The following is a 139,229-nucleotide window of genomic DNA, read 5'->3' as shown; positions in this document are numbered from 1 at the left end:
CACTATTAACCAGCTCTGAGACCTCTTGCAAGTTACTTAGCTGTCATGGGCCCTAGTTTTCTCATCTATAAATTGGAGATAATAATAGGACACTTGAAGTTGTAAAGATTAAAAAATACACGTATAAATAAGGCCCTTTGGACAGTGCTTGACATTAGTACCATTTGCATACTAGCTATTATTATTATATTCTTCAGTTTGCCTCAACAGTGTTTTAGCCTCATTGAGAAGTGATATGGGAAAATAGATACAAATTCAGTTTTTTGGTGTTTTGTTTTTTTAATAATTTATTTTTTTGTTAATCCTCACCCCAAGGATATTTTTCCCATTGGTTTTTAGGGAGAGTAGGAGAGAGAGGGAAAGAGAAATATCAATGTGAGAGAAACACAGTGATTGGTTGCCTCCTGCATGAGCCCCAACCAGGGCCTGAGCCTGGGAGGAGCCTGCAACCAAGGTATGTGCCCTTGACCAGAGTTGAACTTGGGACCCTTTAGTCCACAGGCCAATGCTCTATCCACTGAGCCAAACTGGCTAGGGCCAAATTCAGTTCTTAAAAAAAAAAATTAAAATTTATTTTAGGGAGAGAAACATTGATTAGCTGCCTCTTGCACGCGCCCACACCAACTACAATAGCTGAGCCACAAATGCCAAGGCCAAATTCAGTTCTTGAATAAGAAAATGTTTGCAGATGGAGCCTGGAAGTAGGAGAAAGAAAAAAACTCTTCCCACCTGCCCCAGACTAGCCTCAGAAGTCAGTGAGATTCCCATTTGTCTTCAGACAAATAGAGGAGTGCAAACCAAGCAGCAGGCTGAACAACGAGGCTAAGGCTGATTCCCAAATCAGCTAAGGGCAGTTTTTTCCAAATTCAGCCTTCTAAGCAATTGCCGTTTTCCATCCAACCAGACGAGGGCGCTGAGTTGAAAGGATTGCTAGGCAATAGCAACAGACAACTATTTAACCTTTTCCCATCAACCCAAACATTTTTTCAGGCATTATCTCATACTACCCTCCTGATAAAACCCTTCAAAGTAGGTACTTTTACTCCCATTTATGTACCACAAATATGAAGCTTAGAGAAGCTAAGCAACTTGCCCAGCAGGCCATTCCTAACATTGTGGGACTGGGTTGAGGAAGCATACTTAAAAGGTTATAAATGGAGCTAACAAAATGTGAAATAAAATACTGCCTATTTTGCTGCCTTGACAATGAACTGGAAGGTCACATTCACATTTCTGAGTCTCATGGAACTCTGTACTAGAAGACAGTGGTGAATGGGGGAGAGCAGGACCCCTGCCCCGCCCCCTTCTCGCCGTATTCCTAAATATTTTTCCCTGCAAGGGGCCTTGTGCACATGAAAGCAGATGTCCTAGCCTGAATGCCCACGTTCTGTACTAAGAGTTTCTAAACTGGAAGGGTCCATTAGGTATCCGGCACAAAATGACAGAAAAGCCACAACATCATTTCGTGTCAGAATAGTAGGTTACCAAGAGAAGATCTTAAAAGCTTCTAGAAAGAAACTGAGGGAAACCCAGACAAGGAATCAGAATAACATCCTACTTCTCAAAGCTAGAAGAAAACAGAAATCTCTTCAAAATTTGTAGAGAATTGAATCCTCAGTCAAATTACCAAATAAATATGAGAAGAAGGAAGGTATTTTTAGGAGTCAGTCAACATGTCTGGTGGAGTGGTAGCCACCGCTAAGGTGGCCTCCAGTGATTCTTCCTCCTGGTGTTCACACCCTCTGTGGTTCCCTCACACCTTGAGTATGGCTGACCTGGGGACCATGGGATATTGCAGAATTGCCAGTAAGGCTAGGTCATAGAAGACCTTGTGGCCTCCACCTTGCTCTCTCATGTCCTTTGCTCTGCTGAAAGCCAGCCACCATGTCCTGAGGACATTCCAAGGAGAGGTTCATCTAAGGAACTGAGGCCTCTTACCAAGAGCCTGCTCCAACTTGCCAGCCAGCCATGTGGGCGCACCATCCTGGAAGTGGATCTTCCAGCCCCAAACTCTCAGAAGACTTCAGGCTCATGAGAGAGCAGGGCCAGAACCACCCAACTAAGCCAGAAATTGTGAAATAGATGTTTATTTTTTTTGTGTGTTTTTTTTTAAAGTTTCTTTTTAAAAAAAATATATATTTTATTGATTTTTTACAGAGAGGAAGGGAGAGAGATAGAGAGCTAGAAACGTCGATGAGAGAGAGACATCAACCAGCTGCCTCTTGCACACTCCCTACTGGGGATGTGCCTGCAACCAAGGTACATGCCCTTGACCGGAATCGAACTTGGGACCTTTCAGTCCGCAGACTGACGCTCTACCACTGATCCAAACCGGTTTTGGCTGAAATAGATGTTTTAAATTTGGGAGTAATTTGTCACACACCAAAAGATAACTCAGGCACCGCCAACATGGCTCAGTGGTTGAGCATCAACCTATGAACCAGGGTACATGCCCGGTTTGTGGACTCGATCCCCAGTGTGGACATGCAAGAGGCAGCCGATCAATGATTCTTTCTCAACACTGATGTTTTCATCTCCCTCTCCCTTTCCCTCTCCTTCCCTCTCCAAAAGTCAATATATATATAATTTATTTTATTTTTATTTTTTAAGAGAACTCAGGTATACTGGGGTGGGCGAGGAAGTCACAGTGTTTTGCAGTTCTTCCACTCAAAGGGTGAAGTCTATCCACCCTTCAAGTTGGATTTTGCCAATGAAACTTGTTTTGGCTGAAGGGACATTAGCAAAAATTATAGAAGCTGAGAGTTAAAAAGTGCTTGTGCAATTGGAGCTTCCCTCTCTTGCTCTTGGAACTCTGCAACTGCTGCCATAAGCTCAGGTAGCCTGCTGGAGGCATGTGGCCCATCACCTCAGGTGACAGCCGGTATCAACTGGATCTGTGAGTGAGGCCATTCCAAACTACCTAGCCCAAGCCAGCTGGCTCAGAAAAGAACTTCCCAGGCAATCTACAGAATCGTGAGAAATAAGAAATGCTTGTTGTTTAAAGCTTTTAAGTTTTGGGGTGATTTGTTACACAGCATAAACTAACTGATACAACATATCTACTTCCTGGGAATCTTTTGTTTCAGGAAACTATAGGATGTGCTCAAAGCATGGTTAGTTCTTCAACTTATCTGGTTTGGGACAAGTTAATTCATCTGTTTCAGCCTCCGTTTTCCTCATCTTCAAATTGCAGATAACAGTGGGTAACACTACCTATCTCTTATGAGTTCATGTGACAGATGATTGAGATGTACTACATAATGTGCTCAGCACAATACCTGGCCCATCATGCTCAATAAATCAGTAAAGGATGGCAAATGACAAAGAAGCCAAAAGGGAGAAGTCCTGCTGAAACCAGTTTGGCTCAGTGGATAGAGCGTCGCAATGTGGACTGTAAGATCCCAGGTTCGATTCCCAGCAAGGGCATGTACCTTGGTTGTGGGCACATCCCCAGTAGGGGGTGTGCAAGAGGCAGCTGATCGATGATTCTCTCTCATCGATGTTTCTAACTCTCTATCCCTCTCTCTTCTTCTATGTAAAAAAAAAAATCAATAAAATATATATATTTTTTTAAAAGGGCGGGGGGGGGGGTGCAGATATCCTCAGTCAGGCCTATTAGTCCTGCAGGGGGACACAATATTTCCAAAGAAAGGCTACTGAGTGTACCATTCAATTAAACATTTACTAAGCTGCTACCACATGCCAACCCCCTTGCCTGACACTGTGATGTGAAAGCAGGGATAATTCATGATATTGAGCTATGCTGAACCAGGGCCAAGTTTGCCTATTTCACAAGAAATTGAACTAGGACATCAAAATATTTCTGAATGAAACTCCAACATTTGGATATTTTGGTTTGTGTTTCACCAACCTCATCTTGTCTGTATGCTCCAGATCCAGAAGGGAAGAGCAGGGGAAACCCAGCATATCCCATCCCTCTCTCTGCATCCTGCCCCTCCCCCCCCTCCCAAGGCATAAGAACACATTCTATCCTGAAACCAAAACCATTTCAACTCGAAACAGCGGCTGTCAATTATGCTGACGTTAGTCCACAACATGAAAAACATCTTACGCTGCGCCTGGCTGGCTGCACAGACCCAAAATGGAAACAAAGTTCCATGAACTGGGTCTTAGAAGGTGTGATACGTCCTGACTTTCTTATTCTATTCTATTTTACTTTTGGAGTAATGGTCCTATTCCTCCACTCTCTAAATGGGCTGCAACCAGCCCTTTGGGAAAAAACAAACAAAAAAACCCCCCAAAAAGCTGCTCTGAATTATCACACGGGGAGGGAACTTCAGGGTCCAGCTCCAGTCCCGGCCCTGCCCTGCCCTGCCCTGCACAGGGAGGGGGCAGAGCGAGACCCTGAGCCCAAGGCCCCACAGCTGGTAGGTGGCAGTGCCTGGATGTGAATGAAGACTTGGCTCGGCTATGGAATTCTTACCATGTGTCAGCCACCGCGCCGAGTGCGTTGTGTCGTTTAATACTCACTGCGATCCTGTGAAGCAGATACTGTCATCCCCACTTCCCAGAGGAGGAAACCAAGTCTCGGGATGGGGAAGACGGCCTGTTCAGAGCAGCAGACTCAGGCCTTGCCTTCGGGTCCGGCCCTCCATCGGGCCCGCGGGGCCCACTGCGGAGAAAGCGGCGGGAGAGGGTTTGTAACGTCTCCGCGCCCGGCGTGCACCTGGGGGCGGCGATAGCGTCGTCCCCCGGCTCTCCGGGGCCTTATCGCCGCTCACGCTCCCCTCCGCCGGCTCCCGACGCGGCGGCGGTAAAAGCACAGCCTCCAGCCTAAGCGGGAGGAGGACTCCGAACGCCGACTTTACGTCCCTGCTCTTCGGTGTCACGTCTGGGAAACGGGGCTAGCCATAGCGTTTGTCTCTAGGATTAAAAAAAAAAAAAAAAAAAAAAATAGGCCACAGGAATTCCCAGGCACCTGGAAGCGCGGGCCGGACGTCAATCCTCCCCGAGCCCGCCCCCCGCTCCCTGGACGCATGCGCCGCGCAGGGGCGCCTTTTACGACGCGGCGGCGGCGGCGCGCTTGGCGGCCGCCGGTGCGGAGGGGACGCGGCGCGGACGGCGGCGGCGGCGGCGCCGGGGCTGAGGGAGACGCGCGGGCGGGCGGGCTGCGGCGTCGCCATGTCGCACGGCCACAGCCACGGCGGGGGCGGCTGCCGCTGCGCCGCGGAGCGCGAGGAGCCGCCGGAGCAGCGCGGCCTGGCCTACGGCCTGTACCTGCGCATCGACCTGGAGCGGCTGCAGTGCCTCAACGAGAGCCGCGAGGGCAGCGGCCGCGGCGTCTTCAAGCCGTGGGAGGAGCGGAGCGACCGCTCCAAGGTGGGCCCTCCGCGGCCGGGGGCGGCGGGGCGGGGCCGCGCTGTCAGCCTCGTTCCCGGAGTTGGGAACGGCGACAGCCCGGTTGCGAGGCGCTTTCCCGTGCCCATCTTTTGCTAGCCCTTGGGGAGCCCAGCAGGACCGAGCCTCCCCATTTTGCAGATAGAGAAACTGAGGCCCAGACAGGGAAAGGGGCGCAGCCAGCGTTCTGCTCCTGGGCTTCGGTGGGTAGAAAGGGAGGGTGGCTATGAGGTTTTTTGGGGTGTTTTTTTTTTCTCCCTACCATTGGACCACTAGTTCCAGTGGCTGCCTGATGATATCCCCTGGAGACCAGCCCAGGGCGGTGAAGCTTGTTACCCCATTCTAGAGCTTTTCCCATTGAAAGTCGTGGGCCGCATCGGCTCAGATCTTTGCGCACCATTTCGGGGGCAAGTAGGCCCTGGAAGTTCATTCATCGGCTCCGCATTAAGAGCCCTTTGATTGGATGGTCTGTGGCTGTCAGCTTTTTAATATTAAGCGCTGGGAAACCAAAGGGAGGGTAACTAGTTTGCATTTGCACTCTGGTTGTAGAACAGGGTCAGATCCCTGCGAGTGTAGGCGCTCAGCAAATATTTGTTGCTTTCTCCTCCCTCCTCCCGTCCCCTCCAGTTTGTGGAAAGTGATGCGGACGAAGAGCTTCTGTTTAATATTCCGTAAGTATCTCCTTGGTGCTCGCCTCAGGCCAAACGCCCAGTGGCCTTATCAGGACTCATTCATTGGTTTTGTCGAGAACCATCTGGGTCTAGCAGTGGGGTAAATGGCCGTTGGTGGGTTTGAGGAGGAAAAGCGGCATAGGTTTCTTGGTGCAGACGAAACAGATGTATTCGTTGAAAGATAACTGGAAAGTCAAGGTAAATGTCTTGGAGCTGCGCAGTGCCAGAGGCAGACAGGATCTCAGGGATGACCTGTACAGGTTGACACTTGCACTGAAGCCCAGAAAGAGGAACGGTCTTGCCTGGTGTCAGCCGAGACTCAAACCCAGGTTGACAGCCATCTCTTTTGCGTTCCGGCAGATTTACAGGCAACGTCAAGCTCAAAGGCATCATTATAATGGGAGAGGATGATGACTCACACCCCTCGGAGATGAGACTGTAAGTGTTAAGGGCTTATGTCCCCAAGAAGCTGCTAGCTCTCTCTTTTCTCTGGTATTAATTTATTCCAGAATACTGTAATTCTTTCTTTTTACTGGCTAAAATATCCCCTCCCCCCTTGAAGTAATGTTAGTCGCGTTCTGCATCGGAATATACTTATCTCTTCCTGAATTAACGACTTTTTAAGTTAAGCATCTTGAAGACCAACAGCGTGTCTCTTCTTTTCCTAAGTGCTTCCTTGGCACCACTTACTCAGGGAGATCCTATTAAACGCCAATTGTTGATGACTTAGCAGTTTTCTTAATGACCCAGCTGCAGGTCTCAAATGATTCTACTCTTGCAGTTAGCTTCAAAATTTCCCCTTGCTATTTCACACAGTTGTATGTAATCTTTCCGTGTGTTTTGCTGACATGGAATCACTCCATTTGAGTCTGTGTGGCCTTTAGTTAGTAAAATTTTATATACCTCTTGGAACACTGGATCTGTTGCCATCAGAGCTGGCAATCCCCCCCCCCCCCCCTCGGTTTTGGGGTGAGTGTGTGTGTGTGTGTGTCCCTTTTCTTTAAATATGTTTTTATTGATTTTTAGAGAGAGAAATGTCAATGTGAGAACATAACATTGAGATAGGCCACACACATCCCAACAGGGGATTGAACCCAGATGGAATCAAACCGACTGGGAATCCAACTGGCTTCCTTTCAGTTCCCAGGACAACACTCAAGCAACTGAGCTACACTGGCCAGGGCTAGTGCTCCCTTTTTAACAACTTGCCTAAAAGAAGAGAAAATTCCTTTTGGAGTATTGAAGAAACAAATACCAGAAGAATTTTACAAAAATTTCTTCTGGCCCAGCCGGTGTGGGTCAATTGAACATTGACCCGTGAATCACAGGTCAGGGCACTTGCCTGGGTTGCATGCTCGATCCCCAGTAGGGGGCAGCAGGAGGCAGATTATTGATGTTCATCTCTCTGTCTCCTTTCCTCTAAAAATCAATAAAAACATTTTTAAAGGGAAATGTATTTTTTAAATAAAATTGATCAATATAAAACATACTTAAGAAATTAACACTATTTTTTAATGTTAGGAACATGAATTTGAAAGAAACTTCACATATTTAATCATTTTAGGAAAACAGTATGTTTGAGTTAATGCTTGTGGATAGGATTGAGAAGACTAGACATTCATATACTGTGGTTAGGAGTGGGCTCTGGAATAAACTGCTTTGGTTCAAATTCTGTTTGTATCACTTGCTAGCTGCATGACTTTGGTACTTGTCTCTAAACTTCAATTTTCTCATATGTTAAATGGCAGTAGTAATAGTATAAATCTCATAAGATTGTGGAGAGAATTAAATGGTATAAAACATGTAGAGCTTAGAATGAGTCATTCATCAGTTGTGTGCCTCATGCACCCTGACCAGGAATCGAACCTGCAACCTAGGTGTGTGCCAGGTTGGTGTGTGGGACAGTGCTCCAAACAACTGAGTCCTGTTAGTGGAATTTGGACACAAAAAATGCTTGAGCAGTGGGTTGCCTGATCTTACCTCTTACCTGTTCAATATGTTTCTGCCAAAGTATTTCCTCTCATGAGTAAGCTGTTTTATTGGAACATCCTCGGCATGGTCTGAATGCGCTGAGTCACGTATTTTCTCCATGCTTTGGCTGCATGTGACCTAGTTTGAGCCATCTCTTTGTGGATGCTTCTCATGTGATCCTAACCCACTCAAAGATGCCATTGGCGTACGTTGCAGTTTTCAGCTCTTGTCGGATTAAGCCTTGCAGGGGTCCTCAAACTTTTTAAAGTGGGGGCCAGATCACGGTCCCTCAGAGAGCTGGAGGGCCGGACTATATGAACTACTAATTCCTACTGTAACACCTCGGCTGCGCTCACTGCCTAAAAAACCTGGCGGGCCGGATCAGACTCCTCTGCGGGCTGCATGTGGCCCGCGGGCCGCAGTTTGAAGACCCCTGGTATTTGTGAAAAAATGCCATTTCCAAAATTTAATCTCTTTTTGGTAGAACTGAAGGCAGCTGTCGGTAGTAAGTTTTGAAAAACTTAAAAATCTGGTGATTCACATTTCTTTATTTCCTTTCCTTTCTCAGGTATAAGAACATTCCACAGATGTCCTTTGATGACACGGACAGGGAGCCAGATCAGACCTTTAGTTTGAACCGGGATCTTACAGGAGAATTAGAATATGCTACAAAGTAAGCACTGGGCCCATCTTCCATTCTCTGTGGCTTCTTTTCTTTTTGAATTTTAAGCTTTATTTATTTTTAAAATTGAACTTATTAGAGCGACCTTGGTTAATGAAATTATACAGGTTTCAGGTGTTCTGTGGCTTCTGAGGCGCTCCCTCATTTACAATGAGCACATGTGCATTAGTGTTTGCTGGGCTTGCAATTTAGTTTTGGCCTGTCTCCTGCTCGCTTAGCATCAGAAACAGGTTAAAACAGTGGAGGAGATTTGATCCTTGGCTTGGTCGATTTTTGGCAGAGATTCGATGCAAGCCACGGATTTGTTAACTTGTAAGCAATTGGCAGATCTGAATGAGCTCCTAGATTGGCCTTAGGAAAGATGATTTCAGAATTCCTCTGAGCACAGTTGGCTTATAACAGGTCAAGTTACATGTGACCATCTTATTTCCTAAGGGGAGGTTAGCATTGACCTCGCGTTATCATCTCTGCTTGGTCATACAGCATTTTTTTTTCCTTTTTTTTAAATTTATTGATTTTTTTACAGAGAGTAAGGGAGAGGGATAGAGAGTTGAAACATCGATGAGAAACATTGATCAGCTGCCTCCTGCACACCTCCTACTGGAGTTGTGCCCACAACCAAGGTACATGCCCTTGACTGGAATCGAACCTGCAGTTCTGTAGGCCGACACTCCATCCACTGAGCCAAACTGGTCAGGGCAGCATTTCTTAATCCTGCCCTTTGAGGACAGAGGCAGTGTTGGTTCACTTTTCTATCCCTATTGCCTTAGGATCTGGCAAATACGAGATAAATGTTCATTGAATTAATTGCTTGTCTAAAGGAGAAGAATGAGACATAAGACCCCAAGAATGTTCTGTGACATTTGCCTGGGTTTTACCACAAGTTAGAGCTGGGATTGTTGTTTTTAACATTGAGGTGAGATGCTAATTGAACTCTAACCTATGTCTTCTCTCCCCACTTCTTCATCCTTTAGAATATCTCGTTTTTCAAGTGTCTATCATCTCTCAATTCATATTTCAAAAAACTTTGGGGCAGATACCACAAAGGTCTTGTATATTGGCCTGAGAGGAGAATGGACTGAGGTAAGATGGGACAGGAAACGTAGCCCTCTTCAATATGTGTACATACGTGTACATATCTTCATGATGTGGTAGGGAGAGCTTTAAGGAAAAAGAGCAAATTGAGACATTGATTGCTCTCAGTCTGTTTATAATTTTTCTTGGTTTCATCACTTAAACTGCCTTTGTCATTTGAGAGGCTATATATTGTAGTTAGGTATTTTTAAGGGGGTTGAAATAATACAGTTGATATCAATTTCGTTTTTCAGTTTAAAATTGTTTCAAATTTTTTTTGTTGTTCAACATTTTAGTATATTATGTTGAAGAAAGCATTCATTCAACATTTCTGAGAGTCTTTCTTGTTCCGGGCAGCAGAGATAAAATGATAAACAAGATAGAGAAGGTCCTTTTTCTCAGGGTGCCTCCAATATAGTGGGGGAATGAATCTTCTTAGTTATGGGGTGAATTATTGATAATGATCTTTGCATCCTTCTCAAGATAAAAAGTATCAGAACGGGGAAGAGATTAGATGATGACTTCTAGAAATGGACCTGAATAAGGACTACTGCCCTGTGTCATCTGGGAAGTAGCCAGCTGACCTAGCATCTCAATTTTCTTGCAGTTTCGCCGACATGAGGTAACCATCTGCAATTATGAAGCATCGGCCAACCCAGCAGACCACAAGGTCCATCAGGTTACCCCACAGACACACTTCATCTCCTAGGGGCTGGCCAGGGCTCCAGAGGCTCTGTGTCAGTGAAGTTGTATGACAGCCTGTTGGGAAGGACAGAGAGATGGGGCTCCAGAGGGAGTTGACTGCCACAGCCTCTGCCAAGCTTTGTCGTTGGGGCTTACTGCAGAAACCTGGCCTGTGGGCGACACCACACCACCGGGAGGGTTGTGTGGGCGCCAGGGGACAATCATGGTTCTCTAGGGCCCTGTAGGAATTGGGTCTTGGTTTGGTCAGTATCTGGCAGTCATGGATAATGCCTGCCTTTCCAGTCAGTGTGGCCATGGGATTTCAAGTGTCTTACTTTGTGGCAGGATTTTTGTGTGACTTTTTTTTTTTTTTTCTTCAATGGCAACTATTCCTGGGTTGCAGTAAACTTTCTGAAGCCTCAGCATTGTGTTCGTATTAGCCATCAGGAAGGTCTCCAATTAGAAATACTTGTCCCTGCTTGCTCCTTCTCCCTGTCATCATTTAGCATTCTTGTCAAGTTGCTCAGCTTGAAGTTGTCTGTCATGCACTAGTGTGCCATGGTTATAGCTGGACGAGCAGGACTCTTCTGATGATGCTTAATTAATAGCTTGAGGAGACGGTCTTCTTTCCTGCTGCCTAGGTAAGCAGTCTGGGGAGAGCATGGGCATCTCATTTCTATGTTTGTGGGTACCTGGCCCAGGTAAGATTGGGCCTTAGGTCAGACTCCCCTTGGGACATCCTCAGTGTTTATTAGCTTCTAGCTATTGTTGTAAGGCAAGTGCCAGAATTTGGAGATCTCAGTTCTTGTCATGGCTTTTTATTCACTGTGACTAAGCTTCCTAATAAATCCTTGCCAAACTTCTTGTTTGTGTCTTTTGAGTTCTTGGTAGTACTGATGAAACTTTTACTTTACTGGGAACTGTATATAACTTTAAAATTTGTTGTTTTGGACCAAGTAGATAAAAATGCTACAGTTATATCAAGACTAGATCAGCTTTTCCAGGAAAGGTCGAGCTAATTTTGTACAGTAGACTAAAAACATTCCTGTACCCACCGACCCATTAAACATTTTGTAAAGAAGATGAGATTAGCCTTTATTCCATTTCTCATGAAAGAAATTTGTGTAAACGAGGGAGAACAGCTTCTGGAGTTCAGAAGAAATGAGGGCGAGGAAAGTAAGGTGGACCCAAGACTTTGGACTTAACATTTGAAACTGAAGAGAGAATTGCCATTGGAGAGAATTGAAGTTATATACAAAAAGGATTTCAAATGTTCAGTATTCTCTCACTTGCAGAAAGTAGAGAGAATTGTATATAACTTTGAAATTTGTTGTTTTGGACCAAGTAGATAAAAATGCTACAGTGATATCAATACAATTGCTCATGGGAATTAGTATTGAATCTGATCCATTCCTCTAGGACAGGGTTAGAGAACCTTTTTTTCTGCCAGGGGCTATTTGGGTATTGCAACCATTCATGGGCCATACAAAGTTATCAACTTAAAAATGAGCCTCTGTATTTGGTCAAACAATTAACTGCCCCTAATGCCTTGGCAGGGCCGGATTTCTCAGGCCTTATACAGCCGCAGGCCAGACATTCCCCACCCTGGCTCTAGGGCAGTGTTTCCCAAACTTCTCTCATGATGAGAATCACCTGGTAGAGTTGTTAAAACACAGATTCCTGAATCCCAACTAAGAAGTGCTAAACTAGAATTTTTGGGAACATATAGGTAAAATTGTATACTTAAATTAACTAGTGCTCTAAGACAGATGTTATATACAGAGCACTAAGTTAGGTATGCAATTTTACCTATATGTTCTCAAAAATTCTAGTTTAGCACTTCTTAGTTGGGATTCAGGAATCTGTGTTTTAACAACTCCACCAGGTGATTCTCATCATGAGAGAAGGTTGGGAAACACTGCTCTAGGGCTTTGGCCCACACTATTAGGATATACCCATTGTTTACCCAGGCTATCCTATGTAAAGCCTGCTGCCAATAAACTTTGTCGAGCTTCAGCATTTCTAAAATACCGCCTGAAACCAGGAGCAAATGCAATTATTTATGAACTAAGGCTCCTACTCCTCAGTTGTATTGTTTTGAAGATAAATGACTGCTTTAATTTGGAGTAGGGAGAAACAACATGAGAAGTCTTAGGACAGGATAGCCCTTCATTAATCCACTAATTAAAGCACAATCACAGCCATAACCGGTTTGGCTCAGTGGATAGAGCTTCGGCCTACAGACTGAAGGGTCCCAGGTTCAATTCCGGTCAAAGGCATGTACCTTGGTTGTGGGCACATCCCCAGCGGGGAATGTACAGGAGGCAGCTGATCAATGTTTCTCTCTCCCATCGATGTTTCTAACTATCCCTCACCCTTCCTCTCTGTGAAAAATCAATAAAATATATTTAAAAATAAATACAAAAATACAGTACAATCACAGCCTCTGAATTTGAGATTTCACTCGGAAGAATTTGATCGAAGTGCCACAGTGTGGCAGGTGATGAGTGTGGGAGGAATTGTTCCTTCTTTCATAACATCCGGTCGGGATTCCATTGAGAGTGGGAGTAGCTGTGTAGTCTTCATCCACTCATCCCCTTTCTGGTCCTGGGTCCTTGGCTTGCTGTGGTCCTCTGGACCTGAAGCTTTTCTGCTCCGGGGAATCCTGGTATTTTAGGTTGTCTCTGTGACCTGTTGAGCACTTACCAAACTGCCTCTTACCCTGGCTGAGCTTCCAAGTTTACTGGTGTGTGTGTGTGTGTGTGTGTGTGTGTGTGTGTGTATGTGTGTGTTTCAGTTCAAAGAAAAAATAGTGTAGGTATTGCTGAAAGGAGTCCTAAGCTGCTGAGGGCTGAGCACCACTCAATGTTTACAGGTGGCCACATGTTCTCTCAGGGACATCCTTCAACTCAGCTTTTCCGTGGACCCTGATCCCCATTTCCACGTCACCAGTGCAGCAAGGAGCAAAGGGTGACTCATTGGTACCCAAAGGAAGCCCTTTTTGTCCTTAATAACGGGCTCAGTGATGGTGGTATTTTGTACTACGACAACCCTGCCGAGGCCTGTCCAGCTGTCCTGCTGTGACCTGTGTCCTTTTCCCAGGGTCCTTTTAAGAGCCATTAGGCCTCACACTGATTTTATGATATATTAAGCGTTTCTCATTTGAGCCTACCAGCAAAGCTGTGAAGTTGGCAGGGTGGTGATTATCACCATTTTACAGCCCAGAAAGCAGTGCAGAGTATCATCCTGAGATTGCTGCTTGCTTCCGCTCCCTGGGCCTCAGTTTCCTTGTTTTAAAAATAAGACTGGAGGACTAGAAGGTCTTTTAAGGATTCCACCCACGATCCTGGGCTGGGGCAGGAAAGCTTGCGGTGGACAGCCCAGACCAGCCTGAAGGGTGGCCCGCGGGCGCGGCCGGCGCGGGGCGGTGGGGAAACTTCCTGCTCCGGTGCGGAGCGCCTCTCCTTCCGGACAGCTTCCCTCCGGGGGGCGCCTGGGCGGCGGCGGCGGCAGCCAAGGGGTGCCCGGACACACAGTCTGAATTCTCCAGGTGACTGCGGGCTGAGCTGGGCTGAGCTGCGGGGAGTGGCCCCGGGCACCTAGCAGGGCGGCTCCTGTCTGGGGATGACGCCCCGCCGCCCACTTCCGGGTTCCGTACCCCTGGCCAGGCTACTTCCGGTACCGCGATGGCCGGGTTCCCGGGACGCCAACGGAAGTTCCGGCGGGGGCGGTGGAGGGGGAAGAGTGTGTGTGTGAGCCGGAGCAGGAGGAGGACCGCCCGAGAGGTCTCCTAGCCCCCAGGGAGTGAAGGTACCGGTCCGGCCAGCGGGCGGAGGAAGGCGCTGGGCGGGGGCGGCGGGGAGCGGACCCTCGGGGTCCGGGGAGAGGGGAGGCGGCCGGGCTGTGAGATGGGGGCGGGGAGTGCGGCGCGGAGAGGCGCTGGCCAGGCTGGGGACTTGGGGGATGGCGAGCGGTGAGAAGTGGGGTCCGCGTGTGACCAGAGGGACTTTTAAGGTCGGAAGTGAGAGATCCCATTGTGAGGCGGGGGCTCCCCACGGTCCGAGGTAAAGCGGCCCTTTGTGGGCAGGAGCGGGTCCCGGGTCGGGGCAGAAAATGTCCCTGGAGGGCGGGGGCCACCCTCCTTCAGAACGGAAGTTCTCACTGCGGGGAGTGGGAACCCCTGGGACGGGGTGGAAGTTTTTAGGGGAGGGAGGGAGGGAGGGAGACCCCAGGCCGGGGGTGGGGCTCCGTCCTGAGACGGGAGGACTCCGGGGTGAGGGGTGGGAGGGAACCCCAGTTTAGGGTGACGAGGGGAGGGAGCCCACTGTGCAGAGGGCACCGAGTGGAGGGAAGGGCAGGCACTTGGGGGCAGGTGGCAGGAGCTTCTGGGGAGTCGGGAGGGTGCTCAGGGCGATGAGGAGCCAGCCTGGCATTCTTGTGTGTGTCTGGCGGTCTCAGAGCGCTGGGGGTCAAGCCGGGGGACCCTTTTGGGGTCGGTGGGCAGAGCGTCAGGTTGCCCCATTCAGGGGAGCGTGGGGCACCAGTTAGAGGCGGGTGGTGGGCCGGAGTCTGTGTGCTTTGGGGAACGGGGCAGCCCCCCCAGGGGCTCTGGAAATGGCCAAGCCAGAAACTGCTGTGAAGGCCGGGTGGGGGCTGGGGGGGAGGGAGCTTGGAGAGAATATGGGGGGTCCTGGGGAGTAGGGACTGGAAGCTTATTTCCCTGGCATCCCCCCCAGGAGGGCGAGGAGTTGGGGAGGAAGGGACTCGGGCGCTAGAGGAGGGGACGATTGGAGAGCCCTAAGAAGGCTGAGGACTGTTAGTGGGGGAAGGCTGTAGGGGAAATTCTGTTCCCACAGCCCCCAAGCCCAGCCTTTGCCCATCCCTAGCAAGCTCAGGCTGTGAGGTGGCCAGAACCAGGGGCACTAGAGGGGGCACCTCCGCTTGTCATCCTTAGAACAGAGGCAAACGTCCTACCTGCTCCAGCCCAGGTCGTCCCCGCCTTTCTCGGTGCTCAGGACAGAACCGTGGGTTCTGAGTGGGCCCCGGGTTTGAGGCTCTGCCCTGTGCCAGGAGTCTGTCCGCTGCCTGAGCTTGCTCTTGCCCGCCCCCCTGAATTTGCACAGGCCCCAGCCTGGAGCCCTGCAGTGTATGTGTGGTAACACCATGTCTGTGCCCCTGCTCACCGATGCTGCCACCGTGTCTGGAGCTGAGCGGGAAACGGCTGCGGTAAGGGGCCTCCGGCAGCCACCGGCTCCCGGGCCCTGGGGAGCTGGCTGGAGGGGGCGTGGGAGAAATGGAGGCGGCGGTGATGAGAAGGGAGAAGCTTGGAGGTGGGGGGCTGGGTAATAACCTGTTTGGCTGCTCCCTCGGTTCCCCCAGGGGGGAGGGGGAGGAGTGGCCAGAAGTTGGACAGTAAGGAATGGTAGCATGATGACGACTACCCTCTGCCCCATCTGTCCACCTCTGATCCTTTTCCAGGTTATTTTCTTACATGGACTTGGAGACACAGGGTGAGTGAGCCGGGGAGTGGGAGTGCCCAGGGGAGGTGGGGACGGTCCAGCTGGCAGGGCCAGAGGGGCCTGTGCCTTCCCTTTCTCCATCTCCCATCGGGGCCTTTTCTCCCCTCCCTCCCTCCCTCCCACAGGCACAGTTGGGCTGACGCCCTCTCCACCATCCGGCTCCCTCACGTCAAGTACATCTGTCCCCATGCGTGAGTGCCACCCTAGCCAGGGAGGGGCTGAGGGGGGAGTCAGCTAGGGGGGTGATTCTGTGGTCCTAGGTCTGTCCTCTCCCGCCCGCGGCATCCTGGGGCCTGGGCGGGAAGTGCCATTTTCAGCCTTCACTCCTGTGGAGCCCCCAGGACCGGAGTCCAGCCCCAGCCCTCAGCCCAAGGCCTCCCAGACCTGAGATCTCCTAGATCCAGGACCCCCTGCTCCCCTTCCCCAAGTACTCACCCGCTGGGCTGGAACCCCGGCAAGCTGAGCGCTGGCTCCGCTTCTCCATCTCTATCTCTACTGCTGATGCTTTCACCACAGCTTCCAGCCCCACGTGGTGGCAGGTTGCCTGGCAACACCTTAAACACAGGCCCTGCCTGCTGGGAGGGGCCCCCAGGGGCTGCTCTGCCCTCTCCTGGGATCCCTGCGATGGCTCTCATCCCTCCGAGGCATGACGGCCCTTCTCGTGTTTTCCCCAGGCCTCGGATCCCCGTGACACTCAACATGAAGATGGTGATGCCCTCCTGGTGAGTGTGGGGACGGGGCAGGGGAGCTGTAGGGGGCTGGCTGGGGTCTTCCTTAGCTCCAATGCCTCTGCCTTCCCAGGTTTGACCTGATGGGGCTGAGTCCAGATGCCCCTGAGGACGAGGCTGGCATCAAGAAGGCGGCAGAGAACAGTAAGGCCCCAGCCCCTCAGCATGCTCGCTCTCCCCAGCCCCTCCAGGAAGCGCTGGGCAGTGCCCGTCTGGGTCTTTTCCTGGGGGCCCCGCCAGCAGCTTTCCTCACCCAGTCATGCCCCTCCCCCAGTAAAGGCCTTGATTGAGCACGAGATGAAGAATGGGATCCCTGCCAATCGGATCGTCCTGGGAGGCTTTTCACAGGTGAGGGGCGAGGGGGTGGTGGGCAGTGGGTAGGTGAGTTGTGCCCTCGTGACTAACTCTGTCCTTCCTTCAGGGCGGGGCCCTGTCCCTGTACACGGCCCTCACCTGCCCTCACCCTCTGGCTGGCATTGTGGCGTTGAGCTGTTGGCTGCCTCTGCACCGGGCCTTCCCCCAGGTGAGTGTCTCTGTGACCCCCCTCCTGCCCTTTGCGTCTCCTGGCGGCATGGGAATTGTGCTGAAGCGCTGGTTTTGCCCCGAGTCCTGTCTGGCCCACAGGCAGCCAATGGCAATGCCAAGGACCTGGCCATCCTTCAGTGCCATGGGGAGCTGGACCCCATGGTTCCCGTACGGTTTGGGGCCCTGACAGCTGAGAAGCTCCGGACCGTCGTCACACCCGCCAGGGTCCAGTTCAAGACTTACCCGGGTGTCATGCACGGCTCCTGTCCTCAGGTCAGTGGTAAAGGCCGCTTCCCGCTCCTACCCCTCTCCTTCCTCCCTCCCTCCCTCCCTCCCTCCGGAGCCTCTGACAGTCCCCCTCCCTCCCCCAGGAGATGGCGGCCGTGAAGGAGTTCCTGGAGAAGCTGTTGCCTCCTGTCTAACCAGAGTGGCTGGCCCCCAGCTCACAGGGGACCCAGCACGTGTGACACCATCTTGGATCTGAGCCGGTCGAGCCCCGGTCCCCACCCTCCCTGACCCATCCTCTTCCCCCGGGCCTCTGAGGCAGGCGGCCCCGGCTGGCCAGGCCTTCCTTCCTGGCTTCAGCCACCCGGCTCCGGCTTCGGCAGCAGGGGTGGGCCGTTTCTCCCATTTCCTGGAGGCGGCCCAGCAGCAGTATTGGAGGGGCTTAGGCAGCGGGAGAAGGGCCCGGCCGCTGACCCACTCACTCAGGACCTCTCACTAGCCCCGCTTTGGGCCCCCTCCCGTGACCTCAGGGTTTGGCCCAAGGGGCCCTCCCAGGCCCCATCTACCCCCTCCCAACCGATTTTGCCCAGATAATCGTGCGTCTCTCCTGCCTCCACTCCAGCTGCTTCTCAATCATGAATGTGTCCACGCCCCCAAGCCCCTGGCTGCCGTGGGCTACGGCCGGGCAGAAATGTCAGTGAGGGGCAGAGTCCTTGGAGGGGCCTTTCCTCAGCCCTTTCTGGTTTGGGGGCTGGGCCCTGCCTCCCCGTTACCTTCCTCCCCCGCAGGCCTGGAGCCTGCGGGCTGGACTGAGGCTCCCGGGCTCCCCCAGCTGTGTCACCCCGTGTTGTCCCCCCCTAGGCCAGGGGAGGTAGGGAGGAGTGTCCGTCTTCTGTCTCCATGTGGTTTCAGGTGTTTTTCTTGTTGTGTCCTGGATTCCGATAAAATTAAAGAAATCGCTTCAACTCTCAGGCCCGTCTCATTCCAGTCAGGTGGTAGGGAGAGACCGGGTGAGAAAAGGCTCCAGTGTAAGAAAACTTTATTTTAAATACTATGGAGGTGCCTTCGCGGCAGTATAACTTAGTGCCTGGGCGGAGGTGTTAGTCCCAGGCCTGCCTCCCCCGCTCGCTCTTGGTGATCCTGCTGGTTCCCAGCCCCCGGGGGAGAGGAGATCAGAGACCACTGACTCCTCATCCCTGGAGCCCTGGCCGCAGGCTGTGGGCTGGCCGGGCTGGCTGGGTCTGAGGTAGGAGGCGCTCAGGCCCCTGGGCCCGCCAGATGCTGGAGAGCAGCAGTTGTGTCTTCCTTTCCTGTCCACGGCAGAGGGGCTCAGGCCTGTGCGCCGAAGCCGGAAGGATTCTGCTTCTGCCAGCGCCACAGGTCTTCACCTGGGACGGGGTGAGGTGTGCGGTCAGGGCCACATTGGGAGGCAGGGCCCACCACCTCGGGTAGCCCAGGGTAGGCATCCCCAGGCCCAGTCAGCCCCTCCTCGCCCGAGCTCACTCCCACAGGGCGGGCTGGCACTCACACATCCTGTCTAGCCCTAAGGCTGCTGACCAGCCCAGCTCCTGCAGGGCCAGGCTGGGGTTGGCGTAACAGGCAGCCACGTCACCTTCCCGCCGTGCCACCACCTTGTACGGGATCTGCAAGAGAGGGGACAGCTGTAGCGTGGCTGAGCTAGCCCTGGCCCCACCCAGCTGACCTCAAGAAATGGAGGTGTGGGTGCAGGGCAGGATCTCAAGGCACAGAGCGCTAAAGCAGGTGAGCAGATGGCAGTGCCCCTCGGGGAGGCTAGTGGGAGGGGCCGGGCCTACTGCTGAGGGTCAGGTGGGCCGGGGCAGGGCAGGTGGCCTACCTTCCTCCCGGAGGCCTTCTCCATGGCCCGGACCATCTGCAGCACCGAGTAGCCTGTGCCGGTCCCCAGGTTGTAGATCTGCCAGGAGAGGATAGGAATGTGGAGCGGGCGGGACTAGCCACCGCTCTTGTGCCCATTTGCCCAGCACCCCGCCTCTCCCCCTCCCTCCCGTCTTCTTTCTCCCTACCCGGCAGCCACAGCGCTCCTTCAGTTTCCTCAGGGCCGCGATGTGGCCCTTGGCCAGGTCCACCACGTGGATATAGTCCCGGACGCCTGCAGGGGGCGGTGGCGGGAGGGTTCAGTACGGTCCCCCCCACTTCCGTCTCCCTCTGGGCTCCCACTCCTGAACCCTGGTCCTGCCTCACCTGTGCCGTCCTCCGTGTCATAGTCGTTGCCAAAGACATTCAGTGCCTCCCGGCGCCCAATGGCCACCTGGGGGAGGTCAGGTCAGCTCTTCTCTCAACACCAGCTGCACCCCTCCGCTCTAGGGGCTCAGGAAGTGCTCCCCCCTGACCCCCGCTCCCTTACCTGGGAGACGTAGGGCATGAGGTTGTTGGGGATGCCCTGGGGGTCTTCGCCAATGCAGCCCGAGGCGTGGGCGCCCGTGGGGTTGAAGTATCGCAGCAGCACCGCATTCCAGGTCTGCGGACAGGTCAGATGAGGGGTGAGGGGACAGGCTGTGTCCCAGCTCAACGCAGAGGCCTTCGCCTCTGAGGTCCCTGAGCCATTCTCTGTCCGGGAAGGAGCAGGGGGATCCCCTCCCAGGTGCTGTGACCCTGCGCAGTCACTGCCGCTTCCCGAGCTCTAGCGTCCTCCTGGGTGGGCCGTGCTTAGAATCCCATCTGTAGGCTCACAGTAGGCTCATGGGGGCAGGAGGATCAAGGTCAAGGGGACCCCTCACCTTGTCTGCCTGGCACAGGTCCCGGATCATTTCCTCGATGAAGAACTTGGACTTGCCGTAGGGGTTAGTACAGCCACCCGTGGGGTGGGCCTCGTCCAGGGGCAGGTACTGGGGGTTCCCATACACGGTCGCCGAGCTGCTGAACACCAGGTTCTTCACCCCGTGCGCGCTCATAATCTGGCGGTGGGGGAAGGGGGAGGGGTCAGTTATTCCCAGCCCCGCACTCCTTCCCAGGTGGTGGGGCTGAGGTATGGGCACTGCCGTGTACAGATGGGGAGTCTGAGGCGGAGAGGTAAAGACGTGTGTCCGGGATGGGACAGGTCTGGGCCCCGCCTGACTCTACCCCCCTTACCCACTGCTTGCCACTGCCCACCAGGCCCTCCCCGGTCTGTCCTTGCCCCATGTCTCACCTCCAAAAGCTGGATGGTTCCTGTCAAGTTAACTCGGTAATAATCCAGAGGCTTCTGCACTGACTCGCCCACGGCCTTGAGCCCCGCAAAGTGGATGACGGCCGTGAAGCTGTGCTGCGGGGACAAGCAGGGACAGGGCTGCTTCGAAAGGCCCGGCCCTCGGCAGTGCCCCTGCCTAACTCCCAAGCCCCCCCCCCCCCACACACACCTTTTTGAAGAGACGCTCCAGGGCTGCCCGGTCCAAGATGTCCATCTCCTCAAACTCCAGAGAGCGGCCTGTCAGCTCCTGAACCCGCCGCAGGCTCTCCGGCATGGACCCGCCTCCTGGTCGGGCACACAGAGGCCATCAGAATCAGAGATGGGGTCCTGGGGACTAGCCACACACACACCCCTTCGAGGTGGTACCCAGGGCTTTCCTTCCGTCCCCTCCGGAAGCCCAGCCCCCACCCCACACTTGCCGCGGATGGCGTTATGGAAGTTGTCGATGACCACGGGTGAGTAGCCCGCCTCCAGCAGCTCCAGCACCGTGTGGCTGCCGATGTAGCCAGCCCCGCCAGTGACCAGCACCTTTTCTGCCATTGCACCTGGACCAGAACACACAACAATCAGCTCCTTCCGAATGGAGTCTGGCCTCGGAGGGAGGCAGCAGTGCATCCTAGTTAACAGGGTGGCTCTGCTGTCAGCCTGGTCCAAGTCTGGTACCATCATGTTCTGGCCTTAGGCCTTGGAGATCACTTATGTGTAATCTGGCTCCTGGGCCTCCCTGTACACAGCCCCCCTGACTCAATCCCTCAGGGGTCAGCTGGGAGGGAGCAGGAAATTGCCAGGTGGTTTCAGGGTGGGGTCCTCTGCCAGGCAGGCTGAGTGAGCCCAGCTCAGGGCTGCAGCACTGCTGTCCTGCCATTGGCCCCACCCCACCCCAGGCGGGCCGGGGCCAGCCGGATCACTAGGGTTTGGAGCTAAGGATCCCGCCCAACTCTAGTCCTCACTGAGCTGGCCCGTGTAGACGTGGCCTTGGCATCCACTCCACTGCAAGGTGTGCACCCCGCCCTGAACAAACTCGACACAGCGGATGGAGGGAGAAAGAAGCTCCAGACACTGAGTTCTTTCATTGGGGAGGCCTGGCCCGCAGCCGCCGCCTCTGGCCAGGCTGCCTCCAGTGCCTCCTGGGCTCATCCAGCCCTGCCCAACTTGGCTGAGCGACCTCGCTGTACCTAGCACACTTTTGCATTATTTCCCTGAATTCTCCCAGCGTCCTGATGAGGCAGAGGTTCTCACTGGCACTTTACAGACAGGGATAGTAAAGTCAGGGAGGTGAAGTAATTTGCCTGCGGTGACACAGTTTGTGGTAGCTGAGCTAGAATCCGGATCTCCAGCTCCCAAGCATTTGGCCTTTTACCCCACTGCTTCCCGCTGGACTCTGCCCCGGATGCCGAATCCTCCCCCACCCCCACTCCACCGAGGTCCGTGCTCTGTGCGGATCCCCGGAAAGGGGTCGCGGAGGTACCCTGGGAGGCAGGCAGGAAGGTGGATGAAACGGTCAACCCGCCCGGCCGGCGGGGAGACCCAACTCAGCTACCGCGTCCTTGGTTTCCCCGGTCTGCATCAGGGATGGGAGGGGGCGCTGGGTCTCCGGCAGGAATGGGGTCCCGGCCAGGAGTCCCCAGGCTGGGAATGAATGACCCCTGGCCACCCAGCCACGGCAGCGGCAGCGGGGCGCCACGGGGCGAGCCCTGGCGTTACAGCCCGGCCCCCGGAACTCTCCCTCGCTCCCCGCGGACCACCGGCCCCTCGCGAGCCCGCCCACCCGGACCCACACTCCCATCCTAAACCTGCCTTGGACCGCGCGTCCCGCGCTGCCTCCAGCGGTGCCGCCTCCCGCACCTCGGCCCCTTTAAGGGCCAACAGCCCGCCTGGCCCCGCCCCCTCCACTCCTCAGCGAACGTGTCAATCCGAAACCGAACTACGGGGCGCCGGTAGGACCAAGGAGCTGCGGTACAAGGCGCCTGCGCGCGCTCCCGCGGAGGCCGGCAGTGGGCGGCCCGGCCCGGCCCGCGGGGGAGCGGCTGGTGGAGGGGCGGGGCGGCCGGACCCGGGCCGGAGCCGAGCGGCTGCGGTCCGCCCCGCGGTGGGCGCCCGGAGGCGCGAGCGCTCGTCTCCACCCCAGCCTGGGGGCGGCGAGGGCAGCGCGCGGGAGAGGCGGCTTGTCGGGGGCGCCTGGCGGATGGACCGCGGCGGGAGCCACAGGCCGGAGCGGGGCCGACCAGCCGCCTCCTGGCTCCCGGCAGGTGCTCCGACCCTTTTGTATCTGCCAAGCCCTTTTTTAGTTGTGTGAAGACAGCTGCGTGGAACGAAGGGAGGAGGAGATGGTGCCGTAGCCCAGAGGCTCAGGTGCTGGGAATCTAGTTGGAAAACCCACTCACCTGGAGGGACCTCTGCCGCTAGTTCAGCCTTCACACAAACTGTAGTCCCCCAGCTGCTGGGGACGGCTGGTCTGCACCTGCCTCCCACAGCGGGTTAAAAGTGGTTGTTTCTGTTTAAGATAAAAGTAGGGCTCGGGAATGAGGTGTATAAAGTCATGACATACTGAGTGATGAAATCCGAGCAAAGAAATAAATGCACACGTGTGTCCCAAAACCTGGAACGCTCTGGGCTTACCAAGGACGGCTGGCTGCAGAGCCTGAGTACAAGGAACTAACGTACCCAGACCTGCTCCAGCCCAGACACCGAGGAGCATCTGGCCACCGCTGCCTGGGGGAGCTTGTGCAATAGCCCTGGTCCGAGCCAAGAGCAAGCCCAAACCACCGATTTCCAGTCACTGCTTCCGAGGCTCAGGTGGAGAAACGGAGAAAAATCCAAAGATTAGCCTGCATTTTCCTCTCCGAGTGCGAATAAAGATGTTTTGTTCCTCTGCTCTCATATATACACACATCTGCAGAGTACTGGAATGGTTCCATGTCATTAAACCTTTAATTACATAGCTGTTTTCAAAAATCATATTCAGAGTGATTTTTTCAGAGGTGCTAAGTTGGCAGGTGGCCAGTGCAGAAGCTCAGCCCTCAGCCCTCCAGCAAATGCCCTCTGCCGGCTCAGGGGAAACAGTTCATGCCTTTTGCCCTACAAAGTCAGAGCAATGGCACCAAGGCCACGGCAGGGTTCTGCTGTGTAGCCACTTGGCAGATGTCACCCAGAGGTAAGACGTGAGGATCAACACAAGCCAGGGAATTGAGTGCCCTCAACTCCTGGGTCCATGGTGAAGGGAGGCCTCTGGCCCCCACAGCCTCTCAGTCATCCTCAGGTGTCCTGGTGGTGAGGTGCCTGTTCCCGATCACGTCATCCCCATTTCCGTGTGTCCATCAGTGAGTCATCAGACGTGCCCCTCTTCCCACAGTCCCTAGAGCTTCAGGTGGGCAAGGGGCTCACAGCTTACAAGTGGCCTGAGCCACTTTGGAGCTGGTTTTTCTGTTAAGGGCTTGACAGATAAAGTTCCCAGCTTCCAGGAGCTTCTGGAAGTTCACACCCTTTGAGAAACAAGTTGGAAGATGCAGTAAGTCATGACATGCCCTCAACACCCAGGGAAACATCAGATTGGACAGACCACTGTGACACTAAAAAAGTAAAGATGGCCAAAACCGGTTTGGCTCAGTGGTAGAGCATTGGTCTGCGGACTGAAAGGTCCCAGGTTCGATTCTGGTCAAGGACATGTACATTGGTTGCGGGCACAAGGCAGGGGGTGTGCAAGAGGGGGTGTGCAAGAGGCAGCTGGTCTATATTTCTCTCTCATCGACGTTTCTAGCTCTCTATCTCTCTCCCTTCCTCTCTGTAAAAAATCAATAAAATATATTTAAAAATAAATAAATAAATAAATAAATAAAGTAAAGGTGGCCTTGGCCAGTGTGGCTTGGTTGGATGGAGCATCCTTTCATAAAAAGGTGGTGGGTTTCATTCCTGGTCAGGGTGCATACCCAGGTTGCAGGTTCCATCCCTGGTTGGGGTGCGTGTGGGAGGCCAACCAATCACCATTGGTGGGTGTTTCTCTCTCTCTCTCTCTCTCTCTCTCTCTCTCTCTCTCTCTCTCTCTCTCTTTCTCTCTCTCTCTCTCTCTCGATCTTCCTCCCTAAAAAAAAATGTTTTTAATGAAAAAGTGAAGGTGCAGACAGACAGGTTCTTGTTCCTCTGATGATGGATACCAGCTAGCTGCCCGAGGTCATGTCCTTCTGGCATCGGGCCCCCCTCTGACTCCCTTTGTTCCATGCCTCAATTGTCATGCCACCTCCAGAAAAGGAATCTCTGTCATCAGGATTCCGTCTGCAGAGCCTAGCACAGGACTTGGCCCCCAGTGGTCAAAAAGTACATATTGAAGCAATGAACTGTGAGGCAGAGAGAGTAAAAACACCTCCTGAAGGGGCCACTCCAGAAAACCTGTCCATGGCAATAGCTCCTATTTACTCATGTGTACTGTGTGCTCAGTTCTGGGCTGAGCATCCTAGGTTTTCTTAGTTAATCTTCATAACGGCCCTTCAGGATAGGTGCTGTTATCATGCCCATTTCTTAGGCCCGGAGAGGCGAGGTAACGTGTCAGGTCACACAGCCTGTGAGTGGCAGGACAAGGTTTTAAACCCGGGTCCGTCTGATTCAAAGCACGGCTGCTGTGCTTCCCACCCACACTAGCTGCCCTTACTGACCCTGACAGAGCCCTGGGGGTGGGCGGGCGGGAGGTGGGGGGAGAGCTGGCTAATTCTACAGAGAACGAAACAAAAGTCTAGAGACACTGACTCAGTTCAGGTCACACACCTGACCCCTTTGGGGGGCTCTTTCCTTACACCCGGCGCCTCTTTAACGGAACTGTCAAACTGACACTGAGAGCCTGGCCTTCTCCGGGCCTGGATCACCCACACTCTGCCATCTCAAAAGTACACAATAGTCCCCTGGCTCCCTTCCCTTCTTAACTGCTCTCCTTCCCTCCACTGACCCCCCCAAAACCGTAACTGAACACGCCCCTCAGCTCCGTCCTCTGGAGGGTCAGGGCTGTGGCCACAGGGGAGACGAGCTTACCGTGTGAATGCCCAAGCCCTCCAGCATGTAGACCAGGTCCTCGGTGGCCAAGTTCCCCGATGCCCCCTGTGCATAGGGGCAGCCGCCCAGGCCGGCCACAGAGGAGTCCACGACACTCACTCCCATCTGGAAACAAGAGGGTGGTGGCACAGGGCTGTCACGGTGGGGGCCAAAGCCGACAAAGCTGGTCCCCATAAACCTCCCAACCGCTGCTGCCGGCACTTCCATCGCAGGCTCTTCGTCCCTTTGGCTTATGATTCCGATAAGGTGGAAATCCCACTGGAAGGGCGGGTTTCTCTCTCTAGCTCCGGGCCGGTGAGTCTTTTTGGTGTACACTGTTTCCTCTGCCAGGAACATCCCCACTCAGTTCCTTCAATGGTTTCAAGGTTCCGTCTTACCCTTACGGTCTCAGCCTGCAAGTCACTTCCTCAGAGAGGCCCTTCCTGATCACAGCCCTCAGTCACCGCCTCCCGCTGAGGGGATTTCGGATCCCTGTGGTTCACTGTGATTCACTGATGCACCCTCCCTCCCAAGGCTGCTCTCCAACCCCAGGGCCCCGCCATTCCCCAGGTCAGTCATGTCCTGCTCTCTTAGATGACTGTTCCCTTTCTGCTCCTTAGGCTTCTAACAGACCTTAACAACCACAACCCTGAGAAAACAGACCCAGGAAGTAGTAGAATCACCTGACATGAGCCTCTCCCAAAGACAACAGGGTGGAGTGAGATGAATGCTATTGGTGGTCAGACACCGAGAACGTTCCTTGTAATGGGCGGCCAGGCCATGGGCTCCTCACACAGGACCAGCTCACAAGAAGCAAGCCTCACGGGAAACCCAATCTGAAGCTTCGGTCCGATCTCAGGAAAGCAGCCTTAAGGCTCTCCCTCTGACCTTGGCCTACCTCTCCACTGCCTGGCTCCTCGCCTGCTGCTCCCACAGAGGCTGGCACACGCAAACCCACATGCCATCCAGGACTGGGCACAGCAGTCCTCCCCGGACCCTCCCTCAGTCTTACAAGGCAGTGCTGCCAAGCCACCTCTGCTCCCCTGTCCAGCTGTTGGACTTCCTCAGGTCCTTCAGGCCTCACTTAGGCCTCTTCCGGCAAATCCTCTCTGACCTCCCAGCTGGGGCAGGGACCTTCCTCGGCCTGTGCTTCCTTCGAGCATTTGTCATAATGCATCAGGATTATCCCCCAACTCTCCCTCTGTCCCCCTCACACACAGACTAAGAACTTCTGGCTCAGGGTCACATGTCTGTGTCCATCATGGTGAGCCCAGGGACTGTCAGGCAGGTAGGCTTGCTGAAAGCACAGGTGAAACGCAGCTGTCCTGCCGCCACGTCCTCTGAGAAGGGACACATGCCTTTCTCCTGGGACATGCCTGGATTACCTGCAGGGCCATCAGGGTGTTGGCCAGGGCCTGGCCATAGGTATCATGACAATGGACAGCCAGGGCAGCCACGGGCACCTCCTGCATGACGGCGGACAGCATGTCCTTCATGATGCCAGGGGTGCCCACGCCGATGGTGTCCCCCAGGGAGATCTCATAGCAGCCCATTGAGTACATCTTCTTGCTGACCTGGGAAGACAAACAGGCAGATGGAGGACATCAGATTCCCCAAGCCCAGGGTCCCAGGCTCCGAAACAAGGGTCCTTGGCCTGTCCAGAGCATCTCCTGTCTGAGCACTAACCCAACCAAACGGGTCACAGGCTCCTTACCACTTTGAGTGGAAGGATATTCCTCATTCTTCTCGTCAGGACACCGGGATGTCGGGGGCAGGCTCTGGGCTCCGACCCCTGTGCTTTCCCCCACCCGGGCCTCAAACCCCAGTCCTTCCCTTACCCCCTCCATACACGGTGGCAGACCCACCACTGGACTCAGTAAACTGACCCCTGCCTTGTAGTCCTGTCCTTGGTGGGAAGATCGGTGAAATCACGGGTCAGCGGTGCCAGCTTTGTGTTTAACAGAAGTACATAACTACATAAATGTTCAGGAGCCCGTTTACAAAGCCCCAAATCACTGCACACCAGAGCAGTGTAAGGCCGGCCCGAGGAGCTGCTTCCCTGCACCGCGCTGTGAGGTGGAGGAAGGATGTGGTGGGGCCCGCACTCAGCGATGGTCCGCGGCGTAAAGGAAGTGGTGAGGAGTGGGACAGAGGGACAGCGGAAGGAGCGGCTCTGGAGTGAGAGACACTGGCTTAAAGTTCCCGTTCTGCTGCTCACGAGCTGTGGGATCTTGGCCAGGGCTTAACTTCCCCGAGCTGCAATTTCTGCTTCGAAGGGCTTGGTGACAACAGGAGGCTGAGCCATGAGCACAGCAGGCACTCTCAATCCCAGGTGCCACTGCTACCAGTCCGCATTTTTGGGTGCCACATGGTTTTGGGGAAGAGCAAGCAGGCTTTGGAGGTAAACGAGATGGGGGTGGAGACCTGGTGGCACCACGGGCAGCCTGCATGGCAAGTTAGTCAATCTCAACAGTTACAGCGCGTTTGCAGGGCAGGTCTGAGGACTAAATGTTACCATGAGCTCTTGTGTCGCTCACACCCAAACTCAGTTTCCACACTGTGTCCTCGGGGCTGACTTGGTTGCTGCTCAGAGGATGTGAAGTGGCCTCTCTGACCAAGACAAGACACCGGAAGGACCCTGGCCGGGGCGGGGGGCGGGAGGCGCGCCAGGGCAGGAACCTCTCCAAAAAGGACTGCGGTATCACCTCAATAATCACCTGTCTGCTAACCAGACTGGAAACTCAACTGGAGGCATTTACTCCTTGGGGAGGGCAGGGTGTTAACAAGGAAGTCAGTGACCCGTCAGGAAAGGGTGGCGAGAGGGACCTACGCACTCAGGGGCAGGCAAGGAGGCCAATCTCCCCCACCCCACCCTGACCCTCACACACACCTCAGCTACTTTGGCTGGGGAGATCTTCCCTTCATAGGGACATCCAAGCACACAGGAGACGTACCTGTGGGAAGACAGGGGGATGGTGTCAATGCCCCTGGTTCTTTGGTCAGCAGGGCCGAGGCAGGGGCTGTCTGACACACATTCCCGAAATCAAAACCCGAACCTGGGCAGGGGGCCCAGTGCCTGGAAAGGCTAATCCAACGATGGGAGCCAGAACAAAGGTAGTGCTGCTTAGTGCCGGGAGGGGGCAGTGGAGAGCCACCGCAGGGAAGGGAAGCAGGAAGCAGGGGTGGCATAGGTTCTGGAGAGGCAGCCTGAGACCAGCAGGGAGGAGGAGCTGGAGAGGGCACTATGAGCAGGCACCTGGGCCGTAGGGAGGTGGGTAAAGCAGAGCATGGGCCAGAGTAGCTGAGGCCCATCTGCTCAGGAGGGGACCGGGGACCCGTGACACCAAAGGCAGGGATAAGAGCTGGGCTGGCTGCTCTTGTGAGCTGCCAGACAATTCATTCACTCATTTATTCAACTGATATTTACCGAGGTGCCCACTATGGGCCAGGTATAGGGTAGCTCAGTGAGCAAGACGGACAAGGACCCCACCCTCACAGTGCTTATTTCAAATCGGGGAGAGAGCTGATTAAAGGACAATCAAATGAGTCAACGAGATAATCTCAGAAAGTGACGTGCTCCGAAGGAAAGGACAGGGAATGCGCCAGGAACAAACGTATCACAGTGGCTGGGTGGCTCGGGAAGACCTCTGTGAAGACAGGACGCTGCAGCTGGGAGACGGGGACGGCCACATTCCCGGCAGAGCAGGTGTGTTTAAGACACAGAATAGCCAAAACTGGTTTGGCTCAATGGATAGAGCGTCGGCCTGAGGACTGAAAGGTCCCGGGTTCGATTCAGGTCAAGGGCATGTACCTTGGTTGTGGGCACATCCCCAGTAGGGGGTGTGCAAGAGACAGCTGATCAATGATTCTCTCTCATCGATGTTTCTAACTATCTTTCCCTCTCTCTTCCTCTCTGTAAAAAAAAATCAAAAAAATATATTAAAAAAAAAAAGATTTTCCTCTTAAAAAAAAAAAAAAGATGCAGAACAAAGGAAGGAACAGCTGAGGCACGGAGAGCAAGAGGCAAAGAAGTAGTAATGGAGAACTGGGTCCTATGAAGTTTAGGTCTTGGATGGAGGCGACTCCCGTTCCCTCCCACACCACTGGGCCTGGGGCTCCACTAAAACCTTTTATATATATATATATATATATATTTTATTGATTTTGTACAGAGAGAAAGAGAGAGAGATAGAGTTAGAAACATTGATGAGAGAGTCATCGATCAGCTGCCTCTTGCACACCTCCTACTGGGGATATGCCCGCAACCAAGGTACATGCCCTTGACTGGAATCGAACCCGGGACCTTTCAGTCCCCAAGCCAACGCTCTATCCATTGAGCCAAACCGGTTTCAGCTCCACTAAAACCTTTTAGAGTCTAGAAAACGATGCTGCATATTCAGAGGCATAACAAGTATTTCCTGGTTAAATAACTTCAGCCGCAAAGATCTCAGTATATTTTTCTTTTCTGTTTTTTAAAATTCTCACCAGAGGATACATTTTTTTACTGATTTTGGGGAAGAGAGAGAGAAAAAAACATTAATGTGAAAGAGAAACATTCATCAGTTGCCTCCCCTACACAACTGGTCTGGGATTGAACTCACAACCTGGGTATGTGGCCTTACTGGAATCGAACCCACAGTCTTTCGGTGTATGGGACAACACTTCAACCAACTGAACCACTTGGCCAGGGCTCAGTATATTTTTCCATTTAAATTCTCCCCCTTATTTTCCAATCATTGCTGAGCAGGGGCAAGTTAAGAGAGATCCTGAGAAGAGAGAACAGGCTTGGGTGCAGGCAGACCTGACAAGCCTTTACTTCCCCATCCATCCATCTGCCCATTGGTTCCTGAGCACCTACTATGTGCTGGGCCTTGAGCTGGGAGAGGGGGCACACCTGGACGGACAGAAATGTGAGTTCAGTCTAGTGGGGTGGGAGGCAGGAAGTGATTTAGCAAGTAGCCAGGTGCTATGTTAGAGGATGTCTAAGGGACTATGGGAGCCTGGAGGAGGAGCACTAACTCCTTGGAGAAACTGGCATCCATGAGAGGACCCGAAGGGCGGACAGGAGTTAGTCCTGACAATTAGAATACAGGAGGAAAGGAGTGCTGGGTCTATGGAAAGTGTGTGTAAAGGCTCAGAGGCAAGGAATAGGCTAGACGGGGCCATGAACAAGGAGGTTGCATGGAGAGCAGCGGCTGACTCACTCACACAGGGTCTTGTGAGCCGAGTGGAAAAGTCTGGAGTTGTGCCGAAACCGGTTTGGCTCAGTGGATAGAGCGTTGGCCTGCGGACTGATTCCGGTCAAGGGCACCTTGGTTGCGGGCACATCCCCAGTGGAGGGGTGCAAGAGGCAGCTGGTCGATGTTTCTCTCTCATCGACGTTTCTAACTCTCTGTCCCTCTCAATTCCTCTCTGTGTAAAATCAATAAAATATATTTAAAAAAAAAAAAAAAAAAGGAAAGTCTGGAGTTAGGAATCGCTGTAAGGTGTCTAACCAGGAAGTGATGTGGTCAGATGTGCATTTTTAAAAAAAATCGAGGCTGTATTTTTATTGATTTTTAGAGAGAGGGGGAAAGATGGGGAAAAGGTGGGGGGTGGGGGTGATGTGAGAAACACTGATCAGTTGCCTCCCATATTCACCCAACTGGCAATTGAACCCAGTGCATAGGCCATGCTCCAGCCACCTAAGCCACCCGGCCAGGGCCAGACGTACACTCTGAAAGCACCCTGGCTGCGATGTGGACAGCTGTGTGACCTCCCAGCAGACTCTCCATCCTTCTGAGCCTGTCTTGTCACCTGTAAGTGGGGCCAGTCCCCTCCGTGTAGCCAGGAGTAAACTGACCTCCACAAAACGTGTCTAGTGTCCTGACCTAGGCTTCCTCTGGTGAACTGACCCAAAGACCAGGTTTGGAGAAAAGGCTCGCTAGGATTTCTTCTGACCACGTCTGCTTGGGAAGGATGTCAGGTGTGGAGCGTGGGCTGTCTGCCCACAGGAGGAGTTGGTGTGGGGGAGATCACTGAGGTCAGAGGCTGGTACTGGCCAGCACAGCACTGAGGAAAGGAAAGGCCGCACCGATGTGGTCTGACTCACCCCCGCACAGGGATGCCGGCTGCCTGCGCTGCCTTCAAGACCTGGTCAAACCGCTGCAAACTTTCATCTATGGAGCAGTTGATGTTCTTCTTGGTGAAAAGCTCAGAGGCAGCTCCGAAGATGCTCACTTCCTTGGCTCCAGCAGCCACCTGCCAACAGCCAGGGGAATACCTGTGAGCATTTTCCTCTTCAAGGAACCCAGAGTGACAAAACCCTTGTCTTACTGTGAACTGGACGATATATGAATCTGATGGATAGAATTTTGTCTCCCCAAGAAAGGTATATTGAAGTCCTAAACCTCAGCACCTCGACATGTGTTCTTATTTGGAAACAGGGTCATTGCAGAAATAATTTATTAAGATGAGGCCATATTGGTTCCTCTCTAATGACTGGTGTCCTTATAAGACAGGGGCCATGTGAGGACAGAGAGACAGGAGGGGAAGGCCAGTGAAGGTGGAGGCAGAGATTGGAGCGATGCACCTACAAGCCAAGGATGTCAACGATTGCTGGCGGTCACCAGAAACTAGAAGAGAGCATGGGGCAGATTCGCCCCAGAGTCATCAGAAGAAACCAACCCTGACATCTTGATTTCAGACTTCTAGCCAACGGAACTGTGAGAGGATACATTTTTGTGGTTTTCAGCCACCTAGATTTTGGTATTTTGTTATGGCAAGCCTGGAGAATTAATACAGTGAAGTATCCTATATAATAAAAGCCTAATATGCTAAATGTCCAGTCATCCATTCAACTATTATCAAAGCATAATATGCTAATAATATGCTAAGGCCACTCAATCGCTTGCTATGATGTGCACTGACCACCAGGGGGGCAGATGCTCTGACCGGTAGGTTAATTTGCTGCTGGGGTCTGAATGAGCAAAAAGGGCTAGACATGCCCTGGAGCCCTCCTGTGGTTGCTCTCCAGCTGGCCAGCCTCCCACATTGCTCCTTGACCCCAATCGTGCATCCATGGGTCCTTCCCCCAACTAAGTGCATGAATTTCGTGCACTAGAGGCCTTATTGTGATACTAAGGAAACCTTGATCTTCCCTCAGAGACCAACACTGCCCCTGCCATCACCACTCTGGAAGTCAGTCAACTTGGAATCAATATCTCCAATGATGTTCTCATCTGAAGTTATAAGAAAGATTCTAGCAACTATGGGTCTCAAAAGAACTGGTGGCCAGAAAGAAGCTCACTACAGACTGATGCATATGCCTTTCAGCATAACGATTATTGCTTGTCTCATTTTTGATTCTTATATTTCCAGTTGGACATGATCTCACTCATCTAGGGGAAATGGTGAACAGCATAGACTGATGAACAAGAACAGACCCAGAGATAACGAGCCATGGGTCAGACTGTTGGACCTCAAAGGGAGGGTGGGGATAAAAGGGAGAGATCAAAAAGGACTTATGTGAACATATATGAGCCTAACCAGTGGTCAAGGACAATAGGGGGGGGGGGGGTAATATATGTGATACCTTAATCAATAAAGAAATTAATTTTAAAAAATAAATGAAAAAGCAGTATAAAAGAAAAAGAAAAAGATTCTAGCAACTACTGTTGAAGCTCTGTAGAGTGCTTGCTTACCTTTCTCGAAAGAGAAAATGGGTAAGAGCAACAAAACCCATTGATTGCCGAAACCGGTTTGGCTCAATGGATAGAGCGTCGGTCTGCGGACTGAAAGGTCCCGGGTTCGATTCCGGTCAACCTTGGTTGCGGGCATATCCCCAGTAGGGGGTGTGCAAGAGGCAACTGATTGATGATTCTTTCTCATCGATGTTTCTAACTCTCTATCCCTCTCTCTTCCTCTCTGTAAAAAATCAATAAAATATATTTTTAAAAAACAACAACAAAAAAAACACATTGATTAAGCACTTATCTTCACAATATTACCCTATCATGAAGCCTATTTTGTAGGCGGAACCTGAGGCCTGTCAAGACCAGAGACTGGGAGTGGCCAGGCCAGGACTGCGTCGGTCTGTCTGACTGTGCTCATCCCCACTGGAGACAGCCCTCAGACAGATGGCCCAGGACAGGGACTGAGGCCCAGGGACAGGCGGGACCAGCGCCATCAATCTCATTTCAGGGCCCCCACCAACAAGCTTACCGCTGCCTGATAGCCTTTGAAATTTGGGGTCAGGACGGGGTAGTTGATGCCAGGAAACTTCTGGATGCCCTTCAAGACTTCGATGTGGTCAGCCATCTGGAACCCAAGGAGTCATGTCAGAGTCATCGCCACGGGCAGGCCGAGAGCTCAGGTACACAAAACCGTTTTATCACAAGAATTGTGTTCTCAAGCCCTTAAAGAATGAGTCCTTCCACAGAGCTGAGTCTCCCCACAGCTTTTATTGTTTGTGTGACTGCTGATGGGCCAAGAGGCCCCGGGGTGTGCATAGCCCCAATGCCTCCAGGTGGCCAATACTGTCAGCTTTACATAGCCGTGACCGCAGTAACAACACTGCCAGGCACTACTGAGGAACACACTCCAAGCTGGGTGCTGGGCTCAGCTCCTCTGTCTTATTACTCTCAGCCAGGACAGAACCTTCCTTCCCCACTGACGGTCTCCATGAAGCAGGCAGAATCCACAGGCCAGGCCTAGGAATTCTAGAGGGCCAGGGCCAGACGAGGTCACCGTCAACCTGTAGGCCTTAGCAAGGTCACCAAGCATTTCGGGGGCAGAGTCCAGACTGAATCCAAGCCTCCTGCCTCCCAGGTTACAGACCCCTGAAAGCCAGAGACCAGGAAACCTATGTTCCTGACTTCCACGTCCTCTTCCAGGGCAAATGCAAACCTTTCCATCCTGCATGTTTGGACACCTCTCACTGAGGCGGGCTCACCTGAGGAACCCACTTGGGGGACACAAAGCTGGTGGCTTCTATCACGGGGAGTCCCGCTTCAGAAAGCATGTCTATCATCCTGATTTTCACTGGAGTAGGGACGATACTCTGTAACAGAAAGACAAACATCAGAAGAGACAGCTCAGCGGAGGTGGGAGGCAAAGGGCCTCAGCAAGCAGTGCCTGTTAGTTCAAAGTTTCTGCTTCAGCAAACACTTGCCTATCTCAACTTGTAAATACTAATATGAATTCAACGGAATTCTCACCAATAGATAGGGTACAGGGCGTCTTCAAATTCTACAGATAGCATTCTATAGTGGAGGCAGCTTATCATCCGAAAGGGAGTTAATACTTACCTGGAAACCATATTTTTCTGCCATACAGGCTTTTTCTTAACTAAAAGTTTGTTAATTTATTGCCCCATCATAAACAAACTGAGAGCAATGAACCCTGGCCGGAAAGGGCAGAGATGACTAACCTTCTGGTTCTTAGGAGACGGGGCCCCCAAAGTACTACATCCTCTTTTTCCATCTCCCAAGTGGCACAGGATCCCATCCTCACACGGTCAGCCTACTGTTTCTCTCCCTCCCCCACCATGTCTAGTTGCTAAGCAGCTTCTATAGATCCTTCTTTCCAAATCTAATACCATTGTCCCATTACCCCATGTATAGGATGGTCTGGTCTCACTCCACCAGTTCACCCCATAGGAATCATCCTAGAACACTTTCCACTGTCTCACTCTACAACTGAAAAGCCTTCCGTGGCTCCCTAGTACCTACAGGACCAGGTAAAAAATCCCAAGGATTTCAAGTCCCTCCTTACCCTCCGCCACGATTTCTCTCGCACTGCTTTCATGTAAATCTATTCCACAGATAATTTTGCTTCATATTCCAGGGATTGTGCTAGGTGCTAGGCGGTGCTGCAATGAGCAGACAGACATGATTCTGCCCTCATGGGACTTATAGTTTTTGTTTCTAGCACGTGCTCAACATTAAAATTAGGCTGGCCATACTTAATAAAAAAAAAAAAAGGAAGAAAGAAAACCACTCTTAACACCTTCCAGATATGTAACTTTCTACATACTAGCCATACATGGTAATATAAATTTAAATTTAAATGACATGAAAATAAAAATTCATGCTAGTCACATTTCAAGTGCTCAATAGCCACATGTGTTTGTCTAGTGGCTACCACATGGGAGAGCTCAAGTCTGGAACATTTCTATCTACAGGAAAGTCTACTGGACAGCACTACTCCAATTTTCTTCAGGTGGTGAAGAACATCCCCAAGGTTAAATCTTTGCATGTGGCCTTCATGACTTCCTCTGGATAAATCCTCCGACGTGGAATTGCTGGATCTAAGACATGCCCTCGCTTTCACACCATATCCCCACCTCAGCACTCATCATCCATCCCACTGCCCTGGGCCTTGAAATGGACCTGGGCCTATCATACCTGTTGCACCATCATAGACTGTTTAGCAGTCACAAGAGCCTGCCTGTTCTCCCCACCAAGCCCTAGGTTGGGCAGAGTGATCATGTCCTTCATGGATAGCTGTCAGTCCATCCTTTCTGCACCTACCCTGCCACACAAACTCTCAACGCTCAAAAACAACTTTTGCGGTTGATTTCCCACTTTACCTTTTCATTCTGTAGTCCATCTCGGGGACCAACTTCCACAATTTTCACCCGCTTTGGGAACGTACTCAGAGATGAGGTGCTGACCTTTGGTTTAAAAGAATAAACAAAAAGTAAAATAGGAACAGACTGTAACAATTCCCCAGGGGGTGTACACACACACACACACACACACACACACACACGAGGAAGATGTGACCACTCCTGCAGTTGGGAAGGAATGAAAGCACTTTGATTTTTCCCACAGGGACTTATGGGGCTTACTGTGCAATATATTAGAGTGGTGTTTTACCATACTTTTTTGGGTACATTTAAAAAATATATATTTTATTGATTTTTTACAGAGAGGAAGGGAGAAAGAGATAGAGAGCTAGAAACATCGATGAGAGAGAAACATCGACCAGCTGCCTCTTGCACACCCCCTACCGGGGATGTGCCCGCAACCAATGTACATGCCCTTGACTGGAATCGAACCTGGGACCTTTCAATCGGCAGACCACTGAGCCAAACCGACTTCAGCTGGGTACATTGTTTTTGGGGGGATGTGGGAACCCTTAACACGACCCTCCTGATTCAGGGTCCAGTTTCTGGAGGAGGCCACACACTAAAATGAAGAGAGAGACTAGAAAAGAGTTAATTTGGGACAAATGGGGGGCCAGGTGGGAGTCAACCTCTAGTGGGAAGACTCTCTGGGCTCTGGCCTTGCTATCCCTTTTATTGAGGCTGCTATGGGATACACCCATTACCCTTAAGCAGCTTTGGGAAACACCCATAGCCCTTAGGCAAGTAATAAGCAGATTATCATATCAATAATAATTTACATGATTACAAGATGGGGAAGAAAGGCTTGAATTTCGAATTTTGTGCATCGGGCCTCTAGTTATTGTAATACTGGAACAGATGTAAACCCCTAACTTACAATCCTCTTCATTCCTTTCTCCCTGTGGATGTTGCATAACGAAACCAAATAAACACATGAAATGTGGGGAAAAAATTCCAGTGGGGCAAAGCTGAAGGAATGGATCCATCTTCGCGAATACTGGGACCAGAAGCAACATTTCTCACCATTTAACTCACCTTTGGTCTGTTCTAGAATTAAAAGCAGAAGGAATAGTTCACTTAGACACAGGAATAAACAGGAGCCGGGCTCCCCGTGCAGGTCCATCCCTAACTTCCTGTGATCCATTCCCGACGCCTAACAGGTGAGCCCCTGGGCGCCGGGCGGGACCACCTTGCTTCTCCCGCCCGAAGCGGAAGCGGAAGCGGAAGCGGAAACGGAGGGCTATTGGTGACTTCACTGAGCAAGAGCTGGAGAGTCCGCAGAGCAATTACCGGGAGAAAGGTACAAGGCTCCCGGGGAAGAGCCCTGAACAGGGAATTAGGACACCAGGCAAGTCGCCCCGCTCTGAGCCTCAGTTTCCCTCAGGACCCGCCAGGGATGTGGGATACACAGAGGCTCTTCAAACTTCAAGGTCCACCTGACTGGCCTGCGGGGCTCTCCGGCCTCACTTCTCACAACAGCGACACGAGCCACGCCCCCGCCCCCGCCCCGAGCGTCAGGGAGCAGCGTGGCCGCCCGCCCCCGGGCGGGGCACTTACAGCCCTGACGGCCGCCAAGCCCACCAGCCTCTGCCGCATCGACCCCCTCACGGTCGCCATCATGGCTCAGCTGACCCCGCGGAGGCTCGGCGGAGGCCCACGTGACCATCCACCTCCAGGTGGGCGTGGTCCGGCGGTGACGCTAACGCCCGCCCTGGCCCCGCCCCCCGCCTCCTGGCCCCGCCCTCAGTCCCTTCACCTTCATTCCTCCCGGCGGCTCTTCCTGACCCGTCCAGGGTGTTTCTTTGCAAGGTGAAGTGAGACCCTAGGTCTGTAAAGATGAACAAAAATTAGCCAAAGTTTCTGTCTTCATAGGCTTATTAGAGTCTGGAAGGTGTGGCAAGACAGATATTAATAATGTCGATGAAAGAATGGGCAGTCTATACAAAACTCTTATTGTTTGTTTGAGCCAAATTTTGAGGACATGCCAGGAAGCAAAATCTCAATGGATTAAGTAAATGCCCTGAATAATGGCAGTCTTTTAACTTTTAGAATCAAAGAAGGAACCGTAAGGAGGGTTCTATGAAATCTATTGGGGATAGATTAAGAAGGCACAAGAAACAAAACAAAATGAAACTAAAAGAAGGCAGAAGAAAGCAGAACAGGAGGAAATCCCTACGACTGGATTAAAAGCCAAACGGAGCCACTTCGTTTACATTGGTGGGTGCAGGATAGTTAATAATTAACATGCAGGGTACACAGAGATAGTATGTGGTCTCCTGCTCTGTAATCTTGTGCTTTGGTGCCAGAAGTTGTGCCACTGACATTTCAAAGTTACGTTTATACTAGACCTACAGAGACAATAAATATATAGGCTCAACGTACAAACTGACCTTGGTCAAGTAAGCTACAGGCCTGTGATACGACCAACCACCATGAACCACGTTAGAAATTTTTATGTGCAGACCATCCTGTATGGTTACTTGCAGTCACCAGTTTGTAAGGCCTGCCATGCACCTCCTCCCTCCCCGAGGTGTCAGGTTTAGTACGTGGCCCTTTTTTTTATTATATGATACTGGTATAATTACTACCTTTCTCAATAAGATGAAGCTTTGCTATTTGCCACACACTGTTTGAGTTCTTTGCATGTATTAACTTATTTGTCACTATCTTAGATGCTGGTAGTTGACTCTAGAGCAGTGGTTCTTAACCTTCCTAATACCTCGAGCCTTTAATATAGCTCCTCATGTTGTGGTGACCCCCAACCATAAAATTATTTTCGTTGCTATATCATAACTGTAATTTTGCTACTGTTATAAATCGTAATGTAAATAGCTGATATGCAGGATGTCTTAGGCGACCCCTGTAAAAAGGATACAAGAAAAGCTTTCCAGCCCTAGCTGGTTTGGCTCAGTGGATAGTGTTCCATTCCGGTCAAGGTCACATGCCCAGGTTGCGGGCTCAATCCCCTGTATGAGGTGTGCAGGAGGCAGCCAATCAAGGATTCTCTCTCATCATTGATGTTTCTCTCTCAAATCAATAAAAATATATTTTAAAAAAAATAAGCTTTCCAGACAGAGAGCATAGCGTATGCAAAGACATTGAATGCTTAGAGTAGTGTTCTCCAACATATATGTTGTGGTCATAATATCAACATAGTGGATACCAACTTAAAAAAAAAGTTGTGCATTGTATATGTACTAAGTACTGCTTTGCAAAACTTTTGTTTGTTATTACATATGACAAATAGGTTGCAATGTAAAATAAATTTCAAACCAGGTAGGGTAGAAATTACATTTTTTGTTCTGCATTAAAGAGGCGTGACTGGTCCTTTTAAAACACAGAAACAAAAAGCTATAAGAAGTCCGTAAAGAAACTGAGGGAAGAAAATGATAACAAGTTTTTTGGTAGAAATCATTTGACATTAAAATTTATTTATTTGATTGTATTTTAAAAAGCAGTGCAGAATCACGTCCATTTTCTTCATAGTATCACCACACAGACTGAATTTCAGAGTCTTGGCTGGCTTTGGAAACTTCCGGAGCCATTGGTCCAGCATGCCTTTCTTTCCGCTCCAGGCTCTCCCGCTCTCTCAGGGGGTGTGATGGCAGTCGGCGCTAAATAAAAAGCATGTGGTTGAGCTTGCCAAACCCTTTATGCCTTCTCCCATAGCCAACAAGGTCAACTGGCCTATTCTTTACCTGAAGTCATTAAGCAAGCCGGTTATCAAACAGAGAATGGAGGGAAGATTCCACTGTTGACAATGTCCAACGTTAGGGAAGCATGAACTCAGAGAGCTTTAACGGTTTAGTTCCTTCTGCTGATGAGGGAGATGCCAGCAAGGTGGCTCAGGTCTTTGATCCACTGACAGAGTAGTGCACTCAGTTCCTTTGATTAAAATATGTAGGAAAAGCCATCTCTGGGTAGAGAAGGGTAGGTTATTTCGATGATGGAATGTAAGAAGAAAGTCAAAACTGAGCAGCCGGCAGTGCTGCTTTCCTCTTGAACTCCAATGATCAGTCCACTCCCATCATCTTTATGGTCCAAGCATACTCAATTGGAAGAGCAGAGGGTGGTATCTGGGGCAGATAAATGAGGAGACCTCCAGGTGGATCTGTGGACCACTTCAGATCTTTTTCGACTCCTAGCATCGTTACCTGAAGAAAGCAGAAGGCAATGGGAAAGACATTAATGCATTAATGAGTACAGAATACCGCCTGAACATGGTGGAAAACAACCAAGCTGGGCCCGGGAAGGGAAGATCGTCCGAAACAGCGATCGCCAACCTGCGGACCAATGGTCTGCGGACCACCAATTGGCGACCTTTGGTCTGAAAGGGGAATAAATATGGGAGAAACCTGGGGAAGGAAGGAGGAAGTAGAGAAGACCTGCCGATTCCTTTAAAAAAAAAGCTACGTCTCTGAAAGGACTAACTAGGCCCCTTACCTTTGTAGCAGAGGTAGTTTTAGGGGATTTAAGGCTTAAGACTCCATTTTCTGGCCAGTTCAGGAAAATGGCATAAACAGATGATTCTTTTGAGGTATACCTGGGAAAAAAGAAACATCATTATCAAAGACACCTGGCTTGTTACCCTGACACTTAAGGTTATTACACATAACCTTGTATCATATATTCCCCTTCTGATGACCTACTAATCCCAAGGTCTGCGGGAAGAAAGCAGCCTCTTTCTGGTGATATCTTCTATTTTCACTCTCTATTGGGTTACAAATTTTCTTGAAAAATTTTAAACTCTTATACCAGTTATTTTACACCGAGGCCTTCTGCCTTTTCACTCAAATATTTTTTCAACTCTAAATCCAAGTGAAAACACCGAAGGATATAACAAGGGCAAGATGTGCAATGAAGACAAATTTGTAATTCTGAGATGTCATATTCAGAGAAGAGGATGAAAAATCACTAAACGGAAGCTCATGTGAACAGGGATAGCCATGTTTCCCTGATCCAAAGACCTCCGCTCTATGGGTAACACTAGCAGATTTATGAACACATCGTATATGCCTAGCCTCTGCTGGGAACTTTACATATATTATCTCGTTTAATCCTCACAGTATCTCTAGGAAGAACCATCGCCCCATTTTGCAGTTGATCAAATAACTAGATCCACAATTCCAAGCAGCAATCATGACTTCCGCATTTACTAGGTCTGTGATTTTAGGCAAGTTATGTTACTGCTCTGGGCCCTCTTTCTCACTTTTTTTTTTTTAATATATTTTATTGATTTTGTACAAAGAGGAAGGGAGAGAGATAGAGAGTTAGAAACATCGATGAGAGAGAGTCATTGATCAGCTGCTTCTTGCACACCCCCTACTGGGGATATGCCCGCAACCAAGGTACATGCCCTTGACCGGAATCGAACCCGGGACCTTTCAGTTCCCAAGCCGACGCTCTATCCATTGAGCCAAACCGGTTTCGGCCTCTTTCTCACTTTTAATATGGAGAGAATAACTGTCTATCTGGTGGGCTTGTTGAGGGGATTAAATGGGTGGAAGGAATTTAGAATGGAGCCTTACACATTGTGGTTGCTACACAACTTTAGCTAGTACTATTTTTAATTAGACCAGGTAAAGTTGCAAGTAAACGGATTAATGTTTTTTGATGCTTTTTGCACTAACCTATCCCTACCCCAACTAGTCAGATACCCTGGTGGCTTAAGCCATAAACTGGGGTACAAATGAATAGCAAAAGAACAGCTTGTTGGTTTCAAGACAACGTCCAGTGCGGCTTCTAATCTTGTACAATAGACCGAGGAGATGCCAGGTCAGGATGAGTACAGTCCCGCTCCCACGCACAACAGAAGACAGGACTCACCATACAGATTCGTTCTTTTCCAGTTGTACCCGCCACGGTTTAGAGGCATAGATGGCCTCCCCATTGATGCTCAGCCACTTCCCAACAGCAAGCAGCCTTTCTTGGAAGATGGGAACAATCAGTCCATCTTTAGTTGGCCCGATGTTGAGAAGATAGTTTCCTCCCAAACTTACTGTCTGGACCAGTTCCTGGAAAGAGTGGAAACAATGAAATCCTACGGATGAATTCCAAGCCTGGCACAATGCCTAGAACACATGGGTATTAAGAGAAGAAAAAGAATCTAGGGCACCTTCTCTTCCTGCTTTGCGAGTGTCCTTTACCCTTTTGAAAATACTATATATTTTTGTCACTATAAAAGCAAGACAGGATTCTCTAAGAAAACGGAAAAATCCTGCTGCAAGATGGAGGAATACATTAACTTGAACTCCAGGAGTGAACACGGGCACTGCCCTGGGAGGCTGCCCTAACGGGTGCCACAGGCAGTGGGAAGGGTCCTGAGTCGGAAGCACAGAGGACGAGCAGGAGAGGAGAACAAAGCACATGGCCATGAAGGGATCACATGGAGCCAGACAGAGAGACTATGGGGGTCAGAGGGAAGAGGTTTTGAGGGGGTGCTGTGGAGACTTTGGGGGAGATTGAAGAGATCTGAAGAATTTCAGGACACTCGTATGTGCGTGATGGGCTATATAAATGTACATGCTATAAAGAGATACAATAGTCCTGCCTTTTCCACTCTTTCGTGTTCCATGGTTTCAGTTACGCATGGTCAACTGCAGTCTGGAAATATTAAATGGGAAAACTCCAGAAATAAGCAATTCATAAGGTTTAAGCTGCACTCTGTTCTGAGCACGTCACTCCATCTCATCCAGTAAGCATTGAGTCATGTCACATCGTCACAAGGAGAGTACAATGCAGTCAGATATTTGGGAAACCAAATTCTTTGGAGATAACTTTCATTACAGGGTATTGCTCTATTTTATCATTAGTTGTTGTTAGTCTCTTACTGTGATTAATTTATAAATTAAACTTTATCGTAGGTATGTATAGTATAGGAAAAACAGGGTTTGGTGCTAACCTGGGTTTCAGGCATCCACATATAATAAACATTTTAATGGTTATGGATGACCCCCAAATTTACTTAACTATCCCATTATGGTTGTAAGAAATTGAAACAACCATATGTCCAATTGAAGATAACCCTGGGAAGAACATGTCTGTACATAAAACTCTCTTCTGTAATTACAATGTTTCCCTCAGGACAGACTGCTCTGAGTATGTCCAATAACCCAAAGGGCCCATCCACCTGCACGTTCATCCACAGTGCTGCCACCACCCTCAGTTAGTAGGCTGGTTTGAGATGGCAGTTAAGAAATAGCTAACTCATGCCCCGCTGGCATGGCTCAGTGGTGGAGAGTCAACCTATGAACCAGGAGGTCATGGTTCAATTTCTGGTCAGGACACATGCCTGGGTTGTAGGCTCGATCCCCAGTAGGGGGTGTGCAGAAGACAGCTGATAAGTGATTCTCTCCCATCATTGATGTTTCTATCCCTCTCTCCTTTCTCTAAAAAAGAAAAGAGCTAACTCACAGGTGTCTTACCGAAATGATTTCCGATTCACTTGCCACCTCGGAGATGGACATGGTGCGACGGTAGCCCCAGGACCGCTTGTCTATGGAGGTGCACATCTCCCACTTGTGGCTGGGCAAGCTCGACGGCTGAAATTTGTCTTCACAGTTGTAGTATCCACCATGGTGACAGGAGCAGTTAAAACCCCATCGGTCGTTTACCACTACCTCATCCTAAAGGAGGAAAGAGCACTGGGTCATCAAGTGTGAGCCCCTCATCTTCCTTACATAATGCAGCGCGATAAATTAAGAATCTGTTTGGAAGCCAAGAACAAGCTTAGTCTAGAGCAGGTCGTTCTCAACTGGGGCCACATTAACCCACCGGGATTTTGGCAAAGCCTAGAGACATTTTGGGTTGTCACAACTGGGGTGGTACTACTGCCATCTAGAGGCCAAGATGGTGTTGGCGGTCAGGGATGGTGGTAAACTTTTTACAACATAAAGGACAGCCTCATGGCAACAGAGGAATATTCAGCCCTAAAAGCCAATAGTGCAGAGGCTGAGAAGTTGGAAGAGCCGTTTTTAAAGATCATCTTGTAAACCATTTATGTATTTCTCTCACATCAATCTCGCTCTGTCTTTCCCTCTCTCTTCCACTTTCTCTAAAAATCAATGGAAAAATATCCTCAAGGGAAGATAAAAAATAAAAAAAAAATTGAAGAAAAATAAAGTTCATATTTCAAGGAAGGGGAAAAAGAATTAAAGGAGAAATCCTTTTTTATAAAAAAAAATATATTTTTATTGATTTCAGAGAGGAAGGAAGAGGGAAAGTGAGACAGAAACATCAATGATGAGAGAGAATCATCGATTGGCTGCTTTAATAGAGAAACTTTTAGCATCCATTACACCCCTGAGTCCCTAGCACCCCCATGGAGATGTTGTTATTACTCCAGATCCTCTCCTTATACCGTCTTGTATCACAACAGATAAATCAGACGGAAGTCCTATGATCACTTACCTTAACTGGGCTGTCACTGTAGAGCCAGGAAAGAAAACCTGTGGAGTTCCAGTAAGCATCAGGACTTTCCCAGTCTCCATCAGACCAAATCAGGTCAGGCTTATACCTGAAAGACATGCAGTGAGGACAAAGTTTATTACCTGAATCCGTTCACAAAAGTCTTACCAATCATTTTTGAAACACATACTTATAAATCTTCTTTCACCTTTTTTTCTTTAAATCCTCACCCAGGGATATATTTTTATTGATGAGAGAGAGAGAGAGAGAGAGAGAGAGAGAGAGAGAGAGAGAGAGAGAGAGAGAGAGAGAGAAACACTGGTTGGTTGTCTTTCAGATACACCCCAATTGGGGATCAAATCCACAATCTGGGTATGTGCCCTGATTGGGAATTGAACCTGTAACTTTTTGGTATACAGGACGACGCTCCAATCAACTGAGTCACACCCGCCAGGGCTCATCAATTTTGAAAGTGCCATAAAATTACCATAGTGCAGAGAATGTGGAAAACTAAAGAGACAAAAACAACCACACAAAATGCCACTGCTAGCATAACCATGTTTAATACACAGCATTTGGGAATATTTCCCCCTAAATCTTTCTTTTTTTAATGTCTTTTTAATAAGTAGAGCTGTAATCAGTATTATATAATCTGGTCTCCTTTCAGCAACTAATTCCAACTAAAAGAATGGTGCTTCAGAACTACAGGATTCTGAAGCACCATTCCTTCCTTGCTCCCTCCCTCCCACTCTCCTTCCCTCCTTCCTTCCTTCCATTCACTCTAAAAATCAACAGGAAAAATACTCTCAGGTGAGGAATAGCAACATCAAGAACAAGATATATTAAGAGCCTGAACTATAATATTCTGCCCAATCCATTTTTTTGGACAACTACCATAAAGGATTTATAGAACCCCCTGGCCACAGTTGCCCCTTTCACAAGTCATTACTCTACGCCTTCGGAGGTGTGAGTGTGCGTATATACCTATAAGATAAGCATCATTAGTCCCACCTTAGAGAGCAGGAATCTGACACTCAGCAGGGCAATGTGTTGTTTGTTTTTTTTACAGAGAGGAAGGGAGAGGGATAGAGAGTCAGAAACATCGATTGGAGAGAAACATCGATCAGCTGCCTCTGGCACACCTCCTACCGGGGATGTGCCCGCAACCAAGGTACATGCCCTTGACCGGAATCGAACCTGGGACCCTTCAGTCCGCAGGCTGATGCTTTATCCACCGAGCAAAACTGGTCTGGGCAGGGCAATTTGTTTTAGGTGAAAACGCTTGTAAGCAAACAAGAACTGGAACTCAAATGTAAATCTGCCTGCTGCCAACTTCTATACCGTACTCCGTAGTTAGGACAGCAAATAGACTCCAGGAAAGAGACTGCCTGTGTAAGAGGCAAAATATAGCAGAATCTGCATTTCACCGTGTACGAGAAATTGTACTAGGCGCTGTATGTTCATTACCTCATTAGTTCTTACAGTGATCCTAAGGTGCATATTATCCCCATTTCTCAGATAAATAAACAGATCTAGAAAATTAAGAAGCTTGAAGGAACTGGATTTCAGGTCCAGTTCTGACTCTAAGCCTCTGCTGGTCTCTTACGACTGTACCATTTCCTCAGCGAAGTCATCTTGCCCTAGCCGGTTTGGTTCCGTGGATAGAGCCCTGCGGACTGAGAGGTCCTGGGTTTGATTTGGTCAAGGGCACATGCCCAGGTTGCAGGCTTGATCCCCAGTAGGGCATGCAGGAAGCAGCCGATCAACCATTCTCTCTCATCACTGCTGCTTCTATGTCTCTCCCTCTCCCATCCTCTCTGAAATCAATACAAATATATTTTTAAAAAGAGAAAAGTCATCTGGATGCAAGGAGGGTCTGAGTCCCCACCACTTAAACCCCCCTAAAATGAGTGTCCAGGCAGAGATAGCTGCCTTAAAAAAAAAAAAAAAATGTATTTCTTTATTGATTTAAGAGAGGAAGGGAGAAGGAGAGAGAGAAACATCAACGATGAGAGAGAATCATTGATCGGCTGCCTCCTGCACACCCCCTACTGGGGACTGAGCCCACAACCCAGGCATGTGCTGTTGGCCAGAATTGAACCTGGGACCCCTCGGTCCTCAGGCTGATTGATGCTCTACCCACTGAGCCAAGTTGGCCAGGGCAGCGATAGCTGCCTCTTAAGCAATAAAGTGTGAGAAGGGAAAACTAGGATGAAGCAAGATAAAGACAAATCCCAAATGAAAGTGGTCATTTGAAGAATAACAATAACATTTATCTGTACAGCACGGTGAGATACTGTTCACATATTACTCTGAGCGCCGTAAGAAGGCATCCTTGGCCTCACTTTATGGTGAGAAGCTGAGGCTCAGAGGGTGATCGGGTTAAGGCTCTGTAAGTAGGAGAACCAGGATTCAAGGCAGATCTGCCGGATGCCGAGTCCCGGCAGGTCTAGGGCCCATCAGACCCTGTTGCCTCTCCAAGGTCAGACAAAGAAAACGGCACACAAGGAGGGAACTCAGTTCTGACTTCCTACCATCTGGGACTGTGTGGTTCAGTTTGTAAGGGTAATATGACCACATCACGGAAGTTCTGAAGAGTAGGAGGAAAAATACACTTTGTCTCAATACAACCACCACTTTTGTTATTCTGATGTCCTCTGGATTTTTTTCCTATTCCACCTTTTCTCCTTTCCCCCCAACTTCTCTGATGTCATTGAGAAAAGTAAGAAGGCCCCAAACATTTCTGTTTTACCTGTTCACAAGTTCGTATAGCTCTGGCATTGTTTTCCCATAGACAAAATACTGTGTTTTGAAGCCATTTTTCTTATCAAGTAGGTAGAGTGGATGGAACCATTCGAAGAGTGAGTGATACAGTCCATATCGTATGTTCCTTAAACAGAAAAACAGGCCAACAACTGTCTTTAAGCAAAGAAAAAATAGTTTATTTAAAAACAATCAGTGGCAGCATTTTTATATCCTGAGGGCATGGGGGGAGGGATTCAAAACCATTAACTTAAAAATGATCTCTTATCATTCACAACCAATTACAATGATTGGGTTTACTATGTTTTTGATAGTACACATAACTACTTTTTATACATATATATCTTTTATCAAATGTCATTTAAACCTCCTTTTAATTTTTAAAAATATATTTTTATTGATTTTAGAAAGGGAGAGGAAGAGACAGAAACTTCAATGATGAGAGAGAATCATTGATCGGCTGCCTCCCGCACTCCCCCTACTGGGGATCAATCCGGGCATGTGCCCTTGACTGGAATCAAACCCAGGACCCTTCAATCTGGAGGCTGATGCTCTATCCACTGAACCAAACCAGCTAGGGCATCTTTTAACTTTTAAGTCAATTATCTCAATAATAGCATATAGTCCATTTAAATAAATGTTTTATCTGTCAATCATAAGACTACGTTTTAAAGAAATGTTGGAAATCTAGTGTCTGATGGACGGCAGGGACTCTCATCTTTGTGTCCCCTTCATTGTCAACACAGATCTTTGCCGGCATTCAGGGAAGGTTTGGGGTAAATGACAGGTCAAGAGGGAACTAAAAAGGGCAGTTAAAGCAGCAAAAAGTTAAGGAGCCCCTGGGTTGATTCTAACTAATGGGGGAATGGGGATGGGGAGAGATTGACCAAAGAACTTACATGCATGTATGCATAATTCATGGACACAGACAATAGTGTGGTGAAGGCCTGGTGGGGGGGGCTGGTGGAGGTAGGTCAATGGTTTCTTATTTTATTTTTCTAAGATTGACTAATAGTTTTTATTGATTTCAGAGAGAAGAAGGGAAAGGGAGAGAGAGGAACATCAATGCTGAGAGAGAATTATAGATTGGCTGCTTCCTGCATGCCCCCTATTGGGGATTGAGCCTGCAACCCGGGCATGTGCCCTGTCTTGGAATGGAACTGTGAACTCCTGGCTCATGGATTGATGCTCAACCACTGAGCAACACCAGCTAGACTTGGCTAATTGGTTTTAACATACCCAAAGGGAAACACGGTTAAAGTGACCTATTTTCTTTTTCTTTTCTTTTTTTAAATATATATTTTATTGATAGGTATTTTATAGAGAGGAAGAGAGAGGAATAGAGAGTTAGAAACATCGATGAGAGAGAATCATCGATCAGCTGCCTCTTGCACACCCCCTACTGGGGATGTGCCCGCAACCAAGGTACATGCCCTTGACCGGAATTGAACCTGGGACCTTTCAGTCCGCAGGCATATGCTCTATCCACTGAGCCAAACCAGTTTCGGCTAAAGTGACCTATTTTCTTACACAAGAAAATTGTTTTGAGTTAAGACTGGTGAGTGTTATCGAAACACTATGATGCACGTAAGAAGGAAGGTACATTGTAATGGCACAGATAAGACAGAGGAACTGAAGTGGTTTCATCTGACTCAGGAACTAAACAGATTCAAAGAAGATAAGTATTCTGATCAACACCTCAGAGCTATCAGAGGGACACTGAATCTTGAACAGGTGACAAGAGTCAGCACCCTTTCTTAAGGGGCCAGGTAGTATTTTAGGCTGTGCAGGCTTGTGGTCTCTGTCCTAACTCAGAGCACATAAATGGGCATAGCTATGTTCCAATCAAACTTCCTTGGCACAAACAGGCAGCTGGCCCACTCCTTAAATAACATATCAAGTTTGCCAGATCACAACAGAGCATGGCCCAAATACCACTTTCCTCCTTACAGGCAAACGTACCCAGAACTGTGGGGTCCAAAACCAGAACACCTGAGTTCAAATCCCACTTCTGCCACTTCCTAGCTCTTTGATCTTGGGAAGCTACTTCTTTTAAAAAAAAATTTTTTATTTTTCTTTCTAAGTTCTTTGGTCAATCTCTCCCCACCCCCATTCCCCCATTAGTTAGAATCAACCCAGGGGCTCCTTAACTTTTTGCTGCTTTAACTGCCTTTTTCAGTTCCCTCTTGATCTGTCATTTACCCAAACCTTCCCTGAATGCCGGCAAAGACCTGTGTTGACAATGAAGGGGACACTGCCGTCAGACACTGGAAAAGGACCTGGGTTGCAAGGCTCTCCAGAAAGAATCCTTCTCAGAGTACAAATGGGCCATTGTGGTCTTTGCGAGGTATCCTTCACCCAACCGGACAGAGCCATGAATTTATGTCACCTTTGGCCACATAAAAACAGACAAGCATCAAACACTGCCAATTCAGGCACTGGCTAAATGCAAACGTAGAAAACACAAGAAGGTATGGTACACTGGATGACTGTTAGGTCAAGAGCAATGACGGATTAACTGCAGTACACACACACCTCTTCCGGATGGCTGTTCCCAACTCACCAACCAAGTCACGATGGGGCCCCACATCCTGAGAATTCCAGTTCCACGACACCGGGCTTGGCCAGTTAGTGAAGCCTTCGTGATGCTTTGTTGTCAGGACCACATACCTGTGGACATCAAAACTGTGTGAGCAAAGACAGTGGGCGGCGGTCCACGAGCATGACCTTACCAGCATGGCTGCAGCTTTGGGAATGGTAGGGAGGACTGGCTGTTTGAATGTGAGCGAAGATATGGTGACCACCAACTGTAAATGTGTCTCAAGACCAAAAACCAAAGCAGGCAACTCCATGGAATATGACGTTATTATTACAGGGTAACTCAGTTACAGGGATGGAGGGTCGGGTTGGACAGACAATCCTGGTAGTTCTGTGCAGCTCAGTCTCCACTGCTTTACAATTATTGCAGTGAATGCTTTATAATAGAGCTGAACTACTGATGATTGACAAGACACAGGGCCTAAAAATGCCTTATGAGCCAGGAACCCTACCTCCTAGTGGTCTTATGAATTGACAGCCACACCTAACTTAATATAGGTCTCTGCTGCGGTACCATCCTGGCCACTTACTGACAAGAATCTTTGATTATATTGAATAGGCTTACAGAACAGTAGTCATCTACACTAATAAAAGAGAAACATGCAAATTGGCCGTACCTCTGCTACATCCACCAGCCACACCTACAGCCAATCAGAAGTGAGTATGCAAATTAACCCAACCACAATGGCTGCAGCCACAGAGCGAGCAGGAGGCTTGGGTTTCCCAGGCAATAGAAGAAGCCAAGCTTCCTGCCCACTCTGCCTAGCCCTGGCCTCAAGGCTACAAAGTTTCAATTACAGAAGATAAATAAATCCCAACAAAAATGGCGGCAGCCCCAGAGTTGGAGAGAGCAGGAGGCATGGGTTACCTCTGGTGATGGAGGAAGCCAAGCTTCCTGGCTGGCCCTGGCCTCTGCTCAAGGCTACAAAATTTCAATTATAGAAGATAAATAAATCCCAGATACCAGGGCTTACACTTGGGTCACCAGGTGGTGTGACCGGCCTGCAAACCACCTGGGCAAGGGGGTGATTAGCCCCTCACCCAGGCCGCCCTATGCCCCAAGGGAACCCCCACCCTGATCCGGGACACCTTTCAGGGCAAACCAGCTGGCCCCCACCTGTTCACCAGGCCTCTATCCTATCTAATAAAATAAAAATATGCAAATTGACTGTCACTCTAACACACAAGATAGTTGCCCCCATGTGGTCCAAGATGGCCACCACAAGATGGCCAGCAGGGGAGGGCAGTTAGGGGTGACTAGGCCTGCAGGGGAGGATAGTTATGGGCAATCAGGATGGCAGGGGAGCAGTTAGGGGGTGATTAGGCTGGCAGGCAGAAGCAGTTACAGGCAATCAGGAAGGCAGGCAGGTGAGCAGTTGGGAGCCAGCAGTCCTGGATTATGAAAGGAGTCCCAGATTGGAGAGGGTGTAGGCTGGGCTGAGGGACATCCCCGCGCGCCCCCCCCCCCCCCCCCGCACGAATTTCATACATCGGGCCTCTAGTCTATATATATAAAAGCCTAAGCGACAACTACTGTATTTTCCGGCGTATAAGACGACCCCCTAATTTTACAGTTAAAACATACAATAGGTTTGGCCTATATTCGCTGTATAAGACTACCCCCCACTTCTGAGGCAACACCAGTTCTTTTTTTAATAGACCGCCTCTCTGACTCTGGCCAATCTGAGCAGGCTTTTTTTCTTTTCAAAAGTCATCTTATACGCCAGAAAATACGGAAGATGACCAGCTGATTGTTATGCACATTGGCTATCAGGGGACAGACACTCAACACAGGAGCTGCCCCCTGGTGGTCAGTGCACTTCCACAGCTAATCTCCCCCAACCGTTGGCCCTGATCTACCCCAATCGGGACTGGGCAAGATGGCCGGGAGGGACCCCACCCTTTGCACAAATTCATGCACTGAGCCTCTAATTAACTATAAGGCAGTGAATGCTGGCCAGGAACAGTTAGCTTGGTCAAAGTTAAAAGCTTGAGTAGAGAGAATGGAGGGCTTACAAAGATGGAGTCGGTTTGTTCACATCAACATTAGACACTCGCCTACAGGAAACATACGTGTGAGTTGCTGCAGCCACAGCTCCCAGGGGGATTGCTCCAGGAATGGAAGCAAACTCGAGGAAACCACAGTCCTTAGTCTCCTGCCAAAGGGGAGGCCCAGAGGGAAAAGATGTGCACCTCAGCTCTCATTCTTCCACCCTTCTAGAAATTAATGATTAGCTTTTCTTAACCTTTGCTCTAAAGAAGGAAGAAAGCTCTACTAGAAATAACAGATGACAGAAAAGTAAGCTATTTGTTTTACCAAACCCACATGAACTGCCTCTCATTTATAGAGGTGACAGAAGTCCAAAAGAGCTGGGGAGAAAAGACAAGTGTTGAAATAACCACCAAATCACTCAACCTTTCATTTGCTTTCCTGGCGGAAAAAAACGAGATAATTTAACCACTGGCTGGTGTGGGGAGCTCCAAGACTTTAAGGGCCAGATCGTATTTCAGGCTTTGAGGGCAATAACCCTTGTAAAATGTAAAAATCAGCCCAAGCCAGTTTGGCTCAGTGGATAGAGCATCAGTATGTGGACTGAAGGATTCCAGGTTCGATTCCGGCCAAGGGCACATGCCTGGGTTGTGGGCTCAATCCCCAGTAGGGGGCATACAGGAGGCGGCTGATGGGTGATTCTCATCATTGATGTTTCTACCACTCTATCCCTCTCTCTTCCTCTCTAAAATCAATAAAAATATATAATTAAAATAAAATGTAAAAATCCTTCTCATCTCATGCTACTTACAAAACAGGCAGAGGACCAATCCCTCTGGCAGACCTTGGAGTCGTGAGATTTGGAGTCTAGGACATCAGTTCCCTTCCTCTATATCTGGGCTAGTCCCCTGGTCCATGAAATAGGGGGTCTGGACAAAGTATGTTTCCCAGGTTTTAATTTTTTTCACTTTTATCTAAAAAAATATTTTACTGATTTTTTACAGAGAGGAAGGGAGGGACAGAGAGTTAGGAACATCGATGAGAGAGAATCATCAATTCAGCTGCCTCCTGCACACCTCCCACTGAGGATGTGCCTGCAACCAAGGTACATGCCCTTGACTGGACTCGAACCTGGGACCCTTCAGTCCGCAGACCGACGCTCTATCCACTGAGCCAAACCGGTTTCGGCAATTTTTTTTTCATTTTTAACTTATGGATCTCTATGGCTCCTAGAAGATAGAGAACACCTCCTCTATTTATTCCAGACTTATATTCCCATACATTTAATGGCAAACACTAAATGTCAGTTTAATTTATTAGTAATAAGATACTATTTTTTATTGATTTGAAAGAGAGAGAAACATCGATTTGTTCATTCATTGGTTGGTTCTTGAATGTGCCCTGACCGGGAATCCAACCCCCCACCTTGGCATATCAAGACGACCCTCTTACCAAATAAGCTACCCGACCAGGGCAGTACAAGAAATCTCAAAGTCAGAGAAACTAAAAGCTGGACGCTGCCTCTGGAGACAGCGGTAGGAGACTGCTCTGAGCCAGGAGCCAGGAAACCTCCGGTCTCCATGCTTAGTTTCCTCCAACTCAGGTCACGCCCGGGAGTCAAACTAGGATAGCCACTCCCTGAGGTGACACCTGCCACAGTCCGCCCTAAAGGGTTACTTCTCCAGGGCCTGTCCGGCCTTCCGCAGCCCCCGGGCCCTTGCCTCTCTCTTCCCCATCCCAGCTCGCTCCACTTTCGGTTCTCTGCACCTTCCTCACGCAAGCTCCCGCAGTTCTCAAGATGATTCAGACATTTCTTGAGCACTTTCATGTGCAAAGCACTGAGAAGAGCAGGTGCATGCGAATCTGCACTGTTTCCCGAATGCAATGCACACCAGAGCTCCCCTCCCTGTCCCTCTCGGAGATGTTAAAGCTGAAAGGACCCAACTACAGTCCCTTTCCATGGCCCTGGCAGTTTCACTTCCTGGGCCAAGTTCACAGTTGAACTGGGACCAGACTCCATACCCACTGGCTTAAAATCCCGGAGTCCCGGTTTTCTTGTCAAATCTGGAGTGGACGATGAGATATAACGCAGCTCCCCATCCACGGAGGGCTTTCCCACCCACCACCTGCTTGAAGCTTGTATTTTCTCCTAATTCCCAACCGGACGCACCTTGCCCTTATGATAAGGTGAGCAGACGTCCCGCTTTTGGCGGGGCAGTCCCGATTTTTAACAATTTGTCGCGGGACGTCTGGTCACCTTGCCTTATGATCAAGCAAGCCACACTCCATTCTGCATCCTTCCGGGGACAAAACACAGGACCTGGGGCATCTTAAATCAGATGGATGGCTGTGTAACCCCCCTCCGCTCGGTCCCCACCAGCCTAACCCCCGCCCATAGCTCCGACCCCGGCAGGAGGAGCGCCGCCCGCGCCCACACCCGCACCCGGGCCGCGGCCACTCACTTGGCCCCCGCGGCCTGGAAGAGGTCGGCCCAGGCCTCCGGGTCGAAGAAGCGCGCGGTGAAGAGCGGCCCGAAGTCGGCGTAGCTGAAGCCGGGCGGGAAGTTGTCGCTCATGAAGCGCCGGTACTGCGGCAGCCCCTCGCCCTTCCAGTGCCACCAGAACCACTCGCTGCCCCAGGCCGGCACCGAGAACACGCCCCAGTGCACGAACACCCCGAACTTGGCCTCGTCGAACCAGGCCGGCAGGGGCCGCGAGTCCAGGCTCGGCCAGTCCGGGGTGTAGCGGCGCTGAGCCCCGAGCGCCCACTCGGCCGCGCCGAGGACCAGCAGCAGCCGCAGCGGCAGCCGCAGCGGCAGCAGCAGCGGCGGCCGCCGGGTGCCCACCGCCCGCCACCGCATCTCGGGAGACTTCACTCCGACTGCCCGCCTCCGCCTCCACCATCCCCTCTCACCGCGCAGCCGCGGCGCGAGGCCCCGCCCAATCTGACTAATGATTGGCTCGGTAGGGAAAAGGGGCGGGGTCAGCCCCGGCTGCTTGGCTACCGAGCCTCTTCCGCTCTTAGTCCGCCAGCCCTGGTGCGCCCTCTAGTGCTTAGAAGGAGAAAAGACGCAAGGAGGCGTTGACAGCGCTCCGCGGCTGGTGGTGTCATGAAAACTTCTGAAGGCTGCATTGCATGGCGGGGTTCAGTCGCGGGATCAATTGATTCGGTCGTGGGGTTGTAGGAGGCTGGGTGTGCACAGAGAACAGGGTGTGGTGCATTTGGCCGTTGGGAGTCATAGCGGACTTTCTGAGATGTAGCACAGAAGAGCAAGCTGGAGGCAGGAACACCAGATGCAAGGGCATTGTTACCGTCTTGGCAGAAATTAACCAAGTAGGATAATGCCGGCAGAAGCACTGTGAGGAGGGAGAACACTGGATGCTGAAAGGGGAAGAGCAGGTTGTGACCATTTTGCCTATCTGATACTTGCTTTGAGAATTCTGGGAGCCTAACCATTCCAAGAAACTAACATCTAATTGGAAAATTAGATGGACATACAAGCACCACAAAGGAACGTTTTTAGAATAGTAGGGTAAAAAAATTAAGAGCCCCAAGTCCTACAGCATAGGGAATATAGTAAAAAATATTGTAATAACTATGTATGGTCCCAGGTGGGTACTAGAATTATCAGGTGGAATCACTTTATAGATGATATAACTGTCTAACCACTATACTATACTCCTGAAACTAATATAAAATTATATTGAGTGCCAACGGTAATTAAAAAATAAAATAAAAGGAGTCCCAGGCCCTAGAAGCACCTGTGTGAACGTTGTCTGGCAGGGAGGTCACCAAGTCCTCTACACCTGCATGTGCTGTGCATGCTCAGACAGGAGGAGAGGCCAGCAGGCGTGGGAAGTACAATGACCCTAAGTGGCACCGCCAGTCCCTCCATCTCAGTGAGAGAACTGCAGCAGGGAGTTTGGGGTTCTCGGACACAGTCCCCTTTCCTCCTGTCTCCATTTGAGGGAGGAGAAAACGGAGACCCAGAGAGAGGATAGAAGTTGCTCAAGAGGATGCAGCTAGTTGAGCTCAGAGGGGGGACCAGAACCCAGGTCTCCAGAATGTGTGCCTCTCCGCACGCTGCTCCTCTCTTGCACCCGGAAGGAGACAGCGCCTGTGTTACAGAACCACACACTTCCTCATCCTAGGAGTTGTAAGGAAATACAAAAGCAATTGCTGAGTAAACAGCTATTCTAATCTGTGTTTCTTTCTCTGCGAGGTTAGGCTAAAATATTGTCCAAAACAGTAAAGCACAGACACCTTAAAAAAACAAAACCAAGCCCATCTTCACACACTTTCTAATGATCAGAATAATGGTCTTTGATGTTATAGAACTCATCTTGGGGAAGGCAAAATGGGACATTGTGACCTTTATTCCTCCTTAACCTTGTGAAAATTAATAAACAGAAACCTCTTTTAAAATAGAGTCAAAGGCTAGATGCCACATGCCACTCAATGGGTACTATTAACCCCATTGGACAGACATACCTTGCATCTACAGTAGGAAGTGATAACTACGTTACCACCTAAACACAAGAAAGAAAAGGTTCCTCCTTGCCCTGTAACAGCTCAGCCAATGAGAGATTGCCACGACGCAGCCAATGAAAAACCTCCATACTTCAACCTTTTCGTTTCCTTCGGTGGACTCTTCACATACAACAGCCCCTCCGAAGCCCACCAGAGAGTCTTCTGGATTTGTGCATGTTAGACCGCAGGTCCTGGATTGCAATTCTTTATTGTTCCTGAATCAACCCATTTTGCTGGAGAAATATCGGGTTGTCTATCTGTTAAAGGTCAACATCCTCATAACCAAAATGCAAATTTGCAGGAACAGGTGAGAGACGCTGTGACAGACTGGACAATATTAGAGCTTGGGAAACTGGGTTTCTCACACTAGACACCACCTAATGGGGTCTCCTCGGGCAAGTCTCATCCACAGTCTGGACCCGTTTCCTCCTCTAAACAATGGGGGCCGTTCTCAGTGATATCCGAGGTGCCTTATCTCCTTCCTCTCCTCCTTCATAACCTCCAGATCTTTACTTAAAGCTGAAACAGGAGATTGCAAAAGGAGAGAGGTAGAAAGCCTGGAAGTGAATTTAATTCAATGACTTTGAAGCTCTATATTTATTACAGAAATATTTACTGAGTTTCAATTTATGCCAGGCCCTTAGGCATTTTCTTTGCTAACATGAGAAGAGAAAGGCCTGCCCCAACTTTAAGGAATCACAAATTTACCTTTAAAAAATTATGCCATTTCAACTGGGTTCAATAGTGTCCCCCAGAACTTCGTGTCTACCCAGAACCTGCGCCTGTTACCTGACTTGGAAATAGTCTTTGTAGTTGTAACTTGTTAAATTTTGGTGAAATCATTCTGGATTAAGAGTGTGCCTTAACCCAATGATTGGTGTCCTTAAAAGAAGACACCAAGAGACAGAGGGGCTGGGGAGGCTGTGTGAATGTACAGGCAGGGATTGGAGTTACGTGGCCACAAACCAAGGAACACCAGAAGCTGCCAGAAGTCGGATGAGGCAAGAAAGGATCTTCTGCTTGAACCTTGGAAGGGAGCATGGCCCTGCCAACACCTTGATTTTGACCTCCAGCCTCCAGAACTGTGAAAGAATACATTTCTGTTGTTTTAAGGCACATAATATGGGAAAATGTTACAGGAAACTAACACAGGGCCTAAAAAGAAATACACTGAGAAATAATGATGATTTAAGGTTGTAGCAATCTGTACTTCTAATGAAGCTGAGTTTGACTGAATTAGGTTAAGAGATTAGTGGTGGGAGGGTAGGCTTTGGAGTCAAACAGAACTGGTTTGGGAACCCCAGCTCTGGATACGGATTAGCAGTGTGGCCTCAGGCGAGTGATTTTGCCTCTTAGAAGTTTCCTCATGTGTAAAATGAGGACACCAAACCCTCATCGAACTATTGTAAAGACCAAATGAAATACCTCATTTAAAAGTACGTAGCCCCTCAAAAAAAGAAAAAAAGAGAAAAGTACTTAGCCCAGCCCTGGCCTGTGTTTCACAGTGGTTAGAGCACAAGCCTGTGCACCAAAGGGTTGAGGGTTCAATTCCCAGTCAAGGGCACGTACCTGGGTTGCAGGTTTGATGCCTGGCCCCAGCTGGGGCACATGCAGGAGGCAACCTATTGATGTGCCTCTCTCACATTGATGTTTCTTTCTCTCTCTCGCCCTTCTTTCCACTCTCTCTAAAAAAATCAAAGGAAGCCGAAACCAGTTTGGCTCAGTGGATAGAGCGTCGGCCTAAGGACTGAAAGGTCCCAGGTTCGATTCCGGTCAAGGGCATATACCTTGGTTGCGGGCACATCCCCAGTGGGGGGTGTGCAGGAGGCAGCTGGTCGATGTTCCTCTCTCATCGATGTTTCTGACTCTCTATCCCTCTCTCTTCCTCTCTGTAAAAAAAAAAAAAAAAAAAAAAAAAAAAAAAAAAAAAAAATCAATAAAATATATTAAAAACAAAATAAAAAAATCAAAGGAAAACCAATAGACAGAGACAGCAGGGGGTGAGGGCATGTACAGGAGTGGGATTGGGGGCCATAGGGGATTTGGACACATATGTAATACCTTAATCAATAAAAAAAATCAAAGGTGAGGATTAACTAACTAATAAACAAACAAACTAATTTTTTAAAAAAGTGCCTAGCACATAGTAAAGACTCACTACAGGTCAGCTGGTATCTATGACCAGAGCACCTAGTAGGTCTGCCCTACCTAAAGCTGTCTCAATTAATCCTTATCACATGACCCTGACAATCCTTGATTTCTTTCATTGTACCCTATACTGGTCTTATTCATTTATTTACTCTCTCCCCACCATTAGACAGGGGCGGAGTCTCATTTATGGCTGGACATTCAGGACCTAGCGCAGATCCCGGCATGTATTATGGGATGGGTGAATGAGTGAATGAGTAGTGGACACCTTGTCTTATGAATTACTCAATGAAGACATGTTTAATCACCTTCTTCCATTTATTTTGTCTTTGGTCCTAAAGACCTGCATTAGAATTCCTTGCCATTCTCCTGCCACCAGCATTTCTCTTGCCTTCTATTTTATTAAGCCCCTCTGCTAGGAACCCAGGCTGCCTGAGATGCAAAATAATGGTGTCCTGGGGTCTTCAAAAGCCTGGGCTGTGTTCTTGCTGGAGATAACGGACTGTGGGATGTCTGCCCTGTGCCTAACACGTCGTAAAGAAATTCCTACTACTTGCTCTGTTTATTATTTGCCATGGGGTATGGAGGAGATAAAAAGGCCTGAACTCAGAATGAGTGAGAACAATGTGGGGATTTATAAAAACTTGGTGACTAACTTCCTTTTTCTTGGAGTTGGGTTAGACTGGGCCACTGCCACTGCCAGTGGTGCCACCAAGTAGGACGTCACAGGGTCAATAAAGTTCTCTGGGGGACTCTTCCCCCTCCCGATGTGGGAGTGAGTTCTGTGGGACTCTTTCCTCTCCCCACGTGGGAGTCAGTACTTGTTCTTCAATAAATCTCCACCTATGCTATTAAAAAAAAATTTCTCTGAAGATTCTGTGTCTCAAGTGACCCCAGCCTCCGTATTCTCCAGAGACCTAAGAGGTTACAGTGGTTGTGAATGGGGATTATCAGGAGTCAAAGAGGACCATTGCCAGCATACCTTAGCCCTAGCTGGTTTGGCTTAGTGGATAGAGCATCAGCCTGTGGACTGAAGGGTCCCGGGTTCGATTCCAGTCAAGGACACATGCCACGTGCAGAAGGTAGCCTATCAAAGATTCTCTTTCATCATTGATGTTTCCATTTCTCTCTCCCTTCCTCTCTGAAATAAAAAAGAGGACCATTGCCTTAATAACAAGATGCCCTTAACTGGAGGGCTGTCAGCTGCCTCCGAAAGAGGGGGATCCACACCCACAAATCCTCATCGAATCACACTTCTTGGTCTTCAGTGGGATAGGGTAACCTAAAAAGATCCTCAGTGGGAAGGGGTGACTTAGAACCAAGAAGGCCCCAACAGTTGAGCAGGAACAAGGGCTGGCCAAACAGCCACCCAGACCCTGAGATCCCAGGAGAAGGATCTGTTCTTCTCACATTTCCTCCGAGCCCCTCGTTGCTGAGCCTGAAGGTTCCCCCTGGCTCCGTGGTCTCTGGAGAAGGCAGGCACTAAGCCATCTTGTCGAGGAGGTTTTCCTGGCCTGACATGCACTGAGCCTGTCCCACATGTCTTGCCTCCTGCCCACGTGACCGCTCCCAACAGGGCCCAGCTGTGCAGGTAAGCATGACCAGGCACTCTCCAGGAATGCCAACTCTCATCAGCAAAAAAGGGTAGGTGTCAAGGCCTCGGGGGCTGGTTCCAGTGAGATGAGAGGGTCAAGACTGCTCTCTCTTCTCCAGGAAGTGACATGATTTCTGACGTGGCTGGTTCCAAACTCCGAACGAGGCCGCGTCGTCAGTCAGAGCAGTACAGACCCCTGGAATCTGCCCACGGGGTGACTTTCCCGTCGACCTCTGTCTCAGTGACCGAGGACCTCGGCCCCTCTTCTTTTCCTTCAGGCCCCAGGCCCCGCAGGTGCTTCTTCCAGCAGGCCAGGCGGTGGCGGGCAGAGGCACGGAGCTCCCCGCTCCGCAGGGCGTAGATGATGGGGTTGGCCATGGAGTGGACGAGGCAGAGCAAGGAGCAAAAGGCAAAGACCTTCTTGACCTGGTCACTCAGCGGGGTGGCCAGGCTGTAGACCATGAGGACGAGGGCCGGGAACCAGCATACGAAGAGAACAGCCAGCACCACCCCCAGGGTCTTGGCCAACATCACATCCAGCCTCATCCGGGTCATTCCTGGCGCCTGCCCATCCCGGTGCTCAGCCAGGCTGGCCACGTGCTGGTGGGCCTTCCAGAGGACGTGCCCGTAGGTGACGAGGATGCCGGCGAAGAGGAGGGCGATGAACAGGAGCCAGCCCAGCAGATAGTTGTTGGGGATCAGCGGGAAGAGCTCGGAGCAGGGGCTGGGACAGCAAGTCCACCCCATGAGGGGCAGGTAGGAGACGAATGCCGAGAGGACCCACATGATGCCCAGGGTCACCAGGGCCTTCCTACAGGTGAGCAGGGCTTTGTAGGTGGGCGGGTAGCGCAGACAGAGGTAGCGGTCGATGGCGGTCAGCAGCAGGCTGCCTACCGAGGCCGTGAAGGTCAGCGTCACGCTGCCAATCTTCAGCAGAAAGACGGCCTTGGAATCCACGCCCTGGAAGACGTGGAAGTTCACGAAGTTGCAAGCAAAGACCATGCTGGCCAGGAAGTCGGCGGCCGCCAGGCTGCTGATGAACAGGTAGGAGGGCCTCCTGCGGAGCCGGCGGGAGGACAGGATCAGGTAGAGGACGGCCAGGTTCTCCAGGGCGCTCAGCAGGCCCAGGAGGGTGCACAGCACCGCCACCGCTATCTGCTGCTGCGTGCTCAGAACCATGTACTCCTTCATGGGGTTGAAATCCAAGCCGTCCTCGGAGCCATTGGCTGACGTCGCCACCGAGCATCCCTCCATGGAGCGAGTCCTTTGGGTCCTGCCGGGCTTGCCAAGAAGTCTTCACGGTGGTGCACTGAGAAGGAGAAACGAGTCTTTTTCAGTCAGCACAGGAATGGCCTCACACAAGCTCTGACGCTAGCCAAACCTCTTATCTGTGCAGAGGGACTTGTCGAAATAGCCATTTCTATGTTGTTCCTCTCTACTTTGCCTCTTCTCCATTCTAGCGGGGCACAGGCCTGCCCCGACTGCCTTAGGAGAGGTATGTGGAAATGTAAGAAGCAGAAGTGGCCTGCAAGCTTTTTGGCCTTTTGTTTTCAAAAAGACTAATCTTAAGACTTCCCTTTGAAAGTAAGGCAAATCTCCCATCCTCAGAAATCAAGAGGAAACAAAACCAAGAAAAATGAAATCCAGAGTGATCAGATGGAGGGGTTTTTGTTTTTTTTTTGCTTTAGTGTTTTGTTTTTGTTTTTTGTTTTTTGTTTTGGTAAATAAGATGCTGACGTTTAAACAACTATTTAGGAATGGGAGGCAAGACCATGGCTTCATACCAGTAGGTTGTCAGATGAAATATAGGAGGCCAGATATTAATAAATTTGAATGTCAGGGAATAAATCATTTTTTAGTATAAGTATATCCTAAATATTCAGAAAAAAAATCACCCAACTATCATATGGGACATTATTGGATATTATTAGAAAACAAACTCAAAATTTCTCTAGAGGGATATGCTTTCTATCTAGGTCACACATAATTCCCACATATAAAGGCCCATGGAATTTAAGCTCATAATGCAAAATTACAAAGTGCATAAGGAAACACGAATATGAGTTAGCAGAAATGTCTGACAGTAGAATTAGACTTCCAGGCACTTCATGTAATTATTGGGTATATGTTATAATTAATATTATTAAACAATACGGAATAAAAAACATGAGTACATAATGAGTCACTGGGCAGATCTGAAAAAGAATCAAGCAGAATTTTGTAAGTAAAAAATAAAGTATTGAAAAGAGAAATCCTTAAGAGCAGGTTAAAGAGCACAAATGACTCATTGAACAGCATGGATCTAGAACAGTGATAGGCAAACTGTGGCTTGCAAGCCACATACGGCTTGTGAGCCACCATTTGCCGCTCTGTTGACTAATGAGTTTCTGACCACTGATCTAGAATGTAGATCTGAAGAAATTTCTCAGAATGCAGCATAAGGAGATAAAGAGATGGGAAACATGAAAGAGAGCTTAAGAGACATGGAGGATTGAATGAAAAGGATTAAATATATCTAGCTGAAATTTCAAAAGGGAAGAATAGAACTGATGGTGGGCAGTAAGGAGGCAGTATTCAAAGATGACAGTAGAGAGCTGTCCAGAATTCTCCTGGACATGACTTCTCAGATTCTGCAATCACAGGGAACTTCAAACAGAATTTAAAAAACAAACTAATTCCACATTCACATATCTATATATATAAAAGCCTAAGCAACGGTTCAACTGTTTGACTGGTAGCTATGACATGCACTGACCACCAGGGGGCAGGCACTCAACACACAGGCATGGAAACATGGAACAGACTGATGAATCTCAGAGGGAAAGGAAGAAGGGAGAGGGAAAGAAGAGATTAACCGAAAATCTTATATGCATGTGCACTGGTGGGGTCCCTCAGCCTGGCCTGCAGGGATCTGGCTGAAACCAGCAGTCTGACATCCCCTGAGGGGTTCCAGATTGCCAGAGGGCGCAGGCCAGGCTGAGGGACCCTACCAGTGCATGAATTCATGGACCAGGCCTCAAATACTATAATAAAACTCCAGAACATCAAAGACAAAAAGAAAAAAAATTAAAAGCAACCAGAAAGAAAAGATATGATATCTGCAAAGGAATCGTAATTCAATTTAAAAGCAGATTCCCCAAGGGCAACTATAGTAACCAGAAGATAAAGGGAAAGAAGCTAAACTATCACTCAAAATAAAGAAATACAAATAGAATTGTCCACTAACAGACCTTTGCTGATGGAACATCTAAAGGATATACCATCAGAAGAAAAGAAATTCTTCATAGAGAGAAGAACGGAAGGCAAGAAGTTGAGAATAAGTTGACAAATGTATTAAATTTTAAAATGTCTGTATAAAGCCATAGTAATAATAATAATGACTGATTTGAAGGGTATAAAACAAAGTGGAAGTAAAATTGTGAATGACAATAACACAAAACGAGAGGATGAATAGAGTTGAAACTTTATTTAGCAAATGAATCAAGGCATTGATTTAATTAGGCTTTTTATTTTTTAAAAAATATATTTTATTGATTTTTTACAGAGAGGAAGGGAGAGAGATAGAGAGTTAGAAACATCGATGAGAGAGAGTCATCGATCAGCTGCCTCTTGCACACCCCCTACTGGGGATATGCCCGCAACCAAGGTATGTGCCCTTGACCGGAATCGAACCCGGGACCTTTCAGTCCCCAAGCCGACGCTCTATCCATTGAGCCAAACCAGTTTTGGCTAATTTAGGCTTTTTAAAATCAGTCATTATATCTTGTCAGGTTTACTGCAATATTAACTGGGTTCCCTGCTTTTACCAAGACCCATCTTTAGTCTAATTTCAACACAACATCCAAGGTGATCCTTTAAAAATATGTCAGATCATCCCACTGTCCCAACCCTGAACGGGTCCCATTCCATTCCGTGTGAAATCCGAACCGCCTACAGTGGCCTTCTCTGTGTTCTGGACTCATTTCCTCTCCGACCTCCCTACTGCCGTGCTTCCCTTGGTCAACCAGCGTTAGCCACCCTGGCTTCCTGATCGCTCCAACCTCCTACCACAGGGCCTTTGCACTGGCTGTCCCTCTGCCTGAACACTTTCTCCACACATGTGCTTGGCTCAGTCTTTCACCTTCTTCAAGCTTTGGCTCAAATTTTACCTTTCTATCTACCCTACCACACTATTTAATACTGTAATACATCTACCGAACCACGCATCTACTCTTCTGGTCTCCCTCACTCTTTTCTCTCTCTCTCTCTCTCTTTTGCATACCACTTACCACATTCTAACATATAATTTACTCTACATAATTTACCTATTTATTATGTTTTTAAAAAATATATTTTATTGATTTTTTTTTACAGAGAGGAAGAGAGAGGGATAGAGAATTAGAAACATGGATGAGAGAATCATCGATCAGCTGCCTCTTGCACACCCCCCACTGGGGATGTGCCCGCAACCAAAGTACATGCCCTTGACTGGAACTGAACCTGGGACCTTTCAGTCTGAAGGCACTCTATCCACTGAGCCAAACTAGTTTCAGCCCTATTTATTATGTTTTATTGCTCATTGGCTGTTCGTTCCACTAAACTTTATACACCATTAAAAAATCTGACTATTTTGTTCACTGATATAAGGATAATATCTGGTACACAGCAGCTAGTCAATAACTATTTGTAAAATTGAATTAAAGTGAAATTGAATTGTGTATGATTTTAGCATTCCTTTATCAGAAGCTGACAGATTAAGCAGACAAAATACTGATTAATAGGATGTGTAAGATTTGAACATGTAGTCAATAAGCTTGATCTAATAGTCATCTGTGGAACTCAGTACCCAATAATTGGGGGATCCACATTGTTTTCAAGCAAATGTGAGCATTTGCTAAATGTTTAAGATAACCTTATTTACCCAAGGCTTAGGTGAAGAGTAAATTTCAACAACTTTAAAATAATCTGTAACATATGAACTATGATCCCTGACCACAGTACAATTTACTTAAAAATCAAGAACTTAAAAAATATAACTAACACTTTAAACAATAAAGAATTTAAATAAAAAACAAACATAATTAACAAATTTCCTGGGTGTGAAGCTTTAAAAACACACTTCTGAATAACTTCTGGGTCAGAAAGATCATAAAGGAAAATACGTAGAATTGTAACATATTAAAATTTGTGGGATGCATCTGCATGGTACTGAGAAAAAAATTTATAGCCTCACATGCTCATATTAGGAAAGAAAAAAAAGACTAAATATGCAACTCACAAAATTAGAAAATGAACAACAGCATGAATGTAAAAAGAAAAAGAAAAAGCAGCCTTGGTTGGTTGCTCAATGGTTAGAGCATTGGCCCAAGGACCAGAGGGTCTCGGGTTCGATTCCCAGTGAAGGGCACGTACCTTGGTTGCAGGTTCGATTCCCTGCCCCAGTTGGGGCGAGTTTGGGAGACAACTGGTCGACATGAAGTCCATGCTTCTTTCTCTTTCTCTCCCTCTCCTCCCTCCCTTCCACTCTCTAAAGATCAATGGAAAACACACACACACACACACACACACACACACACACACATACACACACACACACACTCACTCACACACAAAAGCAGGAAACAAATAATACCAGCAGAAATTAATGACATGGGGAAACAATGAAGAACAGAAAATGTTGACAGAGACTGAAGCTAGCTATTTTATATTTTTATAGAAAAAGAGGAAGAGAGAGAGAGATTTGTTGTTTTCAGAGAGAGATAGAAACATCAATGATGAGAGGGAATCATTGATTGGCTGCCTCCTGCATGTTGGACTGAGCCTACAACCCAAGCATGTGCCCTTGACTGGAATCGAACCTGGGACCCTTCAGTCTGCAGACCAGACACTCTATCCACTGAGCCAGACCAGCCAGGGCTGTTCCCCCTTTTTATGCTTTCATCAGTTGATTCTTATATGTGCCCTGATTCAGGGACTGAACCCACAAGCTTGGCCTATCGACCCAGGTTCTTTTGCGGAGCTCTCAGGCTCCAAGACACAGACTGAAAACCTCTGATTTAATCCCACTCCATCATTTTACCATCGAGGAAACAGTCCGAGGCTGGGGATGTCATCGGCCAGAGGCCACCCAGTGAGTTAGCGGCAGAGCTAGAACTAGACTCCACACCCCAAGCCACAAGACAGAACTCCTGTGCTGTGAGCACAAAGACCCCTACCCAGCCAAAACCGGTTTGGCTCAGTGGATAGAGCGTCGGTCTGCGGACTGAAAGGTCCCAGGTTCGATTCCGGTCAAGGGCATGTATCTTGATTGCGGGCACATCCCCAGTAGGGGGTGTGCAGGAGGCAGCTGATCGATGATTCTCTCTCATTGACGTCTCTAACTTTCTATCCCTCTCCCTTCCTCTCTGTAAAATATATTAAAAACACACACACACACACACAAAAACCAAAGACACCCTACCCAGACCCGCTGCCAGGGGCTTCCCTGAGACAGGCCCTGAGCTGAATGCTGCCTGGATCGCTCCTGAGCTGAGCCAGGAAATGGTGCCAGCTGAGTTCTCAGCCCCGGTCACGGTCAGTCACGACTGAGTGGCAGAGTGCAAGCCTTTCTCAGCTCCCACCTCTTCACCTGACACTTCTGGAAGCTTCCTCCTGCACCCCTGCCCCAACTCTCTTTTCATATTTCCCTTAGAAAACAGCCCCACCACCATCAGAGAAAGGCTTACCCCATGCGGAGTCCAGCCTAGAAGCGGGGGGCCTGGGGACAGGGTGGCCACCTTGGCGCCTCCCCCAGGCCTGGCATGGCCCCCAGCCTGTGGCTGTTGTCCAGATTAAGTCAGGGCTCAAAACCCAGGCATCTGGATGGAGGTCCCCAAAGACAACCACAGAATGCGCGGAGCAGCAGGAGACCAGCGCTTGCCCGGCTTCCCTCTGGCAGACAAACCCCTTCGGCATCAGAGCCTCTGGCTTCTAGAAGGGCCTTCCTCCGGGCAAAGCCTTCTGGGTGTTTGCTGCGCTGCACGGCGCTCTCTTCCACCTTAGCCATGGCTGGTCATGTGACTCTGGGCAAGTCCCTTCAACCTGCTGGGTCCCTTTTCTCCTTTTTGAAATGACAATGACAATGCCTGTCCCGTTGCCTTTGGGAAAACCACATCGACTGCTGATCTCCCTCAGGCCAGGCCTTTCCACCACCCCCCCCCCTCCCCTTTTAACATGTATTTCTTTATTGATTTCAGTGAGGAAGGGAGAAAGAGAGAGAGATAGAAACATCAATGATGACAGGATCACTGATTGGCTGCCTCCTGCACACCCCCTACTGGGAATCAAGCCTGCAACCCAGGCATGTGCCCTTGTCCCGAATTGAACCTGGGACCCTTCTGTCTGCAGGCTGATGCTCTACCCACTGAGTCAAGTGACCCTTCTGTGCATGGGCCAATGCTCTTACCACTGAGCACACTGGCCAGTTTTCGTATTTTTAAAAATATATATATTTTATTGATATTTTACAGAGAGGAAGAGAGAGAGGGATAGAGAGTCAGAAACATCGATGAGAGAGAATCATCGATCAGCTGCCTCTTGCACACCCCCCACTGGGGTTGTGCCTGCAACTAAGGTACATGCCCTTGACCGGAACCAAACCCGGGACCTTTCAGTCTGCAGGCGGACGCTCTATCCATTGAGCCAAACCGGTTTCAGCAGTTTTTGTATTTTTTATCAGTGTGTCACTGCAGCTCCAAATACGAAGAGCCACTGGGGCATGCAAAGACATTTTCTGACCCTGACACCATACACATGTAAGATTCAAAGAAACCAACCAACCAACCAACTAACCAACCAACTAACCAACCAACCAACCAACCAACCAACCAACCAACTAACCAACCAACCAACCAACCATCCAACCAACCAACCAACCAGTGCTTTCCCCACCTAAGAAAGACGCCAAAGCCCCACCTGACAGTCTTTGCCCAGAGGGTGCCCACGCTGCTGTGGGTGCAGGGCCTGCCGCCCGGCCCGGCTCAGGCTCAGCGCCCACCCGGGAGGGAACTGCGGGGCCGTGGGAACCGCTCCGGAAAAGCTGCGCCCGGGGGTTTTCTGACCCGAAGTGAAAGTGTGAAGTAAAACAATGCCACCCTCACAGGTGGCCGCACCATGCCTGCCAGGTTTGACACTGAGGGCACGGCGGGCGGCCAGCACGTGAGGTGAGAAGAACATGTGGGGTGAGAAGGAGCATGACTCCCCCCTGTGGCTACACCCCTTGCCATCGGAAGCTGAGGCTGGGGGCCAAAAGCGCGGCTTTTATCTCTGACGGGGGAAATGGAGGCCTGTTTTCCAGTCCCTGTTCTGCTCCTGAGTGACTGTGGGCATGTCCCTTCTCCTTTCTGGGCCTTTCTTTTCTCATCTTTAAAGCAGGCGGGTTGACCGAGTGATTTATGTATGTATTTATCGTTAGCACGTGGGATCCCAGTGGCACAGGCTTTGCAACCAGACCTCCCTGGGTTCAAACCGGGTCTGGACCTGATGGCCAATGTGCCATGGGGCAAGTCACTTCACCTCCCTGAGCCCCTGTCTCATTCATCTGTAAACCTGGAGAAATGCTGCCCACATCGCATCGCTGTGCAGATGAAGGGACAGACGTTGACGAAACTCGTGGCGATGTGCCTGGTGTACTGTCCGTGCCTATTGTGGGGAGCTGCCCTGAATGCAGGGGTCCTCTGTGCCTGAATGCAGGCCTGGGTGTAGGACACCGCTCTCCATGTGCCACCCCCTCCTTTTCCATTAACCTCAGTGGAAAATTACTACTACCCCTAGGAATGCTGCTAACTGCAGATGTCTTTACTTCAGGGTAAAACAATTGATAGGAGCCTGCTGACAGAGAAGGAGCTGCGATTTAAGAGGTCAGATGGTTGTAAAAGGTCAGGTGCTGAAGGAACTTATCCGTACAGGAACTCATCGTGTTAGCAGAAACGGCCACCTGCACGATTGCCTGAAATAAATATTTCCTCCTTCAGAATTGTGTTTAAAGGTTGGAAAAATAAAATTCGGGGCTGCAGACCTCAGGTCTGAGCCCTCCCAACCCATCTGTTCTTGTCTGTCTTTTTCTTATCCTCACCCCCTCATTCAGGTACTGTTCGTTGCTGGCAGGTGCCGGCAGTCTAAGAAAGGCGGGAGACCCTCAATCATTAGCCTATAGGATTCTTTATAGGATTCTGTGCCTAAGTCTGGCCTCTCTCTCTCTCTCTCTCTCTCTCTCTCTCTCTCTCTCTCTCTCTCTCTCTCCATATATATATATATATATATATATATATATATATATATATATATAATTGGTTTTTTACAGAGAGGAAGGGAGAGGGATAGAGAGCTAGAAACATCAATGAGAGAGAAACATCCATTAGCTACCTCCTGCACACCCCCTACTGGGGATGTGCCCACCACCAATGTACATACCCTTGACCGGAATCAAACCTGGGACCCTCCAGTCCCGCAGACTGATGCTCTATCTATGAGCCAAACCGGTTTTGGCATAAGTCTGGCCTTTGACTGAGAGCTCAGGGTCTGAGCCAGCGACACAGTTTTAAAAACCTGTTTGACCTGCCATGAACAATCCGTCAGTACTAGGGCAAGGTGACCCTCTCGACCTACTTCCCAGGCTGCTCTTGGCACTATGTCCAGCCATGTCCAGCTTTATGCCACCTTTCTGTTCCTAGTCCCCCTCCGGGCTTGATAGCACTTGGTGACAGCTGCGAGGAGGTTTTCTGGAGTTTGGCGTTGTAGGCTCTGCTCCTTTCCCAGATCTCACCTATTTTTTTCAAAGCCTATATGAAAATCCACCTCCTCCAGGCAGCACCCTCTGGTTTCTTCTCACCCTCCAAGGAGATGAGTCATGGAGCCTGCATGGATCACTGTTTGCCTTCTCTTATTCGTGTCCACGTCTCATCGAGCTTCTGGGCTGTGAGTTTCTCATTTTGAGAGGAGAGCCCGGGTCAGGGAGTGGACACATCTCTGTCTTCTTCTGCCCTTTCTACCCAAAACAGCCCCCAGGGGATTTTTGGTGGAGAGCTTTTCATGAGCAAAGCGGCCCTTATGAATGAGGCATTTAGATGGCCCCTGAGCCACCATCCCTCATTCCCAAGCCCATGGGCAGACATCACTCCTCGGTCCTGGTCCTCGTTCCCCCTGCGCCTCACCGTGACCTTCTCACCACCGTGCTCCTGACCCGGGCAACCAGACTTGCGGGAAAAGATGGGAACCACAAGCAGCAGGACTAAAGCAGAAAGTGACCTGGAAGGTTGGCACTGTCCAGGCTCTTTGACCTTGTAAACAAACCACAGGATAGTGCCTTCCGACGTGGATTCGTCGGAGAGGTGGAACAGCACATGAGGGAAGGAACTTAAAATCTCTCTGGTGATACAAATGGCAGGAGAAGCTTATTGATGACAGGCAGACAATGAGGAGAGATGCAAAGGGCTGTCAAAGGGTTTGTTTTTTCCCCCTTCCCCAAACTGATTTCTTTCATACGCTCCTCCTGGGATTTCCAGGTCTTGAGCACAGGGCCTGGCACAAAGTAGGCACTTAAATATTTTTAAATTGACTGACTGAATGAATGAATGAACATCTGCTAGGGAAAAAGGAAGATTCTTCAGACAGACTTCTGTGTTTCCTTTTTCCCCAGCTGCTAGCATGCTCAGAACTAAATGCAATGCAGGCCTACCGGCCTGGGTCATTCAAGGTTGGCTCCTGATTCATTTATTGCTTCTTTAAATGGTTTATAGTGCTTTGCTTTTAGTTAAACTGCCCTAATTTAGTTAAACAGTCCTTTAGGAAAAAATTAGTTAATTCACAGAATTGGGGCAAAACATTATCATTGCAGTCTCCTCTACAATATTACTCTCAAATGTCTATTGGTTGTCAATTAAACCCCATGAGTCTGCCCGGTGGAGCTGAAGGATTCCATCCCAAGCTTGCTGTCCCTTCACTCTTCTCACGCCTACCCCGGGGTCTGTGGGGTCACATGATGTATGGACACGTATTTTCCTTGGACCTTCAGTCCTCATCTGTCTGTCTCACTTCAGCCTCCTTCCCAGGAGGAATGGGGCTGCAAGGTTTCTGAGGCCTCTCCCCACGAGGCTCAGGCATGAAATGTCATTGGATGCAAACCCCAGCTCTGCCCCTGGTGGGCCACGTGACCTTGGGGCAAGTTACTCAAACGCTCTGAGCCTCAGTTTCTGCCTCTGTGACTAGGGAAGCTAGTCCCTGCATCCTTTATATGCAGATTAAATAATTACTTATTTTTACTGTTTTAATTACTGCACTTATTTTAATTGCCAAAGAATTTGACATCCACTGGAGAAAAAAAAAAGACATACAGTGGTGCCTCGCATAACGAACGCCTCGCACAGCGAACTTTGGACAGGTTTTTCGTGAAACCATCGGCCAAAAAGCAGAAAATGGATGAAGATGTGCAAGATTCGGTAGACTCTACTTAGTCTGTCTTAAAATTAAAAAAATGTGTGTGTTTTTTTAAAAAAAATATGTTTTTAGATGTATCTAAATAAAAATATGTCATCTTAGCATATTTTTTTTATGTCATCTTAGCATATTTTATGCTACAGACGAATTATTTTTTTTAACATGTATTGTTATGGGAAAACACGTTTCACATAACGAACTTTTTGCATAACAAACTTGCTCCTGGAATGAATTGAGTTCGTTGTGTGAGGCACCACTGTATTATAAAAATCAATCATAGTCGGTCCCTGGCCAGGGCACACACAAGGATCACTTAATGAATGCACAAATAAGTGAAGAGCAAATTGATGTCTCTCTCTGTCTTCTTCTCTCTTTCTAAAATAAATCCATTTTAGTAAATAAAAATGTTTCAATCATAATAAAAAAATAAAAGGGGAAAATCAATCCTGTACATGGCTGCAAAAAAAAAAATATGAAAAGCAGAAAGTTTACAGACACTCATTCTCTGATAAGAATCCAATGAAATTAGAAATAAATGATATGTAAAAGGAGTTTTAGAAGTTCAGAAATCCCTTTTCTCTCCTGATGCAGCCTCGCTTTTGATAGCTCTTTCCACCTGGAGCCACGATACATAAAAAGCTTCATTTGACAGTCAAAGCTGAGCGGTGACGTAGGCGTTCGAGCCAGTGACTCCCTGGCCTGAAGCATTGGAACTAGTTGATTAAAAGGATGGGAAGTCACGTGGCATCTTGACTTAACAGGAATAAAAAATACATGAAGTAATTCCTGAAATATTAGATACGTTATTCATAAGTTCGGTCATTACTTTAAATCCAGGGCCACAAAAATGTCAATCAACTGAAGGACGGGACCAGAACTGCCAATCTCAATGGCACCTCAATGCCCATCTTTGGTCAGTTCTCTGGAAGGATTACCAAACAGTGAGGTAAGAAGATTTACTGAGGGATGGGATTTCTTTTTTAAAAAATCACTAAAACATCTGGATAGCCTAAACCGGTTTGGCTTAATGGATGGAGCGTTGGCTTGGGGACTGAAGGGTCCTGGGTTCAATTCCGGTCAAGGGCATGTACCTTGGTTGCGGGCATATCCCCAGTAGGGGGTGTGCAAGAGGCAGCTGATCGATGACTCTCATCGATGTTTCTAACTCTCTATCCCTCTCCCTTCCTCTCTGTACAAAATAAATAAAATATATTTAAAAAAACAAAAACAAAAAACATCTGGATAAGTACTTCTTAAAGTGGTATGCCAGTGAAAATGCATATCCTAGGCCCCACCCCAACCAACTGAGTCAGCATATGTGGAGCTCAGAGATTGACATTTTCTTTCTTTTTTGTTTGCTTACAAAAAGTGCTAGGCCTTGTGCTCAAGCATGTCAAACTCTCGGCCCGGGGGCCGCATGTGGCCCACAATGAATATTGTTGCAGCCCAGCCAATGTAACAATATGTCAGAAGCGTTTTAATAAAAATTTCATAACTTAATTTTTACCATATCCTGTTATACATAATTATTAATAACAGCTACAATGTTTGCCAATGACTGATGACAACAATCGTGTTGCATTCCTTTCCCTTATGCGCCTTACGTGAAGGCACACCATTTCTCTCCACTAATACCAGTAGCGAATATTTTAGCAGCCGACCGCCAGGTCATTAGTCTTGGACTGACTTGTTTGGTGTGTGCAACAGGAAATAGTTTGCTTTCGGAGAACAAGAAAAATAGATTTATTTGTGTTACACTTAATAATTTGTGCAGTTCTTCAGTGTCTGGTAAGTTAATGTTCAAGAAAAAATATTAACCTATTTTGAAAATGTTCGATTACTAGTATTTTTTGTTAACGATGACTCATTTATTTCAGCCCTTTGGATTCAGCATGTCTCTATTGAAATAAACCCACGTTTCTAGGAATATTGAAGCTTTTCGTTTTTTGCAGCCCACATACACTTAAACCTTGTTTATTTGGCCCGGGTTAGCCTTTGAGTTTGACATGCTTGATCTACAGGTATCTCATTTAAGCCTCCAAACAACCCTGTGAGGCTGGTATTATTATTTTCCATATATATATATTTTAATATATTTTATTGATTTTTTAAGAGAGAGGAATAGAGAGTTAGAAACATCGATGAAAGAGAATCATCGATCAGCTGCCTCTTACACACCCCCCACTGGGGATGTGCCCGCAACCAAGGTACATGCCCTTGACCGGAATCGAACCTGGGACCCTTCAGTCCGCAGGCCGACACTCTATCCACTGAGCCAAACCGGTTTCGGCTATTTTCCATCTTTTATAAATGAGAAAATGGGGACCCAGAAGCGTGAAGAAACCTGCTGTGGGTCCTGGGAGCTAAGTTCTTGTCCATTCCAGTCCCAGTCTAGGTCCTCTTGCTCTGGATTCTCCCTCCCACCTCCAAGCAAAGAGCCCATTCACTGACTGATTTCAAATCTGCCCGCACGCCAGTTTTGTTGAATCTTTTTAAGTAGTATCTTCTTCCTCTTTTTGACTGCCGTAAGCCCCCTGCAACTTCCCTTTTAGAGAATGTGCTAAGAATGCCCACCGCTTTTCACACTTGGGTTTGCTCGGTGGGGGAAGGCTCTCGGCTATGGTCTGAGGTATGGTGTGTTCACGGTGGTGAACCCGCGGTGGTGTTCCTTGAGCAAACAGATTCAGAGAAGGCAGGTCACTTGCCCAAACGGCACAGCAAGTGGCGGGACGTGAGCCCTTGTGTGATGATCTGGTGAAGTGGGTAAAGGGCTGGGATCTATTTCGGGACCCTGCCGGGGGTTCAGGCAATCTTTTGTCTCTAGTCCCAGGGGTAACTCACACCTCTTTTCTCTCTTTTTCGGGCCAGTTTCACGCACTAACGCCTCCATGACTACTACTAGCTGGTCTAGGGCTAGTTCTGCCCCCACCAGCCTGGTGGAGTCCTAACCTTCTCTCCCCCAAGGACTTACCCGTCAGGCTGGTGGGCGTAGGAGCCAGACAGCCCTGATGTCCAGTTGGAGCTCAGCCGACGGCCAGCTTTGTGCCTCGGGTCAAGTCACTCGCTTCTTTGCCTCTGTTTCCTCGTCTGTAAAATGGGAATAACGAATAGTAACTGTCTCCTCAGTGGTGGTGAGGCGGGAGGATGAATGGGGTAGCGTCATGCTTAGCACAGTACTCGGCCCACAGCAAGCCCTCCACCGATGGCAGATCATATGTATATGTCATACATACTACGTGTACATAGCATATCTTTCGCCTCACTTCCCCAACTTCTCTGCTAGTTGGCGAAGAATGAGGATGACAAGTCCTCTGTGTTGTGCGTGGGGCTGGTGGAGGGGAGTGGGGGTGAGGTCACAGAGGGAGGTGAGCAGCAGGAGGGAGGAGGGTGTTGGCAGAGCAGAGGGAGGAGATCCCTTCTCCATGTGGGATTTTGGCGAACAGGAAGCTGAGCCTGATGGGTGATCAGCCAGGGGGGGCGGAGGTCCCCACCTGCCGGTCTGCAGTCACAGGAGCCTTGGACCCGCGAGGCAGGAGCGTGGCTTCCAGTTCCAGTTTTGGGAGGAACTGGCGGCTGGGGAACCTCAGACAAGACAGTCCCCTTCTCGGAGTGCCCATCTGCAGCAGGAGGGGGTTTTGGTGCTTCCTTCCAACCTGGAAGTTGTGCAAGTAACCACACGGGGCGGGGGCGGGGGCGGGGGCGGGGGCGGGGGGCGGGAGGTGCTGTCGGGCTGCATAAGAGCTGGCCTGGAGCTGCTCAGCAAAGCCCGCAGCAGCTCCCAGCTTTGTGCTCTCAGCACCTCTTTACTCCGAATAGCGATGCAGACTCTACAGAGCTCTCGCTGATGTGGGTTACACGCATCAGTTATTACTGTCTTAGAAAATAAAACTCACAAGCTAAAAATATACTCAACACACCTGATACATGTTAATCAGAATAACACGTTTAATGAAAATAACTGTTTTGTGGCAAATCTCTTAATTGTCTGGCAACTGGATTTTCATTTCTGTTTCTGCACTCAGCTTGATGTGCATGTCTTTGTGGTTAAAGTATAGGAGGGACGCCCTAACTGGTATGGCTCAGTGGATAGAGCGTCAGCTTGCAGACTCAGGGGTCCCAGGTTTGATTCCAGTCAAGGGCATGAACCTTGGTTGCGGGCTCATACCTAGTGGGGAGTGTGCAGGAGGCAGCTGATCAATGTTTCTCTTTACTCTCTCCCTTCTCTGTAAAAAATCACTAAAAAACACACACACATAAAAAACAAAACAACAACCAAAAAAAACCCAAAACAAAAAACAAAACAAAAAAACAAAACAAAACAAAAAACAAACAAACAAAAAAAACAGTGGTGCTCCAGGGTTTTCAGAAGGAGGAAGCTTTATGAAAAGTAAAATAAAATAAAATAAAATAAAATAAAATAAAATAAAATAAAATAAAGTATAGGAGGGAAATTGTCTGGCCAGTGTGGCTCAGTGGTTGAGCGTCAATCCGTGGACCAAGAGGTCACCAATTTGATTCCTGGTCAGGGCTTGATACCCAGAGGAGGGCATGCAGGAGGCATGTTTCTATCTCTATCGATGTTTCTATGTTTCTATCTCTCTATCCCTTCCTCTCTCTAAAAAAAAAATTTAATAAAAACGTATTTTTAAAAAATGCATGTGTTCTGCTCGGTCAGTGCTTGTGGAATGAATTGGTGGCAGGAATTCTCCCTGGCACGGTGAAAATCCTCAGGGACAGTTACCCCATGCAAGATTTTCAAAGTGGACACCACTGAGCTTTGTATGGGGGAAAGATGGCTGGATGGAAGCACAGCAGCAGGAAGGGCGTGCCTGGCTTAGTGTGTGTTTCCAAAGGGCCTCTCAGAGGACCTGTGGCAAGAGGACTTAGGAACTCCGTAAATTCGGGGAGAGTGGGGTCCGGGCGGGGAAGGTGCCTGAGTAATAATGGCTCGCCATGCTTTGCATGTAAACTCAGCCAATCTCACAACAAGCCACCAGGGCGGTGCTATTACCACCCGCTCTGTATTACAGACAGGGAGACAGGAGCAGCGGAGCCGAGGGCCTGCCCAAGGTCATACGAAAGGGCAGGGCCCATTGGAACCCAGGCCCAGGACGTAATCACCATCTCTGCCGCTCCCGGCGGCTCAGTTGGCTCCTGTGGCTTTCTCTTCTGGGGGACCTCTATCCTTTCTGGGGGACCTCTATCCTTTCTGCGGGACCTCTATCCTTTCTGGGGGACCTCTATCCTTTCTGGGGGACCTCTATCCTTTCTGCGGGACCTTTATCCTTTCTGGGGGGCCTCTATCCTTTCTGGGGGGCCTCTATCCTTTCTGCGGGACCTCTATCCTTTCTGGGGGACCTCTATCCTTTCTGCGGGACCTCTATCCTTTCTGGGGGGCCTCTATCCTTTCTGGGGGGCCTCTATCCTTTCTGCGGGACCTCTATCCTTTCTGGGGGACCTCTATCCTTTCTGGGGGACCTCTATCCTTTCTGCGGGACCTCTATCCTTTCTGGGGGGCCTCTATCCTTTCTGGGGGGCCTCTATCCTTTCTGCGGGACCTCTATCCTTTCTGGGGGACCTCTATCCTTTCTGCGGGACCTCTATCCTTTCTGGGGGACCTCTTGAAATATTATAAGCAGCACAGGTTTCCTTGTTTCCTGCTTCACCAGGTCCCAGAATCACTCCCTTGATTCTGGAGTGTCATAGGGACAGCTGGGCAGAGGGCACATCACTCTGATTCTCTGCCCTTTGTTTCTATTTAAAAAAAAAAAATACATTTTATCAATTTTTTTTACTGAGAGGAAGAGAGAGAGATAGAAACATCAATGAGAGAGAAACATCGATCAGCTGCCTCCTGCACACCCCCGCACTGGGGATGTGCCCAAAACCAAGGTACATGCCCTTGCCCGGAATCAAACCTAGGACCCTTCAGTCCGCAGGCTGACGCTCTATCCACTGAGCCAAAACCGGCTGTTTCTATTTTTGTATTGATAATAGAAACAAAAAGGCCTATGCCCTTCATACCAAGAAAACCTACTACAGAAAATTTTGAAAACTGAGTCTTTTTTTTAATTTTTATTGTTTTTGTTTTTTGGTTTGTTTTTGTTTTTGTTTTTTGTTTTTTTACAGAGAGGAAGGGAGAGGGAGAAAGAGTTAGAAACAATGATGAGAGAGAAACTTCGATCAGCTGCCTCCTACACACTCCCTATTGGGGATGTGCCCGCAACCATGGTACATGCCCTTGACTGGAATCAAACCTGGGACCCTTCAGTCCGCAGGCTGATGCTCTATCCATTGAGCCAAACCAGTTAAGGCAGGAAACTGAGCCTTATTATATATAAATGGCTGATAACAGTGTCTAAATCTCCCTCACCCTGGGGGTACTTGCTACTGCTGGAAACTTGGTTGTTAACCATTGGGAGGTGTGTGTGTGTGTGTGTGTGTGTGTGTGTGTGTGTGTGTGTTGGGGGGTCGGGGCTTGGGGAACATTGTTAAAGTTGTTAAAATTACACCTGGAGGTAGTGGGCACCCCTTCTGCCCACGGCCCGCTCTCTGTGGGCACCGTAACCAGGGGACGGAGGGCCTGGGGATGACAAGGACTCTTCCCGGTGGCTTCTCTCGACAGCAGAGAGCAGGGAGGGGCTAATCTCATGGTGGACATTCTGAATCACTTGAGGTTTTCCTCCAGGCTGGTCTATCTCTTCCTGGCTTGGCCAGATCCCAAAGCATGGGGTTCCTGCTGTACTTCTGGTCCCGGCTGTTTCTGGGGTTGCAGCAGTGGGGTGGGGGTGGGGGTGGAGGCTGAATTCAGCTTGTTCGCAGGGCAGAGGTGGGGGTGATGGGGCGGTGATGATGGGAAGAGCTCCGGAGGCCCCGCTCTTGCAACACACTGGGGCTGCCGATAATAGTAGCCCGCAACATCGAATGAGGGCTTCCCACATAACGCAACCAGCACCGTTCTACACACTTCACACGTTAAGTCATGTATTCTTCATGCCACGCCAGCCAGGGGACGGATGTCACCCCCACCTTATACCGGAGGAAACGGGGACCAGCGCACAGGCTGACTCACAGGGCTTTAGCCACCAAGACCTGTGCGTGTGACCAAGTGGCCAGGGCGTCAGAGGGACGGCTGAACAGAGGTGGTTAGTAAGTTAAACCTGGTGCGGGCACTCGGGCCGAGAGAGGTGAGGAGAGGCCAGAGCAGGGCCTGACCTCTGGGGACCTGATCCTCACGCCCCCTCCCTGAACCCCCGGCAGCAGAATGAATTCATGGGAGTTTGTGGGTCTGTTTGGTTTGGGTCCCTGATAGCTGTGAAGAAGAAGAAAGCATGTGACCCTTTCTGGCCTGGGATTTGGTATCAGACCCAGCAGCACTGAGACCACCCAATGTGCAAGGTGACCTGGCTTTCCCTCTCCTGACTCTGTGAAGAGAGGCGAGCGACAGGGAAGGATCAACTGAGGATAAGAAGCAAATGCACGGATAGGTTTGAGGGCCCTGCATCACCGTTGTGCGTTCTGACTCTGGCCCCTCATGTAATCTGTGGCCTCTTGGGCCAGTGACTCACCTCCCTGAGCCTCAGTGTTCTCATCTGTAAAATGGGGATAATGACAGTGTCTCCACCCAGGGCTGCTGTAGGGAGTAAATGGAGTGGATGGCAGAGTTCCTTTTGGCTTCCTGTCTTTAATCATTGTCTCACTAAGGGTATAAACTAAACAATAGAAGAATAAGGATAAGATCATACATCGGCCAAAGCCACTCCAGGGAGGGAAGTCATGAGATCATCGATGGTTTGATCACCACTAACTGCTGCTTTTGTGGGTTCGTTTGTTTTTTCTCCTTCCCAGATGGGGCCTTGTCTTGTCATCTCCATGCCCTCAGGGAGTACCCGCCTGCCTGTGTACACAGCAGGAGCTCAATAAGTAAAGGCTAATGTATTGCTGACCATAGGTGGGCACGCAGTAGCTCACCACAATACACACTAGTGTTTAATATATATACAGTTTCCTCCTTAACATAAATACATATTTTTTTATTTCACCCATCCCTCGGCCCCTTCCCCTTTGGCAACCCTCAACTTGTTTTCTATATCTTTGGCTTTGTTTCTCTTTTGTTTTATTTTTTGAGATTCCACATATAAGTGAAATCATATGGTACTTCTCTTTCCCTGTCTGACTTATTTCACTCAGAATAATACCCTAACTGCTGCTTCGTCCATTTATCTTAAGAAGCTCTCACACTGGGAAAAAAATATATATATTTTTTAAATAGTAAAGTAATTATTCACTAACTAGAGGCCTGGTGCATAAAAATTCATGCACTGGAGGGGGGGCCTGGCCTGCCCCCTCTCACAGTCTGGGAACCCTCAGGGGTAGGAGATGACCTGGCAATCAGGGGAAGGTGACGCCCCATCACACCTCTGCTGCTGCCACTGCTGGTAGTGCAAGCCTCAGCCAGCCTTGGTTACCTGAGTCTCAGGCCGCCCTGGGCTTGCCTGCACCTTGGGCTGGCCCTGGGTGGCTAGGGGCTGAGGAGATTGGGGGACTCCAGAGGCAGGCGCCCTGGCAGGGCTGAGGGGACTGAGTGCTGCTATCTTGTGGCTGTAGGTGCCACAATGTTTGAGGGTGGGGCAGTCAATTAGCATATTTCCTCCTTATTGGCTATGATGCCTCCATCTTTGAGGGTGGGGTAGTCAATTAGCATATTCCCTCCTTATTGGTTGTGGGTGCCACCACCTTTGAGAGCAGGGCAGTCAATTAGCATATTTCCTCCTTACTGGCTATGGATGCTGCCATCTTTGAGGGTGGGGCAGTCAATTAGCATATTCCCTCCTTATTGGCTGTGAGCACCATCATCTTTGAGATGGCGTGAGGGTCCATTAGCATATTCCCTCTTTATTAGATAGGATTAAATAAATGCCAACAAGCGCCATGATCGTCATGTGATGATCATGTGAACCTCCTAGAAGACCTCCCTTCCTGTTGGGAAAAGCTGGGGAAAGACAGCCCTGGACCTGACTCTGGTCTCTGTCATTTACCTGCCGTGTCTGAGCCTCGGTGGCCTTGTCTGTCAGGTGAGTGTTATTAAGACCGGCCTTGTGCGAGGACTAGAGAAGCATCTTGCTTCCCCTGGTTCCCAGCATCCGCCCGTCCCTGCGTCCGGCTCCGTCAGCGTCCCCAGGACCACAGCAGATCCATGAGACACACAGCAGAGGGACTCGCTGAATTCTGGCGGAGGCAACACCGTGAACGCAGCTGTGGTTCTCAAAGAGGAACTCGGGGGCGGCCCCAGCCCCCAGGGAGCGGTGGGTGGGGGGCTGTGGAGGGAGGGCTGCCTCTGACTTACTGTGTGAGCAGTGGGTCGGGGGCTCCCCTGCAGGGGTGGGAGCAGGCCACGGAGGAGAGAAACAGCCAAACCCACAGGATGCCCAACCCAACCTACTTCTGCCCCGAGGTCTCACCAAAACCTCCCCATTCGGATGGGATCCCTGCAGCCTCCCTCCTCCCCCACCTGGGGGCTCTCCCCGCCTGATCTACCCATTGATCCGCCCTGTCTGCCACTGTCTGTCCTTGGCACCTGGGGTCTTCTCTCCTGTGGCATGGGCTGGGCAGGACAATCTTGTGGTCTGTGGATGCGTCCTCTCCCCAGGACGTGGAGGGGAGAAGGGGTGGTTTTATCCTTCCCTGAGTTCTGCTGGTGGAGGGCTGACCACTTCTCAAGCCTGCATCACGCCTTAGTGCTTTCCAGGCGCTTCCCACACCTGCTCTCCTATTCGATTCTTACACTGGGGCTGGTTCTGGACCTGGGTCTGAGCTGTGTGACCTTTCGAAGGCCGTAAAGCGGAGTGTCAGTTTCTCACCTCTCGGCTGGGGGTGGTGACAGTGCGTCTCTCGGAGGCTGTTGTGAGGATGGAACGAGGTAGCTCTCAGGGCTAACAGAGGTCTAGCCTGAGGTGAAAGCCCCATAAATGCCAACTTAAGAGAATAAAGAAGCGCCCCTTTGAGGGGGGTTGGTAAGCTGTTATAGCTTCCTTTTTAGAGTTGGAGAAACTGAGTTTCAGAAAGGTGATGAGGCGGAAGCCGGTTTGGCTCAGTGGTAGAGCGTCAGTCTGCGGACTGAAAGGTCCCGGGTTCGATTCCGGTCAGGGGCATGTACGTTGGTTGCGGGCACATCCCTGGTGGGGGGTGTTCAGGAGGCAGCTGGTCGATGTTTCTCTCTCATCGATGTTTCTGGCTCTCTATCTCTCTCCCTTCCTCTCTGTAAAAAATCAATAAAATATATTTTTAAAAAAACATTAAAAAAAAAAGAAAGGTGATGTGACTCACCCAAGGTCACCTACCGACCTGGTGCGGGGACTTGGGTCCTCCACAGGATGAGAGGGTAGAGAGCACACGTTCTGGAGCCCACGGGGCTGGACTAAACACTGGCTGCACTGTCACTTGTTCATGTGACCTTGAGCGAATCACCGTCACCTTTGAGGCTTGGTTTTCCTTCTCAGTAACGTAGGGCTGCCTGCCCCCCCCAAAGTGCACCCTTTGTGCCTCCCAGCCCAGGGACTTTTTGAAGAAAGCGGAAGCCATTCGAAGACAGCCTTTCTCCCCACCCTGTGAAACCTGGCTCAGCACAAAGGTTAAGCTGCTGTCCCAGGTGGGTGGGGAGCAAAGAGCCTGTATCTGTGATCCAAAGCCAGGGAGAGAAGAGAGGTGGCCCAGATGGGGAAGGGGCCAGAGGTCATGGTCCCCGAGTGTTGGGGATCTGGGCTCTGCTCCCTGGAAGTCCCTTGGGGAAATGGTGGCCCTCTTCCCAAGATGAGGCCACTGAGGCTCAGGGAGGTGAGTAATTTGTCCAAGAGGCCACATCCTATATAATAAAAGGCTAATATGCAAATTGACAGAGCAGCAGAACAACCAGACGCTATGACATGCACTGACCACCAGGAGGCAGATGCTCAATGCAGGAGCTGGGCTCACAGCTGGCGAGTGCAGCAGCAGTGATGGGAGCCACTCTTGCCTCGGCAGCAGGGCTAAGGATGTCTGATGCCTCAGTCGGACATCCCCTGAGGGCTCCCGGACTGCAAGAGGGCACAGGCCAGGCTGAGGGACCTCCTTCTCCGCGCCCTCCCTCCCCTCCCTCCCCCCCCCCCCCCCCCCCCGCGCTGAGTGCACGGATTTTGTGCACCCAGCCTCTAGTATTAAATAAGGAGAAAGAGTCAGAACTGCCTTGGGGAAGTGAAGTTGCCAGGTGGCACACCATGGAGGCTGATCCTAAGGAGGTTGAACCTTTGAGTTTGACAAAGTATCCAGACTCCAGGCATGCCAGGGAAATGGACAGGGTTGGACTTGAGGAGACCCAGTCCCTTTGAACAATGGGCATCCATCCTAGGAGGAGCCAGAGTGGCATCAAGAGCAGGAGGCCTCCCACATACCATGCTGTTTGTGACCCTCAGAGTCAATGTTTGGTGCTGGAAGGTGCAAGTCGGGGTGGGGGAAGCTCGGTACACGCTGAGATTTAAGTACCGGCCAGCTCAGCAGGGTGAGGGCTCCGAGTTCTATCGACTGTGCTGAGATGAGAATGAATAGAAGAACATTTATGCACATCTGAGAGCAGGCGGCAAGATGAATAAGTGCAATAAGAGGAGGAAGGAAGAGAAGAGACTGGCACTGGAGGGCTCTGCTCCACTGAGCCGGGCTGCCAGTTTGCCGTTCTTAACACCCTGAACCGGCCGAAGGGTAAAGGACACGCTTCGTGGGCAGAAATTGATGCCAGGAGCCCAGCGACGGTTAGGGGGCCTCCTCCAGGGGGTCACAAGGTGGGGTATAGAGCCCAGCACAAGTCCTCATCCCGCACCAGCATCATGGAATCAGCCCCCAGGGAGAGAGGAGAGACGGCCCAGGCTGGGAAGGGGCCGGGGCCGGAGGTCATGTCCAGCACAGGCCATGGGTGCGGGTCTCGGGCAGAGTTTCTCAGAAGAGGAAGCTGAGTGGGAGACCAGTGGGCGGTTTGCCTGAGGCCACAGAGTCACAGAGACAGCGCCAGGGCTCCACTCCTGTGCTGCTGAGTGGAGCCTCCAAGAATGGAGGCCCTGGTCTCCTGGCTCTAGTGTGCTCTAGGCTGCACTGCATTTCGGAACTGCCCTAGGCAAGTCTTCCTGTGCCTCAGTTTCTCCTTCTGTAACATGAGGGCACTTGATGACCTCTAAGTGCTCCTCTGGCTCTCATCTTTCGGGGTTCTTTCCTGGCCCACCGTCTGCTAGTCAGCCTGCACCCCGTGACGCAGGAGCGTCGGGTGTTTCAAGAGCAGGCGGTGGAGTCACAGGGCCTACGTCCACGCTCAGCACTCGCACTCCATGCCCGTGTGCCTGTGGTCTGGTGGCTTAGCAGCCTTCCGTAAAGTGGGGAATGAGACCAGTGCTTGTATACGGCGCTGTGGTGAGGACTCATACATCAAACTATGGGAGGCCCTCAGAGCAGGGCCTGGCACACAGTAAGGCCGTCTGCGTGTTGGTGATGATCACCTTCTGTCCTGACCGTGGTGGACAGGATTTGGGGCAGTACCCGCTGAGTCTTCCGTGACCGGTCCTTAAAAACCCCAGGAGTCCTCCTGTGACATCAACCCCCCACCCCAGGCAGGCCCACCCAGTTTCCTATATCCCAGGAGGGACGGGGGAAGGTGACAGCCCAGGTTTTCTGGAAGGAGGAAGAGGCCCCAAATAAAACAACCAGAAAGCTACTCACAGTTTTTGTGGCTGAGGCCCCCGACCCTGCTGGGAGGTGAGAAATCCTGGTGGTTTTGTGTCCGAGACCTGGCCCTGGGTCCCAGTCAGAGCTCCTGCCAGCTGCTGCCCACCACACCAGCTTTCTCTTGCGTTTGCTCTTTCTCACATCACAGATGAGTGAGTGTGGGAGGTCTGGCCTTCCGTCCCTGTCACCACTTCCCCTCCGGGTCCCCAATGCCACACGCTTCTTGCCCCTGCAGTTGAGCAGTTTCTGAGGAGGAACTCTGGGGGCGGGGCTTGGGCACAGGCCTGAGAGTCAAGGGTCTTGAGCTCCGATCTAGTCTATGCCCTTGAGCAATTCATTCAAGCTCCCTCAGCCTTAGTTTCTTTCCCTGTAAAATGGGGAGAATGTACCAGCCTTACATAGGTCACCTGGAAGGACATTCTATCCCAATGCCCCTTCCCCACCAGGCCAGATGCCTTCAGTGCCAGGCTGATCCCATCAATGGGTGGAGGGTGCTGGTACCAGGCAATAGGGAGTGGTGAGGACTGGGGGAGCGCGCGACCCAGCCAAAGGGGGCCGGCATCGCTCAGCTCCAGCCACACCTGGCCACAGGGAGTGTGGGCCCAGCTGGCAGCTGTCCCAAGCACTTGGAAGATGTGTCACCTTTTCGTGAAATACTAGGAGCCCTGACTTTATGTCATGGCTTCTGATTTTAAAATGCTAAACACAAAGTCAAATCTTTAAAAAAAATGCTATGACTCAGGCTGGGTAGCTCAGTTGGTTAGTGCATCGTCCCAATAAACCAAGGTTTCGGGTTTGATTTCTGGTCAGGGCACATACAAGAGTCAACCAATGAGTGCCTGAGCAAGTGAGACAACAAATTGATCACTCTCTGTCTCAAATCAATCAATTGCTAAAAATTTTAAAAAGGACATAATTTTAAAAAATGCTGTGTGGATCTAACCGAACGCCATTTTCAGTTTGTATTTGCTAGGCCACGAGCTCCATGTGTGTGTCCCTGAGGCCCAGTCCTGGGTAAACACGCAGATATTGTGCCTGACACAGTTCAAAGTGTTATCAGACAGAATGTTTGATGAGAACCTACTTTTTTCTGGGGATAGAAGATGAGTCTGATAAAGTTCCTGCCCTCCTAGGCTAATGGCCTCTGATTAGCTCACTGGATCTTCTCACCGACTTCCCCACACCCGGGCCCCGAAAGATGGGTCTGGGCCCGTGGTTTTCAAGAAGGAAGAGCTTTGTCCTTGTGGTAAGTTTCCAGATAGAGCAAGTACAAAGGTTGAATGTACCTCTACTAAAAAAACTACTTGTTGCTTATCTGAACTTGAAATTTACCCGGGCATTTTATATTTAACCTGGCGACCCTGGCCAGAGTGGACATTTGGCAATGTCCGAAGATAGTCTTAACTCGGAGGGGATTCTGCGGACATCCAGGGGGTAGAGGCCAAGGAGCTGCCAACGTCCTACAGTGCTCAGGACACAGGAGAAACGCTGATGGTGCCCAGGTTGAAAAGCGGATCTAGGCCTGCCCAGGCCCCTTCAGAGCGAACCCCGCTCTGGGGAGGGGACTTTCGTTTGGTCATTAGTCCCCTCGGGAGAGGGCACAGTGCCTTCTCCCAGAGCAAGTGATGGACAGTGAGGAGTGGGACAGAGAGCCTGGGATGCCAGGAAAAGGAAACGGAGACAGGAAGTAGCTGGGAATGGGAAGGGGCCACTGGATGCCCTGGGATTGGGGTGCCCCAGGGGTGAGCTGGCACAGAACCAGCATGTGCTTCGATGACCCTGAACCCCGGACCCTGGCCCTGAGGAAGCCTCACTGTGAAGACGGTGAGGCTGTCCCCCAAGCCTGGCCCTCCTCTGCAGCCGCAAGTGTGCAATGGCCAGCTGGACGCATGGATGAATGGGTGGAGGGATGAAGACAAGAGAGAAGCCCCTTGAAGGCCAAGGTGGAGAGAACGCTGGGAGTCTGGGTTCCAGTGTGGTCGCTGCCGCTGGCCGGCTGGGTGACGCGGCCACATCCTCCCTGTGGCTTCAGGTTCCCCATTCCTAAAATGCGGAAGTTGGAGATGCTAAGCGCTTCTATAACTTCCGAATGCACGGGCAGCTCCCGTAGGGCTTGCTAACCCAGACTGCTGCGCCCCACCCCTAAGGTTTGACTAAAGCATTCTGGGGCGGGGCCCGAGAATCTGCATTGTAACTCACTCCCAGGTGATGCTGTCAGTCCCCGGACACACCGTGGGCAGCGCTGGACAAGGTGATGGGTAAGGGCCCTTCTAGCCTGGGCTCTCCAAGTGCCCTGGGTACCCCGGGCTGCCTCCTGGGGCCCTCACAGGAAGTCAATCTGCTGTCTCCTTTGCCCTGGGAGGGTGAGGTGCATCTGCAGGGGAGGGTCCAGGAGCTGGTCTCTCAGTCCGACACCAACTCCCCCCCATCAGCCTGTCTCACCAGCCCTTGTGCTGTGAGACATTGCCACCTACTGGCTGCATCTACTCAGTGCCGGACCAAAAGCAAGGCCATAGGTAGGGGCTGATGGAAGGAGAAACATCCCTGGTCTGTCCTGTCAACACCCAACACCCGCCTCACCCCCACCCCCCAAAAGCAGCCTTTGTAACATCTGGGCCGTCTCACCCCTGGGGATGATTCCGTTTCCGCTGTGGATGCTGGCACTTGAATTAACCTGGGATGAGGAAAAGGAATAGGATAACTAGAGGCCTGGTGCATGAAAATTCATGCCCTGGAGGCGGGGGTCCCTCAGCTTCTTAAGGGACGTCTGGCCACCTTAAATTTGAGGCAAGAACTGCAAACAGCTGGGTGGGGACAGGAAAAGGCTGTGTTTACCATCAGAGAGTGCAGGCCTGTGGCCCGTGGCAGAGCCTGGGCCCTGCCTACAGGAGGCAGTGTCTCTCAGCTCTGCTGCTGGTTCCTGGTGGAAATGGGCTCAAGCGGCGAAATCACGTGATTTTCCAGAAGCCAAAAACCTGAACTTGGTGTTTTAACCAAACACTAAGAGGAACAAACAACCCATGTCTGCAGCCTGGGTCTGTCCGGCAGGCCTCCAGTTTGCAAGCTTTGCCTAAGGACCCTTCGGATTCTGGCATTTCCGTGTTGCCCCAGCCTCTCCCTCTCCTGCCCCTCCCAGGTAGGATGTCTGGAAACTTCTCCCCAAGGGTACTTATTCTTCCCTTTCCAAAGAATGTCTTTTTAAAAAAATATTATTTTTATTGATTTTAGTGAGGAAGGGAGAGAGAGAGAGAAACGATGAGAGAATCCTTGATCACCTTCTCCCTGCATGCCAACACTGAGGCTCAAGCACACAACCTGGGCATGTGCCCTGACTAAGAATTGAACCGTGCCTCTGGTTCAAAGGTTGAGCTCAACCACTGAGCTACACTGGCCGTGCGCCTTTGTATTTCAAAAGAAGAAAGCATGTGACTTCACTCACAGCTATCCTTGAAATCTGCCCAACCCGACCTTTGCTATTTGTTAGACCTTTATTTTAATTATTATAAAAGCAAACAGAGGAAACAATGTCCATGTGTGTGCCAACTTTAAAAAAAGAGAAGAATAAAAAGTATAGAACACTACTGTTTTTGTCAAGATAGAATTTTTTAACATAGCATGAACTACATTTTATTTTATTTTAAATTATTATTATTATTATTATTATTATTTTACAGAGAGAAAGGGAGAGGGATAGTGAGTCAGAAACATCGATGAGAGAGAAACATCGATCAGTTGCCTCCTGCACACCCCCTACTGGGGATGTGCCTGCAACCAAAGTACATACTAGAGGCTCAGTGCCCGAATGCCTGCACTGGTGGGGTCCAGCCCTTGACCGGAATCGAACCTGGGACCTTTCAGTCTGCAGGCAGATACTCTATCCACTGAGCCAAACCGGTTGGTTTCGGCTTAAATTATTTTTCAATTACATTTTACTTTCAGTATTATTTTGTATTGGTTTCCAGTGAATAGCATAGTGGTTAGACAATCTTATACTTTACAAAGTGTCCCCCACCCTCATATTTTTTGTACCCACCTAGCACCATACATGGTTATTGAAATCTATTTATATAAAAAGCCAGTGATGGTAACACCTTAATGACCAGAATGACAAGTCGCTATGATGCCCACTATGACCAGCAAACCAGCCCAATCAGGGGGTAGGGAAGGCTAGCCAACCTCCTGGGGCCCCTCCCCCCAGTCATTCCCACCCCTGATCAGCTTTTCCCACCCTGATCCAGGGTGGGGCAGCCAGCCAACCCCCTGCAGCCCCTCCCCAGGGCCAGCACCGCCCCTGATTGCCTCCCCACTCCCATCAGCCCCCACCACCCCTAATGGCCCGCAGCCCCTCCTCTCAGCCAGCTCTGGTCCTGATTGGCCCCCCCACCAATCAGGGGCGGGGCCAACCCCACCCTCAATATGCGCCCCCACTCCAATTGGGGGTGAGGCCCATTGGCCAATTGCCCACAGCTCCTTCCCCCAGCCAGCCCGGCCCTTATTGGGCCCATTGGGGCCAGGCTTTCGGGCCAACCTCCCGCTATCTGCTCCTCCCTCCGCACCGACAGGCCTGACAGGATTGGCCAATTGGGGCCAGCTGGACCCCACCAGTGCAGGCATTCGGGCACTGAGCCTCTAGTATCGACTGTATTTCCTGTGCTGTACTGTACACCCCTGTGACTATTCTGTAACTACCAATTTGTACTTAGCTCACTACTGTTTTTGTCAATTAAAAAACACCAAACACAAAACAGTACAGCATATTTGTCAATGATACCTAGTGACCCAAGAGGTGCCCAAGAGGGGTTACCTGTGGAGGGTAGTTTGGGAGAAAAGGGGATAAAAGAAATGCATTACATCAGTGACTCTGCTACAGTAGGCCGTCAGCTAGTGAGATGTCATCAAAAGAGAAGGGAACGAAGCTGGCTAAGCCTAACCCTGAGTAAGTCTGGAAGTTACAGTTCAGACACCCCAAGGGACAGCCACATTCTCCCCAAAGGGAACCTACCCCCAGCCCCCCCCCGCCCCCCCCCCCCCCCCCCCCGGGGGCAGATCCACTTTCCAACCTCCTCAGAGCCCAGTCAGCCTTCCACACGCAGGAGAAGCTAAAATGGCAACATAAAGAGGAGTCAAACCTAGGAAAAGGTTAGGATTGGATAAGGACATGAAACCCCGGAATTGGTTACGGGGGAGGACCCAGCACAAGCCCAAAAGGAACCAGGAAGGAGACTGGTTAGTTTGAAAGAAAGCTTTCAAACCCAAGATAACATAATCAAAGCGGAATAAATCAAGATAAAGTAATCGAAGGTTGGAGCCCTCTCCGGGCTGCCCCGTGACTCCTGACTCCCCTTGGCGCCCTCCCTTACCCCCCCTCTCCCCCCGCAGGGCCTGGGTGCAGCAGGACAGCTGGAACAGAGACTCGGCCAGCCAGACAGGGTCAACGGGGACCGAGACTGGACTGATTCCCGAAGCTGCAGAGGCCCTGCCAAGGCCCGGCTCACAGCTCCGCCCCTCTGCGCCCGGCCGGCCGTCTTCCGGGCGCGGTGAGGGCAGGTGCGGGCTGTGGCCCAGAGGCTGAGACCTCGGGCACCTGTGGGGAGTCCTTTGTTTTTGCTCCAATAACTCTTCCCGCTCCGCCTCATCCTCCTACGGGGTGGTACCCGAAATGCTCTTCTCCTGACGCCGTGGGAGAATCCTATTTCCACTGGCAACATGCATTCCCCCCTTCCTCAACGACCTGTAAACCGCCCACTTTCTTTGACATCTCAGACCTCTAGCCCCCTTTATCCTTCGTCACAAATGATAACTATCTGCCAATCTATCCCCACTTTCACCTCGCTGCCTTTGAAATGTTCCTGCTTATGTGCATTCCCCATGCCCACGTATCAGCATTTGATTTTCTCCCATTTGTCTCCGTTGATTTGATTATTAGCTCAGCAAGAATGCCTAGAGGGTGGGAGAAAAGGGTTTATGTATTTATTATTCATTTATTGTTAGCCCCCACATGCCCATGGGGGCCGTGGGGCAGAGTGGAGGAGATGACTTAGAAGGTCGGCTAACGGAATCTGACTTTGGAGACAAGCTTGGGGCTCCGGGGCCCAGGCCAAGCACGTGTTTCGACCTGGTCTTTGCCCTCATGTCCCAGCCCAGCGCCAGCAGCAAACAGTCAGCTCTATAAATAACAGCGTGGACAGGGGCTGAGGGCTCAGGGCCCCGAGAGGGCTTAATAATAGCCTTGGCGCTCACCGATGGGCTCAGACAGCTATGCAAGCAGAGACGGGTAACATCCAGGCTCCAACCCGGGCAGTGCAGTCCCAGGAGGTGGGATTGGGGTGTTCAAGCTGGGTTCTGGCCATGAGGAGCCGCACAGCGGTGAGGCGTCTGCGCTCTGAAGCCAGGCGGACCCGGCCCTCTGTTCTGGGTCTGCCCCTGAGTAGCTGTGTGACCTTGGTCAAGTCACTGAATATCCTTGAACCTCTGTTTTCCCTTGCGCTAATATTAGCTAGCACTTTTGAAAAAAAAAAAAAAAAAAAAAAAAAAAAAATATATATATATATATATATATATATATATATTGATTTCAGAGAGGAAGAAAGAAGGAGAGAGAGATGGAAACATCAATGATGAGAGAGAATCGTTGATGGGCTGCCTCCTGCACGCCCCACACTGGGGATCGAGCTCACAATCCGGGCATGTGCCCTGACCAGAATCGAACCATGACCTCCTGGATCATAGGTTGATGCTCAACCACTGAGCCGCGATGAACAGGCTACTAGCTGGCATTTAAATGCAAAAAAAAATTTTTTTTTTGAAAGTACCATATAAACATCAGGGAGAAGTGTAAACACTAGATATATAAGACAGCAATAGATGCTGTCACTGACAGAGACTCTCCCCAACTACACAGTTAGGCCTTGACCTTGGCCTCTGTTCTGTCTGAGACCTGCCCAGCTCAGTCTTAGCACAGAATCTAAGTCCTCCCCTCCACCTCTGATACCATCTGGTGAAGTCCTCATCCTCCACTCTCCACCTCTAAGTCCTGGGCCGGCTTTTAGCAAGACCCCTCCTGCCCTTGATGTGTTTTCCCAGGGACTTCCCACCCACAGACCCCTCCTCCTGCTCCCGGCTGTACACCCCGGGCTGTCTTTGCTGTGTTTGGAGTGGAGCTCCTTTTCTCCCCTCTGTTGAGTGGGAGATATTGGTCAGCAGCCACAGTTTGCTCTCTGGACAGATGCCCAAGTGCCCAGCTGCTTGCACACTCCTGACCCAGGCACTCCTGACTCAAGGAGCTATGGACAGGTTAATCTGGAACCTTTCCGGACTGAACTATTGCATGGTTTGAATAATTTTTTAATTAAAAATATGCATTTTATTGATTTTTTTTACAGAGAGAAAGGGAGAGGGATAGAGAGTTAGAAACATCGACAAGACACCTCAATCAGCTCCCTCCTGCACATCCCCTACTGAGGATGTGCTTGCAACGAAGGTATATGCCCTTGACCGGAATTGAACCTGCGACCCTTGAGTCCACAGGCTGATGTCTATCCACTGAGCCAAACCGGTTAAGGCTGAAGAATTTTTAAAGATTATTTTATTTATTTTAATTAAAGTATAGTTGACATGTAATATATTTGTTTCAGGTGTACAAACGAGTGATTGGATATTTATGTACTTTACCAGTCATGTCGATATTATTAACTCTATTCCCTGTGCTGATGTTACCTCCCCTACTTCTACCCAGGCTGCCTTGGGCCTTTTCTTTTTTAATTTTTAAAATATATTTTATTGATTTTTTACAGAGAGGAGGAGAGAGGGATAGAGAGTCAGAAACATCGATGAGAGAGAATCATTAATCATCTGCCTCTTGCACACCCCCTACTGGGGATGTGCCCGCAACCAAGGTACGTGCCCTTGAGTGGAATTGAACCTGGAACCTTTCAGTCCACAGGCAGACACTCTATCCACTGAGCCTAACCGATTTTGGCTCTTCCTTCCATCTTTAACAACAGTCATAAATGATTTTTTAACAATAGTTTGCAGGCTCCTAGGGAAACAGTCAGCAAGCAAGGGGCTGGGAGCACTTGGATGGATGAGGAAGCTAGGAAGGAGGCAAGATCGGGTCCGGGACAGAGTTCTAGTCCTGCTCCGCCTTAGGCTGGCTGTGTGACTGTGAGCAAGTCTGAGCCTTAGATTCTTCTGTAACGTCAGAGGAGGAGCCGGCCCGCCCAGCTCTGACTTTCTGTGGGCACCAGTGAAACCTCGGCCTTCTCACTTACAAACCAGACACGCTGTCACGGCTAACGTTTATTGCACGCTCTGTCCACTGAGCCCTTAAAACACACCACTTCACCCAATCCTACAGCCACCAGGTGAGACAGAGAGCTGTATTACCTCTGTTTGGCCAAGAGGACACTGACCCCGAGGCAGTAAGTAACTGGCCCAGAGCTGGGCGTGGCGGGAGTGGCCGAGCTGGGATTGATATTTTAGTAATATCAATAACTATTATAATATTTAGTAAAAGCTATCCATAAGGCTGTCTAGCTCTGGAGCTGGTGTTCTTAGCACGGTGCCGACGCCGGGCTGGGGGAGGGGTCAGGAGCGCTCTAACGTAAGAGAAAGGGCAGTCGTGCTGTGTGTAAAGGTGGGGAGACCTTTTCACAGGGTTTCCAGCTCCCTGTGATACCCACCTGCTCTGCATTCGAGTGTATGTGCCCAATTGCTCACGTTTCTGGATCCTACTGTCAACACTCCTGAAAGTCAAGATCCGTATCTTTTTTTTTTTTTTTTTTTAATATATTTTATTGATTTTTTACAGAGAGGAAGGGAGAGGGATAGAGAATCAGAAACATTGATGAGAGAGTAACATCCATCAGCCCCCACTGGGGATGTGCCCACAACCAACGTACATGCTCTTGACTGGAATCGAACCCGGGACCCCCCCCCAGTCTTCAGGCCGACACTATATCCATTGAGCCAAACCGGCTTTGGCAAGATCCGTATCTTTTTTTTTTTTTAAATATATTTTATTGATTTTGTACAGAGAGGAAGGGAGAGAGATAGAGAGTTAGAAACATCGATGAGAGAGAGTCATCGATCAGCTGCCTCTTGCACACCCCCTACTGGGGATGTGCCCGCAACCAAGGTACATGCCCTTGACAGGAATCGAACCCAGGACCCTTCAGTCCCCAAGCTGGCGCTCTATCCATTGAGCCAAACCGGTTCCGGCAAAATCCGTATCTTAATTCACCTCAGTACCTGCTCAGCATCCAACCCAGAACCTAGGTCTGAATTGCAGCATCTGGCAGGGTGGGGAGTAGGGGGTGGAGTGGGGGAGGGGATGTAGCTGGAATGGGTCCCCCTTTCAAGCTGAAGCTCTTAGGCAACTATGTCTGCTCATGAAAGCATAATGAAAACAAAAACACCTTTAAAAAATACGTTTAAAAACATTCCCCAAAGACTTCTAAATAGAGCTTTCTTTCTGTGAGTTTGCAGATGTGGATGCCAAAGGAGGAGGAGGGAGGAGCAGAGGCTCACAGACTCCATCAGACGCTCCCTGACACAATCCTGGGGTGGGAAGGAGGCATTCCATCACTGGCAGCAGAACCCCTCTGGGAGGGCGGTAATTTGAAAGCAGAACTCTCTCAGGTCAAGAGGGTCCGTTTTCACAAAGTTCTCTTGTGTGTGAACTGACCCAGAAACCATGGCGAAGTTTGAGAGACCTTTGATGTTCTGAGGCGGCTGCCCACGAAACCAGTTCCAGAAGCTAAGCTTCCCTAACGCCGAGGTCCTTCTTAGGAGCTGGAGAGCCCCATGTCCAGGAGAGCAAGAAGGGAAATTCCTCCAGGTGTGTGTGTGAGTGGGCCTGCGTTTCCTTTCTCATGGGGAGCCGCAGGCTTCTATAACGGGCGGACACTGAGCTAAAATAGAAGGTTTTCTCAACCTCATGTGACTAGGGCTAAATACAGCCGAAACCGCTCCTTCTTCTGCTCATGAGCAGTCACCCGAGGCTCTTGCAAATCACAAATCTGAGCTCTACATTGCAACCAATAACCTTTCATATTCACCTGAGATTCTGAGGGGCAGCCAAGGGTGCGTGGATAGTAGGATGGTTAAAAACACAGTTTTGGAGCTGGACAGGCTGAGTGTGAAACCCAGCTCCGTCCCTTTGTGGTTGTGGGCGATGGCGAAACAGTGTGATCTCTTTAAACCTCAATTCCCTCTATGAAAGGAAGTATAGTAATAGTTACAGGGCAATGGTAAAATATGTACACAGATAATAATTTAATAAAAATAAATAAATAAATAAATAAATAAAATAAAAAATAATAGTTACAGCCCTGACTGGTTAGGCTCAGTGGATAGAGCGCCACCTTGCGGACTCAAGAGTCCCAGGTTTGATTCCAGTCAAGGGCATGTACCTTGGTTGCGTGCACATCCCCAGTGGGGGGTGTGCAGGAGGCAGCTGATCGATGATTCTCTCTCATCGATGTTTCTAACTCTCTATCCCTCTCTCTTCCTCTTAAAAAATCAATAAAACATATTAAAAAAATAATTTAAAAAATAAAATTAAAATGATCACAGTCCTACAATAATCAAACCAATGTGATATTGGAGTAAAAACAGACATACAGATCAATGGAACTGTGAGTCCGGAAGTAAATCCATAGATGGTCAAATTGTTTTTAATAAGGGTGCCCAGACCTCTGGGGGAAGGACAGCCTTTTCAACAAGTGGAGCTGGGAAAATTGTTGTGTGTTTTTTGTTTTGTTTTGTTTTGAATCCTCACCCGAGGATATTTTTCCATTGATTTTTAGAGAGAGTGGAAGAAAGAGGGAAAGACAGAGAGAAATATCGATGTGAGAGGTGAGAGAAACACATGGATTGGTTGCCTTCTGCACTAGTCCTGACTAGGCCCCCGGCTGGGGAGGAGCCTGCAACCAAACCAAGATATGTGCTCTTGACTAGACTCAAACCCTTCGGTCCACAGGATACTCTACCCACTGAGCCAAACGGCTAGGGCAAACACTGGGTATCTCCATGCAAAAGAATGAAGTTGGACTCCCATCTTTTGCCATACACACAACCCAAGTGGATCTAAGACCTAAATGCAAAAGCTTAGAACCTTAGAAAAACAAAACAAAACTTGGAACAAAAGCATTTTCTTCCATTCCATAGGTTACCTTTTCATTCTGTTGATAGTGGTGCACAAAGATTTTAGTTTTTAGAAAGTCCTATTGTGTGTTTTTTCTTTTGTTGTCTATGTCTTTGGATTCATAATGCAACAAATCATTTACATAAAAATAAAATAAAAAAAACAGTTTATATTTGCCAAAGGTGGCATAAAAATACCAATATGTAGTTTCTGTGATGTATTTTAGTATTTTAAAGACATACATAGGTAAGCATGGCTACTACTTAAAAAATAGAAAATAATATTTGTTGGCAAGATGTGAAGAAATTGGAACCTTGTGCACTGTTGGTGGGAATGTAAATTGGTATAACCACTGTGGAGAGCATGATGGTGGTTCCTAAAAATTAAAAGTAGACTTACCATCTGACACAACTATTCCCCTTTGGATTGTATTATTCAGAGTTTCTGTATTTTTGGTGATTTTCTCTCTAGTAATTCTATTACTTGCTGGAAAGGGGATTTTAAAGAATTTTAAGTGGGGTCTGAGCAGATATTTGTTATACTCATGTTCACAGTAGTATTATTCAGAATAACTAAAATATGGAAGCAGTCCAGTGTCCATCGATGAATGAATGAATAAGCCAAGTGTGGTATGTACATACAATAGAATATTATTCAGCCTTATGGAGAAAGGACATTTTGACATATGCTACACCATGGGCAAAACTTGAGAACATTATGGTAAGTAAAGTAAGTCAAACACAAAATAAACAAATATGTATGATTCCATGAAGTTCCTTGAGTAATCAAAATTCTAGAGACAAAAAATAGGATGGTGGTTACCTGGGTTGGGAAGGGGGGAATGAAGAGTTATTGCTTAATGGGCAAAGTTTTAATTTTTTTAAGTATACTTTTTTTTTAAATAGGTAGACTGTTTATTTTTTTAACTTATATATTTTATTGATTTTTTACAGAGAGGAAGAGAGAGGGATAGAGAGTTAGAAACATCTGTCAGCTGCCTCCTGCACACCCCCTACTGGGGATGTGCCCGCAACCAAGGTACATGCCCTTGACCGGAATCGAACCTGGGACCCTTCAGTCCGTAGGCCGATGCTCTATCCACTGAGCCAAACTGGTTTCGGCTAAAATATACTTTCATTAACTTCAGAAAGGAAAGGAGAGGGAGAAAGAGAAAGAAACATCAATGATGAGAGACAAGTATTGATCACCTGCCTCCTGTATGCCCTCTACTGGGGATGGAGCCCACAACCGGGCATGTGCCCTGACTGGGAATCGAACCGTGACCTCTTGGTTCATAGGTCAAAGTTCAACCACTGAGCCATGCCGTTGAGGCCAGAGTTTCAATTTTGGAAGAAGAAAAGAGTTATGGAGATGGATGGTGGTGATGGCTGCACAACAATATAAATGAACTTAATCACCATATTGTTTATAAGGTACAAATGGAGACAACCTATAAAGACCCATATATCATTTGTCTAAATATGGGACAAACTGCCGAAACCCGTTTGGCTCAGTGGATAGTGTTGGTCGGCCTGCGGACTGAAGGGTCCCTGGTTCGATTCCAGTCAAGGGCATGTACCTTGGTTGCGGGCACATCCCCAGTAGGGGTGTGCAGGTGGCAGCTGATTGATATTTCTCTCTCAACGATGTTTCTGGCTCTCTATCCCTCTCTCTTCCTCTCTGTACAAATTCAATAAAATATATTTTTTTTTATAAAAAGAAAAAGACCACTTTTTTGCTTAAAAATAAAAATAAAAATATGGGACAAACTAACAAATATTTAAATAAGGTATTTTTCCTATGTTTCTACCTTGTCCAATTTATATTCAAAATGATAAAATCAACCACAAACGTCACATCGTTTTGATACAGCTGCCTTTTGTTTGGAGGTCATGAGGCAAGAGATGGGGCGGAGCACTTCCATGGGGCGGAACAGTGTTAGTCATAAGGGTGGATGTTGAGGCTGTGGTGTGCCAGCCCAGAGTGCCAGACGTGCCCACGTGTCCTCGTCATGCATGGCAACCCATGTGACCAGTCACTCAGCTCCTGGAGCGGGCTGCATCAGGTTTATTCAGTCTGGGTTTTCTGTTCTTAATCCTTGCCCGAGGATATATGTTTTTTCCATTGCTTTTTCAGAGAGAGTGGAAAGAAAGGAAGGAGGGAGGAAGGGAGAGAGAGAGAAAAAGAGAGAGAGAGAGAGAGAGAGAACACGTCAATGTGAGAGAGACACATCGATTGGTTGCCTTTTGCACACATCCCAACGGGAAGGAGTGGGGGTGGGGAGTGAACTTGAACCCACGTACATGCCCTTGACCTGGAATCAAAAACGAGAGAGGCCCTTTGGTGTGCCGGCTGATGCTCTAACCACGGAGCCACATCAGCCAGGGCAGGCAGTCTTGTTTTCATTTCTATATTCATTCATTTCGACCCAGGTTTGAGATCTCATTGTGTGACTTCGGGCAAATCACATGACCTTTCTCTCCGAGCCTCAGTTTTCTCCTCTGTTAAGTGGGGATAATAATACTGTTGACCACAGGAGGGATGTGACGAGAATTAAATAAGATGATGCATATAAATTGCTTTGTACAGCGTCTTGCTCATAGTGAAGTGCTCAGCACTTCCTGCTCTTACCTAATGAAGAGTACTTTTGGAATATGCAAAAGATCATACCTTTGAATTGGCAGCAGTTAGAACAACCTAAAATAAAGATCTATAATTTAAAGGCAAAGAGATGATATAAATATTCAGCCATGGTGAACCCAAGTCAAGAGATCAGACTGTCCGTGGGCAAGTTACTTCACGTCCCCAGGCCTTAGAAGCTGTGGGTTTAATGGAGACTTCCTCGGTACCGGCGGTCCCCAGGAGTGGGTCATACGCTAGTGCCAACCAGGCCAGCTTTAGTCATCTTTGAAAACCATGTCAATCTGTATTTTTTTTTTTCCTGCAGTGGCAAAACATAGACTCTTGGGACATGAAAGCTTAACTCATGTCTTCTCCTCAACCCATGCAATCTAAACATCAGCCTGCCAGAGTCAGTGGAAAATTCCACATGTTTGTAGCTCGTTAACTGCCAAATCAACAGCTAAAGTGTCTGTCGATTGTAATGAATAAGTAGACCTTATTAGCTTCATGTTCCCTTGAAGAAAGAGCTGTCCCACAGGCATATTTCTTAGGAGGGCCATGTGTACCATGTGGTCTTTAAAAGCCTTTTAAGTTCTTGCCTGAGTGGCGTGGTTTAGTAGTCGAGTATCGACCCAGGAACCAGGAGGTCAGGGATGGATTCCTGGTCAGGGCACATGCCCAGGTTGGGGGCAGCTGATCAATGATTCTTTCTCATCATTGGTGTTTCTATCTCTTGCTCCCTCTCTGAAATCAATTAAAATATATTTATAAACAAATGAACAACCTTTAAAATTCTTTCAACTACTTCCCTTTTAGGTAAACCCACCAACTCTTCTTACAGGTCCATTGCCAGAGAAGAATGGTAGCCTCAAGCCAGAAGCCTTGACTCTTATCGTGATGGTGGTGGTGTTGTGTGTGTGTGTGTGTGTGTGTGTGTGTGTTGGGGAGGAGGTGTGATGGTGGTAAATCAACACCTTCCCTATGTATTTACCCTAGTAACTTATCTAAAGGAAATTTCTTTAAGGAAATGAGGATTCTCTTTCTTCCACTCTCCCTAAAAATCATTGGAAAAATATCCTCGGGTGAAGATTAACAAAACAAAACAAACAACAAAACAACAGATTAGCCTGGGAGCTTCCCATTTGAACTGAGAACCACTAATTGGATGATGTTGGTAGAACTGTCATCACTTGTGTGGTAGACACTCAAAAAACAAACAAACAAACAACAACAACAACAACAACAACAAAATGAATCTAAACAACTCTGGGTATTCAGAAGCTAGTTTCTTACTTTTTCCTCACTGCTTGTTTGGTGAGATAACCTTTGGAGATTACAGAGGACAGAGTGTGCCCCTTCATACGGACACCCTAAGAAAAACTTAGAGCAGTAATTCACAATCAGCTGTGTAGGGGAAGCAAAACTATCTCTAGCCTCACAGGGTCCTCAGCTGGGTCTGGGAATTAAATTGCCATAAAAGCATTCAAATTTATTTAATGTAAATTTTAAGTGACATGGGAGCCTTCATAAGGAAATGAAAACCCAAAGAAGTGGCAATGCCTAAATGCTTTTAAACTAGATTGAGAAAAGAGGTACAATTGTGGCAACATAATTAAAATAGGTATATGGGGAGGCTAGAGGGAGATAAGAGTTATGTTGTAAAGGCCTGTTTGTACAAAATTCCCTGATGATAAGGGTGTTTCTAAGAGGAGGAGGGTGATCTGAGGTTTTCTTGCACTTGCTGTTTCTCAAGTGCCTTTAGCTCAAAATTATCCTACACCAAAGTGGCATATTTTAGAGAGATGTATTCTGCTTATCTTAAAAAAAAATATATATATATATATATATGAGAGGAAGGGAGAGGACGGGGAGAGATAGAAACATCAATGATGAGAGAATCATTGACGTCCCACACTGGGGATGGAGCCTGCAACCTGGGCATGTGCCACCACCAGGAATTGAGCTACAACCTCCTGGTTCATAGGTCGATGCTCAACCACTGAGCCACACTAGCTGGGTATGCTACTCTTGAGCTGGAATTGGAACATCCAAGTACCTTTCCTCAAATATTCTGATCTGGTGTGGGAAGATTCTGATCTGGGTCCTTTTATTTATTTATTTATTTATTTATTTATTTATTTATTTAAAAATATATTTAATTGATATTTTACAGAGAGGAAGGGAGAGAGATAGAGAGCTAGAAACATCGATGAGAGAGAAACATCGACCAGCTGCCTCTTGCACACCCCCCACCGGGGATGTGCCCGCAACCAAGGCACATGCCCTTGACCGGAATCGAACCCGGGACCCTTCAGTCCGCAGACCGACACTCTATCCACTGAGCCAAACCGGTTTCAGCTGATCTGGGTCCTTTTAAAGGACCGGGATGTTGAGGGCCCCTGGGTCAGAGTCACAGGAAGGGTGGGAGGTTAGTGCTGACTTCCTGTTCCCCATTTAGTAATCAGAGCAAAATGACCGTCATGCCTGGGAACCGACGTGCAGCTGCTCAGGAACGTGTGAGCAACTGGGGACACGCAGCGGGTGCTTCCCCAGGAAACAAGCCCAGGTGTGTGTTTGATACCAGCTTGGCCATGAGATCAGAGCCCTCAGGCACACTGACATGCCAGGGAGGCGGGCCACTTGACTCTCTGTCAGCTTCTAAGAACCTGCTTCTCCCCAGCTATCAATGGACAGATCTCGGTCGTTGATTTTGGCTCCCACTGGTACATAATCTCCACAGACTCTCCTGGAAAGGGATTTCAGCGAGGATGAGAATCCACCCCTTCCTTTCGCCCTGCATTCCACAGTCAGGCACAGTCTCTGTAACCTGCGCTCCTTATCAATGCTACCGGTAGCAGGCAGGTTTTTGTGTTGACAGTTGGCACTGCATGTCCTTGACTCTCAGGGGAAGAAGAACTAGGGAAGTTAATCTCCCGGACACCAGCTTTCCTCTCTGATTTATCATAAAGGAAACAGCTTTCGAGTTCCTTTAGGGAGAGATGGCGTCTCACTGACTCTTGTATTCCCAAGGCTTGGCAGAGTGCCTGCCTCAAAGAAGGCATCAAATAAAGTTTTGTTAAATAGATGTTTGGTATTCAAACCTGTGTGTTTATTATGCATGTGGCTGCCAGCATTGGGGCTGGTCTACATCCTGAGAGCTGTTTGTTTGCATCAACATCTTCCCATTTGAACTGAGAACCACTAATTGGATGGTGTTGGTGGAACTGATTTTAAGAGACCAGCATGGGACAGGCAGAGGCTGTATCACATGTCAGGAAGAGGGTGCATTTTTTACCCCTGCTCTCCCATTCTGAGCTGTTGTGGGCACTTGGTAAATATTAATGAAGCATGAGACAGGAGCTGTACTGAGAGGCTGCTACAGTAGGAGTATGCATGATTACAAGTATCCAATACATTACTGTGTGTTTATGCAGATAATATTAGGAGGATTGGATTCTGTAATACAATTGGGGCCACTGAAAGGTTTATTTAAAAATTTTTATTTATTGATTTTATTTCTAAAAAATGTTTTTATTAATTTTTTTTTGTTAATACTCATCTGAGAATATTTTTCCATTGTTTTTTAGAGAGTGGGAGGGGGAGAGAAACATAGATATGAGAGAGACACATTGATTGGTTGCCTTCACACATGCCATAACTAGGGTTGGGTATCAAGCCTGCAACTGAGGTTATATACCCTTGACCGGAATTGAAACCAGGGGGACCCTTCAAGTCAACACTCTTTCTGTTGGGCCTAACCAGCTAGGGCTATTTATTGACTTTAGAGACAGAGGGAGAGAGAGAGAGAGAGAGAGAGAGAGAGAGAGAGAGAGAGAGAGAGAGAGAGAGAGAGATCAAATTGTCCCACTCATTGATGCATTCCTTGGTTGATACTTATATGTGTGCCTGACCTGGGAATCAAACCCCCCCCCCAAAAAAAAAAAAAAAGTATTAGAAAAATAAAGTGCTCAGATTGAAACAACTGTTCACTTTACAAACCATCTATCTATATATATAAAAGGCTAAGTGACTGACCGTCTGTTTGTCCAACCAATAGGCCCATACATATGACATGCACTGGCAATTTAAAAATAAATTTTGAAACCTAGCCGGTTTTGCTTAGTGGATACAGCATCGACCTGTGGACTAAAGGGTCCCAGGTTTGATTCCGGTGAAAGGCACATGCCCAGGTTTTGGGCTTGATCCCCAATGGGGAGTGTGCAGAAGGCAGCCAATCAATGATTCTCTCTCATCATTGAGGTTTCTCTCTCTCTCTTCCCTCTTCCTTCCTCTTTTAAATTAATATATTTTTAAAAAAATAATGAAAATAAAAATAAACGTTGACTCTCCCATGTGCGATACAAAAAAGCTCTTGCTGGTGCCAATCATACATGGTGCCAATTGCATGCAATGCCAGAATGTATCTGAAGATCAACTATTGGCACAACGTACCTTTGAAGCCAAAAGAAATTGGCATTGTTGACAGAATGTTTCAGAAGACCAACTATTGTTTAATCAATTTATCAGTCATTGTTTTTGTCAATGTTTTTATGTTTTTATATCATGTCTTTATTATTGTTTTATCATGTTGTTGTTGATTTATTAATTAATTTACTAGAGACCCGGTGCATGACATTAGTGCACTCAGTGGGCGAGGGAGTACTCATCTGAGGATATTTTTCCATTGTTTGACGGAGGAGAGAGAGAGGGTGTCCCTCAGTCCGGCCTGCACCCTTTCACAGTACAGGAGCCCTCAGAGGATGTCTGACTGACTGCGTAAGTGCTGCCGCAGAGGTGGGCTGCTGCTGTCAGCCTGACTTTGTGGCTGAGTGGTGCTCCCCCTGTGGGAGTCCACAGACCATCAGGGGGCAGCTTCTGCACTGAGCGTCTGCCCCCTGGTGGTCAGTGTGTGTCATAGTGACTGGTCATCCCGCCGTTCAGCCGATTTGCATATTACCGTTTTATTATATAGCATTGTTTTTATCAATGCTATTTTTATATCATGTTTTTATTTTCATATGTCTGTTTTTATATCATGTTATTATTTATTAATCAATTTATATATTATTTTCATATACATTTTATTCCATCTCTGACACTTCTATTATAGAGAAAGAGCAAATAGCAATATTAAAATATTTATAATACTATACTAGTAGCCCGTTGCAGGAAGATTCCTGCAATAGGGCTTCCTGCTGGCTCTCTCTCGGCCCACCTGCTTTCGTCCCTTCTCCCTGGCCCCGCCTACTTTCCTCCCTTCTCTGCAGCCCTGCTTGCTTGCTTCTTAACATATTCACTACCTTCTGCAGCGCTAAGCTTCACTTCTTTCTAAGCTGTCTTGATATGCAAATTAACCTCCATCTTGGTTGTGTTAATTTGCATATTCACCCTGATTGGCTGGTGGGCATGGCTTGGTGCAACAATTTGCATATTACTCTTTTATTAGGTAGGATTATATGTATTTTGACACATAATTTTTTGTAGTAATGTAATTACCATACAAATCTAATTAATTTCCTTTCAATGTGCACAAACCCATGCACTGGGCCACTAGTTATATTAAAAAATACAAACCATTATATTAAAAAATATATTGTAGCTGAAACCGGTTTGGCTCAGTGGATAGAGCGTCCGCCTGCGGACTGAAAGGTGCCAGGTTCGATTCCAGTCAAGGGCATGTACCTTGGTTGCAGGCACATCCCCAGTGGGGGGGCGTGCAAGAGGCAGCTGATCGATGATTCTCTCTCATCGATGTTTCTAACTCTCTGTCCCTCTCTCTTTTCCTCTCTGTAAGAAATCAATAAAATATATTTTAAAAATATATATTGTAAGAGTCTTCTCTGAAGTCAAAGTTTTGACCTGCTTAAATACAGCTATTTTTCTGGTCAGATATCTAAGCCAGCTTTTTACATTTTTCGAACAGTTTATTTTAGAGGATGAGAGAGAAATATCAATCAACTGCTTTCCTAATGCACCTGCCTCCTTTGGTGCACAGGAGGATGCTCTAACCAACTAAGCCACACTGGCCGGGGCAGCTTTTTTTTATCACATGTTCTGTAACTAGCAGTTACCATATACAGAGCTTTTTTTTTTTTTTTTTCCCAGTGCTTTTTGACTATAATAGAACCAGAAAGTCCCATGCTCAAAAATATCTCTTCTACACACTTTACCAAATTAATTTGATTAACAAACTATTTTTTTTAAATGCAGTCGCTTAGGTAGTTTTCTTAAGAAAACTTAAGACTGCCTGGCCGATGTGGCTCAGTGGTTGAGCATGGATCTATGAATCAGGAGGTCACTGTTGGATGCCCCGTTAATGCACATGTCCTGATTGCAGCTCTATTCCCAGTAGGGGGCATGCAGGAGGCAGCCAATCAACGATTCTCTCATCATTGATGTTTCTATTTCTCTCTCCCTCTCTGAAATCAATAAAAATATATTTTCTTAAAAAAGGAAAACTTAAGACCCAGGGCCGGAAGAACATAATGTGTGTGGCGGGAGGGGGGGGGGGGAAGAGGGAGCGGTGGACACGACGACGACACAGGAGAGGACGGGGGTGGGGATAATGGAACAAAAAACTGGTTAAAAAACGAATGATGTGGAACTTATAAAGAGTATATAGGAATCCAGTAACAAAATGTACATATCGTCAGACATTGGTGTTCTCTTTTTTAAACACTCACTTTGCCCTTTTCCTAACCCTGCACCTCACAGCAAACTCCACCCAGCTCCCGATTTTCACTTGCAAATTAATTGGTCAGGAAGGGGAATAAGGAAGCCCCATTTCTTCAACAAATTCACCTGTGCACGCACCCTGTGCTCACAGAAATAAAGTCTCGCCTGGCCCCCAGGGTTTGGGGCGTGTGTGGCAGATGGAGGAAGGGCTCCGTGGAAGTGGAGGCGCAGTGGGGACCCGGAGAGGAAGCGAGGGGCTTGGTCCGCGCCTGCCCGGGCAGGAAAAGCGTTCACAGCGGAGGCCACTTCGGGAGAAGATGGAAGCCGGGGGAGAGGACCGGAGGGGCCGCAGGCTTTGAGGGCAGCAGCCACCTTTGCGAGCGCGGCGCGGCGCGGCGGGAGGGCGAAGGGCAGAGGGCAGGCGCCGGGCCTCGGAGGGCGGTCCGGTCTGTGAAACGCGGGTGCTGAGCCCAATGGCCCCTCAGTCACTCCCGGGTCCTGAGGGCCGCGGGAGAGCCGGGCGGAAGCGGCTGCCGGAGGCCCCTTCCAGGCGCCGGAAGAGCGGGCTTCTCGGGTCGGGGCACCGGCGCCGATCCGCCAGGGCTGAGGGCGCACAGGCCGCCAGGCCCGGGGCGCCGGGTGGAGCCGTCCGGCGCCGCGGAGGAGCCTCGCGTCACCAGCGGCCGCCGCAGTGCTTCCCGGCATGCCCCTCTCCGGGAGCTTTTCAAACCCTGGCAACAGCCTCCGCCGCAGGCCCCGCCGCCCAGCAACAGGCGGCGGCCCGCGCCTCATTGGCCGGCCCCGCGTCCGCGCGTTCTGATTGGCCGTCGTGCCTCCCGGCCGCTGCTGCGCTCGCCGCAGCCTCCATTTTATCGGCAGAGACAGGAGGAGGAAGTCGTCGGGACCCTGAGGTGGCCAGCAGCTGGGTCGTGGGTGCTCGTGGGCTGTGTCCGTCCCGTGCCTCGTCTCTCCCTGGAAGGGGAGGGGGCTTCGTTACCGGCAGGAGCCGCCGCCGCAGTCCCGAGCTCGAAGTCGGTGAGTGGCGGCGCCGTGGGCGCGGCCATGTTGGCGTCCTGCTCCCCATTGTTGGGGGAAGGAGGCGAGATCCGGGAGCCCGTCGGGGCGCGGGCGGCCGGAGGGCCGGGGTCCCGGGGTCCCGGGGTCCCGGGGACCCGGGCCCGGCGGAGACGGGCGGAGCCCTGCCGGAAGGAGCGAACTTCCGGGATCGCGTTGTGAGTGACTCACGGCCCCGGAGATAATTAAGGCTGTGATAATTTCAGGGCGGCCTATTGATAACTTCGTTTCTCATGTCTTGGAATATCGAGTGAAAATGAAGTCTGGAGGGTCGGGTATTGACGGCAGGGAGGCATTTTTCTGTGCTAAGAGGGGAACTGGGTGGCGTGTGAGAACTTAGGAAACGGGGAGGGGCGGTGTTCCTGACGGAGGAGGAAGCGCTGCGTGATTGGACACGTTGGGAAAACAGGCTTGTGAAGGCGATGTGTCGAAAGAGGACGAATTCTCTTGGGACTTTAATAGCACGATCTTTTTAGGAAGCGAATTTTAAGCTAACTCAACATTGTGGTCACGAAAACCGTTTGAGAATCTGAAAAGTTCCCTGGGAAAAAGATTATTGGGGGGGGGGGGGGCGGGGGAGACACCCTTCCGGTCCCAAGTTCCCTGGGAAGGAGTCCCGGGTCTCCCGGTGGAGAGTTCTTAAATGACAGTTAAAAGGTAAAGCAAGCCATCTTCGGGTTTTCTGCCTTTTAGTTCAGGAAGTAGTAGACTACTTCTGTAGTAAATGTAAACGATCGCTTTTTCTACTGTGTTTATTTGAATTAATGAAGTCCCTTTCCTTTTCTAGCTAAGACTTCTCTCAAACTTGTGTGCTGAGGCGACTCAGATGTTGGCCTCAGCTCCTAGGCTGAACTCAGCGGATTGGCCCATGAAAACTTCTGTATTGAGACAAAGGAGAGGATCTGTGAGAAAGCAACATCTATTATCCCGGGCTTGGCAACAAGGAAGAGGACAGGTGGTGGAAATCCTGCAATCTGAAAAGCAGACTGAAAGGTAGAACCTTTTACGGTAGACACATCCTAAACCACTTGCTTTTTTTTTTATATATAAAGGATTTTTCAGATTTGTGGGTAATTTTTCTTCTTTTTTTTTTTTTAAATATATATATATTTTATTGATTTTACACAGAGAGGAATTGAGAGGGACAGGGAGTTAGAAACATCAATGAGAGAGAATCATCGATCAGCTGCCTCTTGGACACCCCCTACTGGGGATGTGCTCGCAACCAAGGTACATGCCCTTGACCGGAATCGAACCTGGGACCTTTCAGTCCTCAGGCCGACGCTCTATCCACTGAGCCAAACCAGTCCCGGCTGTGGGTAATTTTTCTAAGAAAGGTAATAACTGCATATAATGAAGTGTGAACATACAATGAAGTTAAAGCAGCTAAATAGCACATTTAAATTTTTTTTTAATTGACTTTTAGAGAGAGAGAGGGAGAAAAAGATAGATTTGTTGTTCCATTCATTTGTGTATTCATTGGCTGCTGCTTGTATATGTCCTGACCAAGGATGGAACTTCAACCTTGGCATATTTGGAAGATGCTCTAACCAACTGAGCTACTCTGCCAGGGCCGAGGAGCACATTTTTTAGTCTTCCCCAAGGTTTCTGGAGTAACAAGTTGGGGCTTAAAAGTTTTGAATTTTTCTTAATGGAATCTTATTTTGTTTCCATTCATTTACAGGTGACAAAGAAGCTGAAGATGGGTGGTGGAGAGAGGTATAACATTCCAGCCCCTCAATCTAGAAATGTTAGTAAGAACCAACAACTTAATAGACAGAAGACCAAGGATCAAAATTCCCAGATGAAGATGGTTCATAAGAAAAAAGAAAGAGGACATACTTATAACACACCAGCAGCTGCATGGCAGGCCATGCAAAATGGGGGGAAGAACAAAAACTTTCCAAATAATCAAAATTGGAATTCCAGCTTATCGAGTCCCAGCTTGCTTTTTAAGCCTCAAACTAATCAGAACTATGCTGGAGCCAAATTTAGTGAGCCGCCATCACCGAGTGTGCTTCCTAAACCGCCAAGCCACTGGGTTCCTGATTCCTTTAATCCTGATAAGGAAATAATGACATTTCAACTTAAAACCTTACTTAAGGTACAGGTATAAAATAAGATCAAGTATTAATGTTTAAAGTAGGGTAGTTGACAATAGTTTCATACCAAATTCAATGTTCGGCAATTAATCTGTGTTAAGCCCCCTAATTAATGTAGAAAATGCAGACTTCATCTTGTCTTGTGTTGCTGTGCACTGTGATGTAATGGTATTATCAGTGCCACTTAAGATAACTAAGTTACTGATAATTGTACTTATATCAGGTGTTGTCAGTTGAGTAACTTTTAAGCAAAACTTCAAGTTTAGATTTGGGGAATGGTAAGGGAATCAACTTTTTCTCTTGTGGGTAAAGTACTGAAAAGTGGTGCATGTGGAAGAGGCACTAGGAGCTAGTTAGAATGAGACTGTATCCCCCATTGGCCCTGTTTCTTATATGCAGTGGATAGGTGACTGCAACCAACATGCCAAAACCATTTTTTATAGAAAGTTATTTGGTGGTCACAGAATAGCTTTTAAAATACATTTTTGTATTATAGCACTGCACAGGCTATTCTGATAGTGTTTGGCCTCAAATCATTCCTGCAAAGCTTGCTTAAAGTAGGGAGTTACATAATGTGAAAGTACCCAGGAAAGAAAGAGCCATGTAAATAAATACATGTAATATACTTGTAGCATATGTAAAGTTTTGCCATTCATCTTAACAAAAACAAGAGTATTTTAGTATGAATTTACTAATATAAGACCATGGACTCTTTTTTTACACTATGGCCTAATTTTAAAGGTCTGAAATAAAGTTTGCCCTTGTGCTAAAGTGCCAGTGTATGTATGTTATATGATCTGGTTGTAAACTATATTTCAAAGTAAATCATAGTGTCGCTAAGTTTTATAAATATAACTGAAAAGGTTTTAAAGCTGCTAAAACACTTCCTATTTGTAAAAGATGTGAAATGCAGTATGGGACTATTAATTTTTATTCCTTAAACCCAAAGATAAAGTTGTTAAAGGTCTATCCAACCTTAAAGATTTATATTCACTTTGAATGTTTCTGACCTATGATACAAGTATATTTAATCATGCCAGAGTTTGTCACCATTAAGTGCAAGCAGGGACCACTTACGCAAAATATTTCTTGCATAGTATCTTGATAACATGTCTGACCTACTTTATAAATGCTAAGGGCAATGTTAACCAAATAGTAAGTTAAAAATGTGTAAAGATCAATTAAAATTCTGATTGTAGCCCTGCTGGTGTGGCTCAGTAAGATCAATTAAAATTCTGATTATAGCCCTGCCTGTGTGGCTCAGTGGTTGAGCACTGACCCACAGACCAGGTCACCAGTAAGATTCTGGGTGATCCCAGTGGAGGGTGTGCAGGAAGTGGCAGGTCGATGTTTCCTTTTCTAAAATCAATAAAAACATTAAATAATTTGTCAGGGCCCTATTTTCTAATTTGGCAGGATGGTTTGTTTTTTAATGTTTTATTGATTTTTTAATTTTATAAGAGGGAGAGGGACAGAAAGGTAGAAACACCGGTCAGCTGCCCCCTACACACCTCCCACTGGGGATGTGCCCAAAACCAATGTATGTGCCCTTGACCGGAATCAACCCGGAACCCTTCAGTCCACAGACTGACGCTCTTATCCACTGAGCCAAAAACTGGTCTTGGTGGGCAATTTTTACAATTTTCAGGCAGAGTGACCAAGTTGTGTGTATCCAAATAAATTAAGGCAAGCTAATGTTGCCCAACTCATCCTAAAGACAAGCTGTTTGTTCCTAAATGTGCATATATGAATTTGAAACACTGAATTAAAAATAAAACTGCTTTTTCTACCCAGTGCCTTTTTTACTTTATAAAATATTGCTATGACTGCCTAATACTTATTCTTAGAGTGCACATAACCCAACTGAGGATCAGGTTTGGTTTTAACCCAACTGAGGATCAGGTTTGGTTTTAATTGCTTTTGAGACATCCACTTAAGACTAACAGCAAAAGGCTACAGGCAGAATAAGCTGCCGAGTTTGCTATCAAGTTGAGTAAAGCGGGTTTATTTAAATCTCCCTATTCTATGTTCTATGACACAATTCCTAAAATGAACGAGAATCCTTTAAATTCTACACTAGCACAGCAATGCTATGTAAATTTATATTCTCACACAAACGGAAATAATTAATTTGTAGGAAATTAACATGTATAAAGTATTGCCAAGTTTTTCTTTTAGGACCAAACAATTCTCACCACAGATGTCTTTTGATAGTTTATGGTTTGCATATATTTAAATGTGGTGTAAATTGGGTGGTAAACACAATACAATATACAGGGGGTGGTCTGGCTAATGTCTGGTTGAGCAGTAACCCAGGCACCAAAGGTTGCTAACTTGATCCCTAGTTGGTGTGCAGGAGGCAGCTGAACCATGTTTCTCTCCCTTCCCTACCTCAAAAATAAAAAATATATTTAAAAACAAAATACATTCAGGGAGTGTATTGTAGAACTATGTATCTGAAACCTGGAATCTTATTAACCAATGCCACCCTGTAATTTCAAAGTGTAGCCCTGCCTCGGCTGGCATGGCTTGATTGGGTGTTCTCCCATGCTGAGATGTCACCCTGATTCTGGGTCAGGACACGTGCCCTAGTTGTAGGCAGCTAATGTTTCTCCCTTTCTCATAAATAAAATAGTGTTGACTTTTATGACTGAAATGATAGAGGATTGAAGGCGGGGAAGTTTTAACAGCTAAGGTAATCTAAAAGGTGAATGATACCAACATCACATACTTTAGAAAGGCAATAAAATGGTGGTTAGCCTTACAGTGACAGGAATTTCCCAAATCACTGTACTTGAAGAAACCAAAATATACTTAAAGCTATATTGTGAGTCTTATGGCAATGTGTTAACATTTACATTTATCTTTTGATGGCAGTGTATAGTACCGGGAATCTGAGTCCTTAACCTACCCATACATTTAAATTCTGCTAAGTTCTCTTTCCTAAAAACAAGCACAAAGTAGCAAGAAACAGAGGGATTTGGGGCAAGTTTTCTAGTATTTGTTTTCTCATAGGCAATTACTTAGCAAAACAAGGACAGTGTATGTCTTAAAACCTTACACACAAAAGAAAGCCCCAATATTTTTTGGCTCCTAGACGAGTTTATTTCTCCATTATTCAAAGAGATGTGATCCATAAAAAACTTCACATAGGCTTTTTACTTAAACTACTCTGGCAATTATCAATGAAATGAATTTAACATGCCTTGCTTTTATTCCAAACAAAAAATAATCCCATCTTTAATATAAGGGTGAAATGAAGGTTAGGAATACAAAACATAAAGCACTAAACATTAACAATGTTGGAAGAAGGGACAGAGGGTGAAAACCCTAGGAAGAACCTTTCCATAGCAACCAGTCCTGTCTCATGGGTGTCAACAGCTGAGACAAATGGGTTGCTTTTACTTCATTTTTATGGATGAGAAGTTTATTTCCGGGGATTCTTAAAGGCTTTAATAGCTCTTAGCAGAATGCCATTAGATTATTCCTGAGTTACCCCTCTGCTGTCTCAAGTCACAGCTCCCCTATTTCAGAATATCTCAGGATTTTGTAAATGGGAATATGATAAAAATACAATCTAATATTGAAATTTGGGAAACCAGCCTGGAAAAAGTGTCACAACAGCTGTGAGAGCTTGGGTTACATTTAACTTCTTCCATTCAGAAGAGTCACAAAATACTTTTTTGCAATTAAACCTATCTTATAAATCTTCCCTCAGTGAACCTTAGATTCCCTGATAATTTTAAGCTATAAAACGCTCCCATTTGTTAAAAAGTACAGTGCAAAACTGTGACAAAGATGAACTAAATGAAAAAATCATGGACTCCAGTTAATCTGCCATTCTCTATGTATCTTGGCCAAGTTCAAAATTTAACATGAGTAAAAATAACCTCCAGTTCAGGATAGAAAAACTTACATAAACCTCCAGTTCATGCCTCCCCTTAGTTATGTGTGTTCTGCTATATTTTATCTTTACAAAACCCATATTTTTAGATGAATAACATTAAGTTTAAATGTGGCAGAAACATGACAAAAATAAGAGCAATGGAATCAATATATAGGCAAATAGCCTTCATATCCTAATAAGGAACTAAGAAATCCAAAACATTTTGTGATACTATAAAAGTTATTTATTCACTATACACAGAACATGTCCCCTACAAAATGTACATGTCAATCACTAAAAAGTATAACTTGGCGAACATTTTCTCAGTTACAGAACATACTAAATCAGTTGGAATAACAGCTCTCTTTCTGCCTCAAAATAATCTAATTATAGCACCCAGTGTCCTGTATATCTAATGCAAAATGAAATACTTTTGGGGGGATTATCTCCTAATGTGTGTTTGAGGAGGCAGTAAACAATATAATTCTAGTATATTACAGTCACTGCACAATAAATCAGTTTATTACAGATCAAAACATCATTTTTTCATTATTTGTATTAATGGGATGCAAACAGAAATACCAGATACTTTTTAATGTCAGGTAACCACAAAATTACTTATCTTTGATAGTATACTGGGTTTTATAATTACATTAAGATATGGTGTAAAATATTGTCAAACAATACACCTCAAAACAATGAGGCCATTCTGTAATGTCATTCACTAGATTGTGCTCAGACATTTATTGAATAAGTGAATTTTAAATCTATTTTTCCTCCCAATTATCCAGTACAATTGTTGCTTATAGTAAAGGGCTCAGTAAATGTTTGTGAATATGCTAAGAAAGAGGTGAGATGTAGAACCTCTTAACTGGATGTCAAGTATTATAATTAGAATTTACCTGGGAATAGTGTTTAAGGAAGATGTAAACTGCACATGGCATACAGGTGAATAAACTCAGATGCCAACAAAGCAAACCATTAAACAGTAAAACACTGGCACTGGAACAAGGCAATATTTGCCAATAGCAAAAATGAATCTGACTTTGAGAGAACCAAGAAAAAGTTTAAATTGGACCATGCCTTTTCTCACCCATTGTTTCAGACAGACCAAAAGCAGCACTGTAGGAGACTTATGGCTGTCTACCGTGATATTCAGACATCCTAGTTTCCAGTAATTTATTATGGACCTGTTATCCATGAATCAAATATAAACCTACTCAGATTTAGGGATTAGTTTCCACAAGTACAAAGCTGAATTTCCTTTTATTTGTCCTAAAATGCTTACTTCCAAACTTGAAGGGACTTCAATTATTCCATGTAGTTTCAATAACATTCTTTTATCTTTTCAGACCAGAGTCAAATATTCACACAGTATTCATACTGCAGCACCTTCCACCCACCCTTTGGTCGCTTGAACTGCCCTTCTTTGGTTCTTTTTCCGCTTTTCTCAGATCTTTCTTGAAGTGTAGTAAGCAGAACTGTACTGGGTATTCCAGCTGCAGTTTGGTCTTAAATAAAAGAAGGATGTTTGTCAGTTTGGTTTTCTTTATTCTTCTCTGTGGTATACAGGATTTTGTTAGTTGAACTGGATGTAGCAGCTTACTGGGCCAGATTTTCAAGAGAACAGTACAATAGTTCCCAGGGTTATACCTTAATAGCTCATACACTAAGTAGCACACCTTTTCTTTCTCACTGAGGCATTATCTGTCATTTCTCTTCTTGCTTATTTGGCTTAAAACAAAATGTAAAAAGAGAGGTGAAGTGTCATCCCTCACTTGAGTCTTGATGGTTTAATATATTAAGCAGTGCCAGACACACAGTAGGTACTCAATAATTATCTAACTCAAGTATGTAACCCAAAATTAAAGCACTGTATAAGGATCCTCATCAATATCAGTAGGATCCTAACTCTTATGGGTTCAACTATAATATAGTCCTTTGGAAGCTCTGTTACATATTTTATTTCAGAAATAACACAGACGAGTCTAAAAATAAGAGACACAAGTAAAAAAAAAAAAAAAAAAAAAAAAAAAAAAAAAAGAAAGAAAATACAAGGTCTTTTAATTCTAGAGATTGAGAATCATCTCAATGTACTTTTCTCAAATTGTAATCCATTAAAAAAAACAAAACAAAACACAAAACAAAACAAAAAAACAATCACCAAACCACAAGAGGACCAGGTTTGGACTCAATAATCTGGCCCTTTCTTTGAGCCTCAATTTCCTTATCTGTGACATCGGGAAAATAAAAGTATCTAACTAATAGGGTTTTGTGAAAATTAAACGAGCTAACACATAAAAAACTTTTAGAACAGTGTCTGGCACATCATAAATACTCAATAACTATCAGCTATAATGGTTGCCATTATTTAGTAGCTGGAATTCAAAAACCTAAACCAGCTCCCCAGTTATCACTTATTAATTGCTTATCAAATTCAATGCAAAAGCATTTTAAACCATGCCATAAACACAAGACCTAACATATCTTGTTTAGGACTGGGAAGAGCAGAATTATTGGTCTACCCAATAAACTTCTAATCAGCTGACCAAATTTCACTTTAATGCATATCTTAACACTACTAATAACCTCTTATTTAACCCAAGGGGCTTTGACATTACATAAGGGATTTTTAAGTACCATGTAAAAGATGTACCTTACTGGTAAGTTCTATTCATTTCCAAAGTAAAAGTTAGTTGTGCCTAGTGAAACACTGATTAAAACTATTCCTCAGTCTACAAAAGATTCCATGTTATTTTAGGATCTCATTAAAAACTATAATAATTCCAGTTAATCATTATTTCCTTCATTTTGTTTTTATTATAGCATGTTTGCTTCATTTACAGCAAGCAGAAAATAAACTGGGTCTTATTTTGATCCAAACATTGATGTTTTAAAGGTTGTACACAATATTAGTTAAAAAGAACATATAAAAATACCTTTTTAGAAGCTTCTATAAGAAAGAAAATACAGTTTAACCCCACAACTTTCCTCTTTGCTAGAACTGCAAACTACTGCTACAGTTTTAAATAGACTTTTTTTTTGTTGTTTAAACTATACATCCAGGAAAATCTAAAAAATTAAAGAAACGTGCATATAAATGATTGCATAGCAGAACATGAACATTAACTGCAAAACAGTAAAGAAATGAGAGTTAGAAATACTATCAAATATACAAAGGTCCTAGACTCAACCTTTAAACACATTCCACAAACAGTATTTAAAAACCACCTTTTGTTCTTTACAGGCAAGGCCTATATTACTAAAAGCAAAATTGAAAAAAGCAATCCTCTAAAAGGAGTCGTTTTCCCACAATATTTCTTACTTATAACCTGGCAAGCAAGCAATCTAAAAATTTTGAAGATGCTAGCTTTTATTCTGAAATGAGACTGGACACATCAAGTAACTTATTGTCCCTAAAACGATCTCTCAGAGAAATGCTAGAAATTATAAAATGGTTAAAGGGAATTTTTTCCTCATTTTTAGTCAGGTACTACACATTGATAATCCATCAATTCTTTTTCATGGCACCACAGAATCACCTAGAATGGGAGTGTCTTTCAATTTGCCTCACATTAAATAAACAGGTGTGACGAACAAGCCTCCTTCATAAAGAGGTAGGCAAATTTTGATACAAATGCACATACAACAAGTGCTATAAGCATCAAAATGCAGTTCTTCTACACTATGTACACACAAACCTACTGTGAAACAATTAACTTGTTTTTAACAGCAGCAAAAACTAAGCTATTATGGTCAACGATGTTCTTTCAAGTTTAGAGTAACTACATAAGAGCATCATTTCCACCTCAAATTTGTCATCATTGACCTGTTCAAATTTTAAGGTGAGTTTTTCTGATGTTTATATATTCCAAATCTTAGAAACCAGAAAAAAAAGCAGTGAAGGCTCCATGTTTCAATAAAAAACTCAATCTTCCTGGAAATGCTACTTAATCCAGTTGCATCACTCCCTAAGATGGTGGGGTTAAGAAAAGAACTATTCCACACTGGGTCATAAATTAACTATTTTCACGGGCCTAGACATCTTAAGACAAAAAGGTCCACCCTGAACCTAAATGTGTTTGATCACTCAGTGTACTGTGGCTACAACTTCACTTTTGTATCATTCTATCTTATTAGCAAGCTATTTTTCTAGGTTAACAGGTCTACCAAATATGGATATGAGTTTGTTTTTAATAAGACAATGTTGCAAATTATGGTCAACCAACATCTTTTCACCAATACTTCAAGCATAAAAAATGAGAATCTTTACAAAAATATACAGAGACACCACAAATTGGTAGCTGCCCATAACATTAAACAAACTGGACTCTTAAGAGTGGCTTCTCAACAGCATATCACTTTAATTATAACCATTGCCTGGTACAGGGAAAACTGACAAGTGTTTTGTAAGCATCATTGCAACATTGTATTCCTGATAATTTAAGTAAACCAAACTATGAGTAAATGAATGATACATGCCTAAAATATCATGGTTTATACTATCAGTGGCCACTGGACTTGGGACTAGTCCAAGACCTTGATCTAGATTTTGACCTAGACCTAGACTGTGATCTTGACTGAGATTTGGATCTAGGTGGTTCTTTTTTCCTTGGTTCCTTTTCATATCTTGAGCCAGACTTATAATGTGTTTTGGAATCTGTTTTAGAGGTGCCTCTAGTTTTGGTGTGAGATGCAGACCTAGAACGTGATTTAGCCTTCATTTCTTTCTTGGGCTGGGACTTGGACCGTGATCTTGAATTGGATTTAGATCTTGAAAAAGATCGATTTCGGTGTTTGAATCTTTCAAAACAGAGGAGAGATACAATTAGAGTAAAAATTAAGATTCTATATTAATTAAATTTATTAGTTTTAGAGCAAAAGTTCACTCTGAAATTGAAAAAATGTGTAAGTCTCTTTCAAAGCAAAGTTATTTACCTATCATTGTCGGAATGGCTTCTGCTACGCCGTGGTCTTCCGGTCGGTCTACTGCTAAAAAGTACACCAGAAAAAGCAAACAGTGACAAATGTCTATTTACAGTCTTATAAAGTTTCTAATTTAAAAAGTGAACCATAAAACTTTTAAAATTAAACACTAAATTATTTTTAGTCTCAACAAAGCATACAATGTATGTAATTAGAACTACACAAAAAATTTTTTTAATTTAAAGCTAACAAACATAAGTCTTTCTTGACAGATCACTGTGCTACATCACACTTACTTTCTAGGACTATAGGATCTTCTATAGTTGTAATCAAAGGACCGACTTCTTGATCTCCTTCTTTCATAACTTCGGCTTCTAGAACGCCTGTATCTGTCATAATCATCGTAACGTGAAGAACTGTACACATTCCTCCCTTCCTTGGCTTTCATCTGATTTGGAGCTATGAAAGACATAGAACAGATATTTTTAGAAATATATGACTTTTGAACTAGATGCTATTTTGGAGTCATCTCACCCTGACTTTCATTAAGAATACAATTAACAATTTCAAAATACTTACTGGTAAGCTATGAACAATGTGTGTCAAAATGCAGTAATAGCCCTAGCCTGTTTGGCTCAGTAGATAAGAGCATTGGCCTGTGGACTGGAGGATCTCAATCCCCCAGTAGGGGGCGTGCAGGAGGCAGCCAATCAATGATTTTCTATTATTGATGTTTCTATCTCCCTTTCCCTCCCTCTGAAATCAATTAAAAAATATATTTAAAAAAAGGCAGCAATATACTGTCCTACAATTTTAAGAGGCCACAACAAAGAAAAGCAAGAGAGTGAACATTACTGAATGCCTCAGGTACACCCACACCCCTAGACAGTCAATATTTGTTATCTCATTCAATTCTAAGGAGCAGGTACTTTATGTATGTGTATATATATGCATAAATAACAGTGAACACCTGACCAAAGACCTAGAGATTACCTAAGCACTCCTCCTCTCTTCCTCAGCTATTTTAATCACTATATTTTTGTATCTTGTCCAAGATAACGATTGTTGAGACAGAATTCAAACCCAGGTCTATCTGGCTTCAAAGCCTGTACTGCTGCCTAATTAGCACCGTTAACATCTGCATACTACTAAAAAACAGTAATATAAAATCTATTCTAGGTTTAATCTACATAGCCTTTCCCAGTCTAATTCATAGCTATACACTCACATAATCACCCAATTATTTTTTATGACGAAAAATAGCTCGAGACCCAAAACTTTCTGAATTTTAACCTTCAGTTTCACTCCCAGTAGATGAAACATGTCACAGCTGACAGCATCAATGCACTTAAGAGTCCAAAGATAATTCAGGCACTCCTGTCTTCTCATTGCCTTATGTCTACCCCAAAACTTTGTAATACATCTAAAAATATGATGAAACAAAGTATTCAAGATATTCTATGTTTTCAAATTATGCTTTATAAACATATCAGGCATAAGGTACTTACTCTTCCGATCTCCCTGTGCAAACTGTATTTCAATTTGGCGACCACAAATCCATTTTCGGTCCAAATTATGTAAAGCATCTTCAGCATCACGAACATCTTCAAATGTGCTAAATGTTAAGGGGCTTGGGAAATTTTGGGAACTTCGATAATGAGTGAAAGTTCACTTGGTAAATCTTGAAAAATTCACATTATTAATCTTTCATTATTACTCTAGAAGATCTATCAGACCCCTCACTAGCTGGCTGAATCAGCTATAAATACTTCGCAATATTAAAGCACTTGTGAATTTCCAAGGCATATGTTTGTAAACACATGTGAATAGTCAAACTATTATAGAAATAAATTATAGCTGAAATAACAAAATAATCCTATCAAAAAACTTTCCTGTTTTAAGAATTAACTTTACAAAATAAGACAAAAAGAAAAACAAGTGTCAGTTCTGTTGTATGTTAAAACAAAAATCTCTTAAAAAATAAAACCAAAAATATCCTATTTTTATTTCAAATGAAAAAAAGAAAATGCCAATAGTTCTTGTGTAAGCAAGCAGAATGAATATATCTCACCTACGAGAGGAACGCATTAACCGTAAATTTTTACTGTTTTACTGAGATTTCTAACACTATTGTTTAACATAGTAGTCTTTCTTTATACCACAGGGAAGGATGGTAACTAGCCACTTGCAATAATGTAAACAAAACAGAATCAAGCAATATTCAAGAAATCACTGTACCAAACGTGTATTACAGCCATGCACAGACAAGCATGCTCTCAATAAATAACTGACCATTTCTATAGATTCCTGGACTGAAAAGCCCTAACATCAATGATACTAACACAGCATCCAACCAAGAAGTGAGTTTGGGACTAGCTTTATCCTGAGCATTTTGATATTATCTAGCAACATAAAGTAGGAACTCTTGGCCCCGTTTTGTTTTTTAACATATTTTTATTGATTTCAGAGAAGGAGAGAAACATCAGTGAGAACCTTTCATAGGCTGCCTCTTGCACACCCCACATTGGGGATGGAGCCCGCAATATGGGGGTATGTCTGACCAGGAATCCAACCATGACCTCCTTGTTCACACGTAGATGCTCAACCACTGAGCCATGCCAACTGGGCTCTTGGTCCCTGGTTTTTATCTCAGAGGCTAAGTTGCCTGTTCTCTCCTCAATGTCAGCAATAAATGAAAAGCCAAGAGTTTTTGGTGTCATCTCTAAGTTTAGTGCCTTTCCTAAATCCACCATTCTAATGGAAGCCAAGCACATATTCAGAACAGTACTTGATGTAAAAGTTTTGGAAAGGGAGCTAGTTAGGTTTGAGTGTAGATATTTATTCTATCCTAAGGCATAATTTGAACTTGCCTATTTTTGTTTCTTAAACTTGAGAGATTTTGAGAGCAGAGTGAAAACTACTCCAAGTGACATATTCTCTCCCTCTCCCCCTCCAAGATTGACACTATTCTTTTTTTCTCAGAGACTAAAAGGTTGGTCTCACTAGATTTCCTTTTTTGTTCTGAAATAAATTAAGGACCATGGTGGGTTTCCAGCTCTTTTTCCTGAGGGCATTATTATACACGAGTTAATATAGAGGGAGAGGTTATCCCAAGTCCAAAATCATAGGATCTTCAATATGACAAGGCAAAGACTGACTAGGAATTTAATACTGTAACAGATAAGCCTTCAAGGTTAATGCAGTTGGGTTCTAAAGTAATTAAAAGAAATACGTTCACTTAATGGGTATACTAATTTATTTACTTTAAGGGACTTAGATCAAGAGGTAAAAAAATTATTAACAAGACCAAATCATCCGTTTTGGCTATCCTCAAAACCAGAATCCTGGGTTGGATGAACGACAAGATTTTACTTGACCTTTAAAAGAAGGCAAGTGGCTACAGAAGGGGCAGACAAATGTCATTCTGATGCCACTTTTGGAGAAATCTCTACTCAGTCTTCTTAAAAAAATTTTTTTTAAGACCACAGAAAAAACCATCCTACATAATAAAAGGCTAATATGCAAATCAACAGAATGGCGGAACAATCCTATGTAATAAAAGGCTAATATGCAAACCAACCAAATGGCAGAATAAATTGCCATGACATGCACTGACCACCAGAGGGCAGACACTCAATTAGGAGCTTACCCCTGGTGGTCAGTGCTGGGCTCATGGCTGGCAAGTGCAGTGGCAGTGACAGGAGCCTCTCCCACCTCCGTGGGGAGTGGGCCTAAGCTGGCAGTTGGACATCCCCCGAGGGCTCTGGGACTGCAACAGGGCGCAGGCCAGGCTGAGGGGACACCCCCCAAGTGCACGAATTTCGTGCACAGGGCCTCTAGTATGTGTATAAAAAAGTCAATTTTCCTTAGATGACAACACTTACGGTGTTAAGTATCACATACTCTTGAGTTAAACTACTGCTGCTCCTGGGTCACAGGCCACTCTAAAACCAGGTCAACATTTTAAGCTAGAATGCATTGCTACTAAAATAAACAAATAAATAAATAAAATAAATCAAGCCAGATATCTCTTACCCTCTTTGTAATACAACTTTGCAACAAATTGCCACAACGGTTCTCGATCACTGGCCCTGTGGGAGTAGCAACTTTCCACATTTGCTCATTAAGTTTCACTAGGACTCCAGTTTCTTTCTTTCTTTCTTTTTTAAAAAATATTTTTTCCTTTAATTTATTTATTGATTTTAAACATCAATGAGGATTATTGATCGGCTGCCTCCTGCATGCCTCCCATTGCAGATCAAGCCTGCAACACAAGCATGTGCCCTTAACCAGAATCAAAACCAGGACCCTTCAGTCTGCAGGCCTATCCTCTATCCACTGAGCTCAACTAGCTAGGGCTCCACTTCACGAAGTTTCAAGAGACTTTTTGAACTGAAGCAACAAGGAAGAAATTTCCCTAGCCTGAAGTACACAGCCCAAACCTTTGTTGTCTCAGAGATTATCTCAGTGAAATAATATCACTGTGAAACTCTGGGCCAGGGAATGATTTCCAAAGGCCTTTTCCAATCTATGAAGAGACAACCAATCGTAAGTGCCAAAGCAGTGCATGGTCAGCAGGCATCACAGACCCAAGTTCCAGAAGTTAGGAACATGTGTGTGCCCTGCAGCAGCAACTTTAAAATCTATCTAGTTTCTCCGTAGATCTGACCCTGTAACACAACCAGAACTGTTTCTAAGTAGTTCCCAGTACATGCATCTCTCTGCTTTTAAGCATAAGCATGGCTCTGTGGAGTCAGACTGACCAGAGAACCTCACGCGACTACTCTACAGGGCACTGCCTTCTATCCTATGGCACCTGACCACCTGGTCCAAAACAGAAATATGCTAAACTGTAAGCTTAAAACATTACATCCTAGTAGTACACTTTAACTTGCAAAGCTGCGAAAGTGCATTAAATAAGACCACAATCACAACATCCAAGGCCCACATAAATCAAGTTACAGGTTTTGTCCCTAAACCAAACCAAAAAATTTGAAAATTAACTGCTTACAAAACATGAAGAGGGGGGAAAAAAAAGGGGAAAATAGTTATTCTGTAGGATACATCAGGTATGATTCCTTTAATCTTGGCCATCATTCAACTTCATCTTGACCTTTAACTCTTTAAGTGCTTGTCAGAAGGACTTGTCATGAGATGCTTGGCCAAATATGACAGATGGCTTTATCTTTAACTTTGAAAAACAACCTTTTCCCCCTTTTGTAGATAAAGCGAGGCTTTGTCTCCCATTAGGCTTGTCCTTCTTCCAGCTTTTCTTTACTTTTTCTTTTCCCAAACTCTCCCTTCTCTTCAAGCCTGATCCTTAAGAGGTCTTTGGCTTGTCTACTTGCCTTAAGTGTTGAACTCTACTCTAACGGTTCTTTCATGCTTTCTCTTTGGGGTCGCCATAACTGTACAGCTTTACATTCTCTGAGGTAACAACAGAGGACAGCAAATTAGGGGACAATATTAAAGAGTTTACCTCATTGTTATACAATTTGTTTTGATCAAGTGATTCAAATTAACAAACAAGAATACCAAACTTTTCATTGCTAAGCACAAGAACATATTAACTTTTAATTTGACTTACATTAAAGGTGGTAGGAATCAAGAGTGTATTCAAATTCAAATCACATGTTAAATCACCGATTTGAGTTTCAGCAGCATAAATGGGAATTTAAATGTCTTACTAGTTTGTATTAACTTAAACAGAGCAATGTGAGTTAGAATTAATTTTTCAGAATGGGAAGACAGACATTTAAAAAAGTAAACCACTTTTTTGATGTTACCTCTTACATAAACTTGAGTTTCAAACTCCAACACCCCTCACTAATCAGCCATCTGAAGAAAGGATATTGAACATAAGCAAATCCTCGTGGACGGCGAGTGTAGAAATCAAGTGGAACATACACATCAACTATAGGACCATAACGACCAAACTCTCGTCGTAAATCTTCAGACCTAAAACACCATAAAAAGACCCCAAGTTTTTACGTTTACTTTCTTAAAAAGACTTTCTTTGTAAGAAATAGGCATCTCTTTTTAATGTCTCAGGTTAATGAAAAGGACTGTGTCCCTGGGTGACCTGAAACAGACAAACTTTCTGAATCTCAATATTAAGAGCCAATTTTAAGAACACACAAAAAAGATCCGTACAGGCAATGTATCTTTCTGATAAAGGCTAGAATCCAAGATTTCGGAAGATAAAAAATGGAGTTTATAATAAAATCCATTACTGTTTTATGTTACCAGGAAAACAGACATTTACGGAACTTGATCACAATTTATCTCTACTGTTTATCCACATCCTTCATTTTTCACAAAAGGTATAGAAGCATTAGGCTGTATGTAGGTATTGCTAATGTGGTTTTTTAAATTTCAAGTCAACTCTATACTCTGAATAATGCCAAACACATATATTCACCCTAAAATTTTAGCGACACGTTATCCAGTTTGAAAGTAATCTCACAAATATATATAACTCCTTAAAAATGTCAAATGACAAAGGGGAAGTTTTCCCAGAACGCTAGAATAATCACTACTGTTTACTTTCCCTATTTAAAATCAGGACAGGAAAATGTAGATTATACAAGAATAGCAAAAATATTTGATTTCGGAGGGGGAGGGGACAGCAGAGCGATTATTTGTGAAATATAAACTCATTTTGTGTAAGACCTCTTTCAAAAAATTCTAACGGCAAAGCCAAGCAATTAAGGGAGCTGCGAGAACAAAGGCAGGTTCTGGATTAATCCAATTTAGTAATCAACGCCCTCCCGGTAGAGGCTCCTTAAGCCCCCGTTCTCCAAGGGTGACCAGTATTTCCGGGAAACGGGAAAAACTAGTTCGTACCGTTTAACTGAAAAAAAGAAAAAAAAAAAAGTGATGTTCCAAATCTTAACAATATTCCTTTCCTTTAAAGGTCTCCATTTAAAACATCACAAATATAAAAAAAAAAGGGGGGGGGGTATCAAACGCTTCGCCGCACTCCCCTCCCCCGACCCGTTATTTCGCCTGGAAATTTTTTTAATTAAAAAAGAAAAGAATAAAAGATCCCAGGCCGAGGGGGGCGTGCACCTCCAAGAATGTGAACTTCCAATTCAATGGGGAGCGGATGTCGGCCGCGGCAGGGGGTGGAAGCCGGCGAGAAAGCCCGGAGAAAGGGCCCGCCACCCCGAACTGCCGCGGGGGGGGGGGGGGGGCTGAAACCACGCCACGCGCTCCGCGTGGCGCGCAGCGGCCCGGGAGGACCTGGGGCGCCGCCCTCGCTCCCACGCGGCGGTAGAGCCGGCGGCGCGGCCTGGTTCCGGCCTGAAGCCCGCCATCTTCGACCCTCCCCTCCCCCGGCCCCGCGCGCCGCCGCCAGGATCCCTCTCCGAGCGCCTGCGGCCTCCTCACGTCGACCTGGAGTACCTTCCCGGTAACTTACCGGGTGTCGTCGGCCACATTCCTCACGAACAGAGACGTGTTGGGGGGACGCAGGTAGCGGGACATGACGGCGGCGTGAGTCTCGGCGGGAGCACTAACGGGCTGGACAAACCGTCCACGGCTCCAGCACTGAGTCCTCACACACACTGCCAGAGGGCTCCGCTACGGCAACGGCCTCTTATCGCGAGACTTCACTCCCGCCTCCACCCCCCACCCCCTACCTCCGGGCGCCGCGCCGGGACTGGCAACTGTTCTTTCCCGCGAGATCTTCCGGCGTGCGCCTGCGCATGCGGACGGCCGGGATACGTGCGGCAGCCAGCGTCTCATTCATTGGCCGTTCGCACTGCCTCCTCCCTCCCCCCGCCCCCCAGCGCGGGTTTTCTTTCTTTAATGCCTTATTTTCCCGCCCTTACATTCCTTTCCTCCCTGCCCCCTCCGCTAAGTCAGAAAGCAGATATATTTCTATATTTTTCTCCTGTGCCAAACTTTACAGTTATTACTAACTGGACGGAGTTTTAGACATTATAATTCCGAGAGGCCACCATAGCGTACGGTTTCCTGTGTGGTCCAAGTTATGCCCTGGCTTTTATTAGATCACTGACCAGCAAGAGAAGAATTTACAGCTTCTCCTATCGAGTTGTGAAAGGGGAGTATGTGTGTCCTTGGAAAGAGACGGGCCTGTCTCTCCCTTGCTTTCTGCACGTTGTGGGCGCACTCCCTGAGAGCCTCTGTCCAGGCTGCCCCTCGCCCAGGCCCTGCATGGCCAATTCCTCCACTACCCACGCTGTTTCCTTCTGATTTTACGCATTCTCAACCTTTGGGTTGCAACTCCAACTTCACATCTTAGTGGTTGTCAACTACAGTGTATTGTATTTCAGTGGTTCTCCAACTTTGGTTTCAGAACCCCTTTACAAGGGATTTACATAACCCTGACAAATTAAGGAAGACTCCAAAGAGCTTTGTGTATGAATGTGGGTTATAGTTATTAATATTTACAGAATTAGAATTATGAAAAATTTGACACAACACACAAGCAGACATTGCACTACCTTTCAACACATAGAGTCTCTGGAAAACTCCATTCTACATTTGTTAGAGAAAATGGCAAATAGTGTAGTATAGTTTTGACCTTGGAGACCACCTTAAAAAGGGTCCTGGGGCCCCTCCCAGACCACAGTTAAGGTACCATTCTCTGATCACCAGACTCCATTTTTTTTTTTTTTTTTTTTTTTTACCAGACTCCATTTTTGGAGCTGAAGGGTTCACCTTTCAGAATGCCTCCGCCATGCAGTGCATTGCCAAGCACCTAGCAGGGACACAAGTCCTGTTTAATTGAATGAGCTTTTACTTTTATATAAATGCAGTATTTTTGTATCCATCAGCATCTAAAGCAGTCAAGTGGTTTGACATGGGTGATGATAGTCTATTGTATTCTAAGGAGCTGTTGTTTTTCTACATTTATGTCTTCCAAGAAGGTTTGGACAAAATTTATTAAAACATTTACTGATTACCTACTGTGGCTCAGACATTGTGCTAGATGCTGGAAGTTCAGTGATAAAAAAAAACAACCCACAAAACAACATGGAGCTTATTGCAGATTTGTAATATAAGACAGTAATATGATAGGCTTGGGTTTTTAAAAGATTTTTCCTAAAAACAGGTTTGCACAGTGTTAACTCCAATAAGGAATATACCTGCCAAGGACTCCTGATGGTTAATTTAGGTCAGATTATAGAGTCTAGACAGTGTCTCTCACAAAAACGCTGCATTTTAGGGAAAAGGCACAGATTATGCTGCTAAGCCTTGTTTACTGCTTTCCTCCCTCTCAGCAGATCCTTATAAAGGAGTTCTTGGAATCTCTTTTGAACAACTGGGCCCTCAGAGCTGTACAAACATATCCTCATTTGCATCTTTATTGACCAATCTATAATCACCAATCAGGATGCTCAAAGATAACCAATCATGACTGTGCTATTTGGATCAATAAAACTGCACATTTCGTTTTCTCATTTGCATAAAAATGAACCAGAGAGGGTACTTTGTAAAAGTTGGCCTCCCCTTTGTCTTAGGGGAGCTACTTTCAGTTTCCAAACTGTTCATCTGATTAGAGTTTCTTGCTCTACACTGTCTCAGTTTCCGTGGGCAAACAATCAATTAGAAGCATGCTCTTTAAATTTGTTTAATAAGACATGCCTGGCATTCCCTGTATTTTATAGATGAGGACACAGGTTTACAGAGTGGTCTAAACAAATTAGGAGTTTCACTTGTTTATTTATTTTTTATATAATGATACATAAGGAACAGGGAGTACAGGATTGATATGGTAGCCTCGGGACATCCAGGCTTTCTTTCTTTCTTCCCCATTATTCCCAGCCCTGACATCTATACTCAAATTGCCTCATGGTCATAAAATGGCTGCTGGAGCTGTGGGCGTTATGTCTACAGCTGAGGACAAAAAGGGGTAATACAGAATTTGAAAAGCATATGCTAGGACTTCTGGTCAAGATGGCAGCATCGATCCATTGGCTCTCCCAGGTCTCCAGCTTGCCAACTGCAGATTTTAGGACTTCTCACCTCCATAATCATGTAGTCAATTCCTTAAATTCATTTGTATAATCAGTCAATCAATCAATCAATCACATACACACACATCCTATTGGTTCTGTTTCTCTGGAAAACGTTTAATACATTTGGCTGTACTACAATCTGTTTACCCATTCACCTCTTGCTAGATATTTGGATTGTTGCAGGTTTGGGGCCATTATAAATGAAATTTCCATAAACATCAGTGCACCAATCTTTTCGTGGATATATGTTTTCAGTTCTTATAAGTCAGTGATCAGCAAACTCATTAGTCAACAGAGCCAAATATCAACAGTACTACGATGAAATTTCTTTTGAGAGCCGAAAACCAACTTCTGCACATGGGCCACGAAGTTTCAATCGCACTGTACATGCGCGCCCACACGTGGTATTTTGTAGAAGAGCCACACTCAAGGAGCCAAAGGGCTGCATGTGGCTCTCGAGCCACAGTTTGCTGACTTGTTATAAGTAAATAGAAGTGGAATTGCTAGGTCATATGGTAGGTCCTCCAGAAAACAGATGCCAGGATGGAGTGAGAGATGCAAGATATTTCTTTGGATTAATGCCCACAAAATATGAAAGGGAAAGTGAGCAGGAGAAGGGAGTATCTTCAGGCCAGATCTGATCCTGTAAACATAGAGAAGGAAGCAAGGAAGATTGGTTAGAAAGAACCTCATATTTTATTGTAGTACAACCCTGAAAAAATTTTACCAGCTCAACAGGGAGCCCTGGCATAAAGATCACCCATTGAGGAGTCCTGTGTTGGGCAAGAATGGCCAGGCCCTAGCACACTCTTTGGTTGGATCTGCCTGGGCAGAACATGGCCTCAACTCTGATGCTGCAGTAGATCCTGAAGGCACTACAGCTGAGACTGCAAGCTAACTACACACCTTGTGGTAGCATTACTTTTGAAGGGAGATCTAAGGGTCACACTTCCATGGTGGCCAAAGTTCATACCTTGCTCTGTGTAGATCCCCTTATTCTTATATTATTGGGAGCAGCTTTGTTATGGGTCCTTTGGGTCTCTCTTTCTAAGGGGAAAACTCAGAAGAGGGAGATTATTGAGATGAACTACAGCCCCTATACTGCAATTGGTCTCGGGCCACAACTGGTACTCATCCTCTCCCTCTTCTACTATTCTCACTTTCTACAATCATTTCTTAAATCTTGATAGCTTACCAGTGGTGGTCTGAGCCCCTGGTCAACATGTCCTTCTCAGGCCAGGGTTGCCTGAGAAGGGCACTTGTCCATTCATGTACAATCATCAAAGAATATCAAGAGGAGCTGAACTAGATCACCTAGGCTTCACATATATTCCTTCCTCATAGTATAACAATTACCCAACATCTTCCTGTTGGTAGGGCCAACAGGAACCAGTTATGAGGGATCAATCAAGTGCTCAGCATTAACATTTATGCCTTGACAGTAGCTAAATCAGCATCGGTAAGTGGAAATCTGTACCAGGAGTCAGAAAACTATAGCACTTTGGGCCAAACTGGGCTTACAGCCTGTTTTTGTATGGCCCACATACTAAGAATAGGTTTTATATTATTAAATAGTTGAAAAAAATTAAAAAGATTAATATTTACTAACTTATTACCTGGATCCCTTTGGTGAATGTCAGTTTCTTAAAAGTAGAAAAAAGTGTTTTATTCATGTCAGGACAGTCTTGCCCCACCAAAGTGTGTAGTTACAGTTTTAATCTATGGAACCCTGTGCATAGCATGGGAATGTAAAATGGTGCACTCGCTGTGAAAACAGTTCGGGGCTCCTCCAATGAATTAAGCATTGAATTACTATTAGCAATTCTACTCCTGGGTATATACTCAGAAGAGTTGGAATAGGCATTCAAACAAAACCTTGGATATGAATGTGTGCCGAGCCAGCTTAGCCAGGTTCGGTGAGCCTGAGAGGGGACAGTGAAGGATTGAGAAAAGACAGATGAGAAGAAAGCTGGGCCTGGGTGGGACGCTGTCCTCTCTGATGGAGAGTTAGCAACAGCTGCACAGCCTACAATCCGAGTCTTTATTTTATAGCCAGATTCCATGAGGCAAAGTAAGGGTGTAGTCAAAGATGTTAACAATGTTTGAATCTACTCAATTATATGCACCTGAACTCTATCAAGCCCACATCACTCAGACACGCGGGGCCAGGTGTTCTGACCACAAGTTCAAGCTTACAACTGTAGCCTCTGGCTATCATTGTGCTGGGAGGCCTTTGCCCTCCAAGTTGGGACTTGCACGTGGCAATGAGAGGCCTGTGCCCTCTCATTAGTCCGAGGCTTGAACCTGTCCAAATACGGAGGCCGCTCTCCACATGAATGTTCATAGCGCCACTATTCACAATAGCCAAAGGTGGAAACAACCCGAATGTTCATCAGCTGAGGAATGGGTAAATAAAATATGGTATAGTCATACAATGAAATATTGGTTCAGCCATACAAAGGAACAAAGTACCAATATATCCTACAACATAGATGAACCTTGAAAACATTATGCGAAGTGAAACAAACCAGACACAAAAGACCACATGTTGTATGACCCAATTTATATGAAATTCCCCGAACAGGTAAATCTATAGAGGCAGTGGTTGCCAGGGTCTAGGGAGGGGAAAGTGGGGCATGACCGCTCCATAGGTGTGAGGTTTACTTGTGGGGTGATAAAAATGTGCTGGAACTAGATAGTGGTGATAGTTGCACAACATTGTGAATGCATTTAATGTCACTAATGGTAAATTGTATGCTATGTACTTTTTATTGATTTTTTTACAGAGAGGAAGGGAGAGGGATAGAGAGCTAGAAACATTGATGAGAGAGAAACATCGATCAGATGCCTTCTGCACCTCCCCTCCCCTTCCCCCCACTGGGGATGTGCCCGCAACCAAGGTATATGCTCTTGACCAGGAATTGAACCCAGGAATTTTCAGTCCACAGGCCAACGCTCTATCCACTGAGCCAAACTGGTTTCGGCTGCTATGTACATTTTACCACAATAAAAAAATTAAATGAATCTATTACTGATCTTGTCATTTGCAGTATTTCCCAATTTTTGTTATTAAAATTAACCCTAAGATAAACATCATTGTACACCCAACGTTTTGTACATTTTGGTTAAGACAAATTCCTAAGTGTTGAATCACCGAGTCAAAGAATTTGAAAAAGTTTAAGGACTTGATTTACATGAGCAAATACCCTTTGGGAAGGTTGTACCAATTTCACTCTCCTTATCCATTCAATAAACATGCAATCAGTACGTGTGACGTCTATATTCTGACCCAGGTATGATGTTAGGACTGGGAATGAGCTGAACAACAAGCCACAGTTCTTGGGGGGAGGAGGGGAGCCTTGAAATCTAACAGGGTGATGCGGTCATGTAAAAAGCCAGTAACACGAAGCTATAAAAATAGGTGGAAGTTTAGGGTGACACTGAAGCACAAAGTAGGAGTACTGAATTCCATCTCAGTGAGGAAGGCCAGTGACAGCTAGAAGACCTAGGACTTTTCCCAGCCTGAGCCAGACACCCTCATCAATTCTGGATATGATCTTAAAGGAAAAGCTACAATTTTTAGAGATTAAAACTTGTACTTCTTAAAACTCTCTTTTATTCTAGTGAAGATGAAGATTTTTCTCATGTTTATTGATCATGTCTATTTCTCCTTCTGGCCACTTTCCTGTTGGGATGGAAATGTTTTCCTCATGATTTTGAAGAGTTCTTTAAAAAAAATTTTAAAATATATTTTATTGAATTTTTACAGAGAGGAAGAGAGCTAGAAACATCAATGAGAGAGAGACATCAACCAGCTGCTTCTTGCACACCCTCTACCAGGGATGTGCCCACAACCAACATACATGCCCTTGGCCGGAATCGAACCTGGGATCTTTCAGTCTGCAGACCGACGCTCTACCGCTGAGCCAAACCGGTTTCGGCAAGAGTTCTTTATATAGTAAGGATACTTCATTCCAGTTATTTTCATGGCAAATATATTCTGCTAGTTTGTAGTTTGCTTTTGAATCTTGTGTAGGGTGGTTTTTATAGCTTTATTGAGGCATAATTTACATACTATAGAATATGCCCGTTGTAAGTGTACAATTCAAGGATTTTTAGAATATTTCAATAAAACTTAGTAAAAGTGTGCAATTTAATAATATATACATACACCAGTTCTCTCTCTATATAAAGCATATAAATATGTAGTAATATTATAGAATTGTACAAGATGTTTTAAAATATAAATCTTTCATTGTATGTAACCATAGTTTTATTATTTTTAAGCTCAAGCTATCGTAGAGATAAAAAATACCAATAAACAAGTTTTTAAATATTCTCTTTAGAACCATATTTCATAATCAATTGTTGTTTATTTTCATATCTGGAATATGAGAGGAAGCACACAGCTGTGGGGATTGCATTAGATTTTTCACATGGAGAGAACTTGGGCATGAAACTCAAAGAGGTAGAGATTTAATTATTTGGCTGCTGCTATATTTGCAACTATGTGACTTAATATACAACCTGCTGCCATGTGGAGGATCAGGTGACCCGGAGCACCTAGTGAGAAGTTGAAGCTGTTACCCAATCCTGATTTAGTGCAAGATAACCTCAGTTTTAGGACTGCCCTACCTTTAACTTTCTTTCTCTCTGAGCTCTATATGTGGAGTGTCCTACTTTAGAGCATCTTTTTTTTTTTCGTCTTTTAAATTCAACTCCTTCTAGAATCCTCTTTGCTTAGCAATAACTGTTGGAAAAAAATGACTTCTGGATTACTTGTACTTTATTTATTTATTTATTTATTTATTTATTTATTTATTTAAAAGATTTAAAAATCCTCACCCAAGGATATTTTTTCCCATTGGTTTTTATTTATTTTTTAATCATTATTATTTTTTAATATATTTTTATTTATTTCAGAGAGGAAGGGAGAGGGAGAGAGAGATAGAAACATAAATGAGAGATAATCATTAATCAGCTGCCTCCTGCAACCCAGGTATGTGCCTTTGACTGAAATCGAACCTGGGACCCTTCAGTCTGCAGGCAGACGCTCTATCCACTGAGCAAAACTGGCTAGGGCTCCATTGATTTTTTAGAGAAAGTGAGAGAGAGAAAGATGGAAAGATAAAGAGAAACATCGATGTGAAAGAAACATACCGATTGGTTGTCTACTGCAGGAGGCCTGACAGGGCCCAGGCTGGAGAGGAGCCTGCAACCCAGGTATGTGTCCTTGACCGTAATTGCAGCCAGGACCCTTTGGTCCACAGGCCGATGCTCTATCCACTGCACCAAATGGCTAGGGCTGGATTATTTGTACTTAAAAAAAAATTATCATTTGGTAAGCCTAGAGGCCAGGCCAGGCACTCGCACACGAGGAGGCCCCACGTACACCAAACTCCAGAGGACCCTTCAACAGAAGGTTTGGAGAGACCGACACCATCAGTTCTCCTGGGAACCAAGCACTCCAATTATGGAGGCCAGAAGGGACACAGGACTAACAGAAGCCCTGGGGGTGGCCGCTCAACTAGACCTGGTCGGGTTTTCTCAACAAGAGAGGCTGCTGGCTGTGCGCCCTGGAGCTCTTTCCAACCAGCATATGTTTCTCACACACACACACACACACACACACACACACACACACAGCACACCCTTTGTGTTCATTATTGTTAATTACAATGGAGACCTCCTATAATTAACTGTGTGACAGTATAACTGAATGGAGAGTACGGGGACCAGGGACCAGGCTTACCCATGGAGGCCGTCACACTTACTGTGTGTAATTCATCCCCATCATCACTTACAAAAGAAATAAAAAAATTTATTGATGAGAGAGAGAAAGAGACAAAGAGAGACATAATTTTTTTTTTTTGTTTCACGTATTTAAGCATCCATTGGTTGACTCTTGTATGTGCCCTGCTTGGGGATTGAACCCAAAACCTTGGCATCTGGGGGCGATGCTCTAACTAACTGAGCTACAGGTGAGGGTTCATTTGCACTTGCAATGGAATTTCAGTCTTGGTTCTTGCTTTGATGATCACAATGTCATCACCTCGGCTCATGCTCCTTACAGCCCTTTCATTCCCCTCCTGGGAGTGTTTCCCCTTTCCCTGCGCTGTCACACCCCAAGCTGGAACGGCTTTACCTTTGTCTCCTGGACTTTCACTCTGTGAAGAAATGTTGTTACCCTTATTTTCAGTTGGGGGAGCTGAGGCTAAGAAAGGGTAGGGTTTTCCCCATGATCCACATATTAAAACTGCGTAAACATTTGTTGCTCCTTTTTCCTTTACATGCTATGTTTGGGGGATTTCCCACTTTATACATTTAAGTGAGAGGCAGAGTCTGCCTCATAGTATAGGTTTTATAGAGCCTGACACTTGTTTTCACAGCCTCTCTTGCAGCTAAGGTGTGGCCTGTGTTGTAGGTTTCATGAAAAAACACCTGGTTTCCAGACTTAGGCATGGGCGATACTCTAACCAACTAAGCTACCTGGCCAGGGCTCAACTGTCACACAGACACACACACACACACACACACACACACACACACACACACACACACATATATATATATATATATATATATATATATATATATATATATATATTTGATTTTTTTACAGAGAGGAAGAGAGAGGGATAGAGAGTTAGAAACATCGATGAGAGAGAATCATCCATCAGCTGCCTCTTTCACACCCCCTACTGGGGATTTGCCCACAACTAAGGTATATGCCCTTGACCCGAATTTAATCGAACCTGGGCTCAACTGTCATTTTTAAAAAAATATATTTTATTGATTTTGTACAGAGAGGAATGGAGAGAGATAGAGAGTTAGAAATATCGATGAGAGAGAGTCATCGATCAGCTGCCTCTTGCACACCCCCTACTGGAGATATGTCCGCAACCAAGGTACATGCCCTTGACCGGAATCGAACCCGGGACCCTTCAGTCCCCAAGCCGACGCTCTATCCGTTGAGCCAAACCAATCTCGGCTCAACTGTCATTTTTTGATGGGCCATGTAGCTTTGAGTAATGAGCATTTTAGTGAAAATCTTGAAAGTCTGAAATCAAAGAACCTTTCCCCAAATTTTGGGATGGCCTAAGTGCCCTGTTATTTAAGAATAACTCTGGGAAGGATGCAGACCACTAAACATAGTAAGATTATATATATATATATATATATATATATATATATATATATATATATAATTGATTTTTCACAGAGAGGAAGGGAGAGGGATAGAGAGCTAGAAACATCGACGAGAGAGACACATCGACCAGCTGCCTCCTGCACACCCTCCACTGGGGATGTGCCCGCAACTAAGTACATGCCCTTGACTGAAATGGAACCTGGGATCGTAAGGTTATATTTTATTTCTCTAAATAGGCAAGAGCTCCGAAGCAGATATACTAGTAATTTGGTGCAGGAAAACAAATAAAAGATTATATCTTGCATTCAAGTGTTATTGAGCAGAAAATATTAACTATACTTGAAAAATAATCCACACATTTTAACTTTATTTAGATCTCCACTTCTCCCACTCTCATAATAATATTCATTATTCACATTGAGAGGGAAGACCTGGTCTGGATTTGAAACTTTTGCTCATTATGTTGTCTTCTAGTTCTGTTGCGTGATGTTAAGGCAGGGTCTTTAAAAGAAAAGGCAGCCCTGGCCAGTGTGCCAGTGTGGCTCAGTTGGTTGAGCACTGAAAGGTTGCTGGTTTGATTCCTGGACAGGGCACTATGCAGGTTGTGTGCAGGAGGCAACTGATCAATCTCTCTCTCTTTCTCTCTATTTCTCCTCTCTCTTTTTTTCTCCTTTGTTAAAAATCAATAAAAACATATTTAAAAAGCAAAACAAAATAGAAGAGCAGCGAGCATCATTCTTCCACTTCATCTGCTGCTTGACCACAACTCTGGTGTCAATCCTTTTTAGGAATGTAATGCATGATTCATTGGAGAGAAAAAAGAAGAAGAAGAAGAAGAAGAAGAAGAAGAAGAAGAAGAAGAAGAAGAAGAAGAAGAAGAAGCTGGAGACTCCAGAGGGAAGGAAATAAGGTCTCCTGATAAACAAGTGTCTCATAGCCCCTATGGAATAAGCTCTCCCATCTGGGTCTTGAGGGGAAGCACAGGAATGGCCTTTGGAAGGCACAAGGAAGCAGGGAACACGGGGAACTCTTCTTGGTGGCCATAAGAATAGTACAAAAGTTTAGTTGAGGCCAAAAGGCCTGTTAACTCTTTGCTGGTTCTTGAATATCCAAAAAAGGCCCCGAGACATCACCCCTGTTTGACAGATGACAGCACTAAGGCCCACAGGGAGGCAGGCACATCTCTAGTGAGTGACAACATCAGGATGTTGTCTTTCTTTCCAGCATGCTTATGCTTCATTATGTCTGCTTCTAGTTACTTGAATGTTCTAACTATTTGCATTTGTTCAATGGTGTCACAAGAGTGTCAAGCTGGAGAGAGATTATGGTACATATAGAAACTGTTCTAATAGACAGTGGACTGGAAAGAGAATGCGCTTTGGAGTCAGAGATATGTTTGAATCCTCATCTCAACCACATTCTAGCTATGGCTATGAATCCTGTGTTCCTTAGTTTTCCTGAGCCTCAACTTTCTCACCTAAAGATAAGGATAATGATTTATACCTCTTGGAATTTCATAAGGATTCAATGTAGCAATGTATGTAAAGGGTCTTGCACATGGTAGTGATCAATACATAGAGCAAATACATGTATCAAACGCATTTCATGTCCACCAGAGTTAATCAATAAAAGAGTACTTTGTTCAGTATCAAATATTAATATAGTTTCATCTCTTTTGGTAGACACCCAAGATCAGGAAACAATGAGTATTAAGAAAATAAAATTTTGCCGAAACTGGTTTTGCTCTGTGGTTAGAGCGTTGGTCTGCGAACTGAAAGGTCCCAGGTTCGATTCCGGTCAGGGGCATGTACATTGGTTGTGGGCACATACCCAGTAGGGGGTGGGCAGAAGGCAGCTGGTCGATGTTTCTCTCTTATTGATGTTTCTAGCTCTCTATCTCTCTTCCTTCCTCTCTGTAAAAAATGAATAAAATATATTAAAAAAGAGCCGGGACCGGTTTGGCTCAATGGATAGAGCGTCGGCTTGGGGACTGAAGGGTCCCGGGTTCGATTCCGGTCAAGGGCATGTACCTTGGTTGCGGGCATATCCCCGGTAGGGGGTGTGCAAGAGGCAGCTGATCGATGACTCTCTCATCGATGTTTCTAACTCTCTATCTCTCTCCCTTCCTCCCTGTATAAAATCAATAAAATATATTTAAAAAAACAAAAAACAAAAAAAACCCCTACAAACTTTAAATAGCTACAAAATTGAAGAGAATAATCAAGGACACTACATATGGATGTCCAAGTTGCGCACCACCCAACACGAGGGTACCGTTTACACAGACTACAATGTGAATGGTGCCCTGTGGGTTTGCTCTGTGTACAGCCCAAACAGCCATATGCGGTGGCCCTGAGGATAGCATATAATTAATAGTCTTCAATGCAAAATCAGATGCTTTGTAATAAGGAGGACAGAAAACAGTTAAAGAAGTCTTCAGGTTTTAGGATTGGAAGGGCCCCTGGAGATTATGTAGTTTAAACCTTCTCATTTTTCAGATGAGGAACTTGAGACCCAAAGAGGGAAAGGGACATACTTCATCCAGCACAGAACTGGGACAAGCACTGTGTTGCTAGGTTCTCTGCTAATTGCCTTTTGTGCTCACAAACAATTATCTTTGTTGGCAGGAGTCAGCATGCTGAGCCATATCTTAAAACCTCCATAGGAAGGAAGATTTAGAGCTGCTTTGCTTCTTGGTCAGGGATAGACTCAGAATGGCTAAGCAAAATTTTGTTGAGTTTTGGGTCTTTGCACTTCAGTATCCTGCAAGTTTTCTCAGGGCAAGCAATTCCTGTTGAGCAACATGCCTTTGAATGCATTTTGTTTGCTTTTGTCTTTGGCTTGATATTAGCTGGCTAGCTGTGTGGTTTCCTAATACCATCAGACAGGTTGCTAGGCAGTAATCTGAGAACAGTGTCTCTGGAGGCCAACTGAACTCCTTTGAAGTTTGTTAGGGAGAATGTACAAACTTGAAATTGTAATTCAGAAGCAAATAGGCAGGGGCATAGTGGGGCCTATGGGAAGCTACAGGAAGCTGATATTGGGCATTAAGTGCCTTGGGTTTCAAATTAATAGCCAGCTATGCATTGCCAATTCATTTTCCCTTTCTTCCATAGTCAGGTATCAGCCAGTCAGTGGATCTGTGGGAGGCTATATGGCACTGGGTACTGTGGGGGGAGCCAGAAAGGGTAGCTGGTCTCTGTCAAGGGTATAGACTAAAGGTTCAGGTAGCAGAAAGAATCCTGAGGTCTGGTGCCTTTGGGAGAGGGTCATGTGGAGGAATTGAAACTGAGCCATGCCTTGAAAATTGGGTAGGCTTGGAGGAGAGGAGGCAGAAAAGAAAAAGAAATAGGGAATGCATTTGGGGATGATAAGCGCAAAGGCTTAGAGGGAAAATGTACAAGTTATGTTTGGGAAATAAAATATGGAGCAATGTAGCCAAAACTGGTTTGGCTCAGTGGATAGAGCGTCAGCCTGCGGACTGAAGGGTCCCAGGTTCGATTCCGGTCAAGGGCATGTACCTTGGTTGCGGGCAGCTCCCTAGTAGGGGGTGTGCAAGAGGCAGCTGATAGATGATTTCTCTCATTGATGTTTCTACCTCTCTATCCCTCTCTCTTCCTCTCTGTAAAAAAATCAATAAAATATATTTAATAAAATAAAATATGGAGCAATCTAATTAGAGTAGTGAGACGTTATGAAAGGAAGTTAGGTCTAGCTTGAAGGTCCTGATTCTCCAAGCAATGGGGTTTTGACTTTACTCTGAAGATAATGAAGAGCTATGAAAGGTTTACAAACAAGAACACTATAAGATGAAGGCAGTATGGCCAACTAACTTCAATTTAGTCTCTGAGATATAAAATATTTAGATGGGCTTGTGATTGGGCTAAAGGAGGGTTTAACATCACCCAGAGATGAATATATAGATGGATTTTATATTTCACTTTTTTTCTGGTTGGGGAGAGGAGTGAGTTCTAGTGGGAAAGATTACTGCATGTTCTTAGGGAGGAAAGCATGAAGTTGTTATAATGAAGTTAAATATAGTTAGAGGAATGAGAATGGATGCCGAGTAGCCAACGAGGTAGACTGTCCTAGTCATGTGTCTATTGATATCAGCCCATATCTGCCCTTAAGTGCTAGGCTAAGGCTCAAATTATATTTTTCGGGATCCTGTACTAGCTGGTTTCTGCATAGGTTTTGTCAAGGAAAGACAGAAGATGGAGAGAGTAAATTCCCTTCCTGCCTCTGGATTTTGAGGGCATCTTCTGCAGCAGTGACAGAAGCCAGCAGCGATGACAGCATTGGTGGTGGTGACAGCATTGGCTCTAGGGACAAGGACAACAATGGATAGAAATAGTGACTTCAGTGAAGGAAGCAATGACCCCAAAGTGCAGACTCCTGGGTTCCTGCTCCAACGGCCAACAGGAGGCTCAGGGGCTCCGTGCCTCTGAGCTTTGGGGAACATTTTTGCTCCTTTAGCCCAGGGTGGGATGGTTTCCTGAAGTTCATCTCTGAGTAGTCAGTCTCCCCCTCCTTTGCTCCTCCCGTTGAGCAACATCCCGTGACAGGGAAAGGACCCAGGACCTGTGCTTCTAATATTCTGGTAGCCAGTTCCTTTATTAATTTGTTCTATTTGAAATAACTAGACTGGGGAGGGCCTGCTCCTTCAGGATCTCAGTCGCAACCTCTCGGCCAACTCCTCCGCTCTCTTCTCTGGGAACTCCTTCATCGTGTTCGCCGTCCCCACCTGGTTACACTGGCGAATGTGGCGTCTGGATCTCATCCAGTCTGCTGTTCTGTAGAGCGTGATGACCTTTGTAAGCACTTACTGGGTAGCCTTTGCCTACAAAAGTGTGAAATTTGTTCTCAAGCACAGAGTAGCCCAGAAGAGGGAAGATGCTGTCTCCAAAGAAGTGACTCGAGAACTTTCTGAAGCTGATAGAAAGGTGTCTGGGAAGGAAAATGATGAAAGAATCTTATGGAAGAAGAAGGAAGTTGCTGAGTATGAAGCTACATTTTCCATCTTCTATAACAACACCCTATTTCTGGTCTTGGTCATTGTTGCATCCTTCTTCATATTGAAGAACTACAAGCCCACAGTGAACTGTATTCTGTCCTAAGTGCTTCATCAGGTCTCATCACCCTCCTGTCCACTGGCTCCAAATAGACCGTGT

General features: G+C 47.0%; 9 protein-coding genes and 1 long non-coding RNA gene across 19 annotated transcripts; 4 read left to right on the top strand and 6 right to left on the bottom strand.

The window, feature by feature from the left end:
• Positions 1 to 5,004: 5,004 nt before the first annotated feature.
• On the top strand, positions 5,005 to 11,304 carry PITHD1 (PITH domain containing 1). The gene is made up of 6 exons (XM_084875191.1): positions 5,005 to 5,340; positions 5,986 to 6,029; positions 6,390 to 6,467; positions 8,569 to 8,673; positions 9,657 to 9,765; positions 10,364 to 11,304. The coding sequence occupies exons 1-6, from the start codon at positions 5,143 to 5,145 to the stop codon at positions 10,463 to 10,465; spliced, it is 636 nt and encodes a 211-aa protein (XP_084731317.1). The 5' UTR covers positions 5,005 to 5,142; the 3' UTR covers positions 10,466 to 11,304.
• On the bottom strand, positions 10,776 to 13,155 carry LOC311618037. Its single transcript, XR_014794214.1, has 2 exons — positions 12,358 to 13,155; positions 10,776 to 12,045 (listed from the first exon to the last, which is right to left on the bottom strand). It is a non-coding gene; the product is annotated as an uncharacterized lncRNA (long non-coding RNA).
• Positions 13,156 to 14,096: 941 nt separating this feature from the next.
• LYPLA2 (lysophospholipase 2) lies at positions 14,097 to 18,408 on the top strand. 2 transcript variants are annotated; one of them, XM_084875127.1, is made up of 10 exons: positions 14,097 to 14,250; positions 15,564 to 15,666; positions 15,919 to 15,950; positions 16,085 to 16,150; positions 16,634 to 16,681; positions 16,761 to 16,831; positions 16,962 to 17,035; positions 17,109 to 17,210; positions 17,312 to 17,485; positions 17,584 to 18,408. In XM_084875127.1, exons 2-10 carry the CDS (start codon positions 15,589 to 15,591, stop codon positions 17,632 to 17,634), a joined length of 696 nt encoding a protein of 231 aa, XP_084731253.1. In that variant the 5' UTR covers positions 14,097 to 14,250; positions 15,564 to 15,588; the 3' UTR covers positions 17,635 to 18,408. The 2 variants fall into 2 exon arrangements, with proteins under 2 accessions (XP_084731253.1, XP_084731252.1); XM_084875126.1 differs by lacking the exon at positions 14,097 to 14,250 and adding an exon at positions 14,340 to 14,504.
• Positions 18,409 to 18,501: 93 nt separating this feature from the next.
• On the bottom strand, positions 18,502 to 22,538 carry GALE (UDP-galactose-4-epimerase). Of its 4 annotated transcripts, none has more exons than XM_084875072.1 (11): positions 22,440 to 22,538; positions 21,062 to 21,187; positions 20,812 to 20,927; positions 20,604 to 20,717; positions 20,194 to 20,370; positions 19,821 to 19,934; positions 19,658 to 19,724; positions 19,480 to 19,565; positions 19,293 to 19,370; positions 18,966 to 19,080; positions 18,502 to 18,825 (listed from the first exon to the last, which is right to left on the bottom strand). In XM_084875072.1, exons 2-11 carry the CDS (start codon positions 21,180 to 21,182, stop codon positions 18,767 to 18,769), a joined length of 1,047 nt encoding a protein of 348 aa, XP_084731198.1. In that variant the 5' UTR covers positions 21,183 to 21,187; positions 22,440 to 22,538; the 3' UTR covers positions 18,502 to 18,766. The 4 variants fall into 4 exon arrangements, with proteins under 4 accessions (XP_084731198.1, XP_084731199.1, XP_084731201.1 ...); XM_084875073.1 differs by lacking the exon at positions 22,440 to 22,538 and adding an exon at positions 22,111 to 22,205; XM_084875075.1 differs by lacking the exon at positions 22,440 to 22,538 and adding an exon at positions 21,818 to 22,003.
• Positions 22,539 to 23,551: 1,013 nt separating this feature from the next.
• Positions 23,552 to 37,951, bottom strand: HMGCL (3-hydroxy-3-methylglutaryl-CoA lyase). Its single transcript, XM_084875088.1, has 9 exons — positions 37,825 to 37,951; positions 36,229 to 36,312; positions 34,591 to 34,698; positions 33,861 to 33,956; positions 31,750 to 31,898; positions 28,549 to 28,612; positions 27,044 to 27,232; positions 25,659 to 25,784; positions 23,552 to 24,124 (listed from the first exon to the last, which is right to left on the bottom strand). The coding sequence occupies exons 1-9, from the start codon at positions 37,885 to 37,887 to the stop codon at positions 24,023 to 24,025; spliced, it is 981 nt and encodes a 326-aa protein (XP_084731214.1). The 5' UTR covers positions 37,888 to 37,951; the 3' UTR covers positions 23,552 to 24,022.
• A 1,875-nt stretch (positions 37,952 to 39,826) lies between these two features.
• On the bottom strand, positions 39,827 to 54,934 carry FUCA1 (alpha-L-fucosidase 1). The gene is made up of 8 exons (XM_084872268.1): positions 54,487 to 54,934; positions 49,972 to 50,106; positions 47,426 to 47,563; positions 44,677 to 44,782; positions 43,692 to 43,892; positions 42,094 to 42,281; positions 40,711 to 40,810; positions 39,827 to 40,421 (listed from the first exon to the last, which is right to left on the bottom strand). Exons 1-8 carry the CDS (start codon positions 54,882 to 54,884, stop codon positions 40,281 to 40,283), a joined length of 1,407 nt encoding a protein of 468 aa, XP_084728394.1. The 5' UTR covers positions 54,885 to 54,934; the 3' UTR covers positions 39,827 to 40,280.
• A 3,778-nt stretch (positions 54,935 to 58,712) lies between these two features.
• CNR2 (cannabinoid receptor 2) lies at positions 58,713 to 84,628 on the bottom strand. Its single transcript, XM_084875060.1, has 3 exons — positions 84,483 to 84,628; positions 74,719 to 74,834; positions 58,713 to 61,605 (listed from the first exon to the last, which is right to left on the bottom strand). The coding sequence occupies exon 3, from the start codon at positions 61,548 to 61,550 to the stop codon at positions 60,471 to 60,473; it is 1,080 nt and encodes a 359-aa protein (XP_084731186.1). The 5' UTR covers positions 61,551 to 61,605; positions 74,719 to 74,834; positions 84,483 to 84,628; the 3' UTR covers positions 58,713 to 60,470.
• Positions 84,629 to 105,170: 20,542 nt separating this feature from the next.
• PNRC2 (proline rich nuclear receptor coactivator 2) lies at positions 105,171 to 109,896 on the top strand. Its single transcript, XM_084875188.1, has 3 exons — positions 105,171 to 105,966; positions 106,793 to 106,998; positions 107,690 to 109,896. Exon 3 carries the CDS (start codon positions 107,708 to 107,710, stop codon positions 108,119 to 108,121), a length of 414 nt encoding a protein of 137 aa, XP_084731314.1. The 5' UTR covers positions 105,171 to 105,966; positions 106,793 to 106,998; positions 107,690 to 107,707; the 3' UTR covers positions 108,122 to 109,896.
• A 1,293-nt stretch (positions 109,897 to 111,189) lies between these two features.
• On the bottom strand, positions 111,190 to 124,537 carry SRSF10 (serine and arginine rich splicing factor 10). Of its 6 annotated transcripts, none has more exons than XR_014794205.1 (7): positions 124,343 to 124,536; positions 122,773 to 122,877; positions 118,428 to 118,531; positions 117,216 to 117,378; positions 116,932 to 116,985; positions 114,291 to 116,796; positions 111,190 to 114,254 (listed from the first exon to the last, which is right to left on the bottom strand). XR_014794205.1 is itself a non-coding variant. In XM_084875134.1 (7 exons), the coding sequence occupies exons 1-7, from the start codon at positions 124,405 to 124,407 to the stop codon at positions 113,444 to 113,446; spliced, it is 654 nt and encodes a 217-aa protein (XP_084731260.1). In that variant the 5' UTR covers positions 124,408 to 124,534; the 3' UTR covers positions 112,215 to 113,443. The 6 variants fall into 6 exon arrangements, 5 of the variants coding, with proteins under 5 accessions (XP_084731260.1, XP_084731258.1, XP_084731257.1 ...); XM_084875134.1 differs by having other exon boundaries at positions 112,215 to 113,504; positions 116,695 to 116,796; positions 124,343 to 124,534; XM_084875132.1 differs by lacking the exon at positions 114,291 to 116,796 and having other exon boundaries at positions 112,215 to 113,504; positions 116,932 to 116,982; positions 124,343 to 124,535.
• A 14,326-nt stretch (positions 124,538 to 138,863) lies between these two features.
• Positions 138,864 to 139,175, top strand: LOC311616216 (translocon-associated protein subunit gamma-like; the record flags this gene model as incomplete). The annotated part of the gene is made up of 1 exon (XM_084871343.1): positions 138,864 to 139,175. One exon carries the CDS (start codon positions 138,864 to 138,866, stop codon positions 139,173 to 139,175), a length of 312 nt encoding a protein of 103 aa, XP_084727469.1.
• Positions 139,176 to 139,229: the final 54 nt, after the last annotated feature.

This window comes from Pipistrellus hanaki, assembly GCF_964339955.1.
Source record: "Pipistrellus hanaki genome assembly, chromosome: 2".
In the NCBI taxonomy this organism is placed as follows: Eukaryota; Metazoa; Chordata; class Mammalia; order Chiroptera; family Vespertilionidae; genus Pipistrellus; species Pipistrellus hanaki.
The sequence above is the reverse complement of the archived record's forward strand: the minus strand, read 5'-3'. Positions and strand labels throughout refer to the sequence as shown.

What these genes read in the sequence shown, in the direction of transcription:
- PNRC2 (XM_084875188.1), top strand. Translation starts at nt 107,708, where the DNA reads ATGGGTGGTGGAGAGAGGTATAACATTCCAGCCCCTCAATCTAGAAAT.
- SRSF10 (XM_084875130.1), bottom strand. Translation starts at nt 124,407, where the DNA reads ATGTCCCGCTACCTGCGTCCCCCCAACACGTCTCTGTTCGTGAGGAAT. An exon ending in AATGTGGCCGACGACACCCG is followed by an intron (nt 122,878 to 124,342) that starts GTAAGTTACCGG and finishes ATGGTGTTTTAG; the next exon opens with GTCTGAAGATTTACGACGAG. An exon ending in AGATCCTATAGTCCTAGAAA is followed by an intron (nt 116,983 to 117,215) that starts GTAAGTGTGATG and finishes ACTTTTTAGCAG; the next exon opens with TAGACCGACCGGAAGACCAC.
- FUCA1 (XM_084872268.1), bottom strand. Translation starts at nt 54,884, where the DNA reads ATGCGGTGGCGGGCGGTGGGCACCCGGCGGCCGCCGCTGCTGCTGCCG. An exon ending in ACAGTGACAGCCCAGTTAAG is followed by an intron (nt 43,893 to 44,676) that starts GTAAGTGATCAT and finishes TTCCTCCTTTAG; the next exon opens with GATGAGGTAGTGGTAAACGA. An exon ending in GAAAAGAACGAATCTGTATG is followed by an intron (nt 40,811 to 42,093) that starts GTGAGTCCTGTC and finishes CTTTTTTCCCAG; the next exon opens with GTATACCTCAAAAGAATCAT.
- HMGCL (XM_084875088.1), bottom strand. Translation starts at nt 37,887, where the DNA reads ATGATGGCGACCGTGAGGGGGTCGATGCGGCAGAGGCTGGTGGGCTTG. An exon ending in ATGGACTACAGAATGAAAAG is followed by an intron (nt 34,699 to 36,228) that starts GTAAAGTGGGAA and finishes TTTCTGTTACAG; the next exon opens with AGTATCGTCCCTACTCCAGT. An exon ending in ACACCCTGATGGCCCTGCAG is followed by an intron (nt 25,785 to 27,043) that starts GTAATCCAGGCA and finishes TCTTGTTTCCAG; the next exon opens with ATGGGAGTGAGTGTCGTGGA.
- CNR2 (XM_084875060.1), bottom strand. Translation starts at nt 61,550, where the DNA reads ATGGAGGGATGCTCGGTGGCGACGTCAGCCAATGGCTCCGAGGACGGC.
- PITHD1 (XM_084875191.1), top strand. Translation starts at nt 5,143, where the DNA reads ATGTCGCACGGCCACAGCCACGGCGGGGGCGGCTGCCGCTGCGCCGCG. An exon ending in GAGCTTCTGTTTAATATTCC is followed by an intron (nt 6,030 to 6,389) that starts GTAAGTATCTCC and finishes GCGTTCCGGCAG; the next exon opens with ATTTACAGGCAACGTCAAGC. An exon ending in TGAGAGGAGAATGGACTGAG is followed by an intron (nt 9,766 to 10,363) that starts GTAAGATGGGAC and finishes ATTTTCTTGCAG; the next exon opens with TTTCGCCGACATGAGGTAAC.
- GALE (XM_084875072.1), bottom strand. Translation starts at nt 21,182, where the DNA reads ATGGCAGAAAAGGTGCTGGTCACTGGCGGGGCTGGCTACATCGGCAGC. An exon ending in CTTCCATAACGCCATCCGCG is followed by an intron (nt 20,928 to 21,061) that starts GCAAGTGTGGGG and finishes GTGCCCGACCAG; the next exon opens with GAGGCGGGTCCATGCCGGAG. An exon ending in GAACCATCCAGCTTTTGGAG is followed by an intron (nt 20,371 to 20,603) that starts GTGAGACATGGG and finishes CCCCACCGCCAG; the next exon opens with ATTATGAGCGCGCACGGGGT.
- LYPLA2 (XM_084875126.1), top strand. Translation starts at nt 14,404, where the DNA reads ATGGCGAGCGGTGAGAAGTGGGGTCCGCGTGTGACCAGAGGGACTTTT. An exon ending in GGGGCTCCCCACGGTCCGAG is followed by an intron (nt 14,505 to 15,563) that starts GTAAAGCGGCCC and finishes GAATTTGCACAG; the next exon opens with GCCCCAGCCTGGAGCCCTGC. An exon ending in CTGAGCGGGAAACGGCTGCG is followed by an intron (nt 15,667 to 15,918) that starts GTAAGGGGCCTC and finishes ATCCTTTTCCAG; the next exon opens with GTTATTTTCTTACATGGACT.